The 126331-nt window shown below is 48.5% G+C and overlaps 2 protein-coding genes across 2 annotated transcripts; one reads left to right on the forward strand and one right to left on the reverse strand.

Moving 5' to 3' along the window:
- Window positions 1–4893: 4893 nt before the first annotated feature.
- LOC146767723 (uncharacterized) lies at window positions 4894–31378 on the reverse strand. The gene is made up of 10 exons (XM_085578442.1): window positions 30307–31378; window positions 28530–28666; window positions 27003–27207; window positions 25390–25555; window positions 22331–23128; window positions 16089–21484; window positions 14895–14996; window positions 8710–8784; window positions 5863–5923; window positions 4894–5267 (listed from the first exon to the last, which is right to left on the reverse strand). The coding sequence occupies exons 6-10, from the start codon at window positions 16116–16118 to the stop codon at window positions 5167–5169; spliced, it is 369 nt and encodes a 122-aa protein (XP_085434568.1). The 5' UTR covers window positions 16119–21484; window positions 22331–23128; window positions 25390–25555; window positions 27003–27207; window positions 28530–28666; window positions 30307–31378; the 3' UTR covers window positions 4894–5166.
- ANTXR2 (ANTXR cell adhesion molecule 2) lies at window positions 21779–99737 on the forward strand. Its single transcript, XM_021529524.3, has 17 exons — window positions 21779–21996; window positions 22445–22516; window positions 24606–24677; window positions 30324–30405; window positions 31374–31481; window positions 31581–31649; window positions 32480–32560; window positions 46111–46171; window positions 47138–47233; window positions 49902–49971; window positions 62905–62983; window positions 65091–65186; window positions 69088–69129; window positions 69763–69858; window positions 72726–72893; window positions 73789–73869; window positions 97898–99737. The coding sequence occupies exons 1-17, from the start codon at window positions 21872–21874 to the stop codon at window positions 97934–97936; spliced, it is 1437 nt and encodes a 478-aa protein (XP_021385199.2). The 5' UTR covers window positions 21779–21871; the 3' UTR covers window positions 97937–99737.
- Window positions 99738–126331: the final 26594 nt, after the last annotated feature.

Here is a 126331-nt window from a genome sequence, read left to right on the forward strand (position 1 = left end):
CTTAAACTAAAAAAAAAAAAAAAAAAATGGAGAGACAAAGCGTTTTCCAGGGGCGAACGGAGCGGGGTTTGCAGAGAGTGGGCTGATGTTTGGCTTTCAAATTCACTTATCCTCCACATAATTACGATTTTCCTTGCATTAGGATTAAAGGCTGCATATAATATGCTTTCAACATTTATCTTATTAATTCGACAAAACCCAGCGTCTCCTAAAAGGGAGATTCTCATAACATTAAAAATATGGGAGTCTGTAAAAATTTGGATGTCAATTCCTGCTTCAAACGTGGTAGGTTGTTTTTTTTTTTTTTCCTATTCCTGGGTTTTTTTCCCCCTTTTTTTTTTTTTTTTTTTCCTGTCAGTGCTGCAGCTCTCGCTGTAAGATATAAATTGTCCGAATGACTGTCATTAGTGGGGGGAAAGAAAACCTACGCGCTAATTTTATTCGCGAGAATTTTAAGGGACACCACAGCACATATGCAATCTCGAAATCGCTTCGGCATGATCCAAGCTACCGAAATTCCCTGGGACTGAAAAGGACCGCGGAGGAATTTGTGAGCTTTTATCCAGCCTCCGATGCCACTCTAAAAGAGGATCCAAGGGAACAGCGTCCTTCGACCCGCAGAACGGCGCTGGGACGGACGCGGGCTCTTTCTTTTAGAGTTTCTGCTTGGGGGTGCGCCGGCCGGCGGTGCCCACCGCAAACCCCGGCGTCGGTGGCGCTCTCCCGGCCTCGTGGAAATGCCTCAGCGGGATTTTTGCGGGACACCGGGCAGGTGCGCCGGGCCCGATCCGGCCAGCGAGCGCGGTGTCACCCGGCGGGGCAGTGCGACCGCTGCCCGCCGCCTCCCGCCTGCCTCCCGCTGCTATCTCGCTACATCCACGTATTTCCTAGTCGCTTCTTTTCCCAGAAAATCTCTTGCGGAGAGCCAAAGGCAAGCCGGGCTGAGGAGTTCCGGCCGTTTTCCCAGGGACCCCCGCAGCCGGCAAATCCCCCGCCACTCCCCGCCCTCCAAACGCACAGCCCCTGCTCTGCCGAGCCCCTCTCCCGGGCAAGGGGCAGCCCCAGGGGCAGCGGACAAGCCCGGGAGCTGAGCTCAGAAGGAGCTGGGCTGGCGAGCCAAATCCCCACAGAGGCCAGCCCTGACGGGCATCCAGGCCCATAGGAGGTGGCCCAGGGGCCGCTGCTCCCTGGCCGGGACCTGGTGGGGATTCAGGTGGCTGCAGGGGCCGCAGGGCTGGCAGCGTGGGGATACCTGGATGTTTGGACACCTTTGTCACTAACCACGGTGATAACCCTCTTCTGCCCGCGATGAGCTCTTGTGGGGATGGCTGCAAGGGACAGAGCACCTGCTCCCACGGCTGTAGTCTTCTGTTTCCTCGCTGACCTTCACGCAGGAAGGGGAGAGGAGAGGGACCAGGAAAGGTTACTCAACCTGTGATCAGAAACACTCCTGCATCCTTTGGGAAACACTGCCTGAGTCGTGTCATGCTCCAGGCCTATGGGTGTTGGCTACTCCTGTGAGGAGACGCATACACAGCTGAGAGTCAGCTCCCAGGTGACTGCAATAAAATCACTCATAAAATAACACCACCGGGAGAAAACACAAGTTCCCAGAAGCACACCAGCCCAGCCACACTCACTCCTGCAGGGCCAGGGCACCACTGGGGGCAGGCATAAAGGGATGCTCAAAACAGCCTCGCTAGCCTCTCTGCCTGCTGCTGCCAGGGGCAGGGCTAGCTGTGGTCCCCGGGAGGTGCACACCAGGTGGAATGGAAAATCCACTTAAAACGAAATGTGGAGCCACAAGCTTTCCTGGTGCCTGGAGAAACGCAGCCGGAACGGTTCCCTTCCCTGGAGACAGACAGGCCTCTGTAGTGGAAATAAATCAGGGCCTCAGCTGAATGACTGAAAGCATCCCTCCTGCTTGTCACCAGGCTCATGGATGGCGCTTTTCCTGGGGAAGCCCTGTGCTGGGGTGCCAGAGCCATCCCATCACGCTGCAGACACGGTGCACAGAGGAGCAGCGCTTCTCCCACTGCCCATTCTGCCCAGCAGCATGGGCAACCCACTGGGAGTCCTCAGACCCACAACCAGATGGATGCTTGCCCACCTCCAGGTCCTTGCCAGGACCGAGGCACAGCACCAGTGGTCTGTTTTGTTTCCATCCCAGCTCCCAAACACACCCAGGGTGCCTGTCCCTTCCTATTCCCTCTGACCCTTCAGCCCCACCTCACCAATGCTGCACTCTAGGGTCAGGTCACTACCATGCCACAAAGCCACAGATCCCTAAAAAGGGCCAGATGCTGCCTTTAGCTGTGGTTCACCCCAGGAGCAAATGCTCCTGCTCCCCAGGAAGCTGACATACCTTCCCTACCTGCTTTCTCATGGTTCAGACAAACCACAGGCATCTTGGCTCTCTCCTCGTCCCTGATGGTGCCCAAACTTTTCCTCTACTTTCTTCTGAGCAAATGCAGAGGCTGGTTAGAAATATTAATTTGCATAGTCACCAAATTTTTTTACTGTCTAGCCCACCAAACATAATACAGGTGTCTGGTTAAACGGTTCATATATAGCCCCCTACCACTGCTGACTTTCTATTTCAAAATTATTTTTCTCAGGTTTTCTGCTTCTCGTCCTTACTTGGCCTGACAGCAGCATCAAGGTTTAAAACCTGGAAAGCTTTCACCTAGCTTCACCTTCCTTCAAACGTTTGATAGCCTGACAGAAGACATGATTGGCTATGAAGGACAGGAAAGGGAGAGAAATGGAAGAAGGGGAATCCCTGCAGGACTGAAATCTTCCTCTGCCTCCTGTACACCCTCGGGCCTTTCTGTCCCTGTGTGCCACCAGCAGTGTCCCTCGCTGGGGCAGAGCCCGCCCCACCTCTGCCTCGGCGTAAGGCCAGGCAGAAGCTACGCTTCTCTTTGGTGGCCACATGAGCTCTCTGCTGCCGGGACCGTGAGGATGTCACTCACAACTCCCCACCGGACCCTGGGTGGCCGCTGAGTTACACACGGCCGAGCTTTGGCAGGGGCTGACTGCCCAGCATATCCCTCAGGTGGATAATCCTCAAGCAGAAACGGCCTCTCCCCTCCTGGTGCTGCCCGGGGGCTCTGACAGCCCTGGCTTCTCCAGCCAGTGACAGTCCCTAAAGTTAGCAAACGTTTCCTAAAGCCAGCAAAAGTTTCCTGAAGCCTGGCGCGGAGGGGGTGGGGAGAGCAGTGAAAGGACAGACAGACGAGGAGGGGGGAGGGAAAAAATAAAGATGCAGAGGATTTCAGCTCCAGCTTTGCTGCAGCAACTTGACGTGGGGTGTGTGAAGGAGCCTGAAACTTAAAAAGATTTATTTTCTCTAGTCATAAATCTCATCCCGTTGTTCCTCTGACCAACCAAGCATGATAAAGTCCTTTTCCATAAAGTATTCAGTATTAAAGCCACAAAGCTCACCCAATCAGTAGCCATCTGCTTCTCCCATAACTGCTGCTCCAGAAGCAGGGAAAAGCAGCCAGAAGAGAAAGGGCACCACTGTTACGGCTCTGGGACAAATGAGGAGGCACTGAATAGCAGCCGAAACCTTTGGTTTGCCTTGTATATCTGTATCTATAGAGACAGAGGAAGAAAGGAAGCATTATATTGATACAACAATTGTAAAACAAAAAAAGGAAGAGGCATCTAAAGGGCAATACAGCGGGCATCAGAGGGCCCCGCGGGGATGGATGCTCGCAGATTCATACAAACCTTTAATTGCTTTGCAATTGAAAGATAAAGAGGCCGACAAAAAAACAATAAAAACCAAAACAAAACAAAAGCAAAAAAAAAAAAAAACCCCAAACAAACAAAAAACCAAACAACCAAAAAAAATCCACAAAAAAAAAAAAACCTCGGAGAGAGTGGCAAAGCGACCTGCGTTACACGGTGCATCGGCGCCTGAGCTCTCGCAGCCAGCGAGCCGGATCATTGCTGACTTGGGGTACAATATCCTCGGGACCGACCCCCCATTTACGCTCTCTCATCTCGGCCCGGCCACGCCGCACTGAACTTGGCTTGCGGCCGGCTGGGAGGAAACAAGCCCCGGCGCCCCGCTGGAGCTGCCCGTGATGTGGGACACGGCCCGCAGCCGCCCCGGCCTTCCAGGCTGTTCCCCCGGAGGCTGGGGACTCCTCTTCGCCGGCCGCACAGAAGAAGCCGGCAACGATGTCGCCCCGAAAGAGAGGGTGACGGACCGGAGAGGGGGTGCAGAAGCCTGGCGGGGCTGCAGGAGCACCGGGCGGGCAGCGCCCACCCGAGAGCGGCCCCCGCCCCTTCCTGCGCCGCCGCCCGCCGGGCAAACAGCGGGTTAATGACCGAGTCAGGTCATTAACAGATTTACGTCCCCTGAGAGCCGGGGCTTCGACCCGGGACCCCGCTCTGGGGAGGGGACATCGCCCTCAGCCCGCGGGGACGCGGACACGGGCCGGGATTAGCGGCGGCGGGCCGGGATTAGCGGCCGCCCGCTCTGCTGCCGCTCTCCGGGATTACGCCGGGATTAGGAGGCGGCCCCGTCCCTACTCCCGCGCCGGGCGGGGTGAGGGGCGGTCCCGCAAATCCGGAGGGGCTCGGGGCGCCGGTCTCTCCCCTGGGCCCCGCTGTGCCCGGCGAATGCTGCTTCCCTCCGATGGAGGGCAGGAGAGGAAAGACGAAGCCCGGGATGCTGCCGGCGGCGAGATGCAGGTGCCAGGCACCTGCCCGCAGCCATCGCAGCTCCCGCGGGGCACTGAGCCCCCTGCTTGCTCCCCCATTTTGGGACCCGGCGAGAGGCCGGAGGCCCCAGCAGCAGCCGGGGCTGGAAGCACAGGGGACCAAAAAAAAAAAAAAGGTGGTGGGTTTTCCTTTTAAAATTCCCTGGCACGGGAGTGAAGGCAAACACAAATACGATTTATGCACCGATAAAACCAGGGTCGAGGGCCGGTATATGCGGATGTGCCGCCCTCCCCCCCTGCCCCGCAGCTTTCGTTTCTCTCGCAGAGCACGAGCGGGACCAAACGCCACGTTGAAGGCACGTGTCGCTCCCTGGCTTTTCCCGAGCACTGTCGTGTCCAGCAGCCCTGTATTATGTCAAAAATCTGGCATGGCAGGCAGTGGCACATCTGCTAGGTGTGGATGACATTCATTAGCCAAGGTTCTCTGCTAAACGGCCTGCCAGAGTCTCAGCAGCGCTGCCCAATGCCAATCACTCGTCTGCTGCCAGCTCAAAGGCAATCCTGCTTCAGGGATGGCTCCTTTCCATGCTGGCAGGAGAAACAGAGGAAACAATGCATTTAGATGTTTGGGATGTGAGCGAGGTTGCACATGGGAGCAGCAAGCAGATGTAGCAGGAGAGGAGATGAAGTTGTGAAGTGTCATTCAATAATTGCAGCACAAGGGAGATGTGCTGGTGAGCTGAGGTTTGGGAGGGGAAAGCGTTAGGAAAGCATTAACCCCTTTCCAAACCACAAGGCAGACAGTGGTGGATGCTTTTTGGAAAGGAAACATAATGAGGCTAATGCAGCAAATGGCCTGTTTGTGCTCATGGAGGACACACAGACCAGCGCAAGGAGATTGATGCCAGGACAGCCGGGAAAACCTCCCGGGCCAGGAGAGGGAGCTGCGCTGACCTGCTCGGGGGCAGCCTGGCTCGGATGTCCTTCCCCTCTGGGGGTCTACCTGCTGCAGCCCAGACAGCCGCCCACATAGTGGGCTCAGTGCTGGCCCTGACAGCTTGGTTCACAGCCCAAAGGGGCAGCTGCACACCCAGGGCAAGCTGGGCACTCCCCGCCCTGCCCTATGAGAGATGTGGAGGCCAGAGGTGGAAGGAAGGAGCATCTGCTTGGCACTGCTACAAACATTCTCTGGGAAGAGAGGCTCCATTTTTCTCTGCTGAGAAGCTCTGGGAAGGTACTTGTTCCTAGAAAGGAATGAAAACACCTTGATCAGAGATAGATGTAAGGATGTTAATCTTCCCCTCTTAGTAATTTCATAAACTTAGAATCACATAATGAAGCTTGATTTTGAGCCACTATATGCTTTCCAGGGAGCCTGGGAGGCAACCTCAAATAGATGCTCAGTGAATAGCCCTGTTTTCCCTTAGCTTCCATTCTGACTTCTATTTCTGTTTACATCCACTCAGGTAGTGGTTCATAAAATGTGTGAGATGCTACCTACCTACCTACCTACACACACACACACAGCTTTTGCCTCACAGATAATTCCTGTGACAGTCTCAGTTTCTCAAATGTTCCAATACTTTTGCTTGCACCACGAAAGGCCACTGACAGCTTGCAGTGCCCTTCATGCTTCTTTCATCCAGGGAATCACAAGTTTCTCCCCCAGCACTGGTCTCTCTGCAATTACCTGTGCTATTAAATCCTCATGTACACCAAAAACCCTTTCAGGTCAGCACAACTGTTCCAGAGATGGTGGAGCCCATCTCTGACACCACACGTGCTCTTCCCACAGGCAGCGGCTTGCCCGACATCCTCTGCCTGGCCATCTGCAGCACAGCTCAGCTGTGAGTCCTTTCCTTCTGCTCTCGCCTCCCCAGGAAGTCGTTCTGCTCCAGCTGCATTCTGGACTGAGCCTTATCCACCTTCTGTTTCTGCACTGGGTTTGTCTCTGTTCTGGTTAGTTGGTTGGCCTCAACCAATGAATGTCTGCACATTAAAAGAGATTTCCCCAATTTCCTACTTTTGGTGGTTTAACATTTGCTGTATCACATACACCCCAACATCCTTCTGGCAGAGGCGGTGTGAACCCCACAACCTCCCATCCTCAGCCACTACAACTGGGTGGCTGCAAGAGCAGGAGTCAAATCAAGAGACAGAGACACGGTGCTTCTCCCTCCTCTCCAAACATTATACCTTCGTTTAAATACGTGAGTAATCCCACTGGACCTCCTCCGGTGCTTTAAGTTAAGCCTATTAAGTGTTCGCAGAGCAGTGGTCTGCACACAGAGGAGCCAGAAGGAAAGGGAAAGGGGAGAGCGAGGCTCTGCTCTGGCAGGGAGCCACGGTGGCAAGAAATACTCCCTGCTCTCCTTCCCCTCCGGGTCACCTTCTCCTTTGGCTACTCCCAGCAGCCCCACCACCAGGCTCCCCTCGGCGTTCCGTGCTGCCACCGACATCAGCGATGTGAGTGCGAGATGAAGCGAGGCAGAGGAGGAGGAAAGTGCTTTAAAAACTTGTCAAAACAAAAGCCTGGATTCATATTTTAATATCAGGTTGGGCTTTGCGGTCGCTGCGTTGGAAACTATATTTTGTTTTGTTTTCAAGACGCTTCTTGCAAAACTCATTGTGTTCATCATCATTATTTTCAGACAATGATGCGGGAGAGAGAGCAGTTTTCCCCCCTCCTACAAGGAGGGCTCCAGGAAAGCACTCATGCATGTGGTTTCCTTTGCTCTCTGAGGATTTCAAGCATGTACTTAGATTTAAGCCCGAGTGCTACTTTTTGTAACAGGGAGCACCTCTTAGAAACAGGACTTGATGCAAAACCTGCACATCCACGGAGCTCTGGCTCTTGACTCTGCTTCAAGCACTGCAAAACCTCTTGCCTTGGCCACACAAAGCCCCGTCCCACCCTTTGATGCATTTCTTGGCACGTGCACATTCTAATTCCTGACACCACCCTTTCTTCCCCTTTTCTTAGCTGGCTTTTCACTGGGCACAATGCATTATGTTTTCCTGTATGTACTACTCCATACTGCTTGCACAATGTTTTGCATGATCTAATATTCTTTGTTCAAAACTGCAAGAAAATCTAAATAAAGACTATAGCGTGTCGCATCAGTATAGGCATCAGCTAACGTTTTCCACGGCATATGGTACTTCAGAAGCCATATGTACCACTGTTTAGTGATTCTGGCAAAGAGGCGCAGAATGGTGAAATCCAACTGCCAGGATTTCTGAAAACAAATATGTAAATGCTCCAGTGCTTTTGTTATTCATAACATACCTCTAACACAGCACATACAATATGCTGTTCATTCTGTAACGAGTATACTACTAAACTATATTTGCTTCCGTTCTCGTTTTAAAAGATTTTTTTTCTTCTGTATATGATTCTGCCATCCTCTCTATCAAAATCCATCTAAACTACAATTCAGAAAAGGCGTTTTATCTATTTTGAAGCATACGCTACGGGGAAGATTGTGTACCTACGCAAGGGTCTCACATCAGAACAAAGACAGACGTTATCTCTGCAGCCTGACTAGTGGAATGAAAGCAAGGAAGGGAAGTGCACTTAGGCAGATGAGCTGCATGGAGCAAAGCTTGTTCAGCCGGGAATAACCTCCCAGGGAGCACGGGTGGGCTGGCCCTGCTCATGGGCTACTGCAAAGCAAGCAGGCGGACAAAGCTTTTGTGAACAGGCCCTCAGAAACAATAGCTGGGATGGAAAGAGAGGATTCCAGACACGTGGCCCAAGGTGCATGGTGGCTGCCAAACTCTGACCCGGGCTGGGATCGGTTCTGGTGAGCCGGGGCTTGGCCAGCAGCTGCGGACAAAGGGGATGGTCCTTGGCTGGGGGCTTGCTCCAGAAGGGCTGGCAGCACCAACACCGAGGTGTCAGGGCAGTGCACAGGGTTCATGTGCAGCACCTGTGCATCACTAAAGGCCATCAGCCAAGGCAGATGCCCTCCTTCCAGAGCCAGCACCAGCAGGTAAACAGGAATCAACACCCAGTTCCATGACCCACCTCTGACAGCGCTATGCTGAGTGCTCCTCTCATCCGCAATAAAAGCTTGTCATCTCTGCCTGGGATCTTGCTGTGCTGAAGGATTCCAAAATGTTGCTGTTTAGCATTAAGCTCCCCATTCACAACAAACATTTTAACATTACCTGTTGCCACCATTGCCTCTGTCTTTCGGCTTATCAGTGTCCACAGAAGCTGAAATAGTGGGAGTGACCAAGCCCATTCACAGGTCACTCTGCAGCTCGCTCCTGCCTCGGAAGCAGGGCTCCTGTATGTCCCCAGAGCTCCTGGTGACACCTGGGGACCAGCAAACCTCGGGAGGAGGGGACAGGTACCAGTGCCTCCAAGAAACATGTGGCTTTTCCAGTCTATTGCTTAACTAATGTTGTTAAAAACAACAATGAACCCAGGACTCCCTGCACACCGTCTCAGCGAAATACTGTCACCCTACAAGGTCCTGAAAAAATTCAGCCATCTCCAGACATGACAGTGTTATTCAAGACACACAGATGCCTTTTTCCCAAGAGATGGAGGACTGCTGCTCCTTTCTTTGCCAGTCATGCACTGCACCATCCCATTTCAGCAAGCACAATCTCCCTCAACAAGGTCCCGTGCCCACCACTGCCTCTGCTTGACTTCCCTTGCACATCAGACCTGCTCATTACCTCAGCCCCCAAGGCATTATCCTGAGCTGCAAACCATCTGGGTGCCCTAGCAACTCCTTTTTGCTAGGTTTTTCCCCCTGTGACATAAACTGGGATCCCACTTTCCCCCCGTCAAGTGACAGAGATACTCTGTTCTAAAACTTAAGCCAGACCTCTGCCTGCAGCCAGGTCTTTTACTGCTAAACACTGTTTTTTTTTCTATTCTATCACACCTTCAAATAAGCCCTTATGTTTTCCTACTTTTGTAGGTCCTTCAGCCAGAATCTGTTTTTTCCTATTCTGTTCTAGCCAGCAGGTGATAAAAAATTGCCATAAGAAATGTTGGCTTTGAGCATAAGTGCCTGGATTAGAAAAAAAGACAATTAGAAAGTGAAAAGTGGCAAAAAGCTCTAAGAAGCCAAAAATAAAAGAACAAACAAACATGCAATCTGGCTATCAAAAAAGGCCACGTTTTTCCCTTGCTGCAGTAAAAATCAACATTGTCAAAATTACAAAGTATATTGAAAGACAGGAAGCCATGGGGAGAGGGAAAAACAGTGCCAACAGGGTCAAAAAGGGGAGGCCTGGGAAAAGCCACCTGAAGGAGCTGACAAAGGAGGGGACAGGGAAAGGCTAGCACCTTGCACCGTGCTGCCAGCATGCTGCAGTGATCCTGCAGCTGCCGTGCGAGACAAACTGCCCCGAGTGAAGGGAGCCAAAAAAAAGAGCCCGCTGATTGAGCTGCTTCACGTGAGCCCGCATTTATGGCAGAACAAAGGTCAGTCTTGTATTACCTCTTGTGAATCCCTCTTGAATGAGCAGGCTGGGGATTTGATGAGCTCAGGACGAAGATTTATCGACATGCCAGGGGTTGTTGGCCCTAACTCTTAACCTGCTGGCAGAGGTTGGGGCTTTTCATTAAGGGGGGCTATGCATGGAATACGTGCAGGCTTCGGCTAAGAGCAAATGTGATCTCAGCCCACACAATTTGCCACTGCCTAAGAGACACCAGATTATTTTTTCTCAGCACAGAAGTCAGCAGAACCCTGGAACCCTCTGAGGAGCTGAGAGCACAGAGGGGATAGTGAGAGGAAAGCTGGAAGGGGTTTCATGGCACATTGTTCATTATATCCATGAGCTCTAGATCATCAGGGAAAACCCAACTGCCCCTTCAAGCTGTACTCCCATGCTCTGGAGGCATGCCCTTTCTCAAGCCAGGCAAACACCCAGTGACTCTGCCACGACAGGCTCCTTTCCAGGGCCATTCACAGCTCTCATCAGCAGTCCCCCCTGTGCCACCACAAAATCTGGCCACTTTTAAGAATGAACAGTCTTCATGTGGGATATAACTGCCTGGACAGGCTTGCTCCCTCTCCTAAATCCCCTGCCTTGATTGCACAAGCAACAACACTTTCAAGAGGAAAAAACAACCTGAGGAATTGGGTATTTAAAACAACACATCCTTCTGCCTCTCCTATTACTTGTTTTCATCGAGGCCCTTGTTTTCTCTGCACCCCAGTCCCTCCACCTGGATGGCATCACCTCTGACTGCTTGTACATGAGCAGCTGGGTTTTTTCCCCTGTCCTTCCTGGGCTGTTTCTGTGAACCCTGCTGAATCCATCAGACTTCATTTTATGAGATCCAGTACCATTTTGAAACACTTGAGCTTTCTGAAGCAACTTAAAAAAAACCAAACCAAAACAACCCCAAAACATGGACTAAGGGGTTTTACACTTGGTGTTCTCACACACTTCACACTTGTTCCTACCTTTTCCTTTTCCCATTGCAACCTGAATACCCCATGGTCCTGGCAGAGGGGTGGTAAATTCACTCCCTCCTTCCCTTCCTGCAGCCTCTGGCAAAGCTCGCAGCTTCCCTCTTTGTTTGGTTGAGAGATACAAGGATTTCTCATCCCAGAGACACCATCCCAAGGATCTTCCCAGCCCCTTGGGGGACACATACCCCCAGGTCCCTTCAAGCGCCTGGGCTGCAGCAGGCACAGCTGGAAGAGCCAGACAAGGACTGGAAGAGGGATTCCCAAGACGCGCTCCTGCGGAATTGAGTGAATAATTTCTCTCCCGCAGTCAGTGCCAGCACTTGCTCCTTGCCAGTTGGCAGAGGGTACCACTTCCTTTTCTGAGGAATGCTTAACATCCACCTTTCTCCCACCCCAAGGGGAAACCACAGAGGCTGGGGGAGTCTTTCCTGGCAACCAGGCATCTGAAGGAGCTGCAGGCTAGAGGAGGAATCCAGCAGGGAAGCCAGGTTTTACTTCATAAACTTCTTTTAGCTGAAGGGGAGCAGGGAGCACATTTCTCCCTCACCTGAGAGTTCCCATGGGAACACAGAAGGGCGGTGTAATAGCCAATTTTGGAACAGGCATGTCTGTGAACAACTTCTGATATAATATTTGAGTCCTCAGATGTTCAGCCACTTGCACATACTGCGCGAGTGCCTGATTTGCATGGGATTTGTATTTGTTGGTAGTCACATTCGTAGGAGAATGCATACATTAGATTAATGTCATCACAGTTTATGGAGATCATCTGTGCCACAGCACCAGCTCAGGGCTCTGACTGCATTCTGTGCCCTGTGGCACATGGCAGCCCCTCCTGCCCTGCCAGGGCCACCGAGAGTCGGGACGGCTGTGCCAGGCTGAGCACCGAGGTGGTCCTGCTGGGTTCTCCTCTTTTTAACACTAAAGTTTAAAGATCAATCACAGTAACTGTCTAAAATTTCTTAGCCCACATTCCAAAGGTATAATTAATCCAACTATTTTGACTTAATCTCTTATATTTGCTTGTATGAACTTACAGCACACTCTGCACCCTCATTTTCAGTGCCTACTTAAGGACATTCAGCCGTCAAACAGACCAACTAGGTGGTCCCTTTTTGTCTTGCAAGAGCATCCCTCTCTCAGTGAAATGGGATGGTTATAATTCCCTCCCCGTTTGCCATGACACCTGGGTGCTCTCATCTGCTAGACAGCTGGAAGCTGTCACTAGAGATGCTGTTCTCACGGAAGCGTTGCTGGGCTCAGTCAGACGCTCTTTGTAAAGCAGATGGAACACCTCAGAAGAACAGCACAGCAGCAACAAAAGCTCATTTTCTGCTAGGGGATTTCTGTTATTGGGCAATGCTTCCATCAGGTGACTTCACACCCCAGTGAGCCCACATGCCAGCGGAGTCCAGTGATGATTCTGTTAACCTACTTCCACTACTGAGGCCCTGCAGTTTCACTTCCCAAAGCCCCCTTTCCATCTCTGCCCTTCCAAAGCACACAGGAGCACTAGCAATGGGGGCTCAGCCCCCGCTGTGGCCCTGCCACCCAGGATTTCTGGCAGAGCAGGATTTCCTCTCCGTCCCCACGGAGCTGCGTGTGCACGAGCCTCTCAGGCTGGCAGCCACATCTGAGTCACTTCTGGTGCACAGGGTCTGCAGAGTCTGTCTCAACCTTGATGGTGCAACCCAGAGGAAGTGGGTGCCACAAAGGAAGAGGGCACATCTCCAAACCTAGTGATGATTTCACACTTACCCCAGAAACAGGCCAAGAACACCTTTTGGATGCCCTTAAATGTCTTTTTCTTTGCAGCACATGCCACCAGTCCATGCTCCAGCTACCTGCACAAGTCAGCTGCTTCCACTGCTCCTTACCCAGGCACAGCTCTCCCACCTCACAGCCAGCTCCCATCCCACAGCATCTGACACTCAAAGAGGCTGTGGTATGCATAGCTCACTCAAGAGAAGGGCATGCCCTTCTCCAATATGGGTTAGTAGACACAATTTTCAATTTCTGGCTCTTGCAAGCAAAGTCTTGAAATGGCTTTTCAATATTTGTCCTATTTTCCAAGCGACTGATACACAAAGAAATCTAGATGGAAACCTCCAAGAGATAATAAAATCCCTTAGATATCTCAGAAAATGTTGCCCCATATGATCTAGTACCCTCATGACAAACAGCTCTCTAGTTTTCTTTGTGATGGTTCCTACTTCCCACCAACATCTGTCACTGTGATTATGATCTCTAATGAGCTTCTAAATTATATCACAGCATTCTGCCTTGATGAGCTGCATTCAGTAACTTTCATTCTGCAAGACATGAAACACTGCCTACAAGATGCTGAATGAAAATTCCCTCAGCACAACAGCTGAAAAACTGGTTTTGAGGGATTTTTTGCCTGTTTTGCTTGGGTTTTATTTTGGTGTTTTCAGCGTTCTGTTTTGTGATTCTTGTTATGCATCTTATTCCAAGATGCCCAGGAACTTTACAAACGAAGCACAGAAAGTTGAGCCTTCCTATTGCACACCCCTAAAATCTCCACCCGAAGACGGGAACTGTCTCTCACCACACAGCAGCAGAGATGGCACATTATTCCTGTAAGGCAGGACAGGCAGAAGAACCCAAGGCCCCAGAGAAAATTGCCATTATTTTTAAGCTGGCTTCCAGTGCCAGGTGAGGGTTAGTTTGGGTGATGTATCCAGACCCTCAGGATGCTGCACAGACTCAGTTTCCCTGTGCTGCCAGGATGGAGCATTATGCTCCACACCTCCCCCCAAGCACTCTTTTCCCCCAGTGATCACACCGGGACACTCCAGTCTAAGTGAAAGTGGAAGAGTGAATATTAACCCTCAAGGTTTGCTGCCCTGGCTGCAAGGAACCAGTGCCACAGCTGTGGCCACTCAGCCTTGCTAACACATGCCCATGCTGGCTAGCAATCTCTAGGGGACTTGGATCTCTCCTGCTGATTCCTCAGACAACACTAGCCTCCCTCAGCATTCTCACTCACACATGTTACTAACATACATGTCCAGTGCCATACCTTGCACTAATGTTACCTGCCCATCTGGGAAAGTGTGTACTGTGTGCCTGAAGGCAAGGACAGAGCAGGCTGATGTTTGTGTGTAAAAACTGCTCCCCTGAGGCAGCAAAGTGATGACTTCCTGCTGGTGACTCAGCTGCACCTTTCCCTGCTGCTCATCCAGGATCTGTGACTTGGCTCAGGAGGGCTGAGCTCAGGAGAGTTTGATTTGTAGGACAGGATTTATGTAAGGTTATTGCTTACTTCTGCAGATAAGCACAGACAGTGCTGATCAACAGTTGCCATGCTTCTAACTCAGAGTAGCTGTGTTCTCTCTGTAACTCCTGTCCGTGGCCAACCTTGCACTTGGTGCCTGCAAAGCAGCTCCAAACTAATGGGACAAAACATGCTGAGCACAGCAAACGCAGGGTGCACATTGTTCAGCTCTCCCAGCCAACCTGTGGAGAACTGACCACCATTTCCCGTGCTTCTGGCCTGAGCTGGCACCCGGGTGGCAGGCAGGTAACAGGGAAGGTGCTGAGAACACAGGCTGAGATTGCAATGCAGTCCTGAGGGGGACAAGCATTGTTGGTACACTGATCCTCACTGATAAGTTCCCAAGTAAACTTTATTCCTAAGGGCATAATTCTAACGGCAGAGCACTAGCCTAGTTCCAAACAAACCCCATCTACCTGGACCATTTGCCTACTCACTGCAGCTGACACCATCTCCCATTTCTTTTACCTTTTGTGCACCCAGTACCTCTCCAAGCCCACAGTGACTCTGGCTCATTCTCTGAAGCACAGCTGGTTCTGACAGTTCTTGAGAGGGCAGGAGCACAAAATCCTGGAATAGCAAGCAAAACAAGTAAGTGCTCCTGAGTAGAGTAGAGGGAGAGGAAGAGCACATGACTGGCAGGAGCTACTGAGGAGCTTATGCACCATGGCTTGTCTGTGCCACAAAATGAGCTGCCCAGGTGAACGCACACTGACTCATCACTGTCTTCGACTCAGGAAATGAGTTTTCCAAGGAACTAAACCATGTCTTTGCATATCCTCAGCAGGGACTGAAGGTCCTTCCTGCTCAACATGTGTCACTACAGTCGTCTTGGGCTATGGTGCCATAGTACCATTGTACCATGAGCTATTCTGCTTCTTGGCTAGCTTTGCTGAGCAAAACATTTCCTTTAAAAGGCTTTCTTAAGAGGCACAAGAATTCAACAGACCATGAAAATACTGTCCCATGGAGGATGACAGTTTAGTACCCCAGCTCTCTTCCTGTGGCTGTTGCCATGTGGCAACTCTACCTGTTCCCCAAAAGCAGTGCCAAGCACACCATCTTCTGCACCCCACTAAGCTGACCCATTAAAAGATACAAGGTCCTTGCCAAGCTGCTTCACCAGCTTGTCCCTAGGGGAAGGGACAGGACCCTTCCTGCCCTTGTAGCATTTGTTACTCTGCCAATGGCACTGCAGAAAATGAAGCCTGCAATCCAGTCAACACTGCTCCACCTCCACCCATCTTAACTGCCCAGACATAGGAAGAAGAGAAAAGGATAAAACCTTGGATGACAGACAACAGGACATGAGTCCATATAAGTTAAACTGCTTACATGTGGAGAGATTGAGGAAAAGGTAATTCAGAGTCACACAGATGTAAACACCAGTCAGATAAGACACATCCCAGCCACTTCACTTCTGTCTTAAGGCCAGCACAGTCACACTGGTGATCAGAAGCACTTGTCATGCAGGCAGCCAGGGGAGCAGCTCGCATGAACAGGGCAAGGCTGATGTATGCCAAGTCACCGGTGTGATCTGGCTGGTGAATAACCAGGCAGGGCCGTGAGTCAGCCAGCAAACACTCCCACACGCACCCCTCCTGCCCTGCGGTGTGACAGCAGCAGAATGAGGAGATGGCTGCAGTAAAAACCCCATCCCACCTTCTCAAAGTGGTGTTTTCCCAAGCACATCCTCTAGATGGTCTGGCTAGAGTTTGGTGTACAAATCTTCACGAACCTGAGATTACACAGGGCAGAGGAACGGTGCTGCAGCCAAGCCCAAGGGCTGTAGGCAAGAAGCAGAATCACCCAATCATGTTGGAAAGTAGCTTGGATGGTTTTACCTCCTGCTCAAAGGAAGACCACATCAAAAATCTAGTCGGGCCTTAAAACCCCGAAGTGAACTGACCCCAAATTAGCTCAGTTCTTGAGAGCCTGGTGCTTAAAATGCCATGGTTGTGGGTTCCATCCCCACATGGGCCATTTATTCAAGAACTGGACTCAGTGATCCTGATGGGTCTGTTCCAACTCAGAATATTCTGTGACTGTGATCCCAGCCAAGCCACTCTGGCTGTCCTGCCCCAGTGCTCAGCTCTAGCTGTGTGGTGACAAAATTCCCCTACACCCTGCTGCACACCTCTCCCAGCCTCAGGCACACAGCCAGCCTGCCCCTGAACAGCTTTGTACCCACAGAGGGCAATCCTTCTCACAGTGATCCCAGATCCATCCACCTTGGTGTGTACATGGCATCCTGGACCAGCAGGGACACTTGGAAGTTCTGCTCTTCCCACACTGGCCATTACACAAGGACCTGCCCAAGCATTCCTTGGAGTTGTCTGATCCCTCACAATGGCTCTCCAGCCCCCCCCACTCTGCATGCCCAGCACCTAGAGCCTCACTCCACAGTGCTCCTTCCCTCACTTGCAACAAAAAGCAGGGTCGGAGCCCTTCTGCAGCTTCCAGGTGGCACAAGCTGCCACCCAGCCCCACAGTGGAGCCTCTATCCCCTTTCATGCCAGCACCACCTCCAGCCAGCCCTCCTCCCATGTGCCCCTGCTCTTATCTGCAGGCAGGTCCCTGAAGAAACTCCACCAAAAGTCTGGCATCTCTCCACCTGCTCCTCTTAGTGCCACACAAACAGTTCCTGGGGTTACGGCTGGGCTCAGGAGCAGTGACCCCATCCATGCAAATCAGGATCTACACAAAAAGACAAATGCTTAATTCCACAAAGAGCTCCTGGGGAAAAGAAGGGAAGAAAAAATAAAAATAAAAATTTTAAACCCCAAGAAGCTTCCTCAAAATGTCACACAAGAAAAAAGCTGAAAAACCTCCCACAATGCCATACCAAAAGCCTCTCCCAAACTTATAAAAGCCTCTTTTTAGCTGCATAAACAACAACAAAAAAAATGCTCTGCTGGCAATCTTCAAAATTGGGGAACTCCTCAAATTATGAGTGGGACAGAAAATGAGGGAAAAAGGTGGGAAAAAGCCCCAAATAAACTGGGGGAAACCATGGAAAGGAATGGTAAAAAGTTGAAAAAAGCACCAGCAGCAGTGGGCATCTCTCTGGTGGGGAAACAAAGGAGAGGGTTTACCTCCTCCAGTTCCAAAATTCTTCCCCCTCAAAAGCCTCTCTGAAGTGCTGGTGTCTGCTGAGTGCCTACACCTGTCTTGGAATGTTCCCCCCAGCACACAGTTCCCTGGCAAGCCAAGCAAATGACCCACCTCCCAGTGGGTTGCCTGAATTTTGTTTGTTCCCAGTTGAATTTTGTTTGTTCAAAGCATGGGCCAGGTGTTTGGCCACACAGAGCTCACGGCTCTTCGTGACTGTCACTCGCCCCAGCCTTGTAGCCGGAAGAACCTGGCACAGATGACTTCATGAAACCAAATTAGGGGTCATACACTAGAAAGGACATTGCCACAGCTCTGGCGTAATTAGGGCCCATCATCATCAAGGACAGGAAATTGGCACATCTGCTTTCTGGGCTGCTGATCCAACGGTGGCTCAGGCACGATGTCCTGCTGCAGCCCTCCTGGCCCTGCATAAATGTTGCCCTGAGTGCCCCCAGACAGTGGTACAAGCAGTTGTTTTATCACTCAGTCTCCCAGTAGTTCTTTACTCTTTTTCTCCTGGGCCTGGCAGGACAGAACTGACACAATGCTCTCTCTTGCTCTCCTTTGCAGCGCTGAAGGGGCCAGGCCAGATGAATAAATGTCAGCCCCTTTTCCTCCAGCGTGACCCCAAACTGAATACAAGTGATGTTTCTATTTGGATGCACCCGCAGAAGGTTTGAACCTGTCCCCCTGGAGCCAGTGATAAAACTGCCACAAATTGGATGACTGCTGGATCATGACCCACACTTTTTAAAAAATCATTTTTCTCCATATAATATTGAGAATTGTGTCATCTTTTCCCTGGGTTGCACTGCTCTGCTGGGAGAGTTCCTGGCTGCTCCATTCTTCTGTGTCCTCTGGCTGGGCCGTTGTTTCCCAAGAACACCAAAAAGGGTCACTACAACTCTAGAGTTGTGCTAAACTTCCAGCCCTGGTGATCCCTGGGCATTGCTCAGAGCCAGCAGCAGCTCCCGGGCCAGAGTGGGATTTCCATGTTTTCCGTCCTGCTTTTTTTTCCTCTCCCAGGCAGAGCGATTTATTTTTATGCTGTTGTGGTTTGCACCAGGACAGCCCATCTTTCCCTCTTTGTTTTCATTCCTTCTGCTTGTCTGAGCACCGTGGAAACAAACAGCTTTGGAAAAGTGGAAACAAGCATCTCTGCGCCTCGTCCAGGGCATCAGGCAGTAGAGAACCACAAGAAGCTCAGTGGAGCCTGCTCCGCTTCTGCTGAGACAGGAGGGAGCATCAGGGATCATCCTGGCTCCTCAGGGATGAGTCAGCGTGCACACAGCAGGGACACTGCTCCATATTCCTGCACTAATACCTTCTCTCATCCAACATACTGCTAGTGTTTAGGTCTCCTGGCTGTTGGAATGGAAGGGTTTCTTTCCCCGCTGTGTTTCTGTGAGTATTTTCAGTGGGCACTACAAATGCTTCATGATGCTGGAAAGGAAGAGCTATTCAGGAATTCAGAGCTTGCATAATTCCCAGATTTGTCTAGACAGATACTTTCCATCTGGATGATGCAGGCAGTACCACATGGACACGAGAGTTTCTGTGTTACTTAATGCTGTCCTTTTTATTTATTCATTTCTACACTGCTTTACAGGATGCTCACAGACACAAGGCTTCAGCTGTAATGGGAACAAGGATTTGCAGCTAATCCTTCAGGAGGCAGCTCTCAAAGAGCTCCTGCATGTTGTGTAACTGCTGGAGCCCCTCTGGTTTCTCTTTCCTTTACAAAGCATGAGACTTCCAAAGTGTGGTTCATATCCTGTGAGGGGAGAAGAAAAATATTTTCTGTGAACTGCTCTGGCTCAAGGCTCCCCATCATGATCATCACCTGTCCTGGTGTTTGCACAGCTCAGGGTGTCTGGAAGCGCTGGCTGGTGCCAGGGTTGTGGAGCTGTCCCATTCCATGCTGCCCCTGGATCATTTGGCAGAAGGGCGATCCCAGACCTGAGTCAGAAAGATTTAATTAATCAGCATGGCAGCTGCACACACAGAAGCACACAAGTTTGATTTTTCCAAATGTTGGCAATCGCTGAGCATCCTGAAGAAAGCAGGCTGGCTCACAGCTGTTGGGCAGAGGTATCCTGGACCTGGACTGGATTTCTCAAGCAACAAAGCCCTCCAGACCCTCTGTAGTCTAAGCAGAAGGCAGCCTGTGTGGCCACCAAACTGCTGTTTGACTCCAGTCCTAAGGTCATCTCACCACTGAAGGATTTCCCCCCCAGGCACCACCTTTCTGCTGCAGCATTCCTGAGGACCCACGGGCAGGGCCAGGCTCATGGCCAGGTTACAGCAAGGGTGACTTTTCCTTCCAACTGCTCGTCCCCAAATACGACGAGTTTGCTTTGGCACCGTTTGCCTGAGGTCTTCCCGACCAACCTGGGCCAAAAAAAAAAGATGGGAGTGGGTGGATGTTAAGGGACAACATGTGGGGAAATCATCTGCAAGTGCTGGAGATGAAGGAGGGAACTGTATAATCCCAAAGATGCTGTAAGCTGTTCTGTTTACTACTTTCTCTGCAGTAAACCTTGGCAGTGAACTGGAGTTCATTTGCTCATTGACCATCCACGTCAAACCTTCTGCTTTTAGGGCTGGGTTACTTTGTAGCTGTATTTTTTTAAGAGTTCTGTTTTCCTTGACTGAAGGGGGTTTCTCCCTGCTCCCCCTGTTTTCCCTGCTGTCCCAGCCTCCAGGCACAAGAAGCCGGTATAAAGGAGGTCCTTGTGCAAGTGACCTGGATTCCAGATGGGCGGGATGGGGAGAGAGGGCAAGCTGTGCCTGCTCCAGGTGCAGAACCAACACACAGAGGACACTCAGCTGGGGTTGGGGCAGAGGTCTGCAGCTGGCCTGGGTCCCTTGGTGCAGCCAAGAGCCAAGGTCCCCTCCTGCTGCTGCAACATGGTTTGTTTTGGCATTGGCAAGCCGCTGATGCCTCATCTGGCTCCTGGGATATCATGAAGATAGCTCAGGAGGCTGCTCTCCTGAGGGTTTGTGTGCACACAGGGAAAAACGCCTGTCCTGATGGGGCTGGGCACCCTCTGCAGCACTGTGGCACTGAAAGAGGTTGGGGAAGAGAGCCAAGCATCAGCGAACAAGTTCTGGGAATTGGGAAAGGAGGCTCCACCCCTTGTGTGAAAGAAGCCAAACAGCCAGGAGCCACTATATGCCCTACATGCCTAGCTCTCTCTCATCCGTTCATTCCAGCAAAATAGCCATGATTTATCTGCTTCTTCAGCAGAAACCACAGACTAAAAGAGGAATTCACACACTTGGAAACAAGTAAAGAGTGAACTGGCAGTGGAGGCTTGTTCCACACACGGGGTCACATGCGCCTGAAGCAAGATTTCCAACATCTGGATAACATGACACGCACTCCCGGGCAAGGCGAGCGCTCCTGGGGCTTGGGGTGGACTCGTGCAGCTTGGAAAGCTGGAGTGCATCTGGTTTTGGGAAGCTCAGCAAGCTTCCTCTGTTGTCTCACAAGCCTTTGCTCAGCTCGGCCTTTCTTTTGGCTGGGTCTCTGGAAAAGCCCAGGCTGCTCTGTCCTTAATCTTCCATGTTTTGTGTATCCACAGAGACTGTAAAACACTGCTTGCTTACTCTTTGGCCTTGCTAGCTCAAAGGCATTAAGAACTTTGTGAGCGAGATCTCTGGCTGACATTATTCACTGCTGGTCCACGGGCTCTGGTAAAGTTTCCAACTTGCATCATGTGGAGGCTTGGCTCGGCGTTGGGATCGGTGTGGAGAAGGCACTGTGACACGGATGTGTCAGGTCAGAGCGCCGTGGCTACAGCGAACCATCCAGAGACAGCAGGAACGGGGCTGAAGTGAGACGACAGGAAAACTCTCCAGCAGGATGACTCTGACTTCCCCATCTCTTCCTGCGGAGGGAAAACCAAGATCCTTTTTGCAGTCTGATTCACCCCCGCAGCCTGTGGGAGACACGCCATCACCGTTAGGACGGGGCTTTTTTTTTGTTTCCAAGTGACAATTCCGCGGTGTTTGTGCAATCCCCAACTCCCCCCCTCGACATTAAATCCAGTCGGGGCTCACTCTCCGGCACACGTGCAGCGCCGGCAGCACCGCGACCCGGAGCGACGCGGCTGGCGGGAGCGAGGAGGACGCGGGGGCCGGGCGAGCGGGGGCGGTGCGAGCCCGCCCGCCCCGTCCCCCGCCCCAGCCGCCGCCGCTGCGGGAGGGAGGGCCGTGCCGTGCCGGGCCGGGCCGGGCGAGCCGCGGCGGCGGCGGCGAGGGGCGGCCACTCCGGCGAGCGGCGGGACGGCAGCGCCCGCCTGCGCTCTCCGCCGCCCGCAGGCTCCATGGCCGGCGCCGTGCCCTTGCTGCTGCTGCCGCTGCTGCTGCCGCCGCTGCCCGCCGGCTCCGCGCCGGCCGAGGGCGAGCCGTCGTGCCACGGAGCCTTCGATATGTACTTCGTCTTGGACAAGTAAGCGCGGAGGCGGGCGGGGATGGGGGAGCCGCCGCCATCGGGGCGCGCGGCGGCGCCGCTTTTGTTCGGGCGGCGCGCGGGGCTGAGGGGCCGCGCGCGCGGGGGGCGCCGTGAGGGGCTCGGCGGGAAGTTCGGGAATCCTGCCGGGACCTCCTGAGGGGCCTGTGGAAGTTCGCCCACCGGAGGTGCGTTTGCGACCGGAGGATTTGGGAGAGAGAGCGGCAGCATCTGCCGCCCGCCCCGCCGCGGCGGCCGGGCTTTTGTGGGGAAGTTCGGCGGCCGCGATCGCCCTCAGGGCGAAGAGGGAGCGGGGCCCGGGCCACGGACTTACCAGCGAGAGCCGCGGGTACCTCGAGGTGATGTCTGGAACCGCGAATATGGTCGGTTTCTCCCCGAAATGTCACCCCAGATCAGGCCGCTGATGTGCTCTGGTTTTCCCTTGTAGGTCTGGGAGCGTGGCGCCGAACTGGCTAGAGATACTTGATTTCGTAAATCAGCTGACAGAAAGATTTGTGAGGTACGTGGTGCTGCTTGTGACACCCGAGGTGATGCTGGAGTAATTCTGGGCTGTGTTAAACCCCCCCACCCCCCCGCCTTATCCCCGTGCTTTTGGAAGCTCAGGGGATTGTTTCACAAACACATTAAAAGTTTGGCTTCTAAGACCCAAATTGCTGGAAAATATTGGAAACTTTATTTTCTTGTGCTTGGAGCTCAGCAGAAAGGTGACAATATGTGTCTAAACACTCTCAAATGACTCTCAGATGTTTTTTTAAACTTGTTTTTCAATATACCATTTTCCTATTTTCTGATGGGAGTACTGCTCAAATTCTGTGTTTGAAGATCTGTATAAAGGGGCAGTCTTGAACACATGTAAACATACACATTAATATATAGCACAGGTCGAAAGGAAGAGAGCAGTGTTAAAGCTCAAACTCTGAGGAAGCCCATGCCATGTAACAGTGCATTTGTTGTACTTACATATAATCAACTTACTTACATATAATCAACTTTGTTACTGTCAGCAGTGTGGTCGGGCAAGTCCAGCTCCTCTTGAAATAGCTGCTGTAAATCCTGGCTGACTGCTCTGGACAAACAGCTGAGGATTGCAGTGCTTTGCTTTAAAAACCCCCTACAACAAAATTCAGGATAAACCAAATGAATCCCTCACCACACACAGGGAGAGATGGTGTGGTAGGCTTTGCTGAGGAAAACGTAGTGCAGAGTGCAGTTACAATCCTGGCTTGCTAAGAAAAGGATCCAGTTAGGCATTTAGAAGTAAATATTGCTTATTTTCATCTTGTAAAAAGCAACTATTTTGTAAACTTCTGGAAAACTTCTGTCCAGGGGGCCACAGAAACTTTTCGAAGTTGTTTTGTAAACTCTGGAATTACAAAAAAAGAAAAAGAAAGCCTGATAACAAAGCAGGACTTCTTTAGGTAGGTGGTAAAAAATTTGCCCACCCTGAGAGGTTGGAAAGATTTCAGTGGAAATCTTTCGGTTCAGCATCTTCTCCAGCCAAGGGACACTCCCTCTTGCAACACTCGTGTGGAGGTCTGGCTGCGTTCCCATCCCAGTGTCCGAGTGCTCACAGAGAGGAGGCATGGACGTGTGGCTTGTGTAAAGAAAGGTTCTGTGGGGATCCTGGAGAGAAGCTGGCTAAAGCGTAACTTGGAGGGTGTTGCACGTGGGGGTGCATCACCAACAGGGAGGCCTCGCCCTAACCACTAGGCAGGGGTGCACTTGCCAGAGGGTGGGATTGCAAGTACTCAGTTCTGTTTGGTGGCTCAAAAGGGTGATAACCCCTCAGTTTCAATTCTAATTTATTTTAGAGCCTCTCAGGTTTTGGTATGCAGAGCCATTATGGATAGACTGCAAGCCTGGGTTTTAAACCCGAGGTCTATGCACTTCTGTGCAGACTGCCAGCATTTACATTCCCTTGATGGCAATAGATTTAAGTTGCATCAGTGTCATCAGTGGACTGAAAACATATGGTCATTCAGCTTTTCAGGTATTAAGTCCTTACTAACCATAACCTGATTAATTAATGGTGATACTTATATACAGTAAATTACAAAGTTAGTGAATATATTAAAATTGAGATGTTACAGGAAAATTCCTGTCTTGGGCCTCCAGAGCATTAGGCAACTCCTAAGTGTTTTCCACTGCTAATTTGATATGATTCCCTGCAACTTATCTTAAAAATAAATTTTAAAAAAAGGTTGAATTCTTCAATAAAATCAATTCATACAGCATTGCTTTTTACCATGACATTTCCCTGTGTGCTTTTAGGGAAAAAATTTTCAAGTCTCATAACTCCCTGGTCAGAGAAAAAATCACAGTCTCACTGTGGAAGACCCTGCATGCTGCTTTCTTGTGACTGGGAGGATTTGATAAACATAAACAAAAAGCAGAGTTGGAAGTAGGCATTGTGTCATCCTGAAGGAAAAGGGGAAAGATGGGAAAGGTTAGGGGTGTAGTTCAAAAGCACGTTTCTAGGAGGCTGGAGGATAAAGATCATACGAATGAGACCTGAAGAAGTGAATGAAATGCTGTGCATTGGTATGTTTCTCTGAAATGTGTTTTTGCCTTCTTTCCCCTTTCTAAAGCCCCAAGATGAGAGTGTCGTTTATCGTGTTTTCCACTCAGGCGCATATCGTTATGTCGCTAACTGGAGACAGGTTAGTGCTCTGCTTTTTTAATTCTCCCCCTCTCCCTCCCTCCCTCCCTCTGCCCTTACTGAATCAGAGGAGCAGTAACAGGAACGAAACAAGAACTGATCCCTCTAAGTGGTGGCCAGTCATGAAGCTGCCCTGCAGAGCTGATTTAATTTTGTGGCTATATCCCTGGATAGCCTCATAAAAAAGGAAGGAGAGGAATGATGGGAAACAAATCCTTGATGTTACCTCTGCCACTGCTTTGCAGAAAAACTAGCAGTAATGTTTTCATCTCTGTGTGACTCTGCATCTCACTTGGCACAGTGTGAGAATGATTCTTCCATTTGCTTTTGTAAAGCAGCCTCCATAGGAGGATTAGCCGGACTTTTCTCGTGTCTAGGAGAAGCATAAAATGGTAAATAAATGTATCTCATATTCTCACATAAGGTAGGTATTTTGTTTTGTATTTCCTAACCTGGACTTCAGGGCCTGTTTAGATAGTGGGGTTGGTGCCTCTTGAAGGGTGTGAGATCTTTCTGACACTGTGGTGATGTACGGGTCTGCCTGAACTTTCAGTGGATGGTTTTGAAGGCGTTGGAATTCAAGGCTGCTCACTCTGATTTCTAAAGCAAGTGAGGATTTGCAGCTAGGATATCTTAAGGATGGGTGGGGGGGCAACAGAAGGAGGAGAAACAGCTAGAGAAGAAAATATTGCAAAAATAATTACCGAACTCACAGAAATTGGGAAATTGTTGTGTGGAATGAGTGCTCTCGGCAGAGGACAGTGGCACTGCTGTCAGAGTCCTTTGGTGTCCTCTCAGCTTTCTCAAAACCAACACGACCTCTGCTCTCTTCCTTCTGTCCAGAAGCTACCACCATGCACACCCTTCTGGGTTTTGAACCTGTGGATAAACCATTTAGGAATCACTCCACAAAGCTGTGGCAGGGTGGAAGTAAGGTGGTATGTCCTTTCTGCTCCCATTAATAGGGTCAGTGCAAAACATGGTGTGCTGTAGCTGGTTAGCTCTGCTGTGGGTTTGTTTGTTTTAAACAATACATAACAACAAGTACAACACCTCCTGAAAAGACCTGCTGCTGGCAACAGGCACACGTCATGCTACAGAAATGTAGCGGACATCTGAGATGTCTAAAAACTCAGTTCTGAGCCCCTCCTGTTTCAACATTTAAAAAGTGTTCTGACTAGAAAACAGCCACTTCCCCCCACCCGGACTGAGATACTGGATCTGCTCTCTGTGGGCAGAGAGTTGCTTATGAGCCATTTTTCCAGATGGCTTGAGAGGGGTCAGGAGAGGACACTTGAGCCTGTTCTGAGGCCTGCTGAAGTCAATGAGGTGCTTTCTCTCCATTTCAGTAGGCTGTCAGTGGCCTGTTCCTTATCAGGCCTGAGAGGCAGCACTGATAGCACACAGACCACTTGAGGGGCAGGATGCTGGAAGCCCGCCACGGGGACACAAGTGCCCTTTTCATTGCTGGTCTGTGGCACACTCGGAGCCATGGACAGAATCGTGTTTTTCTCAGAAGCCTCATGTAAAGCACAGGAAGAACCTCTGCAATTCCACTGGGTTCTCCTGAGGGGCTTGGCTCTAGTTCAGGATTGGCTGATGCTCTTGCCAGTGTGTCAGGGGAAGCAAAGTGTCACCCTTCTTGTTCAGAGAGAATTCTAAGGAGAAAGGGAAAGGAGACTGGTGACTGTGACCATATGTACATAGGTAAGGATGGATAGATACAGTTGGAGCAGCTGTCCTTTTAGATATTAAAGAAATCAACAGAGGAAAAATACTGAGACTGTCTGGACCCTGTTGCTCCCAACAGAAGATAAGGATGCTAAGCACGCTGCAGTGTTTGTGAGGATGATTATGGAATATTATGGCCTTGGTTTGTTACATGCACTTTGGACTTGCAGGCATGTTTTTGCCCTAGCTTACTTGGTAATTCCCAAATGTCAGAAAACCACAATTTCTTCCCAGCAGTTAGATCAAAGCAGGACAGAATTTTTTCTTTGCAAAGCCTTAGGCTTCTGATTGTTTGCACAAAGCTCTTGCTGGGTTTACTGCACAATAAAGCTGTGGGTATAAAGAAGGCCATAGCAGAGTGCCGAAGCTCCCAAATTCCCAAATATTTTGTGAGTGTGGGCAGTGCTGTGACTAACTCTGTAAAGAGAAGTCATTGTTAATCACAGCACACAGAGTGCTACAATAAATCCATGGAATAACAGCAGCACCCAGGTGGAACAGCCTTCTCACACTCATTAAAGCCCATTTGAGACACATTTGTGAATTTGAGCTGGCAACTGTGCAATAAGCGGTAAACAAAGATTGGTGTACTCACCTCTGGGGCTCACTGTTGGAAAGCAAGTGGTTTGGGACAGTGGACACCCTCAGGAGTACCATCCAGCTGGCATGATGTTGCCTTTGTTCTCTTCTGGCCAGCTGTCCTGGCCAGCAGCAGTCCAGGTTTCTGTGAGTTGGCTTTGGCAGCACTGATGGGTGCCAGCGGTCATGACAAGCCCTGCTGCCTCTGCCTGGTTAAACTCCTGCTGGAGATAAAGAGGGATGGGGTTAGTGATGGTGGAAAAGTAGGACGCTTGAGTACACGACCAACTGTCCTGTCCTTGTCCCTAGTCCAGTGGTGTGCTGACTGCTCCTGGTTTCACAGGAACGTGTAAAACACGGACGTGTTGGGGGCCTCGGTCACATGAGCTGCCCCTGCGTGTGGGTCCCAGGCAGCTTGCCAAAACAGACTCGTCTGCAGAGAGTGCGTTCTGCTGCATGTATCAAGTACAGCAGAGTTGGCCACCTATGTGGTTTTCATCTGGAGGCCTCAGGTTTGAAGCAGAGTAATTATTTTAAGAGAATCCACCCTTTGTAGTATTGAAGAGGTTTCCTTTCACCAGTATGACAGCGTGCCTCATCAGAGGTGGAGCCATCCCTGTTTTTATCAAAGAACACTTCCCCTCTCGGTTTCACTGACACATGTGTGTGTTTTCCTGTTTACTGCACATCCTTCTTAGCAGCAAACCCCAAGTACCTGTTTTGTTTGCCTTCGTTTGTTAGGGATGAGCCTGTTGCCTTGCAGCACACAGCCTCATTTCTCACCATAAATACGTGCACAGTGAGGGCCACCATCTCCTGCCAGCGCTCATATGCTCATCGCATTGAGATAATTCAAGATTCCAGCACTTCAATAGGTGGAATGCAACACGGAAAAGACATACAGAATGCTGTTCCCCACTCAGAGGAGCTAAGAGCACCCATTCTGGAATCTGCATGGATATTAACAGCTGTGTTTGCCTGGCTGCTGCTGGAGGAGCTGTCTGAAGCAGTTACACAGCTTAGAGAGAGAACAGACGGGGTAGCTATTAAAAATTAGTTGTGCCTATGCTAAAACACAGAAATGGGCTCCAGCGCATATGCTGAGTGTATAAAAGATATTAAATTTGTACTTATTCAGCCCAAACACAGACAGGCTGCAAGTTGCCGATTCTGTTTTGCCTCTTCCACCTCCGTCCCTTTTATGACTTGCACCACAAAGCCAGTGGCCCTCAGCCTTTGCTAGTGTTCCCGAGCTGTGCTGTGGGATGTCCAGGCACTGAGGCTGAGGGCTCTGCTGCCACAGTACAGATGAGTTATACAACCGGAACTTCCCTGGGCATTTCTGTGTCTACCAAACAGCCTTACAGAAACCAGAAAAAGGAAGTTGTGAGAGCACTGAGGAGCAGGAATTGGGGTCCTGAGTGCTGTGGTTGGTTGACTGCTGAGTCCCATTCATTATCGGGACAGTGCAGGCAGGCATGAGCCCTTGTGCCCAGCCTTCAAACCAGCCAAGGGTGAGGAGTTTTAGAGTGAGGGAGCCCACCTCTGCTGCTGGTTCTGGGGCCGTAAGTCCATAGTGACCTTCTGACATCCAGACCAGGACTCGCTTGCACTTGACCAGTGTGGAGAACGCAGGGAGCTAGTTGACATCTGGCTGGGTCTGTCTAGTGCAGCTGTGCCCTGAGGGCAAGAGATGGTGCCTGATTAAATGCAGCTAAAAGAGCTCATGCTACCAAAGATTTTACTGGAACCCCTTGTAGGCAGAGGCCTGGCAACACCAGAGATTGCTGTGTGACCGGGTCACAAGACATTGCAGATAAATAAAACCGAACTGATTGTACAAAAGCTATTTTTGCAAAATGAAATCTGTTTCAGAAAACTGGGACTTGAGTTGCTGCTTGTTTCTTGGCAGCAGAGCACTAACGCCTGTGATGTGCTGCCACTCATTTCTGGCAAGCACCAACTCTGTGGTTTATAATCTGCGTTCCTACATAATCACTTGCAAGTTGTTTCTATAGATGCTGAATGTAAAATATTTGGATCAAACAGATTGTATTATCTTACATAACTTGTTCCCTTCCATACATTCAGTGCCACATATCTCTTTTACTCCCTCCCCTCCCTGATCGTATCAGTGGATCCTGTGACGGGGAGCTTATTCCAGCTATGGATTGTACTTTGGAACAGAGCTGCTAAACATAGAGGAAGCCCATCCGTGTAACAAATGACAAGTGGGTGGCATTCAGGCAGTGTGGCATATGTATTCTTTCTCATTTGGTCTGGCCTAAGGAAAGCTTTCACGCATCCTGCTATGTATTTTCCCTCCATCTCCTCACCCCTGCTGGGTTCCACTTTCTCACCTAGATTTGTCACAGTGTTCTATATATTCTGGCCCAAATTTTGCCCCTTCTTAGTTTTTGCTTATCCTTCCCTAGCTTCCATGGACTTGGCTGAAACTGTGTTCGCAGAAGAATGAAGACCCTCCAGATTTGATTCTTTCAATAGTCTCTCTGCCTTTGTTCCCCCAACTTGGGCTGATTTCACTGGAAATAATTCCTGTTGTGCAGTCTATCGACTTTAGCCCTTCAGTCTATCCCTTTCAGCCCCATAGTTAGTGAGCATCTTGCAGGTGGATCTGCTGTACTGCTTGTGAAAAATCATGGTACAGATGCATTCTCCTGTTAATTCTAAGTGAGCTGTGGACCTGTGTGGGGTGCCTTATGAAAGGTCACACAAAAAGGTTGTAAAAGTCAAAATTTAAAAACTCTGATCAATCCTTCACTTTTGCCACGGGAACAAAAGGTGCCTTGTGAATGCTGCATTTGGCTGAAGTAGATATTTTCTTCAGGGCAAAGGTTTTAATTATTGAAGTTCATTTCTATGTGATTGCATTTGTGCATATTGGTCCAGAAGATTTCTGATGAAACAGAACTGCTATTCTAAGGGATTTCTTCTTTGACTTCAGCGTGATTGGAAGCAAAGTTGGTTTAAAGTAGCAAAATAGACCTAATGCAACAGAATTTCCACTAGGCTATGTAATGCTGAGGCTTTGCCACCTCTTTGCAATATCTGCTCTACCTGGACATTTTCCTTGATTCCAGCTTTTTGACTCACTGAAGCATATTGTGTTAGATAGCTCTGAAATACCTGTTCCCACAGCGCCACTTCTGTCATGAACACACAGTCTGCCTCCACGTGGGCTCCTAGCTAAAGGCTCTAATTACAGCTTTTCATTTCAGTTCTCCTTGAGGACAAATACCTTTTTTCAATTGATAAATTACACCCTTTTCACCCTTCAGGTCACACAAACAGGCTCTTACCTTTTTTTCGTTCACAGAGAGAAAATCAAGAAAGGTCTGCAGGATCTGGAGAAGGTGAAACCAGCAGGTGATACATACATACATGAAGGACTAAGAAAGGTAGGTTTTACTCATCTTCTTGTAATCTGCACACCCTCTGTTATCACCCTTTGGGTAACAACCTGTAACATAAATAGATTGATGCTTTATCAGTCTGTTACGCTCAAATCTGTCTGGTTGCCCGAGTGGTCCCCAGGGTTGCCCAGACACTCTGCAAATCCCATGCAGAAGATGACTAGCCATCACAGCAATCTGCCATGTGGAGTGTCTCTGACTCGCTCCTTCTCAGAGCAGGGGTTTGCGTGGTGGGTCTCAGAGCTCAGCCAGCATCCCAGTGCCGTGGTAAACAGCCACCCGCAGCTCGGTAGGGCTGTGGGGCTTGCGGTGCCTTCCAGAGCGCTCTCCCTGGGGAGAGCTTACCGCACAGAGCAGCGGTCCAGGCACAAATGCTCTTCATTTTGGACTGTCTTAATTACGGGGTTCCCAGCTGCTTATATTTATTTTTCTTTGTACAAATAATGCAGTTTTGGTGAAAGCCCTGGCCCTGAAGGTGAGGATCTTAGCTTCTACTGTTACAGACAAGTCAGTTCTTTCCCTGTGACTGTAGAGCCATGTTTGTAACCAGAATCTGCACAATGAAAAGCCAGGCAAAGGGAATTCTGTTGGTACTTAAAAAAAAAAGAAAAAAGAAGTTTTAAGCCATCCTTTCAGTCTTTTATATCTTGGAACCTACTGACTGTGTTGAAATCTGGGAGGTAGCAAAGGAAATCCTAATGGTGGATTTGAAGAGATCTGTCCTGGAAGAACTGCATATAGGCAAGGGTTGATGGGTCAGTGACCCCAGTGCTTTGGAGATGGGCTCAGTGGTGGCTGGAAATGACCGATGAGGGGTTTCCCTGCTGGTAGTGAGTTCAAGGGAGGCAGAGGATTGTCATGAGAGAGATGTTGTATTAGATGCTTAGAAGATGCATCATGGTTAAAAGCTTGGGTGTAGTTTTAAGGTGGCCAATTTATTCTGTTGTTTTCAGGCCAATGAGCAAATTGCGAAGCAAGGAGCTTCAAGGTTCTCTAGTATCATCATTGCACTGACTGATGGCAAGCTGGATGGTCAGATTCCCTTGTATGCAGAGAAAGAGGTGAGCACAAGGTGGAAATACATGTCATACTCTGCAGAGTTTGGGTGCTGCCTTGTTGAATTAAAAAAATGCTTATTTCTCTGTTCTGTGATGCCACAGGCAAAGAAATCCAGAGAGCTGGGAGCAAGAGTTTACTGTATTGGTGTCCAGAATTTTGAACCAGAACAGGTGAGAATAAGAACTTTGCTATTACAGAGTACTAGGCCGTACCTCAACCCAGAATTTTACAGAGTTAATGTTAAGTAGTACAGAAATTTAATTTTACTTACATTAGGCAGCGCAATGTCTTCTCTGGCTCAGGAAACCCACTCAGATGTATATGTAGACATAAATAGAATGTGTGGGTGTCATACTCACTGCCAAGGAGACCCGTTGGAAATCCCCTTGTTAACTGGGAGCTGCCAACGAGAGGGTGCAGGCAAGCCCCTCTCATTGGAATGGAACCAGGTCAGGCTACTGATCACATGAACAAAGGAGCTGTAGACAAGATTCAGACAGCGTATATGTAACAGTCTTGGGATAAGGAAATGAACACGGGATTCATGTCCTTCACTGGAAGCTGTTCCAAAGTTGCTGTGTCCCAGTGAACACTGTAGCTACTCCTGTTTGGTCAAAGTGGCTTTGAGGAGAGGTACACAAAAGACTCCTTCCTGCAGAAGATGCAGAGAAAGGGCTTTTAGTGAAAGGCACAGCAAACAGTGGCTGTAATTCTGGACAGAGGTACAAAATCACTGGCAAGATACAGGCCCTGAGAAGCTTCTTCAGTGTGATGCTTGCCATGATGACTAGCCACCATTTTTGGCTGCAGTCAGCTGTGGTAAGTCCTATAGTTCAGAAAACTCTTAGCTAGCTGTGAGAGAGCTCTAAAGTTTCCTTCTCCTCACAGAATTGATGAGGATTGCTTTTAGACTTCCATTTAAATTTTAAGGGTGTAAAGCACTGTGAGGAAATTAGTTTGCCAGATGATTCATGTGTTTGCATGCATTTTCTCTCCAAAGCTGGAAAGAATCGCTGACGTGAAAGAGCAAGTCTTCCCTGTCACTGGAGGATTCCAAGCACTTAAGGGGATAATCAATTCTGTGAGTACCAGGCAATAAGTTTTATCTTTCCTCAAGATTAGAGCATACTCTCCTGTCTCACTTCCAGGCAGACCTGGTTCCTAAGGTAGGAATTGCAGTACATGAAGCTCCCTCCCTCCCCCATTACCTTAGAGAGGCAGTTCTGTAAAGGAGCACTGCTTGCGCCTCCTGCAGTTATTCGTGCTCAGACTTCATGTAGAATTCAAGGACTGTTCACAAGGAGAGGGGAGTTCATGTGCGAAGTTGGGGGGATGCTCTTGATATATGACTGCTTTGGGTTTAGTCTGGAAAAAATGGAGACTGTTACTCTGCGAGACTTGAGAACAACTGCTTAAAATCTGGGGAATAAGTGCAATTTAGGAATTAACCAAATCCTTACTTACAGAGAGAAGTGTTTTAAATCCATGACTTTAACCACTTCTTATCCTAATAAGTTTTAAGCATGGAATGAAAAACTGTTGGTGAGATGAGGCCATTCAGCTGATTACTGTGGTTTTCAGGAAGGGATCAAAGAGAAACATTTTGTTTGTGATCAGTGGCTTGACACTGTTTCAGCTGTGCGTTAAGACACCTGTGGCTGTGAACATAAAATTTATTTGTCTCATTTTAGACTGAAGGCTGTATATTTTATGCAAGTTTAACAGTGCTGCTGCTGCATGTAGGCAGCAGAGTGCAAACAGGCTTATTGGCAGAAGTCAAAAGCAATAATGAAATCCTTTTTCTGAGAGAGAGCCCACTATCTTTCATTTCCCCTTCCTTTTCCTTTTCTTTTTTAAATAACAAAAAGGATACTACTCACATGCAGGATACTACACAGTCATGAATTTATCACTTCCTCTGAGCAGTATGGTTTTTGTAAATGCCATAATGCAACAACTTATTTTCCTTGTTACTTAAAATAAATACAGTTCCAGAATCTTCCTTGAGCTTTCTAAAGAAAATTAATCCATCTTTTGATGCATGGACATTTGTTCTCCTAAAAAGACAGGGCAGCCCATGTGGTACTGCCTAAAACCTTTACTATTTAAAATCTCATTTTGTACCATTTGAAGGACACTTGGAGGATTCAGCTGTGCTGCTGGTGCAAATGATCAAAGTGCCAGTGCTGGGCTTTTTTATAAGAGCTGAATGCTTAACCCCAGCTGATGATGTTACGTTTCCAAGGATACTTCTTTGCAAATAGGCATGTCAGGGATAAAGGAGTAAAGGCACTTGCGTTTGGCGTTTCCCTTCCAGTGAGGGTTACTGACCTGCACATGGGCACCTTCTGAGGGCTCTGGTCTCCGCACGCCTTTGGTCCTTTCAGGAAGCAGCAGAACTATGGTCACTTGAGGTTTCTGAGGAGCTCAGCTTGAGGAGTCTGTCATTCAAACACAAGGAAGGTTAGCATACACCGTAGGGTGTCCCATTACCCGCATTCTCAGCCAGGTTTTTGGGCAGTCTCTGGCTAGTAGCCTGCTGTGTCCATACCTCCCAGAACTTTAAAGCACCTTCACTTCTGTGTCAGCAGGGAGGGAAGCTTTTCTGATAAGATATGCCTGATGGTTTTTGCACAAGCCTCAATCCAGCTGCTTCTGACACTTAGGAAAAAACCCGTCTGTAAAAATCCCAGATTTGGGCATATCATAGCTGTAGAACAGGATAAAGCCCACGGAATGGCAGTGCATTGTTTCAAGGTAGCAGCTTAGCAGTGACAGGAACAGCAAAACTGATGCACACTGTTCTACAGCTTACATGCAGGGTCTGCTTCTGCAGACTGAGCTCCTGAGTTGGTTCAAGGTTTGTTTACAGCCCAGCCACCAGACACGTCAACGCTTGGCTTTTACCACAGAGCATGGATATAGGGTTTCTGATTGGTTTGGATTTTGTGTGTGTGGGGGGGCTTTTTCTGTAGGACATGAGTGGTGTCAGTATTAAAGGCTTATTTGGTATGTTGTAGTTAATACTCAATTTTCTTTGCAGGGGTTTGGAGTGATGTGACAATTCATTCTCATAACACTATAGCACTGATAAGTAGATCTAACTGAACATGAAATAGTCACGGTTTTCCTTTTTACTCACTATTCTAAATCAATTTCTGTGTGCAAGTTAGCTAGAGAATACAGACTCAGAGGCTCTGATCTAAAGGGGAAAGCTGATTTTGAACCCGATGAAAAGGAGCTAGGTCACAAACATTGATCAGTATTGCTCAAAGTACAGAGTCAAAGGTGCAGTTGTGAAAACCTCCATGAATGTTGCTGAACAATTTCTGTTCAGAAAAAACATTGTCTTCAGAAATGGTAGCAACCCAGCAATTAAAACCCCTGAGCAAAACTACAACCCAGAACTGCTGAGCAGGTGATGCAGGAGCCTATACTACATTGATCTCTCCAGGTATGAGACTATTTGGCTGCTATCTTGTTACTTTTGTACTGTATTCCAGGAGAGCTGAGCACTTATTCTACATTTGTTAGTGTTAAAAAAAAAAAAAAAAGGGATGAGTTTTAGCACAGACTATCTGTCGTACCTGCTCCTGCAGTTGCTTTCAGCATAAGCAACTATTGCAGTTTATTTTCTCTGGACAGATACACAATGTCTGTTTATTCATGACCAGGGATTAACATTCAAGATGTTTGAGATGAATATTAGACTAACCTTGGCTTAGATGCCAGAGAGCTTGCACTGTGTTTTGACCTTAGTTCTGATAAAGTCCTAGGGAAGTGAGAAGGGTTGATGCACCTCCATGCCATTGTTTCTGCTGAATAACATCCACTACTACACTAGTAACTACACCCAACTACACTACTAACATCCACCACTAAAAGTCTGTGCAGACTTGTGAAGAGGGGGCTGCTTTGCAAAGTTTCCTGCTCTGCCAGCATTGCTCATACCTAGCTTACAAGGTCATAATTAAACAGAGTTGTCAGTGTGAATAAATCTGAGCAAAACTCTAGAGCTTAAAAGCAAAATGCTGAAGGCAAGTTGCTGCACTCTGAGGAACAGTCACTGATGGGGTTTGGCTGATTATTACACGGAGTGAGCGAGCCAGGACAGGATGAAGGCTTTGGGAGGGCACAGCTTCTGTCACCATGCAGCAGATCAGTACTACATAAGAAAATGAAACCCTTAATTAAATTCAAGTTCTGCTAATTTGTGAGTGAAAGTTGTCTGGTTGTCTCTGCAGACAGAATTGGACAATGCTGGTACCTTGAAAAGTTTCATTAAGGGAACTCACTCAAGTAACATTATCACTGCATGACAGCTCTAAGTAGACAAACACATTTTTATACTGAAGTAAGTTGACAGCACTTAATACAGGAAGTTAAAATCTATTTTGTTCTTAGCAAACACCACAAAAACTTACCAGATAAAACTACAGGAACTGATACATGCAGAACTTTAGAGGAAGTAGGTCAAAAAGGGGTCAGCACAGAGTTGTTTTATCTTTCAGAGTTCCAAAATGTCTTAAAAATTCTATCTGGAAAGGATTGGAAATAGAATTGGTAATATCTCCTTCTGCTTGTTCATTTTACAGGTGCTCAGTTTGTTTTTTTTTGTTCATTTTACATGGGAAACTCACTGTTAAACATAATGGACAAAAAAAAAAAAAAAGTCAAGTCACGTGAAATGGGTAGTTGCATTGTAAATTGAAGCAAAATTCTCTCCAAGTTGGCTGAGCCTCTTGGAAAAAAGCCCTATATCTCAGCATAAACTCTCAGTTTGTACAGGAAAAGTTGCATATGGGGATACCTGAGGACCTGCCTCCTGGTGAAAGGGTGTCCAGGGGTGAGGAGACCTCAGGGTTTGCAGGGTGCAAACTCCCAGGCTGACATGGACTGACTTAGACCCATCCAAGGAGTGCACCTGGGACCAGTGAGGCCAAACAAAGCATTAAATGCACACTAGGTCCCTAAAAGAACCTAGATTCACCCAGTGTCAGACTCCGGCTAAAGGAGTATAAGCAGGGAGTGCTGTAAAAAAATAAATTGTTTGCTATAAAAGTATAAATTCTCTCCTGTAAAACTCTGTGGGTGATGGAGGGAAGTCTGCTCCTGTTGCAAAGAGCAGTCAGCAAAATCCCTCTGGCATTCCGATCCCTTTGGACACCTGTGAAGGGTATCAATGGAATATCCTGGGGGTTTCCATGTCAGCTGGATGGTTCCTGTGTCACTCGCTGTGCATGGCAGAGCATGGCTGCGTTGCAGTTACATGGCTCGGTGACAGCCAGCGCAGCGGGGCCCGCAGGGAGCGGCTGCACAAACCGTGCGTGGCAGCGGCACGCTCAGCGCTGCCGGTACCTCACCCAGTCACCTCTCATCTGCAGCGTGGTGACACTGTCACCACGCCTGTGCCCCGCTGCCCAGCACAGACAGGGGACAGGGGCCCCGTAGGCTGCTGACAAGACTTGGTGATGAGAGATCTGTCCCTGTTTGCCGTACTAACACAAAGCCAGCAGGGAGGGAAGCCCCCAAACAGTGTTGGACAGCCAGTTGGTTCCCAGGCAGGGACAAAAAGAAAGTCTAGTGAGAGGGAGTCAGTTTTGTTGAGGTAGGCAAGAGGTTTTCACGTGAGGAAAAATTTTAGCCTTTATGTTTATAAAAACTTACTTCACTGGCTTCCCAAAGATATGCTCCAGCCTCTCTCCATGAATTTGATGCCTTCTTTTCCAGCTGTGCTGTCAGCAGCACTTCCTCGAGCTGACCTGGTTTTGGCACTGGGGGAGGGTGAATTACTGAACTCCCATGAGTCCAACAGCATCTCCCACTGGTACCTGCTGTAAGGGAACAGAATTTGTGTTTAGGGAGGGCAGGAAACTTCCCCACTGCCTCAGTGGTGCTCCAGGGTTAGACACCAGAGATCATTGGTTCCATGTCTCCAACGTGGCTGCTGCCCGAACCCAGGGGCCAAGCTGCAGCTTGGGTACTGGAGCAGCATTCAGGGACTACATGATTTTCAAGTAATCCCTACTGCTGTGCAGCCCCCTCGAGCTAGGCTGACTCCCTGCACTTCCTTGGGCAGTGTGCTCAGCCTGCTCCCTCCCTTTCCCCTAGTCCTGTCCCTCCACCGTGGAGGAAGGGGGGGTCAGCCAGCTGACTGGACGTGGTTAAGATTTTTCAAGGCCAAAATCAGCTTAAACAGTTCATTATCAATTATACATCAACTTAATTGGATCATTTCCTGTAGGAAGAAAATATGCTCGGTTTATGCACTGGGAATCCAGGAAGCAAACTATTAGACCTTTAAGGAGGTGGGGGGAGGAGAAATGCAGCAAGTTATCATTAAAAGAATTATTCTGATTAAATCAGTCATCTTATTTAATCCCCTTGGACGGTCTAATCTTCAAGCTGCACTGGGTGCAAGGTTCAGAACTAACGCTGCGCTATGTTTTCCATGTGATTGAGACTGAGGAGATAGTTTTGGGAATTACTGCATGTAGTTGTTAAAAGGAATCAATGGCCTGGAATAGAATGCTTTCTGCTCTACCCTTCACTGCCATGCAGCCCTAAGTTTGACATTCTCTGACATATTACAAACCATATAATGTTCTCGTGGAGCACAGTGAGCTTGATAAGCCAGCACCGGCACTGACATGACTCCGGTTAGAGTGAGCGTGCCTGTGCCCTGTGATTGGGATGGGACTTGTCAGCCAGCCCTGCACGCCTGGCAGCTCTCTTACATAAGGGATGCTGTACAACTGGCTGCAAAGGAAGCAGTCACAGGTCCAAATGAAATCCAGCGACTCCTTACTGAGAAGTTTCTTTGAGCCAGATTTTTCTTACTAATAGAAAAAAAATAAATAGCCCAAACAACTTTCTTTCCTGCTATGGAAAGTCACAGTTAGTCTTGATTCTGAGTTACATTACTTGGTAAGTAATGGTTTTAGGGTTGTTTTTAGTAATTTGGGGGTAAAGGTTGCAGTGGTGTTAAAATACGCATCTCATGACCCGCAGTTTTGTCATCTCCATTTGCTTTCCTCACTGGCTGCCAATGAGGTGCAGCTCAGCCTTGGTGTAATTAGAATATTCTCACTAACCTAACGCCGCGCCAGGCTTCTCTCGGGTGGTGATTTTATGCAAGACCATATGTCTCAGGGATTTTTTTCACTCAGATAGGGGACAGGGTAGCAGCCTTCCCCTTCCCCTTGTTCTTTGTCCACGGCACTGCCGAGCAGTGTCAGGGAACAGGCCAGGCTTGGCAGCGAGGTGTAGTCACGGGCACAGATGTTTGGCAGCAGAGAATGGTAGAAACCATTAGATATTAACTGCTGCAGTTCCTGCTCTGACTTTGTTGGAGAGAAGCACCAAAATGGTGTTTCCTTGAAAAGCATGTGTTTCATTCCAAGTCTCCCTGAATTGATTGCTATCCACCTAGTGTGAGGTGGTCCTGCTGCCTCGTGCCTTTCTGCACAGATCGGCACTGGGGGAATAAATGACAGAGCTTGCTTGAACACAGCAGAGGCACGTGATGTGAAACCAATGCTAGAAAGAATGAAAAGCTGCACTTTGGAAACACTTATTTTTAGGAAGTTCAAGCATTAATTGCTATATGAACAGGCCAGCCTATCCAGAGCCTGAGGTCGGCTGCAGAGGTGCTTCTCACTTAAAAAGTCTGATAAAGGTTTCTTGAATTTAATAACAGAAATCAAGAGCTGTACTTAAATTTATTTCCTCTTGTGACCTACTCTAGATATTTTTTTGTTAAAACCTAATTCTGCCACAATTAGGGGGCACAAGTCCTATTTACATAAAAAAAGCAACAGCTCATGAATGAGAAAACCTGTAACAATGCCAGCCTGCATATGCCTTAAATTCTCCATCACCCTCATTTCACACATGTTGACTTTACATGCCTTAAGAGTCACTGAATTCAGCACAAAAAATCCTTCTCAATGCACAGTAAGCATTTCATTCTCTATAACAAAACCAGTGAGTCCAGCAAACCAATTAAACACCTCCTGCTTTACTTCTCTTTCCTTTTTTCTGTCTTAGCAGTAGTGGAAAAAAAAAAAGTTTTGAGTTAAAAAGAAAAAAAAGGAAGCAAGCTGCCAGTAATACTTCTAAGTGACTCATAGAAAAACAAACCTACACAGAAACACAGGGTAAGCCCAGTCCTGATGCAGCCAATTGGAAGGAATGAAGCAGAATAGTTTTCGGAACTAAACCAAGCACCTGGGTGAGCTCAACTGGACACAGCTAACCCAGCACTAGCACAACACTGCCTTCATCATCCGTTCCCCTGAGGAGATCCCCAGCCCCTGAGAAGCTGGGATGGGGCTCCAGAAGGCATTGACTCACCAGAGAATGGCCTCGCTCAGGAGCAGTGTTCTGTAGGCTGGGAGGGCTTTCCCCAGCTCTGATCTGGGCTTCTGGACCCCATCCTCATGGCCTGCTCCACCTGTGTATGCAGGAGCCCTGCTGTTGTCTACAATTTAAATAGCTGTCCCCCACACCCAGTAGCATTTCTGAGCAGCTGAACCAGGAACTTAAAGGTGCAGGCAATTCCTCATCAAGAAAAGACCCACAGCTGGCAGTCATTTAGGCTCTTCCTTCATGCACAAATCCAGCTGAGGCACAGAATGCACAACATAGATTTAAGCACTCTGTATGTTATCAGGGCCCTCCCAGACATCACCTTCCATTACTGCCCCCCACCTGCCATACATTTATGACACTGACCATCCATGTGTTGCAGTGACAAATACATAAAATTGCAACTGTGTCTTGAAATATGTATCCTGATGAGAGATGTAGCTCTTTATGAGGCTGGTTTTGTGGTTACCTGCGGGAGGAGCTTGGCACAGTACAAGAGGAAAGCACATCCTCATGGCATGTCACACCATCAACAGTGTTTCGTTTCTAGCTTTGTTTTCCTTGAGGTTACAGTTTTACTCAGCAGCTGTTCTGTTTGTAATTTTCTCTAGCATTCCTAGAGAAAATTACAGACCCCTCGTTTGGAGGAGACAGAGGAAAGAAAAGGAAGAAAGAAAAGGAGTCTCCACAGAAAAGCTACTACTGCCTGCAGCTCTGAGGCTGCAGAGGGCTCTCAGGGCTGTGCTGCTGTCTCTGGTTTGTGCACACTTTGGCTGGCAGTGTGTCCATGGACTGCGCTCCAGGGACAGGCTTCATGCACCAACCAGGAGATAAAGCTGCAGGGACATTATCTGTGCACACACAACGTGTGGAAGCAATCCTGTTGCACTGTCAGGGGTTTTTGCATAAGCCTTGCCGTACAGCAGTAGAACAAAGATGAGTTTTAAAGGTGAACATCTTGTTTTTTTTATAAACAGGTTCTGGAAATAGTAAGTTGGATGCATTTGTTCTGTTACAGGACATACACTTTGTTCCGAGATTCACGCTGCCTTTCCCCAAAAATTACAGCAGCCTGATTTGTGGTCAGCTTCTGGTGAGCACTGATGTAAACAGAGGTGCAAGTTTGAGTGGATCCACAGGGAGGAAGGCCACTGGTGGCCCTGGAAATCCTCAGCTGTTCAGAGTTGTTAGCATGCTGAGTCTGACCAGAACATGTCAGCAGCCATCTCCTTCCAGCAATTCCTGGTTATTCTGACCTCTGTCCCAGGAAGCAAATGCTTTACACAGCCATGGAGCATTTTCAAGAGTTGAAATCATTACCATGGTTCAGTGAATAATCCAGCTGTGATGATGATCTACCCAAACCCTGTATACAGTGTACAGTTTTGGGCAGGAACAGATGCCATGCGAGTTATGATTTATGGTGCTGCCTGCTGCCAGAAACTTTTGAACTGCATATGGGGCTAAGCGAAACCGAGTGAGGTTGCAAGACAAATTGACACTTAGCGTATTTTATTAATTGTCTCTGTATGGTTGAGCTGCTTATGGCTTGTTACTAGTGCATTGTTCTCACAATTTCACGGAACACAACCTTCATTAGAGTCCTGGAAGAGAAAGTTGTTGTTTGTGTAACACTGTGCCGCCTGGTACAGCTCTGTTCCACAGCATGTGCTGAGGGAATGGCAGGCTAAATACGCAAAAAGCTGCAGGAGCCATCCTGCTTTGCTGTTAAAACACTGAGAACTTGGAAGAGGCAGCAGTGAGGGTGGAAAAAGAGTCCAGGCAAACCCAGGCCTGGTCTGTGACAGCTAAAGAGGTCCTGGAAGATCCACAAAGCACATTTTCCACAAGTAGAAATGTTGCATAAAGCAGGGGAAAGATCTCTGGCAAGACAGAGTTGATAAACTCTGTGGAGTTTGCAAAGACCATGAGCAGTGGGGAGCTGGATGTCAGCCTGTTAGTTGGCTGCCTTTGTGCAGGGTGCTGCAGGGACATCTGCCCTTCCAGGGCTGATGTCAGAATTTGGGTGTGGGGTGTTTCTGCATCTCGGAGCTGACAACACCCGAGTGTGTGGTCAGACACCTGCAGGTCAGAAAGAGGCAGGATTTCTCCAACAGTTCTAGTGGGAGGAAATGTGTTAGTAATGACAAAACTGGGAGTCCGCTGCTTTAGAAATGGTGAACTAAAGTTTTTGTGAACCTTTAGGAACCTTCTAGTGGGAAGTGTGTAGAAAGCCATGAGGCTGGATATGGATTTTAAGTACTCCTTAACAGTCAGAAAAGTCTGGGAAAAATGCACTAGGTGAAAAGTAGGGCCACATGGAAAAGCTGGTAAAGCTTTTGGTAATGGGTAAGTGGACCTGATAAATGAACTTCCTACAACTATTTTAGGAAGATTTACATGTGTGCTTACTTGTAAGCCACTGAAATAGCCTGAGGACAGGTGATTTAAAGCTCCACAGCCCTAGTTGGGATGGCCATGGTGTTCCCAGAAGAGCTGGGCAGCCCAGCAGCTGATTGACAAATGACCCTTTCAGCAAAGAGAAGCTTGTTTGGCAAGGTAGGACCCAAGATGTGCCAGTGAGTTTGCATCAAGGGTGAGTTGGCTTGCAAGTGCCCCTGGGAATCTTGGAAGTCTCTCTTCTGGTAACTTCTGCTCTTGGAAGTGTTCTAAAATGATCAATATGCTTTACTGAGAGATGCTGTAGGAGCTGCACAGGTCCCCTCAAGAGCCTCAAGAAGGGATTTCCCTGAAGGGATGGGTGGGAAGCTGCCCTGCAAGCATCCATCCCTACGGAGCAGTGCCCGGCAACAGTGTCAGTGTGGAGCACAAACTGCATTTGTGCCACTGGTTCTTGTGCTGGCTGCTTTCAGAACTGGCCCTAAAAACCACCAGGGTTTAAAACACAAGATGCTTGCTTGCTGCAGTGTGGCAGCAATATAACAAGTCCTGAACATGGAGAAGCTATAGAATCATTTCCTCAGCAGTTTCTTGTGTTGCTGTTGAACAAGTGGATGTCTGGGGCCTCATTTTTGTACAGTCTAAGAGACTGCCTAAGAACAGAGCTCCACTCCCTTCTCTTGTCCCAGCAGCCACACCTTTGCTAAAGAGCTCACAGCTGTGGTCATTTTACCTTGCTAGACTCTGGTTGCAGCTGGCACCATTCCCACACTGCAAAGGTCACCTCAGAAGGGGAAGAACACCCTCTAGCCTTACCACAGCTCTCACTTCTGCAGCTGTGAGACAGCAGGACAAAGGCTGACAGGTTTCTGCTCTACTTTGCACTTGGGTTTGTGGGGAATTGGCTCTCTCTGGTGAAGCCAGCACTGGGAGGAGGGAGAGAGCAGGGAATGAGAGAAAAGCCTTTGTGAGCCTGGGAGCAGAGTCCTATATTTGGTGTGGACCTCTGGAGACAAAGTGGGTAACATAAATTCTCAGAATCTCTCCTTGTATGCTGTTAAAATAAAACACTTAGTCTTATTTGAATTTACTTTATGTCAGCAGAGTATTTGACTATTCTATCCGAGGATGGCCTTATAGAGTTATTATTTCAACTTTTCTTGTGGGCAGTGGGTTTCTAAATAATGAATTTACAGTGTCTTGGATTATCCTGAACTGGAAAAAAGGGAGCACTGTAGAGATTTTTTGTGGACTTTGTTTTGGTCTTGCTGACTTTGCAGCCCAGGTTTCCATATCAGGATAAAGTTAGTTTTAAATTCTAAAGGATGGGGGTGTGAAGGTATATTAAATAATGCACATGGATCATAATGAAAATGGGCAAGATGCCTACACATCAGTTCTCCGCAGGGGAAAAAAAACTTTCTGTTGGAGTGCTGGAGTGCACTGTGCTGGCTGGAAGGAATGGCTTGTGTGGAGAGGGAAAAAAAAGATTAAAACAGGTAGAAAAGAGCGAGTGGGAACAAAGAAAGGTGTCAAGTTTCTGTACCTTCTTCTAAAATGTGCAAATACGTTCATTTCCCGCACAAGTGAAAGGACATGGAGCAATTGCTGTATTGAAAATACTCTCAGCTTCCCATGGTGCTGGCAGAATCCTTGTGAGACAAACTGTACACAGGGCTGGTGCTCAGGACAGCTCGTGGGCTTGGACCCTGCAGAGAATGTGATGGCTTTTGCTTAACTCTGGGAAAACTCAGTTCTGAACAGTGTTTCAGTATTGCTTAGAGGGAGTGTTAAGGAGAACCCAGAGCATAAGCAGAGGTTAAGCAAAGAACTATATCTGTGTGCTTCTGATTGGCTCCATCTGAATCCAGTTAGCCCTTGACAGGTTTGATGTCTGCTTTTTAAACAGACTTGATCCTTGAGGGGAGGGGCTTTTGGGGACAAGGCAGATTTCTCTACCAATTTTTTCTTTTCCAAGTGTGGACTATCAAGAGGCTTTTGGAAGGATAGAAAGCAGCCTGACAAACTTACAAACCCCAATTTTAGTAGTTTCAGTATAAGCTTTGTTTGGGGGGAATTGGTAGATTTAGGCCACTACCCTTGCAAAAAGAGGGTCTCTAAACAGTACAGCTTGCTTAAGCTAAGCAGAGGACGACAGGAATAAAAATAATGAAAAATTATTGTCAAAGCAGTTATTTCTAGGAGCAGTATTAACATCTGGTATTTTCTACTTTAGCCAAGAGCATGCATGAAAATGGATTCCATGCAGGAAACCAGTGTATCCTGACCCCTGTATTGAAATTTGCTTGTTGTGTCTGCCCCTCCCAGTTTGTTCTTAAATCCAGAGATAGTTAAATATATCCAGGTAGGTTTTTTCCCTTATTTACATTGTATTTGGAGGCACAATATTAGCAGATTCACTCTAGGATGTAAAGAACCTAGAGAAATACTACTTTGCAAGGGAAGTCAGGTTCTGTCCCATACTGTCTTCCCCTCTCCCTGACCTCCAAGTCATACCATTGACCCTTCCTCAGACACTGGGCGAAGGGGCCAGGACAGGGGTTGGAAGGTTCTCCCTCTAAAAACAAAATTACTGAATTCTGTGCCACCTGCTGGATCTGTGCTTCACATAAAGCTGGCCTGTAGTCTCAGCTTCACTTGCGCTATTTATCTGAGTCTTCAGTGAAAACAACTGAACGTGCTTTTGCAGCAAAGGAATAAAATGCTACACAAAATATTCCCCAGCCCCCAAACAAGCCACTGGAAGCTTCTCTCCACACTGTAATAGGAATCAAAAGGCTAAAGCCCTTTTTTGGAAGCAAGGTCCTCAGCTAATACGAACTGCTTGGCTTGCACTGAACTCTGGGCTACATTCTTTCCTAAGATCTCTGTTGCTGTGTCTCATCCAAATGCATGTGCCTGCAACGTCTCCATTTTTAAAAATACCACTTAATATTTAACATGGGTTTTAAAGCACTAAAAAACTAATTTGTGCACAACAGTTTGTGGGGAGAGAGGCAATACAGGAAGCGTTCAGTGAGGCAGGGTGCCCTCTTTCCTCGAGCTTGGCATGCTTCTTGTCAGAACAGTGGCTACATGATTGCTTCTGCTAGGCCTGGATACATAGCAACACGAACCACTGGGAAACATGACAGAGTGTAGAGTCCTACTGAGAGGAAGGCAGGAGTTAAGAGTAGGACAGAGGGACAGTCCTAGGAAGTCAGGGCAGCTCAGCAGCAGGCACAGACCTGGCAAATGGAGATACAGAGGGGACAGTAACAGGACTCGCAGCTGTGCACGTGATTGCAGGGACCTGAACCGATGCCATGGAATGTTTACAAATGCGTGCTAAAAATACCACTTACAACAGGAAGAGCTGAAGTGAGATCCCTGTCCAGTGGCAGGCAGCACAGTCAGGAACACTGCTGTCACTGTGCCTCTCCACACAGGGCAAGGTGCCAGCACTCAAAATAACCTGCACTTGGCTTGACCAGGCTTCATTGTTGGAAGACTGCTTTTGACTGGATTAGGTTTTGGGTCAGGCTCCTTGTGATTGATTTTTGCCTTAAACATTAGGATTTGGGTTCATGGAAAAATCAGGTTAGGGATCTGGATATCACTGTATTTTAAAGGCTCTCCAGAGCTGAACAAACTAATCCAAGCTTTAGGAACTCCTCGTCTTGACTGTGCAGGTGTGCAGGAACTGCTCATGCTTAAGGCAATGTCCTACAAAATCTGACTTACTAAACCAAACCTGTAGCTGTATTTGTGATCTAGGGAAAAGCATTTGTTTTAAATTAAGATTGCTCATTGAAATAGTGCTATGAAACATATTTGTAACTATTTCCTCCTTTGCAATAGGTCTTGAAACAATCATGCACTGAGATTTTATATTTGGAGCCATCCAGTGTCTGTGTAGGAGGTAAGGTTTTATAATTTTAATATACTATTCACTTATAGACTGATTTCCCCCTGTTTTATCCAAATGAAAACAGCATGACTCTAGAATAAAGGATATCTAGCTCAAGTCCTCAAGAGGTTAGAGAAACATGAGATTTCTCTGTTGACTTCTTATTCTCCTCAGAGGAGCTGGCCACCAGGGCCTGCTTCTATAGCTTGGGTAATGCACGTCAAAGTAGGAGAGCCTTTACCTGCCCCTCTCCCCTGAGTCTGCTCTGCACTTATCTCAAACCTGCCCCAAAATCTGTGGAGTGTAAGAACAAAGCACATGACTGCATTTTTGAGCAGCAAGAGAAATATATTAATGAAATAGAAGAGTTGCCCAGAATTTTAAGGCTTTGTCCTCTTTCTAAGTTTCACAATCCACACATAGTTGAAGATCAATCAAAATAAGGTAGTTGCAAAACATTACTTGGACATTTTTGTGAAAATGTTGATGCTCTGGATGAAGTCAGTGGCCCTGGTAAAAAAACTCTTTTCACTCCTCCTCTGCACAGCTCAGAGATAGTCTGCTCCTTAGGCAACTTGCAGAGAAACAGTGCTAAGGGGAAATGTTTTCTTAATCTGGCACTTCAAATGAGTCTGATCTGGGTTTTGGGAGTCTTCTTGTTCTGAGTTTCCTATTTCTCATTTACTGAGAAAGTGTGTCTTACTGTGCAGCTGAGCCCTGGATCCTGCTGATAGCCTGAATCCACTTCTAATTTCAGAGGGCTGTCTCAATAAAGATTTGGGAACAAGTCTTGACTTTGCTGATTTATAAGGAGAATTCAGTACAATGCTTCAGGAGAAAAGGAGATCTCACTAAGTTGGAAGCATTACTGTGTTGTGCTTTGTTTATTGCAGACTAAATGAAATTGCCGCGGTCTGAGTGTAGGCTACTGCAGTGCACTGAGGTTTGGTGATTTTATGTGTTTGCTTTTCCCTCCAGAGGAGTTTCAGGTTGTTCTCAGAGGAAGCGGCTTAACCCTCGGTGGGAGAGCCAACAGTGTGACCTGCACCTATCAAGTGAACGGAACGACAATCCGTAAGTGCGGACGTCTGCCATCATCTGCTTGTGTAGTCCTGTAGTTACCTCAGCTCATGAAAACTCAAAGAGAAAAATAGCGAAGAGGAGGAGAACAGGAAAGCTCTGAGGATTAGTAAAGGGAAGAAAGTTGTTTCACACTCTGCTCAGTGGTTTCAGTTTGCTACCAGGTGCCTTTAGCTGTGAGCGGTGTTGGTAACCCCCTCGCTGTGGGTATTAGCATGGTGAGGACTGTTTGGCTCCTGACGTTTGGGCAGGCAGATGTTAGCTGATGAACAAACCCATGGCTGTAGTGTATACTGACTGAGGTCCCTTTCTGCATGATAATCCTGGCCAAGACATCTCATTGCAATTCCCAGAGGCACTTACCTTGTTTTTTGCAAGGTCTCTGCTGGTCCTGGGTGGTGTGCCAGGTGTGCTGTGGGTTTCAGGGGCACTCCAGTCCTCGTCCTGCAGCAGCATAGAAAAAGGCCAGGTTAGAACAGTGATGTATTCTTTCATGGTCCATGAGCTCTGTCTGCCCAGCATCAGGGTTTACTGCAGCCATAGAACAAAGCAGTTCTGTTTCAAATGGTGACCATGACACCTTGTACTGGCACTTTCTTCTACCTTATAGGTGAGTTAGCTTTTTCTATGCAGAAACTTAAGTGGATGGCTAGAATAAGTACATTAACTTCTAGCTCTTAACAGAATTCCAGCCACATTGGAAAACAACCAAAAAAGGACTTGAAGGAAAAACTACAACTGTTTTTTTTTTCCCTGCCTATTGTCTGATTTCTGTATTAGCCTGTCCTAAATTCCTTCACAATTGAATTTGTGTTTCCAGTGCAGTTTCTTCCTTACCCTGGATATTGTATATACTGGAATGGGCTGCCAGTTTCTCCTGCCTGTTAAATACCTACAATAATTTGGCAGAGTAACAGGGTAATCCAGCAATTCTGGATGCAGGCAGCCTCCGTAAGTCAATTCCACTTGTATAAATTTCCCTTCAGTTTCCATTACAATTGTCACCTCTGCTTCCCATTGCCCACAAACACTTGCTACCATCTGATGTGAGAATTGCCAACTACAGCTCTGGGCTGCTTGTTTTTTCTTGGCTTCAGAAAGGGGTGTGCTGAAGCACATGAGGGTAGGGGAATGGCACAGTGATGTATTGATTATAAAAACACAATCTGCTCTATGGGGTCTTGCCAGGGCCTTCTTACATCCCCCCAGTCCACGTGTTCAGCAATGGACAACAGCAAGCAGCGGGGCAGTAGTACAGGAAGAACGCAGGGACATTTCAAGTGGTCCTTCCTGTAGTACACGAGGTCATTCTCTTCAGCTCTGTGCTGGATTCTGACTGCCTGCTTCAGAGGAAGCCTAAAGGGGACCAGTGGAGCCAGGATGAACAGCAAGACAGTGAGGGTGCTTGGAGCAGTAGCAGGAGGAAGGAGATGATCCCAAGAGAAGGACAACCATGCCTGTGTCATTGCAGTCTCCTCTGCAGAGGACTGACAGTCCCTCTGCAGAACCCTCAGTAGGTGAGGGCACGAATGGAGAGCACTCGGGTGAGGATCTGCTGGTGTTGGAGTTCCCCTTGCTGGGAGCCTGGGCTCTCTTTGGGACCAGCCTCTAAGCACACCCTTACTGTGTCAGTTCCCCTGCTTTTAAAGGATGCGTTTGGCATCTTGCTCGTTCTGCATTTATAAAGAACCATTACCAAATGCTAGAAAGGAAACCTGCCAAATGGAGCTGTGGGATAGAAAAATAATCTATGAAACATACCATTAAGACAAAAACATATGGCAATGTGCTAATCCCTCTTCCCCACCTCATGACTAGCCCCAAATCTAGGCCAAGCAGTCAGTGCAGATTATAGCACATATGAAAAGCTCATTTATGCCAACAGCTCCTCCTTCAGCTGCCCCTGAACTGCTTGTCTCTCTGCCTGTTCCTGAAATGCAGGACAGAGTCATCTCCAAGTTGATCTGGCAGATCACTTATCTGCTCTCACCCCACAGTCAGGAAATAGTCCTCGCACAGAAATCATTGATCCTGCCATGGGGAATTTCAGGCTGATGATTCTGCACACAGGAGCTGAGTTTTCCCCAGCTTACCAGACACGTGAGGCAAAAAAGCTCCATGCTGCCCTCCTCACACCTGCACAACAGAATGCTGTACTGGACACAAGGTGCTGCAAATAAGTGCTTCCTGTGCTCTACAGATAGGTGCTTTGTAAATGTAAGAGGTTTGCAAATCACACCAACTCAAAAACAGAAAAAACACTGGAGGAAAAAACACTAGAGTCACAGCTAATAAAACAGTCCTGTAATGCAATGCACAGGGATGGAGCCAACTAGAAACAAACCATCTTCCAGCTACCAGGAAACTACTAATAGTGTTCTCATTCTCCAGAAAGCCAGTGTTGAGTCTAGGAAGTGTTCTCTCTGGAAGAGCATAAACTGACTTGAGTAGCCCAAATAAGCACTGTAATGTGGGTTCACCTGGCATTTACAGCCAGCTCTGGTGCTCTGTGTTCCTTACCTTGGGCCTGCCTTGCTGCCAGTTCCAGCCGGGACAGAGCAGTAAGGAGCATGGGAACAGAGGGACCTCACAGCACATTCACATGGCAACTCCTCGCCTAATCTGCACAGCACAGTAACCTCATGTGATTTTTGTTTTTCAGATGAAAGGCCTAAAACAGTAGAATCTGACTTTTTGCTCTGCCCTGCACCGATCTTGTACAAAAGTGGCCAGTAAGTACTGAACCAAATGCCAGCCCATGTTTTGCTGGAATTTGGCACCATTATAGCTGACATTAACTGGGAGGGGTTTGGCCGAAGGCAATGTTTTGCTGCTTTTACAGGGGGTGGTTTGTTGTTGTATTTTTTCCCCCATTCTTGTGTTATTCCCTGGTGTATATGCCAGCTTTGAAGAGGACTTTGAGTAGTCATCTGTGACCAAACCCATTTGGACAGTGCCTTAAAAATGAATATTCAGCCAGTTTAGGCAGTACTGAAAAGATCTGGCTTGTCATAAGTTCTATGCAGATTAGCTGTTTTAATAGGGCATAATATGCTCTCATCCAGATCATCTTCAGGCCCACTGTTAAAGAGATGACATTGCCACTGACACTTACAAGCTATTATTAAAATTAGGTGTCAGGACATGTACCCCTGCTTCACACATCCTGATCCAATGAGTTAACAGCTCCAGCACTGGGGCTAAACTGCAGCTCTGGCCTTAGTGTCACTGGCCAGGGCTACACATTACTTCTGGCCCTTGGAGAACTAATCCTTCCCTCCTCCTCTCCAAGTCAAAGGTGCCTCAGGGCGTTATGGTCACTTGGACTTCAGTGTGCAGATTTCTGAATACCCTAAGCTAATCTGAAGTCAGAAAACTGCACATCAGAGCTGGGTTTTGTGGGAGGGCCAAGGCTTTGGCTATTGGCTTCCTCCCTGTTAGTCAAGTAGTTATTCCCAGAGATTTACTAGGCATGAGGCTAATGGTAATCCAATGGGAAGCACAGAAGTTCTGCATTTGCCTTTATCTGTGGCACTTCAGGAGCTGAAGAGGTAAGGATGTTGTATAGATGTCTGGTCTGTAGTTACATTTCTGACTTGAGCAACAATCAGCCGCCTCAGTGGATAGCAAAGCTCCAAAAGCACATCTGGTTTGTGTGTTAAACAGCAGGCTGGGGGAGGGAAGCTGGAAAGCCGTAGAGGAAAAACGTTCGGTGCTTGACCCCAGAGAATCTGCCTCCCGAGCTGCGTCATGGCTGGCAGGGAGAACAGGCACGGAGCACAGCTCCATGCAGAGCAGAGGGAGGGGTGAGGGATTCAATACTGACACGTTTCCTGATGTGGCTTTTCACATAGCTGTGTGAGAAATGCATCTTGTGCCACGTGCAGCAGGGTATCAGAACCCTGTGCATCCCACAGCGCAGCAGCTCTGCAGCTTCTGGCTTAGCTAAAACCAGTCAGCACCACCAAAGCTGTAAGGGAACTGGTTCTGTCATCAGAACAATGCCAATCCCTTGGGTTTAAACCTTTCCTCCCCAGGCCAGGTTTTTCAGTGCAGTTACTGTACAACAGAAGAGCAGTAGCAAATTCCATACACACACTCCCATTGTGGAGCATACATTACATAGAATCCCAGTGTGAAGCTCCCCAAAAGCTGGTGCTGTAAAGGCTTTTCCACACACAGTTTGTCCCAGAGTACCATAAACAACCAGTCCTGCCAAAGGCATGTGAAATGCATGACACGTTTGTGTAGGTTGAAGCTGTGGAAATGAGTTGCCCATGCTGCATTTTTCCCTACACTCTGGAGTGGTACTGAACCAGACAGCTGCCACACTGGAACTGCAGTATGGATAATGCACCTCAGCACAATACATCTGGAGTTCTACAGGTTCACAGGAAGACACGTTTTCTCAAGTTACCATGTGAAGCACAGTTCCCTGTCACACTATTGAAGGAGTTGGAGCTTTGGCCCAGAGCTGAGTGTTTACTGTGCAGAAGACTGACAGCTATGTAAGATATGTACGTACTTGAACTCCTGACTTCCCATTGGCACAGCCTAGACTAGTGCTGGATATCTCCCAGTAATTCCTCATGTAGTGGAGCTAATATTAGTCACTAATGTAACAACAACCCCTCTGTTCTTTTCTAGTGCTCTTTTGGGTAGATTTAAGATTATGCAAGCAGCCTGAGTTAGCTCGCTGTGTGACTTTCAAACCTGCAGCTTAGTTTCTGGGTGAACAGTCAACACTCATGTAACAGGTTTCATTGTATCTTTTCCTAATTGCAGACACTTCTTGTTGCCTGATGAATTAACAGTTTTCACATGCAGAGCAATACTAGGCTGTGTGAAATAGATAAAATGCCAAAGTACTCAGGATGTTGGGTTGGTGAGCCCCTGCTCTCCTGGAATTTGGCCATGGTGTGTTTCTACTTCCTTCCCAGCTGTTGGCTGCATTGGGTCTGGAGCTTCCCAAGTGCCACCTGTATATTAAAACAAGCATTTTTTTTCAGTCTGCTTTTCCACTGTATCCTGTAGCAGATGGATGTATCATCCTAAGGTTGGGTGACAACATCACTGTTCTGCCTGTGCCATTTAAAATCCCTTCTTGTCATGCTGCTTCTAAAGTGCAAAATTCCATAGTCTGTTTACAAACCCAGCCCACTTAGAAGGCTCCTGATCAGTTAACATCTGACAATTATTCACAATTTGCACACAAGCAACCCATGCCTTATAAAACACGTTATGAATTTGAAATAAAGCAGAAAGGGAAAGTACACATACACTGGGCAGGAAGGTGAGGAGGCTAACTGAATTCAGTAGGTTGAATCGCTTTGAGAGATCACCTATGCATTGTGATGGCAGGTGTAACAACACAGTCAAGCTGGTTACTAAATAGGACTCAAATCCTACTGTCCTGCCCATTTAAGAGTCACATTTTGAAGGTCTTGGAATATTTGAGAAAATCAGTTCCCCTTTTTAGCTGAGACTTGGATTTGTTGTCCTGCCACATCTTGAGAGAGTCAAACCAAACCAGAGGTGGCTGTGACCTCTCCATTACATCTTTCTGTAGTTACTGTGCCTCTGAAGGCAATCAGAGCCCTTGTCTCTTTCAAGAGACTACTAGTGATTGCTAACCCAGAACACTAGTACAGGAAAAATAGTGAATTTACGAGTTTACATTCCTTGCTAGCTTCACTTCTGTTCTCTCACGTCTGCCCAAAGTTCTGTGAGTCTGCATTCAGAACAATCTGTCTGTAGGCTTGGCTTCACCTCCAGCTGACCTCTGCTCTGGTGAGCCATTGGTGAAACCCCTCTGCCTTGCATGGAAACGCCAGTGGGAAAAGCGGCATTTCTCGCAGTGCCTGAACACTTAGAAATTTCCTTTTATTAGGTGAGTGAATGACAATAACTACAGTTCAAATTAGCACAGCAAAACACTGTTTTGCTGAAAGGCTTCTACTAAATAGTTATGTGACTACTACTTATCTCAGTCTACATGAATTCTCATTTCTCACTAGAATATCACAGTAACAGTTTGGATCTTACGGTGCCTACTGCAAACATCCAATGTTGTGCACTCGTCTCTAAACCAGACAGGAAAGGATGGATGTAGGCCAGGCAGTGGCTTACTCAAACTGAACCAACAGGCTGAGGAGTTGCCATTGTTCTTAAAATAGTTCAGGGAACTAGAGAAGGCTGTTTTTTCATGCAGCTGCAGTGCTGGCCAGCTTCCAACTTTGTCCATCCTGCACTTGAACTCAGGTTTTGCTAGGACAGAAGAATGCAGTGTCCTTCTTGGGCTCAGGAGCTTAAAGAATAACAGCCAAAAAAGAAAAATCTCAGCGTAAACCTGAGCACAAGTGAAAGTTCCCTCAGAGGTACCTCAGCTTGCATGCCAAGGTGGGACAGTGTTGAGGGATTTCTGCAGGAAAATGGACATATGCACAACCTAGTCTTCATTGAAACTGAATAGAAGGTCAAAATGCCCTTGAAGGACACAAAAGGAGAACAACATGCTCAACTCCAGACAGTCTAAGATGTAAAGGCAGACAAGAAAACTGCAGCGAGATGCATGAAGAAGAAAAAATAACTAAATTAATCAAAAGCTTAAAATGCGTGCACAGAAGGATTTAACCAATCATGTATTAGCTTGAGACACGTGAGCAATAGAACACAGTATAAATATAGCTTAGTTTTTGCAATTAATTGGCTTCACTTGATCATATTGATCATGGTGTGATGTCCCGTTCCTGATCCTGTGCAGGACAGTTCACACTGCTGCTGTTAGTGACCTTGTGTGCCCTCTATTCAAACACTGCTGTCTTCAGCTTGCATTTATCGCTTCCTACATCCTGTCCAACACAAACAGCTGGTGGCACTTAAAAAGCAAAGACTTAATAGGAATTATTTTCTGGGTGGTAGGAAGGAAAATGACTACTGTACTGCCAAATTATTGGTTACCTGCAGTTTCCAAGGAGCTGATGGAGTCTGGGGCAGCTCACTTGGCACAAAGCATACAGCAGTGCAGGAAGTGATCTGTTACCCATCACATGCCTCACATTCAGCTCTAGGGGCTCTAGGATTTCTAGGTGCAACATGTTTCCATGACAGTGGAACAGGGGTACCTGGAACCTTGCTTTCTGTTTTCTAAGTGTCATTTTTATTAATACCAGCACCAGATTTAAGGGGAAGAGCATGGACACATGAATACAGACAGAGAAGATGAATGGATTGTGGGCTCCATCCTTCAGATTACCTCACTGGGTTTCTAGACAGCTGTCCCTTTGAAGAGCAGCTGGAAGGTGCTGTATGGAGTGATTGTCATGGCAGGCTCCTAACCAGGGATCCTGACTGTTACGTTACCCAAAGATCCTCTTCTGCTCTGACTCCATTCACTGCTGCCTGTGACCTGGGAGCCAGGAACTGACCAACTGCTTTTGTGCTTCCTATCTTGGGGAACCAGAATCTGTTCCCTTGGGACAGTGGTGGTCCCAAATTCATTGTGCAGGCAGGATGCCAAGCAGCACTTGCACTCCCAGGTACATCCCCAGTACATGCAGCAGCAGGGAAGCCAGTCTTTGCAAATTTGATGTAACTATACCAAGGAATAATTTTTTCCACTGTTACTTCCCTTTGCTTCTCCATCAGCTGCAGCCTCTTAAGTCTTGCTGCTTCCTCCTCTGTGCCACTATGCTGGCAGCATGGATAGGCGCTCAGCTAAGGCAATACCTGTGAACTCCAGCATTCATTAGGACCCCGTGAACCCCTTTCACACATTTACTTCTTGCTGCAGCTCTTTTATGGAATTTGTAGTTTTCCCCTTCTGTTTTCTTGCCCTTGATAAAGACACTTAGGAAGTAAAAGCAGTGTTGAAGAAGCGATGCTTTGTAAGGTGACTGATGGTGAATATGTTCGCTTAATTAACTTGTGGCTAATAATTCTAAGCCATTAAGTAGCTAGTTAGTACATGCTTCGAATAAACACATCTGGTGCTGCCCTGAGTGGAGGTTGTGGCTGCGTGTGGGTGACAGATGTGCTGTTTCCCCAGCACTCCCCTTTCCATGCTGAGCACCACAGCAGTGCCAGGCAGCCTCGTGGCAGCTGCGTGCTCCCCGAGTGGCTCCGGGGACTTGGGCCTCCTCTCCTCAGCTGCCCAGCTACTGCAGCCTCAGAGCTGCTGTGCAGCTCCAAGGAACACCCTTTCCAATAGCTTAGAGACTCTTGCCTTCTGGGCTGAAGGGCTGCAGGAAAAGGGGATAAAGTGTCAGGCCACCCAAGGAGCAGAGAGTTTAGCATTCCCTAGCCCTGCAGATTGATCTCTTGCTGAACAGCAGGCATTGGGAATGATCACACCTTGCTGTGTCACTGCCTGGAACTGCTGGGCTGGACTTGCAACAACCTTCCAGGGAGGGAAGAGTCCTTCTGTGGAGGACAAAAGCCTACTGCTTTCTATGGGCAGTTGCTTCCTAGGTTGGCAGAGCTCATAACTCTCATCAATCTTAGAAGTGAGAACAGCTAGGATCAGTTCCATGCAGGAGAGACCCTTTCTTCCACCTAGGCTGTTGCCTGGTTTTTCATGTCTTGGCTTTTCCTGGTGGGGCTATTTATTGGGTGTTTTCCAGACAGAGGAAGGAGTTATGGCAATGGAGTAAACAAACAACAGAATATTTTGCAATAGGCTAATTTGCACAGGATTTAAAAGTGAGACTTTAGTTCTAAGTTACCAAGGGTTAAGTAAAGATTTATTCCTGGTTCTGAAGGCACATGAACCCTGATTACACTGTAACTGCCCCATAATGTCCCACACAAGCTGTCATTAGAGCTAGAGCTGCAGGCCCAGCCCATGACCTCTGTTTTGTCAGACACCAACAATAGCACAGCTGCCCCTGCCTGGCTGGGATCTCAGACCTGCCATTTGGCACGAGGAACAGAGCAAATTGGATAAATACACATAAACACATTGGGAAGGGAGGGAAAACAGAACAGAATGAACCAGAGCAGCAACCCACAACTTGTTTGATAGGGATGATTTAAGTAGGCATATGGTATAGTTAAATGTGCTTTCAAAAACATTGGCCTGATTCTTCAAGCAAACACAAAATAAATATCTGAATAGCATGTGAGCACCATTAGTGCTCTCAGAGGACGCACTCGAGTGCTCGGGCTGACACACTGACATTCCCACACCAAGTGTCAGTGCCTCATATTAGCATGGCACAGTTGTTCTTCCCTCTACAGTGCAAGCTTCAAAAGCAAGCAGGCGACGAGCTTGTAATTGCACCTGACCTAGCAGCCAATGTCACACCTTACTGGCCCACTGCTGGCAGAACACCCCAGCACAGCCCAGCCTCAGCTCTCACAGCTGGATTCATCCAGCAGTTCCAGTGCCCTCACACCCATCTAACTCTGGAACTCGCCGGGTGCTCACCCGACACCCCTCTGCAAGGCTGGGTTACTCAGTACCTCAGTCACACCTGCAGGTTACACCTCACCTTTGTCTCACCGTGTTCTACCAGATGGACAAACAGACAACAACAGTCTGTCTTGTCACAAAGTCCAAACTCACATTTAAAAGATGACCACAGGTGTTTCTCCCACAGAAGCTGCCCACAAACTCTGAAGTACACAAATCCCTGTGATTTCCAGTGCACACAGCTACACACACATGTCATCACCTGTTAGTGAGACAAGCCCAGAACTTGGTCAGGGTCATAGAATTGTGCAAAACATTCCTTTGCCTGAACGAGTGCTGAGAAAGGTGTGTGGAACTTAAGTGAGTTTTCTGAAAACATGGAAGTAAGTGGCTGAAAACCAGAGGGAGGAAGGCTGGTGCTTGCTATAGCTACCTTTATTACTGTTATCTTTGTTTTGTCACTTTTACTTCTGCTGAGAAAGGTAAAAATTTAGAAAAGCTGTTGTCAGCAAAGGCAGACAGAGGGTTTGCAAGCTGCAGCTCAGTCTCACATGTCTTTCAGGGTCACTCAAGAAAGGATTAATATGCTGTTGGCTGTGTTGAGCATTTCTGAACTCTTTCTAACTAAGAAGTGATACTGAGCTCTTTCTCTGGTGCTGTTCACTAAGTAGCCTTAGCACAGCCTTTGTGGCAATGCAGACAGGGGTGTCATTTGGCCACAGAGCTGAATTACTTATTAACCTAAGGGCAGTGCTTGTGCTGAGCCACTCGAGAGCTTGGCAGCTGGTGTCAGCATGCAAGTGTGGGTTAAAGAACCAATTTTCCAAGCCTCAGCCTGAAACCTAGATGGTGACTACATATCACTTGGAAAAAAAACACTCTTCAGAGACAAGGGGACCAATTAAAAGAAGAATTTGGTAAGATCGGCAACTTAGGAGGCAGCATGTTGACTAAAATGTTTCCCATTCCACATAACACTGGTTACTACTGTGAAAAGGCAAAAGCACAAAGAGCCCACTCATCTCTCAGAAGCCAGCTGTCCTTTGAGACGCACCAAATGGAGGAAAGCAGGCAGCTTCCTGCTGCTGCAGGAGATCCCAACCCCCAGGATGAACTCCGGGCTCTCGGCTCGGTCCTCTTCCAGCTTTGCCAGCAGCTCTCTGATGTGGGAGATGCAGCCATTCTCAGCACCAGCCCAAAAGGAAGTCACCTGTGCTTCTCCCTTTTGACTTCCTGCTGCTCAGCAATTGGTAGGATGCCAGCTCCAGGTCAGGTTGTTTTCACCTGTTCACTGTTGCTTTCACTGTTGCTGAGCCCCTGAGCCCAGGTGAAGGCAATACCCTCCCCATTGCTGCTGTGCCCATGGCCAGTCCAGACCTGTATAGGATATTGGCATTACCCTCATTGCAAACAGCTGGGCTTCCCCTGCAGCCCTGGGCAGGGAGCCAAGGGGGTCAGAATTGCTCCCACCTGCACCTATTCTTCCTGTTGCAAACTCACTGAGGTGAAGCCTTTAATGCAGGCATTGTCTTTTATTCTTCTACATAACATCTTGTTCCAACAAAAATAGAAGACAATATGGTTCCCAGTGTCTGGTGCTCCCATGGGACGTGGTTCCCATGTGTCTGGTGCTCACATGGGACAACATCCCCCCTCCAGAATAGCCAGAGAAATAACTCAGTTGGGGGAAGCCAGAAATAGGGCTGGATTAGGCTTAATGTCTGTCATAAATATTAACTTCTGCAAATATTTTAGAAATACATTTAGTCTGACACAATTAGGATATAATGGGACCTATTCACAGATGGAAACATCCTCAATGAATTGTAGAGGCTAACAGGCCCCTCAGCCATATGGATGTGGTGTTAAGATCAGTAGTAATTTCTGTCGCAGTCCTTCATGTCCCTCCTAGGGCACACAGTGTTCCCAGGGCATTAGCGAGGACTGCGTGAGCAGAACTAAGTGCTGCACTTCATGCAGTGGCCATAGGATCCCAATCTGAATTAATTGTCTACTTTAGCAAAATAATGATGTTTCATACCCTGCTACTGCAGGTTCCCATGGTTCCACAAGATCAGAACTAGTTCCTCACTGGCTTCCAGTTCTCTCACATTCCCTAGGAGTTCCCAACACTGAAAGTTTGTGTCCCATTCCTTGGAAAGTCAAGCCCAGACAGACAGCTTATTGGACGCGTGGCTGGAAAAGCTAGAGGCTTCTGGGGTAACAAGAGGGAGCCCTAAAGAACCATCATCTGAATTTGTATCAGCGTGAAGCTACACCAAGAAGGGCAGGGGGAAGAGTTTGTACTAATTCTTTACCAGAATCTCCAAACACCATAATGAATTCCAGAATGAGCAAGTTTCCCTATGCTCAGCAAAGTACTCAGTGCTCCTTTTTATGCCTGTGTGGCTGATGAGGGGAAAAGACCTCTGACCACTTCTAACTGCATGCAGGCCATGTCCTGTCCCCGCCTGACTCAGTTCCCACTGAGTGAATGGTCCCGGTGCTCCCCAGGCACAGCTGGCCTGGGGCATAGTGGCACTGCACCAAACAGGACAGGCAGGGCGGGAACGCTGCTCCAGGAGAGCTGTCCCCGTCCTTGTGCAGCTGGGGCTGTAGGTCTGTGAAGGCACCACACCCAGAAGCTCAGGCTGGAAATCCGTTCCTTTGTGTGTTGCCTCCTCCTGGGGCAGGAAGGAGTCCCTGGATGCAGAGTCATCTTTGTGGTCCAGGAATGTTTGTTCACAGAGCCCAGGGAACGAGTCTTCTCTGCTTGGGTCAGGGAGAATGGAGGGGTAGATGTTAATTGCACCCCAGCAAGCAGTGGCCAAAGACATCAGAGGGAGGTTGGTCAAATGGAATCTGTATTATAAAGCTATCCATTTATTTCATGAAGGCAGTGTTGGAAGGGAAAGTGCCCTTTAAATACACAGACCTATTTTTTGCCTTCCTCCTATGTACAGCATTTTTGCTATTTTAGTGCAGGCATTTGATTCTGAAGTACCTTTGTCACCAAAATTTTACTAACTTTTTGAGCAGTTGCCAGTTTAATTTTCAGTGTGTGAATATTTGAGGTAAATTATTTATTACTTCTAGCAAATGTCTTTCACAATTGTATTTAATTTTTTTCATCTTTTTTAATGGGTCATAAAATGGCAGTCTTTTAGTAGCTTCTCATAAAGTAAGGAGCAAATGAATACTTTGCAAATAGGCTACCGTGGATGGAAATGTCAGCTGTATTTCACAGGGAATGGGAGGCTTTAGACCAGAGTTGCAGGGACATATGGCTCTGGGTCACATCCCTCTGCTGTCACAATAAACCAGCAGTGGGCACAATGGGAGGAATTGCAACTGGTTGGTCTCCTCAAGTTACATTTTTGGGTGAATTGTGTATTAGGAGGGGCAGTGGGCCAGGACCGACGCAGCTTGAAGTTGCAAGAGTCTTGTGGTTACCTTTGGTCAGAAATCAGAACATTTTAAAAAGCTCTTTTCAGACTTAAGTTTTCCAGGATTGGTTTCCATCCAAAGAGTGATATTGCACAGACAAAGGGTAGGAAAATCCCTTCCACATGGAGAAGGGCCATGAACTGTAAATGAAAGGCAGTTTTTCCTAGTACAGTGAGGAGAGTTTGAAGTACAGACTGCCGGGAAGGTGCACGCTGGGGCTGAGGTAGAGGCAGAGCAGTAGGGTTTGTGCTGCACAGAGCTGTCATTGTTCATGTTCCTTTGCCAGCTCTCTGATTCCACCTTGCTCAGGTGTGCTGTCAGGAGGGAGCAGAGGATGGGAATGAGCATCCTGCCTCAAAGCCCTGGAGAGCCACTGTCTGTGGGCACTGCAGGGGTTTTGAGGAGGCGTGAGCAGGGCTCCGCTGCCTTTCCCTGGAGCCTGGCCCCTGCAGCCCTGTGTGTCCAGCTGCATGGAGAGGAGCTGCTCAGCCTTGCGTGTTCCTGGTGCCAGGCTGCAGGATGGTGCTGCATGATGGCCCCGGGGGGCTGCAGCAACAACACTGCCCGATTCTAGAGGGGGTTTATTTGAGGGGCCCTGGGAGACATCCCACTCTGTGGCAGCTTTCCAGAGCTCAGCCCTCAGGCGGGATCCGTGCTGGTACGAAACTAGTACAGCCTCATCCTTCCCTAGTGAACCAGGCTTGTGCCCAAGGGCTGCCTGGCTGCAGGGACAGGAATGTTCTCTTGACTGGCCTGTTCCGAGCTCCACTGAAGGGATTCGGCCCTTGCACAACAGTGACAGTCACCAGTGGAAAATGCAGGGGCCTGAGAAAAGGGACCACTGTTGCTTGTCATTTTAAACTCAGAATATTTTCAGTTTCGGCAGAATGCTGACCTAAAAGCCTCACACACGTTGCTGATAAACACTAGGATGTGTTAGTGTGTGTGTGAAGGAGCAGCAGAAACAGGACACCTCTTTCTGGGACTCCCCGTTTAAGGGGCGGTGTTTCTATGAGTCACAAGTACCCACAGCCCAGCTAACAGGTGGCTGCTCAAGAAAGAATGTATTGGGTATCCCCAACAGCCGTGACAGTGTCAGGGAAGGAGTGCTTTTGTGTGTTGACAGGTTCATCCTTTTGAAGATGAGGCAATTATCTGTGTGAGTTCACTCTGTGGCTTCCAGAACAGAGAGGGTGTGATCAGCTCCAGTGACATGTCCAGTGGCTCATCCCTGCTGCGGTGTGTCAGGGCAGGAGTGGGCAGGGCAGCGCTGCCCTCCCGCTGCGTGTCCGTGCTGGAGCCGATGGCTCAGTGAGCCTGCTCCACGGCGTGGCTCACCGCACTGGGGCTGGGAAGTGCAATCCCAGCTGGTACCCAGTACAGCTGGGAACAGTTACTGTGTTGCAAACAGCGAGGTGTACAATGGGCTCCAGCCCGCTGGGAAATCTTTGCTATTTTACAGGATGCTTCATACAACCCAGTGAGCTCGAGAACATATCAGGGTCCCCAGGATGCCTGGGAATGATCCTTTGCTTTAGTGTGGTGTATGTGTTTTGTCCAGGTGTGTTTTGTGTCCCTGTTTTGCTCCACTTGCTAGCAAAGACCATCTACCAAAACAGCCTTACTCTTCACTAGTGGCATTTCAGGCAGGACTCAGAGGGCTGCCAGAGCACACAGGGCTGACAGGACAGCTGCAGGAGTGTGTGAGCAGCTCAGCCTGGGGCTCCTCCTCTCCCCCTGGGGAGGCAGGAAACCCTCCTGCCCTGCAGTTCCAGGAGTGTTTGGCCAAACCTGAGCAGAATCCTCATGCTGGAATTTTCCCCAGCATTCCTCATTACAATGCTAAAACAAATAATTGGAATTAAAAATAATGAAAAGCACCACATCTTAAAAAAAGTCATCATTGACCAGAGTTTCACCATGGTTTGATTTATTGCTCTGTAAGGGAATCAAATAGTTTTGGTTTTTTTATTGGTTCTGATTCATTTATTCCAATGAATTCCAATTAGAAGGAAATTAGAGTTATTCTTTCTGTTGGATCAATTATTCAGAACAGAGATAATTTAAAAATGAGTTTAGTGGAAGCAACTCCCTTCATTTTTGCTAAAACTGAAGAAGAAATGAGCCAAATTAGCTAAAATAGCTTTGAACTCCATATTGACTACAGTGTTTGTGCCAGAATAGAAACTCATGACATGTAAGAACGGTGTAAATGATTAATCATTTTAGTTCATGGATATCTACATTTTTATTTAATTACATCTATGCATAACATAAACTGTCTGAATCCTGGGAATCCAAGCCAGAGAAGCTGAGGAGTCTTATTCTGTTTAACATCCACCATGTGTTGTTTTCTTGTAGGGTTAATTTGTAAAATGTAAACCACATACTATTTGTATGCCGTGTTCCGGGCTATTTATAGCAAGTCCTGACCATTTATAATTATCCGTCATCTTTAACCATAATGTCTGTGTGTGCCTAAGGAAATGGTTATGGAACAGACAAAACAATGCTACTTTTACAGCTGCACTTCAATTTATTTTATGTAAAACTTTTGGGAGTATTTTCTGCTCTGTGGAATGAGGAAGGGATATCCTCTACTTGGACAGCTCTTTGTCAAGGAGAGCAAACTTACTTCTGAGGAGACCAAACTTATTCCCAAACAGGAATAAGCACAGGCTTCCATTTCCCCTCTGAGGACACTCCCTGTGGAGCAGAGGCTGTAGGTATAAGTGCCTGCACAGCATGTATGAGCCTTTCTTGACTCTTCCATGACTGATCATGTTTCTTCTTTGTCTCCTGGCAGAACCCTGGAGGTTTTGGTGAGTTTGAATGAAGGCCAGTCTTTCATGTCCAGCTCATTAACCATCACTGCTTCGGAGTGTGTAAGTGAATAACTTCTGTAATTCCTTGTAAAATCCCCACACCCCGTTTCTCTTTGGACTTTGCCATTGCAAGACCTTGGAGCACAGAACCTCTGCTTCCATTTTGCTGTGCAAAGCTGTGTCTTTGCAAGTACTGGGAGGCCTCCCTGCCCTCAGCTGGGTCCCATTCCTGCATGGCTCTTCCCTGAGGGAGCAGATGGGCACAAACTTGGCCCTTCAGCCTGTGTGTGGAGAGAGGTTACAGGCCTGCAGAGGTGCCAGTGCTCTGTGACTCTGGGGCCTGAGTGAGGAGTGTAGGCTCTCTTAGCTCTTGCTCATCCAGGGTCCAGGCGGAGGCCAGAGTGTCCCACTTACGCCTGGGAGTGAGGCAGTGTGAACATCTTATTAAATCTGATCACACGTCATAGAAGAGATAAAAACTGCTTCCAGGAGAGGCCACACACTTGTGCAGCCAGTGACTGTTCTAACTTAAAACATCTATTTTCTACTCTCAGATTTTTGCTGTCCTTTCATTCCTCTTGTATTACACAGGACAGCTGGAATTTGTGGAGGGAGACAAGAGGCCATGGTGTTGAGCATGTGCTGTGCACGTGGGCCTTTAAATGTGTCTTACCTCAAATGTGACTGAAGAGCAGCTTTTCCATTGGGCCTGAAGCACGGAGAGAATCTCTTTTGCCCATCGCCATGCATTGCTTCCAACAGGATTTCTTTGCTCATAGATCAGTAATCAAAAAGAGAAAAAAAAAAGACTTTTTTATTCTGTTCATTTAAAACCTCACCATTTGTGCAGCTGTAGAGATCAGAGTTCCAGTGCAGCCCTGCAGTTTGAGGAGGGGAAGCCTGACTGAGCTGGGAGCCAAAGGAACAGAGCCCAAATCACAGTTCTCTGTTTCAGGGCCTCTGTCAGGCTCTGAAACAGAGAATGGCATGCCAGCTGTACACCCAAGTGTCGTGGCTGAGGGCTGTGCAGCACAGGAGCTGCTGCAGCCCAGCCCTGACACAAAGCAGTTCAGAGTGAGGTGCTGGGCATGGCCTTCCCACTGAGCTGCATGGCAGCTCCGCTGCTCTGTGCTCACAGCCTGTCCTGGCAGGAAGCAGAGAGGTACAGATGTGCACAGCAGCAGGAAGAGCTTCTCAGCAGCCTTTTTTGTCTCTTTCTGGTTTCTACTCTTGGCCTGTGCTGCAGCAAAGGCAGCTCCACACAAGAACTGCTGTTTCCATAGTAGCAGATGGGCAACTCAAGAAATGGGTCACTGCTAGAACTGCTCACTAATTCTGGGAGCTGAGCAGCTGATGGCTGACTGGGAGATGAGTTACAAGTTACAGCCTCCCAACAAACACACGTTACTGCAGTGAAAACAAACAAACTCACACAGCATTAGGCGCCCAGACACCACTGTACCTGTGTGCCTCACTGCACCTGGGATATGGCTCTGTTCCACCATGTGCAGTGGAGCACCTCTGGGTCAGGACTGCTCATGCAGTATTTCAGTCTCAGTGGTTCCCTGGGTGTCTCCTTTTTTCTCAGCTGAAGTCTGAATAACTTTTTATTTTCCTAGAGATGCTGTTGTGTTTCTGTCAGTGTTGCTGTAAAAGCCTAAAGTGTAGGAATAAAGACACCCCCAGTAAGTGGGTTGGAGGTGTGGGAGGTGGGCTGCTCAGTTCTGCAGTTCAGGTGTTGCTGGAAGCAGGAACACTGTCAGTTTCAGGTTCCGACAGTATGGCTGCAGGGAGTCAGTGTGCCACAGTCTGTGCAGGAATGTGGGTGATCAGCATCAAAGCTTCAGAGCTGTACTGTTCATAGAGACACCTTAAACCTCCCTGTGTGCTCCCCAGTCCACGTGTGAGACCTGGAACATCATAGAGGAGAAGGGCACCTCTGCGTTATCCACAGGCTTAGGATGACTTCCCCTGTCTATGTCTGATGGCTCATTCCTTAGCAGGTAGTGGACTCTCTTTTCCTCAAGCTGGGCCTCGTTCTGATCTCAGGGTTCTCAGTTTCATGAGTTTTACATCAGAAGGAAGCCCCTGAGCTGAGCAGAACTATCGCTGGCTTTTGGGGCGAGCAGGTGGGGCAGCACTGACGCTGTCCCTGCTGTCTCCGCAGTCCAGTGGCGTGGCAGCGCTCATCGCCGTCCTCGTGCTCTTGCTGCTGGTGGCGCTCGGCCTGCTCTGGTGGTTCTGGCCCCTCTGCTGCAAAGTGGTGAGTACAGACCGTGGGGAACAGCCCCTGCACCCTGAGCCACAGGTGAGAAGCACAGATCCTGCAGGAAATGGGTCAAGTGATGGGGAGGCAGCTCTTGGGGGGCTCCTGACAAGCAGGAAAGGGCTGGGGAGAGCAGCTCCAGCGCTGGGATTCCACTGGGTCTGTCTTCAGTTGCACGCACAGGAACCGGAACCCACAGGAATAGGGTGGCCTTAATGGTGTGCAGATGTTACCCTGAAATCAAGGACCACTTTAAAACTGCTCTCAGTAAAATTGGTATTTGTAGTCCATTATGGGCTCTCAGGTTGGAAATCCCTATTTTTTTTCATAATCCCTGCACACATCCATCTCTTTATCTGAGCACACTCTCTGTCCTCACCCCAGTAACAGCAGTGTTGGTCACTTGCCTCCTGCCATTCCTTTCTGGGTCAGTGGGGAAGTTGATTATTCATCCAGCTCAAGGACAGCATGGAGGACTTGGGAAATGGAGATTGCTCCCTGTCTGGGTTCCTGTTCTTATATGGGGCTTGTGGAATGTGAGGCATAGAGGAAATGGCCTCACCTGACTGTGCTGCAGCCCTTGTGATCTGGGGTTCCATCGGGCCCCTAGCTGTCCAAGGGCAGGAAATCTCAGCCTCCATCTGCACCCTCACAATCTGGGATTCCTGAGGTGAGAACAAAAAGCCTTCCCTTGTTCTCATTCTCTGCAGCACAGGCCCAAAAGAAATCCAGGGAGCTTCCTGTTGATCACCTTACCTCCACTTTGTTTCACATGATGAGCCTCCCTGTGGAAAAAGAACATTGCAAATCAGTAAGAAGCAAGCTCCTGGTTTTCTTATTTTAAAAAAACTAACTTTGATTAATAAATCAGCTTTTTAAGTTAAAATTCCTACATGAAGCAGTCCAGTGGATAGTTCTATATTATCAATTTTCAGCCTTATAAAACCATAGTTCTTCAAATTCAGATTCCTATGGAAAAGAGAGATCCAAGTGTCTGGAGCCAGGTGGGTGTGTTGCCCCCTGCCCGCAGGCCCCGCTCCATTGTGGCTGGAGCTTGGTCTCACAGCGTTCCATGGTGTGAGGCTGGATACTCAGAGGGTGGGGCAGGGAGACTCCTCTTCCTTTTCCTTCCTTGTCCCCCACTTTCAAGGGTTTCACTGTGACAGTTCTGTCACTTGTCCCTTGCTGTGGAACATATGATTGCAGCAAGCTGGCTGTAGGCTCTGTGCTGACATCTCCTAATGCCCACATCATAGAGCAGCAGAGAAGTGTTAATGAGTGGATCAGAGGCACTGCTGCCTCAAGCACCAACTTCTTCATTTTTTTAATGATTTTTCTAAAGCTCTTCTCCAAGCTCAAACCTTCATTCGTTGCAACTCACTAAATGAGATGGAGCTTTGCCCAGAGAGGCTGATGATAAAATCAAACAAACTGAGGAAGCAGCCCATCTCTTCATGATGATGATAATACAGCAGTGTTATTCAGAGGCTTTGTCATTGAAACAATCTGAATCCAGCTCAGGGAAAGATAATTTACAATACTCAGGTATTCCTCTGTGCAGTTCTGTCTGCAGCTCCATTCTCTTTTTCATAAACAGCTTTCTACTGATTTCACTTGGAATACCACATGATTGAAAAGAATCTTTTTGTGTGTGCACGTGTGATTTGAGTGTGTGAGTGTGAGAGCCTGTGGAAGCATAAGGATGCAGGCATTGACATTCCAGTGCTGTCAGCAGGGTGAGGAGCTGCTACTCAAAGCAGATTATTTTCTCACACCACTGTCACTTTTAAAACAAGTTTCATTTTCTGAAGCCATTAGAAATAACAGCTAATTAATGGATTGCTTGGCTTTAAACTGAATTTCCCCTCAAACTTCAGCGAGTTCAGGAGCTGGCACAGGATTAGATCCTCCACTTGAGCAAAAGCTGCCCTTGACTAATGCCTTAGGAAGCCACAGTAAGCTCAAACAAGTCAGGTTTCCCTTGATTGTTCAGGGTGGGAATTGTGATTCCTACATCCCCAATGGGCACAGGGCCCACAGGAATTCCATCCCTCACCGTGGAGAGGTTTGCTGGGCAGAACTGTCTATGCTCAGACAGATGTGAGGCTTCAGAGTGGCACTGCTATAGATGGGGAAGGGCAGTGCCATTTCACATGGGTGCATACAAAGCCACCTAGGAGGACCTTCTCCTGTACACCTGGCAGGCCTGACAGAGACTGTTTTGGGATGATGGTTAGGGACAGGCAAAATGGAAATAAGAAAAGAAATTAAGTAAGGTGTCACTCCATTGAGAGAAAGTGCTGCTTTACTGTTTCCAGTCTCCTAATTGCTTTCAGCAGCAATGCAATATCTCCAGGCTTTGGCAAATCCTACTCAGCATCCAAGTATCTCTCAGGATCTGTCCCACCATCCCTCTGTGTTGCTGTTTCTTGTAAAGGTAGGGTAAGGATTCCAGTGTGGCTTTCAGGAATGTTTCACTAATGAAATAATTACTTTCTGTTAAGTATGCTGGAAACTCCTGATGACTGGGAAGAAAAAATGTCTAGAGCTGTTTAACGGAAAGTAATATCTGGCATGGTTCTGCAACATCCTGACAGCAAAGGGATGTCTCAAAGTTTAAATCCACAGGTCACTTTCCAATCCACCCATGAGCCATTCTATAACTTAAATCTGAAAGGCTGTGGAAAACTGGTTCCAGGGGTGCCATAATTTATTTCTGATATTGGGCAGAATTCCCTTATGCATTGCTGAAAGTCCACAGCCTGTTTAGGCAGTCAGTACTAACTATCTGGGTAGCACTGAGAACTGAAATACAAATCAAGATGGAAAACTCCACTGATCAGAAAAATACGTTTCTTTCATGTATTATGCTGACTGGCTGCAGTCATTGTTCATAGGCAGTGTTTAATGAAAGTACTAAAATTAAATAGCACAGAGTGACTAAAGTAAGGCATATTTCAATTAAGTTACTTAAAACCTGCATTACATTGAGCTGTTTGTCAGCATGCACAGTTATGGATATGTTTGTGTAATATCAAGGCATAGCAAGACCGGACTCCTTGATATTCATGGTGTATTTTTCAGTCATTTCCAGGCAATACCCAAGCCCAAAACATCGCCCAGTGTCACCAAAGAACTTACTGTTAGCTTGCAAACCTGCTTTTCTCATGGAGGAACGCCTCTGCATTCAGTTTTCAGCAGAATCAGTGAAGAGGGTCCCTTGCCTGCCTCTCCCCTGCTGGGACTGTCAGTGCTGGGCATTCTCTGAGCTTTACAGTGTGGATGTGACAAAGGGGACGGGAAGAGACTGCAGGGAGATTTAAATAGAGGTGTAAGAAATGCTCCCGGGAGTGGGGCTCACCCAGAGCAGTGTCAGAAGTGTGGGAGTGTGACTGCAGTCATGGAGCTGGGAGGTGGGAAATGTGAGGGCTGCGGAAGCATCCAGGATATCCAGAGGTGAAGCCTGAGCTGCCAGAAGACATTTCACACTTGTCACTGGGCCAGACACTCCCCAGCAGCAGCAGCAGCTCAGCCCACGGCGGTGCAGGACCTCACACAGGCCTCGGACGCTTTTCCTCTGGGATTGCTCACGGACTCTGTGGGGTCTCGGCACTGGCTGTTCCTCACCGCGGCTGAGGCTCATCCGGCCAGGAAGGGTGGTGGCAGACATGTCTGCCCAGAGTGTCTGCAGGCCAGGGATGGCAGGGTCTGGCAGGCAGATGGTGGTAATTTCCAGAAGGCCTTGCTGATGGAGGCTCAGGGGAGTGGGCAGCAGAGGCTGCCAGCTCGCTGGCGGTCGTAGGGGCTCGGGTGGAACCAGGTCACTCTTACCGTGGTCTGTTCCCTTCGGCTGCTGCCAGTGCAGCACCTTATTCTTTCCTGTGTTTGGCTCTTTCAGGTCATCAAGGATCCCCCTCCACCTCCGCCAGCCCCAAAAGAGGTATGGTCTGATGGTGCTAATCTGACCACACTGCTCACATGGAACCACTCCTGTGCTTCCCTGCGTGCTGCGTGTCCGGCTCTTTGTCCGAGTGCTGCTAGAGTAATGACTGCCCCGGGGGGTGCCCTCAGTGGAGAACAAGGTTGCTGAAGTCCAGCTCTTGGCTCTCTCAGCTCAGTGTGGCCTGAATTAATCCTAGATCCACCGAAACACTTAGGGCCTTTATTCCAAGATAGCTTTGTTTTCCACATCTGCACTGAAAGCAGAAAGCTTGAATAGCCCTTGTCCAATATCTAAAGATTCGTGTAGGACTTAGGCAGTGTTTTTCCCCAGCTCTGTCATTCCAAACATGACAGAGAATTCCCCTTACAAGAACTTCCCCCTTACAAGGGGATTTCCTCTCCCTCTCACAGGCAATAAGAATTCCCCTTACAAGAGCTTCCCCCTTACAAAGGGAATTCCTCTCCCTCTCACAGGCAGTAACACACTGCAGGCTCTCCTGTCCTCAGTGTTTGAACTGCTTTCACAACCAACAGGGTATTCTCTAGGAACTCCAGTGAAATATACAGAAAAGACATTCAGTGTGTGTGTGTGTAAGTCTTTTAAAAGTAAATACCATGAATGTACTTACAGGAAGAAGAACCGGAGCCCTTGCCTTCCAAGAAGTGGCCCACGGTGGATGCTTCCTACTATGGTGGACGAGGAGTTGGGGGAATTAAGAGGATGGAGGTTGGTATGATTTGGAGATGGCAGTTCCCTCAAGCACGAGTTCTCTGAGGTTGCAAGTGTGGAAACAAAGACTTGAAAGTGCACTGCAAATACAAGGCCATAATGTGTGCTTGTCTTCCCACTGGCATAAGCCTTGGAAAATTTGTTACCATATCGAACAATTCTGACCTTGCCTCTGAAAGAACAGCTTTCAGTAGTTCCATTTGACTGGGACTTTAAATAGCTGCCTCAAGACATGCTCTTTCCATCACGCTAATGAGAAAGAGAGAGAGCCTTTTCTGCGTGTTTTGGAAGGAATTACAGTGAAACATAAGTCCCCCAAGTGTGGGCCAGCCAAATGCGCTGACAATGGTGACGCTGAGGAGAGGCTTGATCCCAGAGGGACTCGCAGCGACAACAGAGCCTGTCTTTGAAGAGACACGATAGCATCATGTTAATTAAAACAGAATGAAGAATGTGCATCCTTATGGGCACATCCTTATGGCAGGTTTTGTAGTCAAGTCAGCCTATATGGAATGTGCAAAGCAGTACCTAACTGCAGTCCGGGAAGCTGTCTCTGTCTGAAACACCCACCTAGGCCACTGAGGTGTCCTGATGAAACTTTAAAGGTATTGGCCTAATCAGCTTTGCTCGAGAACTTTTTAAATGCAACAGCAGAACATGCAGGTTTGAAGCTGTGTCACTTACATGCATTTTCTTCAGCAGTTCAGAATTGCTAATTTAGAAGAGCTTCAGATTTCACAAAAAGCAAACATTTTGTGCAGTGTTTTTCAGAAGCAAACTAGGGAATGCTTTCCAACATCACGAATTACAAGCCTTGTTTTGAGGGAAACTATGATAGCCTCCAGGAGGGGCTCCCAAATGGGATCCTGCACAATGGAGCAGAAGCCTTGTGAACACAAGTGACATCAGGAACACAAAGAAAGACATGTTCAGCCCATGGCAAAAATGCAAACAAGGGTAGAAACTGATGATTAGGTTAGAAAACCTTTTCATCTGTAATACAAATTTTGTGCAGGACTAAGTGCTAAAGAAGTTAACCAAGCAAAATTCTTGCCAGCATAATCATGGCCCCTTGAAAAAAGCCCCCCTTTTGTGGGGCTGTGGCTCTGTCCATCCCCAAGACCCCAGAGCAGAGACAGGTCTGGCTGGGCACCGATGGCCACTGCCTCCAGGTTTGAGTGGGGAGCTTCACCTCTGCCCTGCTGTGTGTGGGACAGCTGGGAAGATGGGCTGAGGCTGTTGGGGGAGCAGGACAGGCCTCACACCTCTCCCTGGCTCAGAAGAGCACACTGCTCCTCTGGGGAGTTGGGGTAGAAGTGAGAGAAAACACAACCCAACTGAGGTTGTTCCTTACCTGTCAGGTAAAGGTGGTTTCTGTGCCATGGGCAGTGACAAACTTGCTGGCCCAGTCATGACATTTCTTCCATGTTTGCAGTCCATGTGGCAGTGGAGTCATCTGGTTTTTCTTGCTTCTCTGGACTCTTCTGCCATTCCTCTGGCAGCCTGAATCCTCTGGCAGCTTCCCTTTCTGGAGAAGGGAAGGGATTGAACATCACCCTTGCACTTCCCACTCCTGTGCTGAGGCAGGTGCCCATCCACTCCTGCCTTCCCCACTAGCTCCACCCCTCTGTGACAGTCCCAGGTAGCTTGGGCAGTGCTATTTGCTCTCCTAGCTCTGTCTTTTGGCATTGCTTTGAAGTTCTGTGCTGTCATTGCCAGACCCCACTTGTTGCAGTTGATATGTCAAAATTGGGTGGTCAGACTCCACCACTTCTGGTTTCTTCTGGGTGAATTAGCTTCTGTCTGAAGGAGAAAGTAATTTTTTCAGTGAGAGATCCACCAGCTAATGGTTTTAACAGTGTTTAAAATACATTTTAACAGCCACATGACAAGCCCTGTAAAAGTATCATTGATCACAGTGAAAGATACAGGTGTACAGGGACCTCCTGGCAGGCTAGATCACAGCAAATGGCATGATTATGGCAAGTCTTGCTGAAATGATCCAGGCCACTTTCACTAAGGACTCTCAAACTCCAGCTTTTAGTTGTTCCTTTTTGGATGAGAAGGGAACAGCCTTGTCCAAGCTTGTTTCTGTGTGCAGTACAGCAAACAGCCCTGCTCAGATTGCTGCATGGTGCTTCCAGTTACAAGGTGAAATAGGATTACTGCAGCAAGGTGAATTATCCCTCTTAGCGGGGATGTTTTTCCATGTATTTCATCTCCAGAACACAGTGAGTACAGCCTATATGGAATATGTGTCTGTCTCCCCAGCAGTGATAACCCTGATTTCATTCTCTTTCAACTCTCTATTTTATACACTTGGAGCAGTGAATAACATACACAGTGCTACATGTTCTGCATGCACTTAGGCAGGGTAGATTGCTTCACCTGCACTTCTACAGTGTGTATCTTCCTGCAGGACAACATGGAAACCTGAGCAGGTTCGGGGAGCTTCTGCTCAAACCTGTCTAAGCATCACATTAAATCTACACTAGGGTTCTTCAAAATTCTCTGGTCTGGGAGACCTAGGTTCAGAAGTCTTGGCTTTCATGGGTTCCAGATTAATATCTGGCGTTTTAGGATGAATAAGAAATGGAAATTGTATTTTTATATCATTACTTGGAGAAGATTTTACAGATTCCTTGTCAATCCTATCTTGTGAAGCAAGATAGGATTTTCTTTCACTACTGAGACTTATTTACAGACATTTATGTAAGACTGTTGTTACCATAATGAGGAGGTAGTGTTCTCCTCAGCACCTCCTCTCTTGTTTATCCAGCACCTCTTCTGGATTTATTCTCTGTTACTTGCAGTAGTTTCCCTGCCCGGAGGTGCACTCACACCTGAACTCTGCCTTTCCTCAGGTGCGCTGGGGCGACAAAGGCTCCACAGAAGAAGGGGCCAGGTTGGAAAAAGCAAAGAATGCTGTGGTGAAACTCCCAGAAGAACCAGAAGAACCTTTTCACCCTAAACCACCTAAACGAAAGCCTACCTCACCAGCCATGCAGCAGAAGTGGTACACGCCAATCAAGGTATCTGTTCAGTCTTTGGTACGATTTGTTACTAAGGCCTGGATTCTTTGTGCCTTATGCAAGCTGAGCTGTGTGTTACACTTTCCAAGTGTAACGATTCAAGTGTAATGTGCTATTCTCGAAAGGAACACCTACTCAGCAGGAATGGCAGGAGCAGTTTGTAGCCCTGAATGCAATACTTGATCATTACTGCCACGTTCTGTTTGCCTCCCCTTAAAAAGAGACATATTGTATAGTGAGAGCATTAAAATCTATGGGGGCTTTGTTGGCTTAGTAGAGCTAATTAAACCCAAAACTGCACAGTTTGTAGCTGCTACACTAAGTTTTAAACACACATTGTCATGACAAACCAAGAAAAGCAAAAATTATATAAAACGATGTAATGCAAGAAGTGTGATAAAAAGCGAGTTGTTCTATCTGGCTCATGAGAATGGTGCTCTGAGTCACCTGCAAACACAGCACAAGCACTGCCTACAAGCGGAGGGTAGGTCTGTAAATACCTTGTCTTTAGGTGTTAAGAGCAGAAAACAGAGGCGTAGCTGGGACTCTGGATACTTCTGTCTTCCCAAGCGCCTGCGAGTCCTTTCTGACCCCTAGAAAGCCCAGAAGCTGAGATGTCCAGACGCACAGGCAAGGTCTGGGACCATCTCTGCAGAGCAGGATGCTCCTCACCGGCTCTGCTCCCCGGGCCGGCTGAGCGCCCTCCCTGGCATTCCAGGTGGGCAGGAGCAGCACCACAGTGGTGACAGGGGACACAGGCCAGGCTTACCTCTGTTTGCCCGGCTCCAGGGAAGCGGTGCTCCGCTGTGGCACTGCAGGTGGCCGGGATGCCCCCGGGCAGCGCCGTGCGGGCGAGGGTGCTGCTGTCCCTGACGGAGCCGCTGTGTCCCCGCAGGGCCGGCTGGATGCGCTGTGGGCGCTGCTGCGGCGCCAGTACGACAGAGTCTCGCTGATGCGGCCTCAGCAAGGAGACCAGGTGGGTGTGCGGCGTGGGGCCGGCCACGGCCGGCCCGGCAGCTCTGGCAGAGGGGGCAGAGGGCCCCCGGAGTGGCGCACCGGGAAGGTGACACACCGGGTGATCCGTGTGGCAGAAGCGGCGTGGCACTCCCGGAGGCAGAGGGAGGGATGCTGGATGTGGTGTGGGCTCAGGTGGAGAACAGGAACACAGGGTAAACCTCTTGTCACAGGTACACAAATTGCTCTCAGACCCAGCTGCTTGTAACAGCAGAGGCTGTTATAATGCCCATACAAGTTGCTTCCTAGAGCTTTGCACTTCCAACCAATGACACCTTTCACAGAAGAAAAAGGTGAGGAAATGTGTTTATCAGACCTTCCTTTCTCCTGGAACATCTGTGGCTACTGAAAAAGGGGCCTCTCCCCCAAATGCTTCTGAGGACACAGAGCTGCTGTTTGCACCTCTGATAGTGAAACCAGATCAAGTATTTTTTGATTGCTGCTCCTGAGGAAAAGTATTACTTTGAATGTCAGCATTTATCTCCTGGGTCCACTCAGCTTCCTGTCTATGGCACTTGGGAAGAGCCACAGGAGCAAATGCTTTTCTTTAAACAGGATGGCAGCAGGTCACAGTCTCATGTACTCCAGAACACTGATGTGCAGGAACACTGTCTATGCACTATACAACATGAAGGCCACATAAGAGGATGAGAGGGCTGAAGGGGGAAGGGAGTTACATGTGGTAGAATGGGAGATAACTGGGATTTTGATTATTTTCCCGGGATGAAGTTTGGTGCTGTTCAAAGGGATGAAGAGGTGAGACTGAGGTAAGGCAAGTGTTGGAAGCAGCAGAATGGCCAAGTGCTGCAGGTGGAGAGCACAGCTGGATACAGCTGTTAGCATTGTTACTGTGGCTGGTTAGTCACTGTTTGCATCAATGATGCATGTGACGTGTAGCAGCAATAACAACAGCCATCTACACACAAAATACATGGCACAATACAGTTTAACAGGTAAATTCATTGTAAACAGGAACATAGAAGTGGTGCCTTAAAAGGCTAAAAAAGTGTCAATCAGACCCTCTTCTGGGGATTTCTGCCCCTAAAGGCAGGGAGTTACTGTAAGGATTGCCCTCGGGGCAGGCTTTGCTGAGCCATTGTGACTTCCCTGCCTTTCCTGGGCCTGACAGAAGGAACACTGGCCAGCACCTCAGCTTGTGAAAAACAGAGCGGTAGCTCAAGGGAAAACGAGTGCTATTTGTGCCTAAAGGAGTGGTGGGTCAGATGTGACCTGTGTCACTGCAGAGTGCCATTTCTGTCTGCACAGTGTTTGCCATCTCTGGGAAAAAATATTTTTCCTTGTTCCTAACACACTGGGTGGAGATCCCCTGGTGTGTGTCAGTGCACACGTGTGCACAGGGAGACACACACACACACACGTGCACACACACACACACACACACACAGAGAGAGAGAGAGAGTAGGCTGTGGAGTTGTTCTATTTCATCATCTTTTGTTACTGTTTAAGAACTTGTCGGTTCCATTCTTAAAAGAATTCACTGCTGAATTTGAGCGTTTGATCAGGCAGTTGAAATTTAGGCATGAAGTATCAAAGCCGAGCGAGCTGTTCGTGCATCCCCGTGCTGTCCCGGCTGTGCCGTGTGGCAGGCGGTGCGAAGGCCGTACCGGGAGGCTGCCAGGGAGGCCGGAGCCCCGGGAGCTGCGGCTGCCGGAGGCGGGCAGTGCCCAGGTGTGGGCACAGCTGTGTGGCGGCCGCGGGAGCGCGGGGCAGGCTGGGGCATGTGGGGCCCGGGGGCTGCAACACTAAAGGTAGCATGGCTTGGACACAGCTGCTCCCCGGCTCGCCTCAGGCACAAATCCAGAGATCCAACGCGGGCTGGCTGTGCTGGGGGCCAAGGACATGCAGCCACTTCAGAGACAGCTGCACGCTGCGGCAGCTGCGCCGGGCTCCCAGTGAGGGATGAGGACAGCAGGTATGGATCGAGGGCCCCACAAACAGCCTCCATTAAGCCATGAGCGCTTTTGAAGGGCTCCCATCAAACAGAGCAAGTCCACAGCAGGAGATTTCGGCTGCAGAGCCATGTGGTGTTTTCTGTGCTAACAAGGTAATTTATAAATGATGCATTACCCTGCGTCTGTGCTCCTAGCTAGACTTCCTTCCTTTTTTTTATTAAAGGGGCAAAGAAGACTGAGCCGCAGCAGTCTGGGCTACTCTGATAAACCAGTGTCCAAGGGTCTGTACTGAACTTATTTTCCCAGGAGTCCGGGGCTGCCCAGGAACAGCCTGGGACAGGGGCACAGCACCAGCATCAGGGGCCTGTTTTTTCCTCTAAGTCCTTGTTTGTTTTCTGAGTCACAGTTTAGTGCAACAAGGTGATCATCAGCGGTTTGGATTCTTTGTCTGAGCTTGCTGCAATGTGATGGTGGCTGAGACTCTGATCCTGTGTGCATTTATGCACACAAATGTATATAAGTCCACAAATAGCCCATGGCATTTGTAGTGAAGATTTTGCCCTATTAGGATAGAAATAGGAGTCAGTGGTAAAAGAAAAGAAAGACTCTACTTCACTCCAGAAGAATCAGAAGAGGGGAGAACTATAGAATGCTTCCAGCTTGTATTTCCATGTACAAACCAGCCTTTTAAACAGAAAGACACTTGCACTTGTTTTTAAGCCTGTTAGTATTTACCTACAGTTCTTTTCTAATAATGGCTGCAGAGTTACCACAAATATCTGTTTAAACTGTTACTTTTGAGCATCTGTGCATAATACAAAAGTAATAAATTCTGCACTTGCAAGATGTAGCTAGCAGTGCTCCCACCAAAAGGAAGCTTCTGGTCACTGGAGTCATATGGCCTCTCCCTGTAACCTGAGCTGCTTTCAGGAGGGTCTGGCTGGCTGCCTGGCAGGTGCCCATCCCAACTAGAATGGCTCTCCTGGCAGTCGGATTCGCTGTCAGTCAGTGCAAGTGGGAGGGACCATCTTGCTGAAGAGAGGATGTTGTGCTGGTGTCAGGAGAAACAGGGATATTTTTCCAACTACGTAGGCAGCAGTTCTTGGCACTGCCTCCCTTGGTGCAGATGAGTTTGCTGCTCTCTTAAACGAGCCTTCGGGACTCATCCCTCTGTGAGCATCGGTAGGAGTGAGAGAGCAGGAAGAAACCAACCTGCCTAGCAGTTCCGAGGCCATGAGGCATGGGATGACAGCCATGGGGAAAGGAACGCCAGTGCTGGGGGCAGCACAGATGTGCCATAGGTGTCCCACAGCTTCCAGGCCAGCGCAGCAGCAGTGCAGCCCCCCAGGCCAAGCCAAAGGAAACCTTTCCATGGGCAGGGCAGGGGCTGTTAATCACCAAGTGTTTCACTGCGCAGGATTCCCAAGCAACAAGCACATTTGTTTTGCTCATCCTCACGACACCTTTCTCATGGAGTGAGCTGCAGTAGAGTGATGCACCAGGCCTGTCTCCCTGCCCAGATTATTCCTCCCCTGTGAGCTGGCGGCGCAGGGCAGCTGTCCGAGCGGCTGGCCGGGATTTGGGAATGGCCGCTGAGCTAATCTCCAGGCTTTGCAGATGAAGGAGGCAGCAGATAACAGGATTAAAGTTTCCCGACCCAGGGTTTTCACAGCCCGAGATGCGGGCGGAGGGGGAGACAGAATGACTTCTGTCATTAATCTTAATTGATTGCCAAGAGGTTTTTAATCTGGCTTATTAATTAGGAAGGTCCTTAACACACTGTCTACATATCAACATCAGATGCTCTTTTGGGACTTTGGGGACATATGGCCTATCTATATTTACATTCACACAATTTACACATACATACATCGCTGTATGGGAGCTGCTCGCACGGGTAACGCACACGCAGCGCCGAGGAAGCATTTGCATTCACACACTCTTCAGCAAAAGGGGATGGAAATGAAAAAACACCTCACATAAAGGTTACATTCCCACACAATGAACTCACATACCTCTGTTTATATAGATGTGCATATTAATCCAGATCAATTCTATGTGCCATTTATCTAGATTAGAGTTCAAATGGCATTCTTTGGCTTGGCAGATTTAAGTGAGAGGTCCCAGTGTTCTTCCACAGTGACATGGAACGTTTTAAAAAGTTCAGGCTGTGGTTCCACTGCCATTTTGGAGAAGATCAGCACAAATACTTGATATAATAGAGTCAGGTGATCCTGGAAATAAGTGACCAGAGCCAGAGAGGCTCTGAGATGGGAGTCAGTGACAGAATGAGGGGAACAAAACTAGGCTGGTTTCCCTGTCACTTCACTGGGCTCTGCTGCTCTAACCAACAGCAAAGGCATGTGAAAATACCTTGGAAAAGCTGTTTATAGAAAGTGAGTTTCTGTGTCACCTGGCAGGTGTGCTATCACTGGCCATAGCTGTGGCAGCCCAAGCTCCTTCAGTCACGCAGGGTGAGTTGTTACGAACCTGTGGTAAACTGCACTTACTGGAGTTCAGAGGATGCTCAGATGTGCCCACCCAGGCCCTGCCCAACCCAGGGCTCTAAAGCCTGTAAGCAGTTGCAAATGTTAATCCTTTTATGCACAACCTTATCCAAAAGAAGACAGGGAGCTGTTTTCCGCTACAGCTCTTCAAAAGCTGGGAAGAACTACAGCAAACATGCTGCTGGATGTGACTGCTGCATGGGAGAGGCAGACAGTGGGGAGAGGGAGAAGAAAAGTGATCCAAAATTACATTTATTGCCTCTGATCTTAGTACTGTTTTCCCATAATTCAAAATTACTTTTGTTCTGAAATCAGTTTTTGCATGTTTAAGTGCATTGTGAACTACAGATCCATAAAGTGTTAACAAATCCCACATAACACTTCAGTTGTATGCATTTTAAACTGGCCAGGTGTTTCCCAGCCAGAAGATTTCCTGACCACTGACTGTGGGCTGGCTGTGTCACAGCCTCCTGCAGTTTAAACACAAGCACCGAGTAAGGTAATGCAATTCACAGTGATGGTTTCTGATGCTGCTCTGTGTCACAGAGGGTTTGTGGGTGCACACAGGTCTGTCCCCTCCCAGTCACTCCAAAATGAATTCTGGTGAACTGGTGGGAAAGGGAAGGGAAGGGAAGGGAAGGGAAGGGAAGGGAAGGGAAGGGAAGGGAAGGGAAGGGAAGGGAAGGGAAGGGAAGGGAAGGGAAGGGAAGGGAAGGGAAGGGAAGGGAAGGGAAGGGAAGGGAAGGGAAGGGAAGGGAAGGGAAGGGAAGGAGAGGGAGAGGAAAAAAGAAAGGAAAGGGAAAGGAAAAAAGGAAAAGGAAAAGGAAAAGGAAAAGGAAAAGGAAAAGGAAAAGGAAAAGGAAAAGGAAAAGGAAAAGGAAAAGGAAAAGGAAAAGGAAAAGGAAAAGGAAAAGGAAAAGGAAAAGGAACTGGTGGGCAAATGCTACATGAGATCAACCACTGCAGTTCAGGTGGGCACGGCTCCTGCCAGGCTCCAAGCCTGCTGGACAGGTGACCAAGGAAGAGGAGCAATGTCCCCAGCCTGCAGCCTCAGGATGGGTGGCACATGTGGCTGTGAACATAACCTTGGGGATGGGGTGACAGCCTTCCTAGGACAGCTCTTCCCTGCTGCACCTTCCTGTGTGCTCTGGGGCTCAGTACTACTCCATCCTAGGTAATGGGTGTTCCTCAGATGCATTTCTGTCTGCATTTTTCTCCCACAGCCTTGCCCTGTCTTTATTACTTAGTCCAGCAGGCCACACGTGGCAGTGTAAAACAGTTTGTTCCAATGAAAAAGAAGTAGATTTTCTTGGAGTTCATTATCACCTTTTTCCAGCAAAACAGAAACTCTTTACTAGTGTGAAACAGAAGTTCCCTTTCTGGATGCAAACTGTGCCTGTCTGGGCAGAGAGGAAGTGAAGGTGCAAAGCACACAGGAGCTTGTAGCACGTTTTGTATCTTTCCATACCCAAGTAGATGGATGATATTTTATTTTACATCATAGTAAAACATGGACCCTACTAAAATCTGGAAAGACTGTAAAATGATGAGCAGAATAAGCATGTTATGATCCAAAAGAAAATTGGTTATTTAGAGTTGAACATTCAGAGCGGTGCCCAAGGGCTCTGATGATATAATTCCATTCTGGGAAGGATGTTCCCAGCCCAGCCAAGCACTCCTGAATTAGGGAATCCCCCAGAAACTCACAGTAGTGCCACTGGAGTCCCCCTGCTCACACAGGAGAGACAGAGAGGATGTCTGAGGGCACCCCCTCTTCCCAGGGCTGCTTCCCTGCCTCTCAGGACTGCTTTGCTGCCCTGTTCCCATCTCTGTTTGCCCCCTTGGGGAGCTGTGGGTGCATGGAGTATCTCTTACAGCCCAGCCACAACCAGTCACAGGCCATTTGCTGTCATGCCTTTACTAAAACAACATCTCTAGACAAAGGCTCCCCAGTGAAGTGGCTGGAGCCGTGATGGGAATGCCACTCCCAGCCCACTTGCTCCCACACTGGAACAGCCTTTGGTCCCCTCTGGTGACATTGCCATGCCCCAGCAGGTGGTTATAGGTCATCAGGGCCAGTCAGCTCCATGATTACAGGAATTCAGCAAGGTCTTTCCCTCTGATAACAACATTTACAATAAAAAAGAAAGGTGTTCAAAGGATTAGGAGAATATAATGAATATAATTTTTCCATTGTACTTAGGAATCTGTGCATTAGAACTGTGGGAATTCTCTGAAAGAATTTCCTCTTTCCTTAAATTTTTCCTATGCTGATTGTAATTAAGGCCCTTTCCTCCCAAGCCAGCCACATGCCCAGCTGGCACTCTGTGAATGCTCCAAGGCACTCTCAGGGCATGTTTGATGTCAGTCTGTCCTGATTTATAAACCCATAAATGCTTTGCTTAGAGAAAGGAGAGTAATACTAGGTTTTGGCTCAGAGAAGTCAGGAGTAATGCAGTGTGCTGTGTCCCCCCTGCAGCAGGGAGGACGTGCCCGTGGCCATACGTCCCTAAATGCAGTGTGTCCTCTGGGCAGAGCAGCAGGGCTCCCCCGAGGGACAAGGGGAACTGAGGCACATGTGCAGAGGCAGTGTGAGCCCCAAGTAATGAAACAAGGCCATGGCTGGAAGGGGGAAGGAGAGGTGCCCCTGGTGAGCCTTGAGTACCAGCTGGGAGCAGAGGGTGGCTGATCCAGGTAAAGGGGTTCACAGCGTATTTCTAGGGGATGAAAATGGGAGAGTTAAACTGTAGAAACTGTGACAAGGGCATTTGGGGCCAAACAACAACAACATAAAACAGTTTTCTCCCATCAATACACTCTTACTTGTTGTGGAGCTTAGGGCACAGAGATTTCACCTCGTACACAGACACAAGCCAAGCCAAGTCAGATCTTATGCCAGTCTAGAATGAGCTACACAAAGCCCCCTGCATTTATCAAGGACCGCACTGCTTAGGTAGAAAGTTGTGGCACGGAGGCTTTGTTCATGAGAAGGCTCTGAAGAGCAGTTTTATGAATAACTGCTTCACCTACTGCATTCGGGCTGAGCCCTGTCAGCCAGGAGAAGCACTGAAACTACTGATCCCCTGGTTTGTCCAGTGCATGCTCAGGGACAGCGTTTGCCCAGCTTTTGCCAAAGACTGCTGTCACTGGAGATGGCCTGGAAAGGCCAGTTTGGTGCTAATGAAATGGCTGGGAGAAGGGAACCCCGAAACAGCAGCAGGAAATGGTACTCCCAGCCTGCTGCTGCTCAGGGATTAGGATCTGTCCCCAACCCACCTGACATGGTCTGAGCACCTGCAGAGCTCTCAGTGTCTGCAGCTGGGCAGAGCATCCTCCCACTGGAGACCCTGTTCCCGCAGAAGCCGCGTGTGCGGGAGCAGCAGGAGCTGTGCCTGTTTGGGAGATGACACCAGAGCACGGGCAGTGACCTGACCCGCTCACACCTGCAGTACAGCCGTGCTGCCTGGTGTGAGAGGAAGGGCTGGGCTTCCTTTGGCACCAGGGATGCAGGTCTGTCTGTTTCCATGGTGTAAGTTTGGTCACACGCACCCCAGCTTCCTGAGGCTGGTATTTTCAGATCTATTTTAAGGGCTCTTCCCACTGCACGTCTGTGATGAGCATTAGAGCTTTAAAGCACTGCTTTGGGAAGCTATTATCAGTAGGTATTAATTATTGAACACTATACCTTCTGGAAAAGTTGTTTCATCACTGGAAAGTGACCTTGCTAGAAGAGGCAGAGGGAAAGAGAGGCGTATGGTGCCTCCTGAGAGCAAGTGGAGTGATGCGTGGCAAGAGAAGACACTAAAGATTTATTGTCTGTGGCAAAAGAAACACAGATCTCTGCTTATGCAGTAAGTGTTTTTGACATCATACACCATAAAGAGTGATTGGATGCTGTAGTTAAAAAGTGTTTCACTGAAGGGAAATTAATAGACATTTTCACAGTGCTGTGTCTATTAAGCGTCCAACTGCGTGGCTGCGCAGCTGAGCTGGCCATGATAACTGCAATGTTGGAGTTCAGGCAGTTCTGAGTTAAAAGGCAGCTGGATGATTTTGAGAGAGGACTCTGAGAATTTATCTCTCTTGAAAGGAGATCTCTTTTGACCTTGGCTGGTACAGGGTATTATTTCCTGACAGCACACCGCTGGACAAGTTCAACATCAGCACTGTTTGGACACCTTGCATGGAAATTTCACTTATTAACCTGGCCCTGGCCTTTTCCCTAAAATTTCTCTTTTTCCCAGCTGTTAGTGCAGCAGTGTGCTTGTCTCCCAGTGACACTGGGAGTTGGACTTCTCCCTTTGCTCCAGTGGTTTAAAAACCCCAGGAGAAACAGGCATTCAGTTTAAAATAAAAGCTGGGGACAAGCCAGCACTCAGGCTCACCTCTCACCCTGTGGCTGCCTCTGGCAGGCTGGAGAGCGAGGTGTGGCCAGAGAGCTCCTCGATAAATCATCATTAAGTCCACGTGCAAAGACAGCAGCCAGGCCCAGGCGCGCAATTAGGCACTTAATTATGGTGAAAATGCAACTGCACACTTTGCTACAATGGCCCTGTAGTCCTGGGAGCTGGCTGGGGCCCGTCCCTGCCCAGTGAGGCACTGGGGTGGCACCTCTGGGAGGGGTCCCGTGAAGGGAAGAGGTGCTCACAGTGCTCAACAGGAGCCTGCCCGGGCACAGCCTGCGCTTGGGTCCCTCCTCCTGCCACCCCAGGGTGATAGCGACAAAGGGCACAGGCCACAGCATGGCTGTGTTACTTCTGCCTCTTTTTGCTGCAGTTTCTTTTTCTTCCCTTCCACAAGGCAAAGGGGAATACCCAGCCAAGTGGGATCCGTGATTCAGTGTGTGACTGAAACTGCAGCGAGGCTGATTCCAAAGGAACATTCAGTTTAAAATAACGCTGTCACTGTTCAGGGACAGCATTTTCTGTATGAAAATGTCTGATCTGGGAGTGTTGTCAATGCCACGATCCTAGCGGGGGCAGACTGTTCAGCAACTGCTCCCACCAGCAGGGCCCACCTGAGAGTAGCAGGGAGTGACCTGGGAGCTGAAGCTGGGCGTTGGGGGAACAGCTTTAGTTTCTGCTGTTGCCTGTGCAGGTGAGGTGCCACCCTGGTTTCAGTTCTGTTTACTGTGCCAAAAGTTTTCTACCTGGACTTGAGCACTTAGCAGCTGAGGGAGGAGCCCAGTTCCCAGTCAAGAAAAACGAAGTGCACTTGTCCTGTGCCTGTTCAACATCCTATGATGCATTTTCTGTATTCTTAAGTCTTGTAAAACCAGCAGTCCCTTCTCCTTGATGACATGATGGTAATTTCTTACAGGAATTTGAAGGAATTCCTCATTTGGAATTGAAAACTTATACTAAAAGTCTGAGAATAAGACTTGTTGGAGAGAATCTACTAGCCAAGGAGCAAAGATACAGTCCTACATTAAAAAAAACACAGAACTGCTAAAATTACTGCAGTTTTTAGTTTTAAAGTGCACGTAATTTGTACAGTCTGAAGTGCTGCTCAAAGGAGCTCTGTCTGTGTCAGGGGATCCTCTTTAGGTTTATTCTGTGAGCACAGTAAAACCAGGATTTCTGTACAGATTCAGGAGGAGAGGCTACCTGGGCCTCATTTCTATCCATATTCACCCCAGCTACCACGGTCAAGCCATCAGCTGAGAGGTGTTTGTGTTTCGTTCTTGCACTTACTGCCACTATTTAATCCTAAGGAAAGCATCATTTTGCTTAGGAAAAATGCAGTGTTTCACATGTTTTGCAGTTTCTCACCAAAGAATGGGTCTGTGTCTCAAAATCCCACCAAAAAATCCAGCACCAGAGTTGGGAATTGTACCTATATTTGGGAAAGCCAGTTTTACTGCTCTCTGATCCAGTGTAGGTGCAAACACAGGATTATTACCTGGGTTAGAGACACACCTGCACTTGTAAGCTCTTGCATCCCTGTTTCAGGATTTCCCATCATTTATTACCATCTCTGTCACAGAGGAGGAACTGTATTTTCTGATTGTCACTACCAAGCCTGCAGTAATTTATTCCTATAGGCTCTAACTGAATTAAAATCTTAATTAAACTTATGCCACTTTTTTCTTCCTTTTAATTAGGAACAGCCAAATCACTTCTCTGGGGGAGAAAGAAAAAGATAAAGAGCAGCAACACTTTTTTCTGTTCTGTAGTTGCATTAATGAAGGTGTGTGGTAACAGTGTCCTCCCAAAGAGGTACCACAGGGCTGGACAGGTAACACGGCACAGCCGTGGTACAAGAAACCTCAGTCTTCCACAGAAATACTTTCCTTGAGTGTTTCCTTGTGTCATTTCACACCTAACTTCTACAGTCCTCACTTCAGTAAGACACCAGGAAATGACCCATTACAGTGCTGAGTTTTTGGTGCAGTCACATTGAAAACCCTCTCAGATCATCAGGTGTGGCCACTTCCCCAGCACTGCCAAGGCCACCACCAACCCATGTCCCCAAGTGCCACATGCACAGGCCTTGGAACACTTCACAGAGAAGCATCACTTGTCTGTCCTGCTCATGTTCCACCTACAGCAAACCGAACACAGATCACACAGGCTGTGCCTTGAGCACATCAGAGGTTCATACTAAGCTCTCCTAACTTAACCAAATGCTGCCATCAGTGAAGTCCCTCACTTTTAGCAGCAAAGTGATTTTCGTGTGCTCCTCTTTCCACATTACCTGTTCTACCTGTTCCTTTCTCCCCAGCCAGCCTCTCCAAAGGCTGCACCTTTGCACAAGCACAAGCTGGTCCTTTGTGAGGAAGCCCTGGCTGAGTTTGTGTGCTCCTCCACAGGGTGGAAGATTTTTTTTCCACACACTGCCTCACAGGGCCTGTGGCAGGGAAGTGGCCATTGCCTGAGTTCCCCTGGTCTTCAGGAGAATGCAGTTCCGTCAGCAAAGCTGCTGTGGCAGGGCTGGAGGCTCAGGCTTTCCCAGGTCTTTATGGGGCAGGAACTGTCCCAGAGGTACCTGGAGGCTCCCAGTGCTCCTGTGAATCTCCTGCTCAACATCTGCATGTTGACATTTTCTACTTAAGGGGCCTTTTGGTATCTCTGGCATTAATTTATAATATTGTGGTAGCAGGGCTGCAGCACTGCTGGAACAGCCTTTACTTTAGAAAGACTTTGCTCTGGAATCCAACTTGAATCAGTGCAGAGGCTGACCACATTCCAGCTGCTCCTGCTGGGATTTGGTTTGTTAAATTTTGAATTTTTTATCCTGATTGTTTGTCTAGATTTTACAAGTATATTTCCTAACTGTATTTCCCAATATCTTTAAATTTCACACGTTCTAATAGAGTGTTGCATGACACTGCTGGATTTTGTGCACCTTCCTATGTGAACTGAGCCCTGGGATCAGTCCAGGAAAAATGGGGCTTGAATTTGTGTAATTGTTTGGCAGATGTAATTCACAGACCCTGAAACCTCCTCTAGTTCATGCGAAGGTACAATTAGAACCAGGGGGTTTTACACAAGCAAAGTGGGTTTAAAAGGGCCATTTATGTCAGTAAGGCCTTGCAAGGGCCAAGGACAGACCAGCTGGATTGAATTTTATTACAGCTGGTACAAGGCCCCTTACAACATCCGTGGGTCATTTAAAAATTTTAGAAATCATTTAACTTCAATCAGCCCTTCATTAACTGCAGTTAAATCCATGTAAACCATTTGAGGACAGTTCACAAAGCTATTTTTACTCATTTAACTACACCTGTTTGAAAATATAATTTGAAATATGCAATGAATTACAATAATTGAACCTGTGTTTCATTTCTGCCAGCGAATTTTTATTTAGAAGTTTCTGATTTGCCAGTGCAGGCTTTAGTTCTGTTGTGCTTTCAACTCCAAAGGGTTGACATGCTCATCAGTGAAAGGATGTAGATAAGGCACCGATCTACCCATGTTGCAATTAAATTCAGGCTTCAGTCCATGTGTGCCTGCAGCTTTGGAAGATAATTGTGCACACCTCATTGCTTTTTAGTTCTGAATGCTGCTGTGGTCATTTACCAGGTAATTCCAGAGACAAGGTCTAAATTATCAGTGATTTCATAAAGTTTAAAATATCCATACCTAGCGGGACGCCGCCAGGGCATTGCCTCCTGCCTCGCAGACTGGGAGTCCCAGAGTCCTGGAAAGGCCCGAAACCGGGGGGAGCAGGCACTGGGCAGGGCACTGGGCAGGGCACTGGGCAGGGCACTGGGCAGGGCACTGGGCAGCCCACGGCGCAGTGCTGTGTACAACAGGCACCGCGTTGCCACGGCGACCGTGCTTCATTTGGCTCTGTAATAGCTGTGACAAACCCTGCCACCTTTCCCAAATTCACCATTTATCAAGGCATTCCTACACTTTACCGCCAGTTCACAGGTCCCAGCCATTTCCCAGCTCTTACACAGGGATTTCTGTGGGAGCTGTTCCTTTTCTTTGTCTGGTCAAACCAATCTGAGCCCTCAGGCAGCCCGAATCTCTCTAGGTGGGATAATTAAAATTGTTGTCAATTCCCTTAGAACTCTCTTGTCCTCCTCCTGGTGGTATTCCCAAGCGTCTCCTCAGGTAGGAGGCAGCTCAGAGCAAGGCTCCCAGTGACACTGAGAGGGGGTTGTGCTGTGCCAGCTGGGTCAGGGCCCTCTGCAGGGTGCACAGCTCCTTTGGGGAGATCTGACTGTGCCCTTCCTCATGGCCCAGTGCAGCCAGGGCTCAGGCTGGGCCCTGGGAGCAGCCCCCAGGCTCTGGGAATGCTGTCCCTGCACACTGTCCCTGGCAGTGCCATCCTCCAGCCCCCCAGCCAGCCTTGCAGGCCAGGCAGATATCGAACAGTGGGGAGTGTGTTCCTTGGTGTTTCAGCGCTGCTGGGTGGATACCCATCCTGACCTGGCCCTGTGCTGTGCCCAGGTGTGTGTCCCCGCAAGCCACTTCCATGCCCAGGAGGAAATCTGGGTCAGCCCACCCGGGAGGGGAAGGGCGCTGGGCAGGGACCTGGACACCTGGCACATGCTGCTCCCTTTCCTTTTGCATCAGTGCAGCTTCTCAGGAGAGGTCGGTCCAAGTATTACCCAAGTACTCAAGGCCAATTCCTGAATTACCTGGAGGAGCTTCCTTCCTTAATTCCAAAGCTGACAACTCCATCACCACCTCAACCAGGCTGTTGTACAGCTCTAAGCTCTGACCAGCCTTATCCACACTTTGGAACTAGATGTTCCTTCTTTCCACAGCTCCTCTGTGTTATTGCCCATTCTGAGACTGCCCTTGAGGGTGCTTCCCCCTGCCTGGTGAAAAACTACATAAACCCAGAAGCTTTGGATAATGAAGCAAACATATTTTTGTGGTGTGGTGTGGGCATTTTTTTTTTCAGTCTGCTGCTGCTAGTTTTTAAATATAAAGTATACATATGTTTAACACAGAACATATGGAAAGAACGAAAAAGCAAATCTTGAATTCCAAGTATCATATTCTAAGTGGAAGAGACTCCACAGTGTGAAAATGGTCATTCAGAAAAAAAAAAATCAGGAAGGTGTACTTATTATATGTAAATACTTATAAACTCAGTTATGAGAAGGAGAGTTCCCTCTCTCTGGGCTGTGTCCAAGCACACACAGAGGTGAGTCCTGCTTTGAGAGGAAGGTATGACCCCCCCAGCCTTGTCAGGAAGTGTGCTCAGCTCAGGAGGCTGATCACCACCTCTGATGTAAGTTAGGCTGGGTAAGCCACCTTATTTTTCTGGACAGACTGGCACTGCAATGATTTAATTAATTTCTAAGCTAGATAATTAAATTCTAAATTCTTAGCACACAGTTATGCTCAGTGTAAGAAGTCTTGCATTTGTATTTCTGTCTGCTCTTTTGCTCTGTACCTGTCTGTGTAGGACAGATCAGTCCAAACTTTTAGCTGGGAGTTCATGATCTCTAAGGGCCCAGCCACCATCCACATGGACCTGGGTGCTGGGAGCAGTTCAGCTCCCCGCACAGGAACAGCAGCAAACGCTCCCCTGGCCTGTTATTGATGGGGAGAACTCCTGAGAGGCCATTTCACACAGGAGGTTTTTTTACCAGCAGAGACCCTGAACAGAAGGCAAATGGATAAAACAGCAGAGCCACCCCTGCATTCCCTCCTGCCCCTCCCTGTGCTCACAGAACCCCAGCACCACTCAGGCCCAGCCCTGGCCTGATGGAAACACCGCGTGGGGCAAAGTCCAGCATTGTCCCCAAACTGTCCCCCAGACTGCAGCAGCTTCTTTTCCCATGTCCTGGCACTCTGTCTCTCCTCCAGAACACAAGGACAGGGAGAAATGGTTTGAATGTCATGAGACAGGTATTTTCTGTTATTTAGAGAGAAAGGACTCAGCACTGGCAGGGATGGACCCCAGTGCAGGTCTGTGCTCCCCAGACCCACCAGCACACAGGAAGCTTCAGGTGCCATCCCTACTGACTCTTCCTCCTTCCCCCCTTTCTCTTCCCTCTCCTTTTGTGTGCAGTCCCAGATAACTGCCAGTCACTTGGCCGAGCTGGCTCACAGAAGGTGCAGCAGGCACAGATGGCACTAATGCATAAATGTGATCTAGTGAAGGGATGCCAGCACCAACCCCCCACAGGTTCCAAGGAACTGCAGTGCACTTAGAGGGATACGGGGATTGGCAAGGTGAAAGCTGAGATTTGCAAGAGCTCAGTGTTCCCAAATCAACAACAGAACCCTACAGCAAACGCGCAGATTCCTTTATTAATTTAGCAAATGCACTTAATGCCACCATCTCTGGGTTTATGTGTAACAAAGCCCCTCCAAAGCCCTCACTCATTATACAAATTAAACTGAGTGAAGGAAAAAAGGGAAAAAGGCAAAGGTGGGAACTGAAAACCAGAACAAACTCGTCAGTCTGCTCTGATTCCCATGTTTTTTGGGAGAGCTTCTGAGAGGAAACATGGCACAGAGGGGATGGGAGTCAGGGGATCTGAACAGGATCCAGCAGCAATGGAGTAAATTCCATAAATACTGTGTCCTTCCTCAGCACTTGGAGCACACAAACACCCCACCAAATCCCTTTTTCCCATAGTCACTGGTAATGGACATTTAGGAAGAATGCACAGGGAAGGGAGTGAACTCAGCCTATGTTTCCACAGGACACCTTTCCTGACTACTTGAGAACAGGGACATCTCCATAGGCACATCTATAGCAGTGACCTCTAATGAGGAAAAAACATCTCAGGGAATGCAGCCTGCACTCCCAGGCCCCATTCCCAAGGCAGGAAGAGAGGATAACCCAGTGCCCCCATGCTCGGGGCTCTCAGCACTGTGTGTGACAGGCCAGCCTGGCGGGCCAGGACCAAGTGCCTGGCAGACTGCACCCTGTCACTGCACAGTCCAGGGATCCTTCACATCCCAGTGCCATGAGTCTTGCACAGCTGCCTTTAAAGGAACTATTCCTGATTTTCAGCAAAGAGCACAGGAGCAGAAGCAGAGCCTAAAAATTAACCGAGCTGCTAACTTAGTGACACTGGCACCTATGGGGGAGTTGTAGCAAATGCCTCAGCAGTACAAAACCAGAGAACGCTGCTGGGGAGTGGGATGCCCAAATATCTGAAAAGTGTGAATTACCAATCCCTTTGGCATTCCAACCAAAGTCTAAACATGTGCTGGGGGCTTTGTCTGCAGGAAGAAGAGTTTACTCTTGTGGTACCAGGGAAGCTGATGTGGCTGAGGGGTGGAGAACAGCCTGGCACCTGTGTCATTCCTGGCCCAGTGTTTGGTGTCAGCAGCACAGAATTGTCACCAGCTGTAGGGCTGGGACAGCTGGGTGACAGTGGCATCTAGAGGGCTGCCACGTGCAGTGTGTGTACAGAACAAAGGTCCTGCTGGGCTCTCCCTTCCCATCTGCAGAGCCAGAGCCAGCCCCAGCCAAATGGGCAAAACCTCCAGAGCTGCACCCTCCTGCCTCAGCCTTGCTAGTCTTCCTCCTAAGAGCCCCCACTTAAACCCTGCCTTACTGCTTCAAACAGATTGACATCTTCCCACAGAATTTCTGGAGTGGATTTTTTAGTTATAGTAATTGTTTGATAACTAGCTTAAAATGATTTCCATAGTGTCCTAAATACCACAGAACTGGGCTGCCTTCTCTCCTTACAAGCAATTGCCGCATGCCAGTCAGATGCTGTATAATCCATGGGCCGGGATCCGAATGCTGTGCCATTGCTCTGTTATGGGCTCAGAACACGTGCCTGGATGACTAACACACCTAAAGCCATAGAGCACCTGGATCTTTAATCTCTGAGCCACCTGAAGAGGAGAGTCTCCTCAGAAAGGCCCAAGTTAGAGAGTTGATCAAGAAAAGGACACTGGGAAGTATTCCTAAAGGAAAAGGATTTTAGGAGTGGCCTGAGCTGAGGTCATGATAGAGCAGAAGTGGAGTTTAAAGCGAATGGGTGTTCTGACAGTTCTGTTTTATCTGTTGCTACACCTGATTTCAGTGAAGGATAAATTGCTTTCTTCTTACAGTGGTTGCACAGAGGGGAGGAGGGAAGAATAATGGAAACTTGTGCCTTAGAGGTAACCACCCCATGGAACTTCATATTTCTGGTGTTCTTTCTCCTCATAGATAGAAAAGGCCCCAGAGCACTAGGATTTGCTAATTTATGGTTTTACCAGGCTGATTCTTGATTCTACGAGACTTGAAGTGTGATGTGTTTGTAGTAGCAGATTATCTTTCTTTTCTTCCTAAAAGAGATGTACAGAACTCAGGAAGTTGTTTAGGATACTGACACGAGGAAACTGGCACTAGAGATCAGGCCTGGTGCCAGTCTGTCTAGAAACACCCCCCCTATAACATAAATGGGATCCCAATTCACAGCAGGGATTTGTCCCAGAAGATTTAGGAAGAGCTCAAAGAGCTGAGACACGTCTCAGAGAAAACCTCTCCCCTGTTCTTCCCTACACGCTGCAGTGCTGCACGCGTGGCTCTTGGAGCTTCACCTGGAAGCATGAATCACAATCTGACCCCTCAGTGTCCCATAGGAGGAGAGGGAGCTGTCCCAGGGACAGCTCTGCATGTCACTGTGGGGATGGCAGGAGATGTGTCCTGGTTTTGGCAGCACGTGGGTGAGCGGCTGAGTGTCAGCGCTGGGCAAGGTGTGTGCTGGGCCGGCGCCAGGACACAGAGCACCTTCCCTCGGGCACTGCAATGGCCTCGCTCTGCCTTCCAAGGACTAAGGAGAGCTGAAGGAGAAGAGCCCTCCATTGGCAGGCACCTGCAATGGAACGGAGAACATGCCCTTCAGGAAAGGGTCAGACCCTGCCAGGTCAGGGGGGTACTTCCAGGGAGGCAGCAGTGCTGGGAGCAAGGGAGGCTCACTGCCAAAGGTCAGGGAGAGTGAGCTAGGGCTCTCGCTCCAAAGGATCCGTGCTGGAAAAACAGGGACTCTGCAGGCCATTCCTACATCCTTTCCTTTTGCATCAGCAGTGCTTGCCTTGCATGAGGAAAACAACAAACTCCTGCCCTCTAGAGACAGGAGACCTCCAGCTCTGCTGAATAAAATATTTGCCACAACCTCTTTTTGAAGCAGATGCTACAAACGCAGCCAGTTTTATCCTCCCCCAAGGCCCACGGGCCGGCTCAGCAGCTCGGCACTCCCTCCTCCAGCCCTGGAAGGCCAGCTCGTGGGAGAGGCAGCTTGTCACAACCACTCTCGGTCAAGGCAGGAGTTTATCTGGACAACTGCTGAATACAGCAGCCACGGAAAACTTGGCAAAGGAGAGAAATCCCTCCCTTTTCTCGCTACCCAAACCCATGGGGCAGGATGGTCAGTGCTCAGGCCAGCTCAGTGCCTACTCCTGCCCCTTCCCTGGCTGCCCACAGCCCTGTGCCATCTTCATTCCGCCTTGTCCACGGCAGACAGCGGAGTGCAGGTGGCTCTCGCTGGGTGCCACAGAATGCAGGGAGTTGCAGAGCCCCTACACCCAGGTTCCACAGGGATACACCCCTGGTGACATGCACTGCCAAGACGGAGCAACTGTGCTGACTTGTCCATATGCCCAGTTCCCCAGTAAGTGCTGCTCATGGGTAAAAAGCTGCTCTAATGGCATTTCCTCAAATTTACCAGTGCATTAAAGACACCCTTGGCTCCCAGGGCAGCAGCACTGTGTGCAGTTCCATCCGTGCAGCAAGTGTGGGTATGAGCCACCCCACATGCCAACAGCAGCATTTCACACATAAACATGCCCTGCCCTCCTCAGTATGTACTCCAAATGCACATCTAAATCACAGGCACTGAAAAATAAAGTCTTCCAACCTACCATCTTTAAACTGCCTCTTTGGAACCTTTCCCTGGCAGGTTTGGTTTGCTGGCCTGTGCTCCAAAATACAGCATTTATCTGGTGTGAAACATAGAAACTACTTCTTAAAACAGCTTATTCCTGTCTTCCTGCCTTTTTTTTATCTCAGCTAAAACAGGTCCAAGGGGTGGAAGGTGGCTGTGAGGTACTTGTAACTATGCAGTCCTTTTTTTGGGTTCCCTTGTGAAACCAGTTCCTGAACCCCAGACCCTGTGACCTTTGGAAGTTGACATCCAGGACTGTGGGATTGCTGGGAAAGATCATGACATTCATGCACACATGCTAAGGAGGCTACATTACATAAATCTGAGGAAAATACACAAAGTTACATCCCTTTCCTCTGAGGCTGTTGGCAAAATTTGTTAAAGTGAAAAAACAAATTCTTGCTAGGGCCCAAATAGCACCATTAATTTGTCGTTTGTTTCTTTTCATGATGTTGTTGTTACTTTAGGAGGCCTTTGAGCTCACCCTGTGGTGTTCTCGGAGCTCACCTCAGCTCTGTCACAGGTGTTTCAGCCAGCAATTCATGAATTCTGGGAAAAAGCTGCCTCAAGGAGCCCCAGGAATGAATGCTGGTGCCTGCAGCAGTAACACCAGTTGAGGAGCACTCCTCTAAGGAGTTGTTGCTGATAAATTGTGTGACAGACAGTCCACCCAGCAGCCCATCGTGCTGAGAGGCAGCTCTCGGGGGGTTGAAGTCCCACACCATGGCTCAGGGTGCCCACCAGGACCTCTGCAGGTGCCACCTGCAGAATGGCAGCGCGCGGGCTCTGCCGCAGGTGACAGAAGAACTGGCAATGGATGTGCCTGACATCAGACAAACGTGCTGGTGGCAGCACACCCAGGCACAGAGGAGGTCTGAGTGCTCAGGGCCCAGCAGCACAGCCCTGAGCTTGGTGTCACCAGGATGGTGACAAACGCCCACAACACCCTGAGCTTTCCAGGGGACTGGGACAAGGGATTACCACATTGCGGGGGACAAAGAGCAAGTGAGAGAGAGATGATGCCAGCATCCAGTCCCTGAGGTCTGTTCAGAACTGCACAGGATAGGGTGGGGTTAGCAGCCCTTCTTCACAATAAAGAGTGATCTCAAAAAAAACCCCCAAAAACTCAAACATCCCTTCAGCTGTACACTTGTCAGTGGATATTTTTGGGGTGACTGAGTGTTGTGACTAAAATACAACCCAGGCAGCGGAGCCAGAAAGGAGCAGTCAGGTTTAATGCCTTAATGCCAGAGGGATTTTAGTGCCCAGATGGGCCAGGTGACACAAGCTCTAGGTAATGCTGCTTCTGCCACCTCTGGAACAGGGAGGTCACCAAGGGCCCTGTCAGACAGCATGGTTTGGCCCTGCACAGCGCTCTGGTTCTGCTCCCACTGCCCAGAGGAAGTGCCAGGATCACTTCTGCAAGGAAACAGGACTCTGAGGCAGGTGCTGCCAGGCGCTGGCACCTCGGTGCTCAGCCTGAATCTCGCCCAGCTTTACTCCCTCTGAATTCCCTTTTATTGTCACCATTGCACACAGGTGTGCAGGTCCAGAATACATTTGTTATCCCAGTGAACAGGAGATGGGGAGGTAATGATTCTGAAGAGGTTTGGAAAGCAGGAAATGGCCTTGCATTACCAAAGAGGAAGAGGTGCACACAGTCCTGTCTGGGAGTGCAAGGCCTACAGGGAAGAACCCACTGCCCTCAGCTTTGATCCTTAGAGGGAGGCAAAGTGCAGGCTGGGCCACGGGGTGTATGTGAGAAGAAGTAGAATCAGATAAAGCAGGTTCTTGCCTGCTGACCCACACTGTAGCAGCAGCCTGGGCAGGCTGCCCTGGGGAGCTGTTGGGAGCAGACCAGTTCCTGGGGACAGGCTGTGCTCACAGGGATGTGCCCATGGGCGATGGAGGATGCTCTGGTAGTGCTGTGAGGATGGGGCAACAGGAATGACACAACAGCATTCATACGTGTCTTGGGAGGGACATTATCCTGACACCCTCTCCTTGCTTGTGGCTCTGCAGGCACTTATCACAGAATATAGGACCAATGCCAAATCCCAAAAGGGCGTGTGCTCCTCATGGGACACTGCAGCTGAGGTAGGAGCACACGAGTCTCAGTAATGGGCAGTGGGGATCTCGGTCCTCCAAGGCTGGGAGAAGCCAAGCTTTTAGGACACTGGGTAGCACACGGGGCAATGACTGGTATGGCAGGACAGCACTGCCAGGTGCTCCTCTGGGAAAAGCAGTTGTTCTTAGTCCTGAGCCAGCTGCTGAACACATCAGCAATGCCATCCATGGAAACTTTTCCCACGGATACAACTGCCCAGCGTACTAAGGGAAACAAGCAAGGACAAGCACCTGAGACCAGGCAGAGCACCTCAGCCTGGAGGCTCAGTGTGGTCACATCCCATCCCAGACCCAGTCTGCTTCACCTGCCCATTCTGAATTCCTGATGAACACTGGAAGGGCTCCAAAGGAGCCTACACAGTGTTCTCCTGCCCCTTCTGGAGCCCAGAATTCTGCTGGGATGGTGGGACAGCACCATGTGTCTGCTCACACACGCACAGACACCCCAAAGTGCTCGTCACATCTGGCTCCATGCCCAGGGTGGACACTATCCTGAAGTGCTCTCTCCTCCCCCCTTGCCCCCCAGCACTGTCCACAGAGCCTCGCAGGTTTGGAGAGGGACATGAGCAGGGAGAGCTGGTCTGGCAGGCCTCTCCTGGTGCCTTGTTTTGGGCATTGCCAGGTGAGGTGCTAACCTGGGGTTTGGTGTGAGCACCCACTTGCTGAGATCCCTTGCCCTGTGAGAATTTCCACCTTGCCCTGTAAATTAGATTCAGTAAGAAATTCAACAACTAAAGAAATGGCTTTGATGTAATATAAAAGAATTCCTTCTCAGGTAAACCCCCTTGCCATAGATCTTTTCCTGGTTTTTGTTGCTGTTCAAGACCTACATTCTTCCTCTGCAGTACATCTGTGCATCTGTGAGCATGAAGGGTGAGGTTTTTCCTATTGGATCTGGTACATGGAGACAGATCTTATATTCCCTGCAAAGATCACAGAATGCATAACTCATTTTTTAATTACTCTCGTGCTAAACCTCTAATTTAGTGCAATTTCATACGGACTACATGTTGGTATTGTTAAGGTTTATGAGCCAGTGATTTACAAGGCATGGTACGTCAGAACTCAAATTGGTTGGATTGATGATTTAATTGAGCACAGGGACACGAGTGTAACAGTAACTTCCCCACATTGGGAGTATCCTGGCAATGCCACCAGGAGGAGAATGCATTGGTGACATGGGTTACATGGAACACACATGTTTTAATTGGGATGTCCAAAACCAGACTGGTGAGACTACTGTTTAGTAAATACTGCTTCTATTTAAGTAAATAGTTCTTTCTGTAAAGGTCAGATTAATCAGAACAATTTAATAATCTGTTTCTAAAAGCTGGTCTCAATGATGACACAGATATCGCTGCATGGGAGATTCTGGATGTCTTTTGAGGAAGGACTTGCATGAGTCTGCAGCTTTTTCTCCACACCAGTTTGCAGGAGACAGTGCTGTTGGTCACATCACTGAGTTTCTAGTAATGAAAACCTGTAGCTCATATTGATCTGAAGTGATAAACCCCTAACAAGTGAACATCAACCTTTTATTTTCTGCCTGCCTCAGTCTGCCAATCTAGAATGCAAATGGTTGAACTTCCCACTTAAACTGACAGTCTATTTGTTATTACATGTTGCATGTCTGATGCTGACAGTGTTTGGAGAGCTGGTGTTTCTTAGGGCTCTGAGATTCCCCAGCTCAGGGCGTTTTTCCTGCCAGTGACACAAGGAAGAGTCTGCCTGATCACAGAACTTCTCTTGCTCCTTCCTTCTCCATGAGTTGCAGAATAAAGGAGTTGGGGGCAGAGATGTGGGAGATGAGTGGGGAATCACAGAGGGCAGTGCTTGTTTAAGGTTCTCCTCTCTCCCTGGCAGAAAAGCCATGTGGATATGGCACCTGGGGACATGGTGGTGGCCTTGACAGCGACAAAGGAATGGTTGGACTAGGTGATCTTAAGAGCTTTTCCAGCCTAAAGGAGTCAGTGTTTTGTCTCTGCATCTCTTCTACATTTATAATACAGGTGGTGGCAGCCAGAAGTTCCTATAGTTCCTGTCCCCACCTTTTCACCTGTTTTGTATTTCTTAGAGATGACAGAAACAGAACTGAAACATTAGGAAACCCCTTGATGAGAACACTGCCCCTCTCATGCCAGCCAAGCCCCGCTTGAGTGATGCTAGATAACTGTGTGCCATCACCCTCCTTGATACCCAGAAAAACTGGATATCAAACTAAATGAATGACAGTAATATGAAACCCAGCCCAAATTTAATTTGGCAATTCCATAATCTCCCAGGTTTGAGCAGAAAGCAGTAATTTCTCTCCAGCAGTGCATCTCTTAAAGCAGAAATAAGGATTCAGAGCACAAGCAGTGCTGACTGCTCCAAAGCCAGCACTGTTCACATGGCACCATCCTTGACAGATGCCTGTGACCAAAGGGTAGGAATCACTGCTGTGCCAGAGAGCTGCTTTGAGGCAGCACACCCTACTCCAACACTCCATGACCCTGTGGGAATTAAGGCATTCAGATGAGCTCCAAGTGCATAAAAAAGGTTAGATTCTGCTGTTGGATTTGTTTCATTTCTGCTACACTGAAAGCCATTATAGGATTCACCTGGACCCCTTTATGGATATGGCATCACAAGAAACCCCCTTCTGTGCACAGAAATTTACAGATCCTAAGTACAGAGTCTGTAGATGCAGAGCTAGGGTTATTGCTAATAAAATGCAGTTTCAGATCAGCAGCAGCTCTGCTAACTAACAGTCACATCTATCCATGCTCACTGCATGAGGACCTGGCTCAGGGGAGATCTGGGGGCAGGATCTGCCTTCCCCATGCTCTTCCCTCCCCACGGTCAGATGGGTTTGGGTTTGTTCACTGCAGCTTGACAGAATTTGTGAATTATGCTCACAGAAGGCCTGGGAGTGTCAGAATGTGTCGCCCGTGTCCTCGTGCTTGCCTAGAGCACGCATTTGTAAGGCAAATGTAGTGCCTCACTCTGGGTAATTTCCATTAATTCTTAAAAGGTTTTTCATGGGTTTGTTATTTTCCCAAACATCTGAATTTCAATTACAGCCTCCTTCTAGCATCCAGCAACCTCTGTCTGTGTGCTACTCCACCAGTAACAGCTTCTCTCTTCCCTCAGGGCCGCTGTATCAACTTCACCCGAGTTCCCTCTCAGTAGAGGAGAAGAAGCGGATACCAGGAGGAGAGACAGCCACATTGCCACTGTCCTACCCAGCTGAGAGAACCGAGCCCTTCCTCACATCCCTTGGACCATCTTGCAGCCCAAGCTCCAGAGGTTCCTGCATCCCTGCTCCGGGAGCCCGCACAGCTCCAGCTGTGCACTGGTGCTCTGCCTGTGCCCCGGAGAGCAGCACTACCACGTGTGCCTGGCTCTGTGCAACACCGAAGGGACAGCACAGACACCAAAGATGAGAATGCTTTTCTATTTTTTGTTATTTGCTGTTTTTTTAAGGACTACAGATTCTCAGGACACAATGTGCTTTTAGTGGCAACGCAGCGTTCCTCAGCGGCGGTGGAGCCACGTGGTATTTACACAGGGACTACTCGCCACGGGCACAGGATAACAATTCCCACCAGGCTAAGCAGGCACAGAGCCAAGTGCCTCAGAGCCATGTCAGATCCCCAACCCTTGCCAGCTCCCTCCGCCGTGCCTTACGGGAACCTTCTGACTGGAAATCTTGTCACTCTAACACTGAAAAGTGCACACGCATGACAAAATGTAGACAGGATGCCTCGAGGTATCGGTAGCGAGCAAGACTTTGCCCTTTAGTTTTTGAAGACACCTTTCTTTCATTATGCACCCGGGACAGGAAGGAATTACTAGAGCGTTATTCAGCGGGAAGACAGCTTGTAAGCAGAGATCTCGAGCCGAGTTGGAGGGACTGATGCTTCAAGACCTTGACACTGTGGCTGGTGGTTTTTTCCCCTTTCCTGCATTCACAGTTCAGTAGCGCATAAAACATCATCATCTATAAACATACCTAGCAGTCGTAGGCTTGTGTATTTTTTTTTTAGATTAAAAAAAGCAGTAGCCACTAAGCTGGTATCTCAGGGTTTTTTCCCCCCGCAAATCTCCAAGGGCTCTTCAGCGTCACAAGCCAGCAACCCTCTTTGCATGAGAATTTCAAAGTTTAATTAATATAATTAAAGGCAACAGCAAGCAGCAGCCTGTGAAGATTTTGCTCATCTTTTTTATGCCTTTTGACATTGAATGACCTATTACTGTATGTGCGTTCCTCAGTGGCGGAGGGGGCGCCAAGCTTTGGGTACGATTCCGCACTGGGAAAGACCTCTTTCCATCAATTCGGAAATTCAATTTATGGGAGCGCCAGCCATCACCAAACATCGACAATGTATGTATTATAATTTTTTAGAAAAACCAGTGTCGTGTCACGTCGACGATGCCAAATTATGTTAGCGTGAGCGGAAACACTGTGGGGGAGGAAGGAGGGAGCAGCTGAAGAAAAAGGCTCAAATGATCCAGTCACTTTCGATACTGTACTTCAGAGGCAGAATGGATATTCGAGTCGAAACCTGACAAAGCGCGCCCGCTTTGATGGGAACTGGTATAGACAATGACCAGTGGCTGGGTCAGTGGGATGTCTCTCTGCGAGCAGGGAGGCTTATCAAATGACACTAAAAATAAGTTCAACAACCATCATGTTGGAGGGGAAAAGGCGAACATTTCACATTTGGTGGGCATGAATGTGTGCAAGATGGAAAGAGCAATGCGGAGCATCCTGGGCTAATTATCTCCTTTGTGCTCTTCATTGGAATCGCAAGGGACAGAAATAATTCTCTTGGTCCATGTCCAAATCCGTGGCACTGCCCAAAGATGCCTTTACATTTATCCACTCGCTTACATCTTCTGCTTGAGTTTATTTATGTCACTGGTAGCCTCATCAGCAACAGCCATGTCTGCACATTAGACTATAAATAAAATTATTACCTAAGTTTCAGTCATTATTTCCATCTTCTCCTCACCTGTAGCCTCCCCATCATTCCCACAGCTCAGACCTCTGTTTTTGCAGCGCTGTGGGGACCCATGGTACTGACTTCCAGAGGCAGCCCACTTTGCACAGCGTGGCCACACCCAGGGGTCCTGGCCGCCCAGGGCTGGGGAGAACCCTTCCAACGCCACAAGGATGCTGCTCATGCCTTGTGGAGCATCAGCCATGCAACCAGAACCTGCAGTGATGCCCTGTTGCTGCAGAACCAGCTTGGGTGGCACTGGCCCTTGGCTGGGCACGTCCGACCCACAGAGCCCAACCAGCAAGCCCTTGGCTGAGCTGAAGCACCTGAGTAAATCTCTGTGCAGTCTCCAGCCCAATGCGAGACCAAGAGCGAATGCTGGGCAGGTGTGCCAGGACACAGGTGAGGTCCTGCAGTGCTCCTCAAGGTGCTGAGAGGGCACAGCTGAAAGCACTGAGCTCACCACGTTCTAGGTTAAAACACTATCGGCTCCCTCTTACTTTTTCTTCATTTTCCACGTACACACGACACATTCCAAGGTATCATTAGAGCACTGGTCATGTTCTGAGCTGTGCTGTGTAACAGGACAACATGCAGATGATGAGGGTTTTTCCCTCACATTTATCAGATGCCTCTGAAAGGATATTTCTAACCAGCTGAGACACAGAAGTAGAAATCCACTGACCATTTTTTGTCCTTTCTGCCTGTGCCCATTGAAAACCGTGAAACAAGCAGCTCTTCACAGAAAGGCTGATCCAAAGCAAAACCACATTTTGGGTCCCTACATGGATTTTCCCTTTCAACTGGCGCAATATCACAGCATGTTACACTTGGCATTTTGGTGCAGATATTACCTGAGAGTTTCCTTATTACACAGGGTGGAATGTCCGTCACAAATAATTTGGGAGGCAAGAGGCATAGGGTGATATAAAATCCACAGATTCAGATGACACAAATGAGACTTCCTTGGCAGGAGTACTCAGAATGCCTCAGAGAACTCTAAAGAGCTATGCACAAAGAGCCCAGCAATGCCACCAAGCAAACACGAAGGGTTCCTCTCACCAGTGAGGCAAGGGAGAACTCACTGGAACAAGAAGTTCCTCATTATAACAAGGCTATGTTTATTTTATACACTTTGATAATAGCAGAAATGAATTGGCTGAGGCTATTATGAGCTAAAAATTATTTGTGCCACTACAGCATTCTTGAGGCATGAACCAGCTGTGTGTAACCCAGAGGAGCTGGGTCAGACTGATCCAAGGCAAAATGGAAAGGAATTCTGAGTGCTGTGATGCAGGCTCATCCCGAGCTCTAAGCAATGCAGAACAGCCCTGCCTGGCTGGTATTAATTCCTGTTGGGGATTTTCCTGCAGGAAGTTTCTGAGCTACATCCCTCTTCTTATCATCCCTAAGGCGACACTACAACTGTATTTTGCACACTGCAGTTTGTTTGACACGCTGGACTCAGCCTCATCACACTGGAATGCTCCCACTCAGGGGTGCATTCCCACTCCTGGAGGTGCTGGGGTTTAATGGCAAAGATAAGCTTATCTTTCACCCCTCTCAGCAATGGCACCTCACGTGGGTTATTGCAGGTTTGCATCTTTCCTGGGATTCTCACAAACTCCCAGGACACAGACTGCCCTGGTGTGGTGGTGACATGAGACTGCCCTGGTCACTGTTGTCACCTTACCATGTCCTCATGGTTCAAATCATACTAGCATACTCCAGGGAAAAAACAACTGTGAAAGTTCTAAGTAGGAGAGGTTTTGCTTTTTATTTCTTCTGTTTTTCCTGCACATGTAGGAGGAACTTGGGAATTCTATAGTATGTCATTTCAGACCAAAACTCCCTTTCCAGCTGTGGAAGAAGTGTCTTTTTTATTGGTCACAATTCAGACTGCGGGAAAGGTGAAAGAAACCCAGTGCTATCAATGAGGGAAAAGTCCCCATTTGATTCTCAGACATTGAGTGCTGCCTCATGACAACAGGAACCCTGCTCTGCTGCAGGACAGGTCTTTTGGTTCACTGGGAAGCAGCAATGGCACCAGCACCACCTGCCTTTGGAGCTCAGCTTAAGGAACCTCTCCATCACCAGAGGAGCCACTGAGGGGAAATTGGGGAGCTCAGCTCTGCACTGCTGGGAGGCAGGATCCATCTGACTTCCCCTCTGTGCATTGCTGGGCATCCAAAGCGGGCATCACAGTGTGGCCCTGGGAGCAGGATGGGCACAGGTAACAGCTCATCTGCCCAGCTCCGGCGTGGCCAGAGCAGTGTCCCCTTCCTGACTGCCAAGGTGAGGGGCTTGGCTGTTGTCCCCACTCAGAGCCAGGGCTCTGGCCCATGGAGCTGCCCCAGGGTAGGACACCGGGCAAACGGCCTCACGTGGCCAAGGGGGTTGGCACAGCATGCCCAGGAACAGCCACAGCAGGGCAGCGTGCTGAGCAGAAACTTCAGAGGCTGCAGTCAGCAAGTCAAGGCAATGCTGCCTCTGCTAAAGAGCAGCTTCTGAGTACCTCTTGTGCCGTTACAAAATTAACGTCACAATTTCTAGGGAGGGCCTTATTAGACCTGGCATGTCCTATTTTACTTCACAAATCTGTTTTGCATTGGCTCAATTAAAATTGTTATATATTTCTGGGTCCTGTGTAGGTGCCATCTGTTTAACAGTGCAATTGGGTCCTGTGATGCACTTGTAAATTTTGTGCTGCAATATTTTTTTTTTTAATATAATGAGGGACTTTGGATGCAAGAAACTGCCTTTCGTTTTCTGGGTTTTGGCAGAGAACTCACAGTGGTTCTTCCTGTGTTACAAGGATGGCTCCACAGCCCATGGAAAAGCAGGATTTGATTTCCATGTTTGCAGCAAAATCGTATTATTTAATTCACACTATTTTTTTTTTTCCATTTGCTTGCTCTGCCTGATTTTGTAAATGAACTTAATTTCCCAAATGAGAACGCACAGGACTGCTCAGCTGGGGCCTGTGGCTGCTGCTGCCTTCTGGGGAGCTCTGGGATCTACCAGTAGGGTCCAGAGGCCCATGGCAACAAACCACAGCTATCCTCACTGGGACTGGGAACAAACACACCCTCTGAGACAAAAACCCCACCTGCAAAGCTGGATATACTCTACAGCACAGCCAAGCCCAGGACAGATCTGCTGAGAAACAGAACTCAAACATGGTTTTATACTTTGGGGGGTTTTAGTACCATTTTAAAGTCTGCTCTGATGTCACCAGCACCAAAATGCCTTTCCTGACTCCCAGTGAATTATAACAAAACCCCAAACCCATCACATTGATTGGTTCTCCTTTAAAAGCACAATTTCAAACTCTGCTAAATTCTCCAACATATTGTAGGAGAAAAGCAACTGCAATAGCACCAATCCTGCAGCATTTGTGGGTTCCCAGGTCTCCTCCATAGCCAGGAGAGGGGTCTCAGGTCTGAGCATTCAGGTTTTCTAAGTGGAACTGCTTTTTTCTGGGTGGTGAACTGGGCAGTACCCAAAAAGCTCCCAGCTCCCTCCAGCACTGCTCAGCAGGACATTTAGGAAAACTTGTTCCAAACAGCATGCTGCTTCTTAAGCTGCCTTCAGGGTGGTGGATGCACCTGGAGCATGAGTCCCACCCATTTTGGGATGTCACAACACATGACTAAGTCATGGAGAAACTCCTCCCTCACCACACCACTGGTTTTAGCATTAACTGAAGCCCCACCTTGGCCCTAAGCATCTGCCCAAGCTCCAACAACAGCCCTCACTGCCCTGGAAAACCTCCTGAGGGCACAGGGAGACCCATCTGCTCCAACTGCAGCACTGGAGCAAGGATTTACCTGGGATTTAGCCCAGCATGGAACCTGACTGCTCCATCCCTGCCACAAGAGCTCGGGCTGCAGCGCCTGAGACGCCTTCCCCAAACCTCTCCAGGCTATCCTGGGGTTCCTCGGGACAGCTGCCTGGGATTGCCAGCCCCTGGGATGGATGGTGTCTAACTGACAGAGCCACAAGACGCTGATTAAATTATGTGCTTTGGCCAACCTGTGTGGGGAAAATTAATTTAAGCGCCAAGCGATGGGTTCAGCGCTGCCTTGTTGGAATGGGGAGGTTGGGCTCTGTGATGCTTCATCTCCTTTTATTTGATTAGGCAAATTAGGAAACAACAGTGTGAAATGCATTATTGTACTGATCTGATGTCCAAAATGTGAATCTCATTAGAGCTCTGGCCTCAATGCCTTTTTTTTTTTGTTTCTCTGTAAGCTGAGGAAGAGCAAGTAGGCCAGAAATAGATATTTTTCAAATTACATTGGAATGACCCAGTAATAAACATCATATTCTGTTCTTCATTCCCTGGAACAGTTCCTCATAAAAAGCATCTCTCAGCTTCTGGAGAAATTCAGTACAACATGTGCTAGGAATGGAGGAGATGCACCAGTGAGAGGAGGTCAGAGCCAGATATGGCGATCCACTGACCCAAGTTCCCTTAGAACTCTGTGGGGTGAGACCCTGGGAGCAGGGACACTGTGCCACTCCAAAGGAATACTCCATGGTCCTAAAAGGGGTTGTGCAGAGCTTCTCTTGATCAGGGTGCATGGTGTGGTGGTTAGGGAGAAGAAAGGAGCAAAGCAGAGTGGATGGCAAGGTGCCCTAAGCCCAGGGGACAGCCAGGCACCATCCTGCCACAGCACGGAAAGGGGGACTAGCCCCAGAGGGCTCTGCTCAGCCTAGCCTGTGCCAGGGCTCCCTGCAGAACCTCCTCACTACACTGGGCCCTTCTCTGCAAGGCTGAGCTCAGGGTCACTCTCTAATACCAGGGGAGAATGCACATACAGTGTAAAACAACACAACATTTCACTGCAAAGGGCTCTCCGAAAAGAGCCAGTGCAGGTGTCATTTGGAAAAGGGTCACTTCACAATACAGCCCTTCCAAATTGCAGCTCCAACTCAGAATTAATTATCCTTTCACTGTCTTGGGTTTTCTTTTCTTCTTTGCTTCACATTAACTGCAGCTGAAATTATTTTAAAGCAATGATCTTGAACGTCATGTCCTTCAGCTGGCCCTGAAAATCCATTTTCCATGGAAAGCCTCCTTTCTTCTCCAAGATTTCTCAGAGTGTACAAAGCTCATCAAGGCTCTGGTTCTCTAGGGGTGTCAGATGCTTGGATAATACCCAGGTGTCTGCCTGCTGGACCAGCTCCAAGGTACTTTATTAACATGAAGAGGCCTATTTGGAAGCAGTTTAACTCCTTCGGCTCTCAGGGCCTAGCGTGTGTCCTGCAGCAGCCAGACACCAGGACACTGCCTGTGCACGGCTATAAATGCAGACTCTAAGTCACCACCCTCACTGCCACATCTTGAAGAGGAAACACCTGAGATGTCCTGTCATCACAGCTGGAAAGATCACCTGATTTTGTCCCACCCACGTGAAAGCAGAGGAGAGTTGCAGGGACAACTGCAGCCCACAGCTCTGCTGCACACCTGGGGCTCAGCCCTTCCCCAAACTGCTTCAAAAAACCCCAGCAAGCCCCTCCTGGGAGCCGTGCCCTCCCTCATGACAATAGCAGCATGATGGGACACTGTGGGGCCTGTTTTCCAGCCATGACATGCAACTCAGCATTCCCAGGCACAGACATGGGAATCTGAGATGCCCTCGTCCCTGTCATCGAGCAGGGCAGGGACAACAAGGGCCTTTGCCATACCAGGGTGACCTGGAGGGGGCAAGGGGGACTTGTCCCTGATCCATCCAAGCACATGCACACCACTGGCAACAAAGCAAGGGAGCACGTGAAGATCTTGTCAACACACAATTAAAATAAGAACTCTTGGATTTCTAGGGACTGCAGGAAACTTCAGCTCCTGGCTTGAGCAACTTGCCCCAGCAGTGGCAGAATGTCTCAGAATGGTCCCACAGAAGACACCACACCCACTGGAACAATGCACCCTGCTCCATCTTGCTGCTGAGATCACATGGTCTGCATCCTACCCTTTTACACAAGATATTTTCTTTAGTTTCCAGAATGCAAAACTGGACTGTGCAAAACAAAGACAGAAGACACACAATTCCCAGCCTCAAAAAATCAGCTCCCATTTAAAAAGCAAAGCTCCTTTTCAACTGCACACTGTGTTGCTTCAAAGCTTGCAGCAAAGAGCTAAAAATCTGAGCCACCAAGATACATAAGATTTGAGCAAATACGGTCCCAAAGGCTCTGTTTAAAATTTTAAAAGCCCAAGGTTTAAGTTATTTGTGAGCTGTTTGAGGCCTTTTCTTGGATTAAAGAGGCAAAACCTTCCTTGAAGTTTGGGGTGTTTCCAAGTGGCTGTTGGCAGCAAGAGAAGAGTGGCATTCAGAGCCAACTGTGTTCTCCTTCCCCATGCTGCTGCCCAGGCCACAGGACACGTGCACCTCCTCCTGGAGATAACTCCCCCTTGAATGTCACAGCCACAGCCACGTCTATGCAACCAAAGAAAACATTTAGTGTTGCCAAAGAATTATGCAGTGTAGGGAGGCTGTGAGAGAGTGAGGTTCCTGTCCCTGGGCTTCCAAACACATTGAGGAAACATGGATTTTGGGAAGAGTGAAAGGAAGTTCAAGCCCTCTGTGGAATGGGGCTCCAGAGCCCACAGCAGCTGAGCAGGGAGGAGAAAAGAGGAACTGTTAGCTCTCATCCCAGCTGGAGGGAAAAGCAGCATCGCTGGTCGGAGCTGCAGAGAGCATTCGGGGCCACGGAAAAGCTCTCACAGTGCTGCTGCAGCATTGGACCCAACACAGTCTCTTCCAATCTCCATGTCCTCCTGCTCCCAGAGATGCTCCAGTTCTGACACTGATGTCTCTAGGGGATGTCAGCTGAGCCCAGGGATGTCCCCAGTCCTTAGAGAAGGGCCATCATGCTGGCTGGTGCAGCTAAAAACATTCACAGCTTCATCTCCCTGCCAGGACAGGAATGCACAGAGGGTTCCTTGACCAGAAACTGGACATTCCTCAGCTGATTTGACCTGATGAGCACAATGCTAAGCACACTGACACTGGGAGGTGCTTCTTGTATTCTCAGAGAACATCTGGAAACCATGCTGGGACATCCACTTGGCACTACAACAAAGCCAAACCCACCAAGGTATCCATGACCAGGCTTCTCCTCCCAGAGCTGCCAAAACTGCACTTCCCTTTTCGTTTCAGGGGTGAAGCTGTGCCTCTGACATATGCACCAGCTAGAGGAACTTCACCTGCAGGGAGGTGATGAGGACTATTCCAATTGTGGCACTGGCTGTATACAGGGTGGCTGGTGGCACCAGCTCTGCTTTCCCCTCCAACCCCACACACCCCCATAGGATCAGTTTAAGTGACAAAACCTTTGTGGGACCAACGAGACTCCCCTGTTACTTCTGTTTGTTTTCTGTTACACAGCGGCTTCTCCCAGCAGCTGAAGTTGAAACAGGACTGGCTTCAAAGGTAAACATTTCTCACAGCTTTCTCATCAACTATATTAAATACAGTCATAACCTCCCCCCCAATATTTTCTGTATTTGCTGAAGGATGACGTCCTCCTTGCCTTCAGCGTGTGCCAGATTACTCATAAACCTGGACCATATGCCACTGCAATTTACTGATGGGCCCAAGCTGTTTTGGTAGATACGAAATCCGAGGGGATTAGGGAGGTTCGAGCCGTGCTGAAAACAGAGCAGCAGCAGTGGGGCAGCTGCTTGCTCTCTTTGCTCAGCCTCAATTTAGGTCAGTGGACAAGAGCTGTCCCATGCCAGGCTGGAGAGGCGGGCTGGCTGTGGGGGCGCAGACGGAGGGGACCCCAGCCATGGGTGTCTGCCTCCGTGGGGGGCTCGCTCTCTGTGGGGCAGGTGAGACCGTACTGCTCCCTCACATCCAGGGTCTGGCTGCCACGCCCGGTCAGGAGCCATCAGCTCAAAGCCAAAGAGGGGGTGCTTTGCCCCCATCCATGGTGACCCCTGCCTGGCCGTGCGCCTCGGGGTGCGGCAGAGCACGGTGACAGCCACTGGTGTCTCCAGCAGAGCTCCCTGCTAAGACCTGCCTGGTGGCCTGCTGGTCTGGAAGGTGGCCGGATGACTGGCAAGTCACCAGAGCTGTGTTTCTGTGTCCCTGGCCCAGGGAAGGATGTGCTCAGGGAGGGAAAGGACAGCTCAGCTGGAAGCACCACGTGAACCAGGGCCTTTCCTAGGTGGGGTTATCCAGCGCAGAAGTGCTCGAAGCCAGCCTGTGGGTGCCAGGCCTGCACCTTGGCTACTCTCTCAAGAGCCTGAACTCGCATGGAACGTGGAATGACATAACAGATTTGCTGACTTGAGCACTGCTCATTTAACACCTGGCAGGACACACAATGCAGCTGCAGCAAGCAGCCAATTATCCAGCAGCTTCTTCGTTGCTGCGCTGGAACCGTCCCTCCCCTCCACAGTATCTGGACCTCCATCACCTTGAACAAAGCTGCTGCTCCTCACCAGGGAATTCCAAAGGTCTGCAGAGAGTCCCAGGGAATAGGGACCAGAGTGATTGAGCACAAACACCCCAAACTGCCCCACAGGGACAGGAAACAATCCTGACTATGGCTGCTGTGCATGGAACATCAAACCTTAGTCATGAACCTTCTTTCCAGAATATTCCTCCACTGGGTGTAATTTGGGACTTCCCATCACTTAGAAGGTGCTCATGATCAATGCAGCCTGAGTGCATTCCCAGCTGTCGGAACTTCCCTCCAGACCACAATGTACCCCAATGCAAGGAGCTCCTCCTGGGGATTACACTTCTTGGTACTAGTACAGCTCATTGTGATTTTTAAGTAAGAGTTCATGGTTTTACCTCTCATGTCTCATCTCAACAGCTGAAATGCACAAAAGAAACTCTGGACCCTCTCTGCTGGGCTCCAGAGTACAGCAGTGCCTGACCACAAGAGCCTGGCTCAGGCACCCTGTGTCTAGGTTCCTGAGAAGGGTGAGGCCATGCTGCATCCCACTGGCTGCCAGACCTGGCCCCAAGTACTCGCCGGTGGGGACATCCCTTTGTGCTGCCCAGCACAGCCCAGGGCCTGCAGGGCTCTGTGCTGGTGAGCCCTGAGCATGCAGTGACAACTGTCAAGAGACTGAGCTCAAGTGTCTACTGGAAGGGGATGGCTGGGCTTTTCTGTGTATGTTACAGATTTTTCTCAAGTTTGTCACTGCTGTGTCCCAGAGTGACCCCAGACCCTCCACACCTTCCTTCAGAGTCAGGGCAGGTGGGATGGAACATGCTGCTCCCTGTTCCATGTGCCCAGATGTGCCCTGCAGATGGGTCTGCAGGGAGGGACGGGGTCTGGCTGCTGATCACTGTTTACAACTCTTATTAAACCCATTCTCCTTTCCTAATTATTATAATAGTTCCTGAAAACACCACCTGTGGACTTTAAATGTTTGATGTGTGCTCTAATGAAAGCTGTGGAATTATCCCATGCTCGCTGCCACATGGCCCACACAGCAATGGAGATGCTAAATAATTTTTAAAAATTTATAGTTTACAAGATGTATGTCCCATCTGTGACGATGCAGCAGCTCCCAAATGCCCTGAATTTCACCGCATTAACAACACCTCTTAAAACCAACTGGCTGCGCTCCACAGAAAGGCTCAGTAACAACCCAAGGGGTGCATCACAATGTACACAGGTTGGAGACTGACCTCGTTGGGACTGAATGCCACCAGAGCACACAAACTCCATGGCCAAACCAAGTGTTTTACACCTCCAAGTAACACACTGCTGTTAAAAGCATTAATCCCATTATTCCAGAGAGAAAGAAGGTCCTTTTGGCATCTTTGCCAAAGCTCAGCCTAATCACGGGCATGACAACAAAGACCTGGTGAGTTCAAGTGCAGTACCCCTGGAATGATGGATCCCTGGGGTGAGATCAGGAGTCACTTTTTCCTCCTCTCCCAGGAGACGTTCTCTGTCACAAGGTAAAATCACACAAACCGTGCCCAACTTAAAAACTGAGTTTGGGATGGGAGCCAGAGCAGATGGTTAGGAAAGCTAAACACCGCTGATTTATTTCTTACCCTTTATGCAGCAATATTAGAGACAATGGCCCTGATCAGAACAAATGAGAACAAACACAGGAATGCAGACTCAATAGAGAATTAACAACCAGCACTACCAGATTCCATTATGCTGTGATTAATTCTGAATTTGTGGCAGAATTATCAGCAGCAAACCTCTAGCTAACAGAAGCAGTGCCAAAGCATCCAGCCTTTCAGGGAGGGCTCTTCAGTCTGCAAGGGACTCCAGCAGGAAAATGGTGTGGAAGATGTCAGGCTCAGTGGTGTAGATTCAGCTGAAAAACGAACTTTCTGTGCCTCATATCCACCCCAAACCCCAAGAAAACATCAGAAAAATCAGGACACACACCAGAAGTCTCTGAGACAGGGAGGTCTGAGAGGTGACACCTGCAAACATGAGGGACATAGCCACAAGGCTGTCACCCACCCTTGTCTGGTCTCTCTTACATGAGCACTGGCCTTCAGCCCCCCCATTTCCCACTAGGCATACTGTGAAGCTGAGGAGAAGGTCACCAGGTACTATCCAGCCTTCTCTCTTCCCTTGCCATGGCTTCCTGGGTGCTCCAAACTCTGTTGCATGACCAACAAGGCTTTGGCCACATGATACCTCCATTTCCCCATCTCCAGCACACCACGGCCTCCCCCCACAGAGCTCCCCTCCCCTGGCAGGCACAAAAAGTGCGAGACACCCCAGTTATGGCCTTGTCACCATCAGCATTCCCATAAACAGGCTACATGAATCTGTTCCCCACTGCACCGTGTCACCCCTGGCTCGCCTGTCTGTGCGGAGGACACCCGGCCTGGGAACTGCTGCTGGCAGCCACAGGAAATGGACTTGCTGACGAGGGTGTTCCAGGCTGTTATTTGTGAGGTGCAGCTGAGGTGGGAAGCAATGAGTTCAGCCCTGTTTTGCTCCATTTCCCATAGCTAAGCACACAGTAACAGCTGAGTTTATAACCGGAGCTGCCGTGCATGAATATCTCATTATAACTGCAAAGACCTTTCATTTGTACCGGGCCCTGCACCAGCGCTGCGCCGTGCCAATCACCAGAGCTGGGCTCTGTGAACGACCAGCTCCCTAAACCAAATGCAGCAGGTTTGGTTCTTCCATCCTTGGCCTTGCATGGTGGAAAGCAGGGGGTTGCTGCCAGGCTGGGATTTTGGCTGGCACATAGTGGATTATGGCTGCAGTCAATGGTGAGGAATTCCTGCCCGTCACTAGTGGTGAGACCACAGAGGTGACATCACGGTCAGAGTTGTGCTCGGCACAAAGAACCCTAGGGTACATTACCACAGTCTGACTTTCAAAGAACTGGTTTCTTATGACACTTGATCACTCTCAGGAACAGGCATGAGAGAAAAGTCAGTGTCACTGGTTTGATGGAAGTTGTTTGGGATTTTTTTAGGACCTTGCTGAAAATTGGGATTTGTTTCCTACCACCTCCTGGTAGGGAAACTGCTCTTTTCCACATCTATGGAAAAGAGTTTCTCTGCACAGAGCTTATCTGCCTGTAACTCCTACAAAATCCCATCTCCTATCTCCTCCAAAGCATTCCTAAAGCAGAGCCAAAAGAGAACGGAACAGCTGGGAGGAGGTGGGGGACATTTAAGGGTGCATGCAAAGGCTAGGAACTGTTTTTCTTCTGGCAAGCTGAAGGATTAGTAAAAAAAGGGACAAGAGTGAAGGCACATGGCAGAGAAATTCAAACACAAAAGATAGAGCCAGGCGATGCAGTGAAATACCAGCACACAAAACATACAGATGCTTCTGAGGTAACACAAACCTCCAACCCAGATGTCTTTTACAAAACGGAATCCTTATAAACCTTCAGCATTGTTTTTCCCTTCACAAAGATTCATAATTTGGAAAACTCTGGGCTGGAAATTGCTCCAGCTGTTCATGCTCCAGGGGCTGTGACTGCAGTGAGTCAGTGCCACATGTGGGGACCTTGTGAAAACTCTCTGCAGAGCCCAGCAGTGGCTGCCAGCACAGCACTGAGACAACACGGCAACTCTGCTTTTTGGGGCTGCTCAGACCCCCTCCTATGAGACCCAAACACCTTTCTCCTTCACTCCTGGGTTTTGGCTCCAGCTTAAGAGCCAGTGGAGCAAGAGAAAAGCTGAAACAACATTATTGCTCAGCCAAGCTGAGCAGGGACCTTGCCTGAAACTCCTCCAGTTTGCTGGACTTCTAGTTTGGCTCCAAGTTTGTACTGAGCTGTAGCCACAAGCTTGGAGCCAACTCTGGGATCACCCAGAGAGCCAGGCAGTGGCTAAACTCTGTATGGGGTTATGTGGCAGCTACTACACCCAGGTTCACCTCTAACTTGCACCCAGAAACTGGCTTCCACTCCAACATTTTGGAGCTCTGTAATGCCTGAATGTGCACCATGGAACATGAGCACCTGCTTTAGCAAGCTGTGGTCAGGCAAGCTTAGAAGACACAGATCTGGCAGTGGTTTTGGCACAATGGCAGGGAAGTGGTGGTTCAGGAGTTCAGGGGTTTGACTCTTCAAACAATTAGAACAGCTCTTCGAAGTATACATGAAATGACTGGAAGGAATGAGATGTCTCCTTACAGCCTTTAGGAAAACCCAAATCTAACCCATGCCTATATGAAAGCTGCTGCTCTTAAAACTGGTCCTAATAAAACTGATGCCGAGATGCTGAGAAATGGCAATGGGAAATGTGCTCCAAAGTGTTTTGAACTGGAAGTCAAGAGCACCTCTAGAAATGGAATTCCCAGCTCACAGATCTAAAAAAAGCTCCCCCTTCCAAAGATGCAACAGTGGCAGCAGGACTGGGGGTCTGCTCTGTGAGAATGGACAACATGGCAGTGCTACAGCCCATGCCTCAAAAGCTTCTGTCATGGGTGCGGGGGGCTCCTAGCGAGGGGTTCATGCTCTGTTGCTCCCCACTCCCATCTCCTTGTGTTCCAGGGGCAGTGGGATGGATGGGATGTGCTAGGAGAGGGAATAGTGACACGTGTCTGGCTTTGGCAGTCACCCCATGTGTCGTCTGGCCTTGGCAAGAGAACAAAGCTCAGGCTCTCTCCTTTCCAAGGGCTGTGGAAGGAGAGCTGCCCTGGGAAAGCCAACAACATGGACATGAATTGAAGGAGAGCTCTGACCTCAAACCTGAGATCTGATTCCACAAGGAAAATCCCACCAAAATTGGATAGAAACAAGAGGTCACATTTGAGAGACCAACAGGGGAATCCCATGTCTGGAGGGCTTCTGTGGGGCTCCAAGTCACCCACTCACTTTACACCAGACAGCAAACAGAAGCAGCAAGGGCTGTGCCTTCCTCATGGGTTACAACCTGTTCTAGCTTGGAGTATTCATCAACACTCCAATAAAGCCCCATCTCCTGCTAGTAGGTACAGAACATGGTTCCTGTATTTAACCCCATCCCATTCACTAGGATTCCCTATGCTGGGACGTGCTGACCAGTCCCTTCTCTCTCTCCACAGGCACTGATGGCATTTTTGGCTTGTCTCCCTCCTGACATATTCACAGAGCAGGAATGAGACACGACTAAAACATGGAATAGCCCAGGAACTTTTGTTACATCCAATGCAATAGCTTTCTTGGGGTGGGGAACTTACACATCTTTTGTCCAGTATTTATCTAACTAATTTCCTTCCCTAAGTAGACTTGGATAACAAAATAAATTAAATAAATGCAGCTCTGCTGCATTTGGGCTTTGGTAGAATCCCTGACAACCGTGGCAAATGCTGGGGAGTTGGCATTCCTCTTAAAAATCCCCTTTTTAATTCCTGCTTACATGATTAGGTCCTGAAGCACAGATATATTCAATCACCACCTTGGAGTACCTCGTAAATCTCTGCTCAGTATCAGAGCAATAACAACATGAAGAACCTGAAGTGCTTTAGGCAGAGTATTCCCATTTGCTGCGCTTTGAGCACAGTGTGTGATGGCCCACCCCAGGGTGCAGGAACAGCCCTAAATTCCTCTCAGGAAAGCTGGGCTCTGATAAGCACCTGCCAGCTATGCTGGACAGGACACCCAGGTGCCTGCACCATCCCTTTTATGGGCTGTCACCTCTGGGCTCTTCAGCCACCACAGCTCCCGTCCTTCCCTATCTCCCCCAGCTGTGCCTGAAATCCCATGCCCTAAAACTACTTTGGAAACTGAGCTGGTAAAACTGCTAGAAGTGCCTGTATAGGTGAATGGAAATAATTTCACTCCACTTCATGTCAAATACAGCTTAAATTCCCATGGGATCAGACTGAGTTATGCGAGTATCAGGGTTACAGCAAGGCCCCGTGAGAGTTTCTCCACCAGAGTGGTAGGATACAATAAAACCAGTTTATACCAGCACTGCCCCGTCTGAATCACACCTTTCTGCAATATCTGATCTAGTGCAAGACGCTGGTACCTGCAGTAGCTCACTCAGCCAGGGACTGTGAGGCAAAGCCTCACAGTGCAGGTAAAAGGAGAGCAGCTTTAAAGAAAGGACAGAAGCACAAAACCTCCCTATGCTTATAGGGGCACAGCGTGTTCAGCTGGCAGCTCTGCAGGTAACCAAGGGTGAGTGGTTTGGGGGGCTGTGGGGACAGCAGCACTGGGATGGAGGGTTTGGACAGCAACTGACAGGGAAGGATGCTTGGTGGCCCACGAGGAATTGTTTGATCTGACCAAGGGCCTCTCCTGAAATGCCTGGCAGGTGTTAAGTGAAGCAGAAGAAATGTGGACAAAAATACATGGCATATTGGTTTGGCTCTGAATATCATTTGCAGTTTGGCCACATGAAAGGACCTTACGTGTTTACTCCCTGTGAATGCAGATATGGAGCCTTGCTTCAAGAAAACATGGAATGCTGGCCTTAAATCCTCACATCCAACTTCCAAATGAGAAACAAACACTGATATTTAACACTGATGAATTAAGTCAGCACTGATTCATTAAGACCAGCAGAAACACAAGCTATGCCACAAACAGTTCTCAACTGAAATTTAAAACCTTCTGTATGCAATTTGTGTGTGGCCAGCAGGCCGAGGGAGGGGTCTCCCCCACTACTTTACTCATTTCAAGACACGTAGCATCTCCTAGGGCAGCCATGCCTGACCATGGCTGTTTCAAGATGCCTTTAGCCTCATGCCTCAGCCCAGAATTTGTGTGTGCTTCCCAAGAGGAACGTGCCCGTGCTGATCTGGCCCTGGAATCAGGGGCACGGGCAGGCTCCGGTGACAAGCACCGTGGCCACGGTGCCCTGCTCTGGCTCCCCACGTGTGACAGCTGAGCTCCACTGGGCTGTACCCATCACCCCTGCCTGCCCTCCCCATGGCCCAGTCACCTCCAGGGTGTGAGGAGCACCAGCCAGGGCCATGCAGAAAATCACAGGTTCCCGAGTGGCACTTCACACCCCTCCGAGTGCACACACTACCACTCTGGGCTGGGGAGCCAGCACACCGTGCCCCCTCCGGAGCCCAGGCAGCCGGTCCCCTCCGCAGCCTGCCTGACAAACCCGTGACCTTGCCGCTGTCCTCCGGCCACAGCCCCCTCAGGAGGAGGCACGAGGAGCGGGAATGGCAGCCAGGAGCTGGGCTGAGACACGCGGAGCTGGACACGCTCGGGGAGCAGGCAGCGTGCATGCATGGCTGGTGACCTGTGGGACTCAGGCTGGCGGCTCCTCCAGGGCCCAGGACTTGGCAGGCTCCGCTCCCAGCCCCTTCTGTGCAGCCACAGGCAGGTGCCAAAATGCTGCCCAGCCTGCATGCTTTTTGGAAGGTGAGGAGAAGGTGGAACTGGGCTGCACCAGAGCCTGTGGACTACCAGAACTGTCTCCCAACACCTCCATCTCCTGTCCCCTCACCCCGTGGAAGGAACTTGCTTATCAGTAGCACCAAGCTCATAACCTCTTTCCTACCATTTGACACTGATTTTTTTATTTTTTTGACAGAAGGTGGTAGTGAAGAACCTAAAGGGTTTCAGCAGGCTCCTGAGTATGAGATGTAGGGATAAGGCAAGAAGGCACTACAGCCAGAACTGCAGACTCCAATAATTAAAGTCACCAAAACCAGGGAACTTTGCCATTGGACACAGAGAGACTGGGATAAAACATGGTGAACGCCTGAAATCAAGGCACATAAATGGCAAATACTGAATTTGGACAAAATAATTAATATATGCTAGACTGAATAAATGCAGATAGACATGAACAAAGCAGAGAGCTGGGACACACAGAAATTTTTCAAATGGGACTTAGTAAACCTCCCAGGTGCTTCCATTCACCAGCACAAGTGTCTCCCTCTGTGCCCCAAAGCACAACCAGTTGCCATCTGTATCCTATACTGTCTTTTGCTTTTAGTTGCATTTTTCCTAGGCTTTGGCACCAGCAATTGCTGCTCCATTTGACAGCCTTGCCCAACCATAGTCTGGACAAGAATGTGCTAATTGCACAGCACGTGTGGGTGTTTAAAACCACAAAACTCAAACAATGGCTCACTGCATCCAGCAGCCTTTCCCCACGGCCAGCACAGACCCACTTTCACATGAGGGCAATACCCAGCCAGGCACACTCCAACCACCCGGGTACCAGGAGACATGCTGCTCTCCAGAGTGGACTGGAAGGCTCTTACAGACCCATCTCCTCGCTAGGGGGGTGCCACAGGAGCACCAGGGAACCTGGCAAATTTGGCACCTGCTCCCATTTTAAACAACATCCTTAATGACAGAGAATAGCTGCCATTGCAAACGTCCATCACCCAAGCTCCATTCACCTCCCCGCATGCTGGGCGAGGGCTGCCGGCACTGGGAAGTGAGCCGGGCTCCCCAAAACAAGGTGGCTGGCTCAGGGAAGGTTATTGCCAATGTTATTGCCATCCACGTATAAATATGTACATGGACCATCATTTTCTTGTAACAAATGGTGAAAGCCACTGCGGTGACAGTGAGGCAGCGCGGGAGCAAGGTGACTTTATCACCTACCCATGACTATGTTTCCCAAGCAGCCTCCTCACCAATCCGGAGCCCTCCGTGATCATTAGTTCCTGCACATGGCAGCAATGAAATTGTCCCTTAAAGTAAATCATTCAAGGATTTTTATAATCTGAAATAAAAATTTCTAATATTTTTTTCCTAAGTTTTCCAGGTTTAAGGTTTTAATCTTTTATTATTTATTGTGCAGCAGTTGTGAAGGGCATGATGAGCAGCCCAGCGTAAATAGTCATCGGTGGAGGGTTGGTGCCAGACAATGTTGCATTGAATAAATTAATTTATTTTCTTTTTCTTATTACTCCACATTCTCTCTGAGGGGGTTTGAATACAGCCAGAAAAATGAAAGACTGAAACAAAACAAACTAAATCTGCACTTTGGCTTCTGGGTGTTTTCCTGCCTAGTGGCTGAGGCTGCTGATAAATATTCCCTGGAAATGGTACTGAAGGAAGAAATGGCATATAGATATATTTTCCTTTCTTCCTTCACACTCAGAGCATCAAATTCAAAAGACGACAATTTTCTGCTGCTTGAGATGCAGAGTGTTCCTCTATTTCTGCACTCTCCACGATTTATTGCTCTTTTAAACTACTGCAAACACAATTTAACCTTTGTTACCTTTACCTCTGGTCACTTCCTTTGACCCACCAGAGCCTGAATTAATGCTAATCACAGAAAACACTGGACATTCTCCTAACTGTAGGCTTAAAAAATAATCCTCTTTCCACAGAAATAGACATAAAATATCTCATTAGACCAATAGCCCTACCAGGCACATTCCAGCCTAGAGTATAAAAAAATTTATGTTGCGTATAATTTCTTTCTACCTAAATTCTCTGACTCCTGGAACTCTGAGGTAGACCATCCTGGTGAGCCTGCAGGACCCACTTCTCTGTGGCACAAAAATGCTGTGAATGGAGGCCTCTCCAAACTGCACACCACAGGTGACACAATAATGCCAGGAACTGGAGATTCTCCAAACTGCACACTACAGGTGACACAATAATGCCGTGTCTTGTTGGCACTGTAATGCTGCCACTTGTTTTCTCTTGGAAACAACTTCCTCTTTAATTTCCCTCTGCATTCAAACTGTACAATAACACCAGGAACCATTTCCCTGTTCAAGAATCCTACAGTATTTCAATTAAAATCTCTCATCTTTAGACCATTTTTTTCCTGGACACCCCTCCAGTTCCACTCACAGCCGAGGCGCAAAACCCAATTAGTTATTAATTGAGGCATGTTAAAATTCATTAACTCTGCTTGTGAAGCTGAAGCTATAATTAACTGTCTGCCCAGGCTTTTGTTCTTTCATCTCCAGGTAGAAGGTCCCACAGTTAATAGAATAAGGCAGCATCCCACCTCCTCTCTGTGGCAGACAGCCTGGCTCTGGTGCAGTGGGAATGTCCCATTCTAATGCTGTCCTTGCAGCTGCTGCTTATCCTGTGCCCCAGGTCAGCCAGGGCACATTTGGAAAGAGTGGGAGCATTAAAACCCCTTGTGGAAGTATTTTGCAAAAGGCCATTTCCCACAAGCTCACTATCCTGCTGCAGGATGGCCCAAGCACTTTAATGTCTGAGAACTGCTAAAAACACAGCTCAAGGCAAATTGTGTGGAGCTTGCACACATGGAGCAGCACCAAGTCAGGCTTTACTGTAAAACAAGCCTGGGAATTCACTCCCATGTCAGGTCCTCGGTTCCGGCAGCCACACACGGTGCTGCACTGCCACTGCCTTGTGAGGAATACAGCCAAATCTAACCAAAACTAGCTCTTCCCAACTGGAGCTGTTTGGGGGGTATTTCACACACAGATCAGTGGAAGCAACTTCCCACTTCTGGTGTGAACCATCCTTGGCAGAATGGGAATAATTTGCATTTAACCCGGGACATGGTGGACTCTGTGCCCATAAGCACCATCAGTAAAGTAAATAGGAGGAAATGGTGTAAACCAGGAAGAAAGAGGGAAGTCTTGTGCTGGATGTTTTTCCACCCCATGAAGGCAGGGCCATCAGGGGCCAAGGCAGGCCACAGCAGAGGTGACGGAGCCAGGGCTGTTTCTACTTCTTTTGCCCCACACACACATTCCCTGCTCCTGCAATGTGCCAGCCTACACATTGGAGCTGGCACCAAGGAAGCTGGCTGGTGCCAGGAAACAAGTCTGGTGCAGATTATTTTCCAGCTGGAGCAGTAAGGGAGCCACAGAGACTCTGGGAGTTGCAATATGGTTGCTCACCCCACTCTCCCTGCCCCACTGGTACAACCCCTCAACTAGCAGGCACACCTCTCTCCTCAGGCTCCAGCCAGGCTCTGAGGACAGAATGAGGATCTGGATAAGCAGCATGAGTTCCAGATGCCAACTGGGAGACATCTGGGGAAGGATCCCTTTCTGTTCCCACAGCAAGAGGCAGCAGCAGCAAGAGAAAATGGAACTGAAGATCAGAGAAGAGGCAGAACAGTCCAAGTTCTGCAGTGCCCTGTGTGGGCACCACAATTTGTCAGACAATTCCACCTCACAGAGCACATAGACACAGAGTGTCTATCCCCAGAGATAGCCTTCAGAAGGGCTCCCTGCATCCAAACTGACAGCCCAGCAGTCCCAGAGCTCCATTTGGACCCACCCAATCCATTGAAATGGCAGAGCCCCTGGGGGATCCTGACTCCTCCTGCCAACAATCAATTCATGTCCCTGTGTGAGAACCCAGGGAAGCAAATACAGCCTCCCTGAAAGCCAGGAAAATAATGGCAGTGACCTCACCCAATTTCTCACATGGCTTCATATCCATCACACCCATCCCATCCTCATAAGCTGCACAAGGAGCTCTAATGCCAGTATTGATGATGCTGTCAAGCCTTCACAAAAGGTGCCTGACAGCCTCGTGTAAGGCAGAGATACAGGGAGCTCAGGCCATCAATAGCTGCAGAAGTCTCACACAGAAACCTCTACTCAGTGCAAGCACAGACTGCCAACAGCTTGTTCCTTCTTTTCCCTAATTTTGTGAGGATAAATGCTCACAAGAGTCAACCACCTCACACTCTGCTACATACACACTTATTTTCACAAGAGAAATCCAAACCATTAAAGGCCTGTTTCTGCCCAGGAGCATCTGGGGCTGGGACATTGCCACTCTCTCTTGAGCAGCAGCTGAACAGGACATAGGGGGTGGTGACAATCCACCTGTACTTCCACCTTTCAGGCTGGGAATGCTGCCGTGGAGTCTCATCTGCTCTCACTGGGCCTCCTCATCTGGATCTCTGAGCTACCAGGCCCCTCACTCAGCAGCCTGGCTCTGCCCAAAATCCAGGTGGCTTCAATACTTCATCAAAATATTAATGGCCGTATTTTAAGACCAACATTTGTTTTGCCAGAAGCAATGAATAATATGAACAGCATCTACCTCAAATCATGACTACCTTACTTAGATCACAGACAAAGAGCTACCTCTGATCCCATGCCAAAACTGAAGGAAAATAAAATGCCTTTGGAGCTCATGAGAGGGAATAGGTACAAAGGCACAGGGAATGAATGGCTCTGTTTATCAACAAAATACAGAGTCAACACAGCCCCGGGTCCCCAGACTGCAGTGGCCAAAGAGCCCTGTATCCCCTGTGACCTCTGAGCCTGTGCCTCCAGAGCTTGGAATGCCTGTCTCTAGGAGAAACAAGTTTCCTGGTTTGCTTCTTTCCCAAAGCAGTGACCCAAAACTTCTATCATTACTAACAATAATTAAAAGGTGCCATAAGAAGGAGTCTATGGTTGGTTGCCACTACAAGGAACAGTCTCATTAGTTTAGTACAAATTTTTAACTTCTTTATCAGGACATGGCTGTTGACAGCCATTTAGAACTCACGGGGCACTCAATGCTTCAGGCTCCTTCAGGACTGTCAGGAAGAGGGGAGGCAAAGAAGAGTTGGTGGCTGCTGTGTAGTTTTGCCCATGCAGCCAGAGAAGATATCAGTTTGTCAGTCCTTCAGAGAAGAAAAAAAACATCCTTTCTCTGAACCTTTCTCACCAAAATAATATAGCTTTTCTTAGCTGGGACACAGCAAAGACTCAACAGTCCTAAGCTAACTGATAATTCAGGATGGGAACTGGGGAAAAGTTCCTGTGTCACACGGTGCCCACAAAGCAGCATTCACCAGCAATCACACACCAAGCAGACAGGAATTACCCAGCAGCCTCTCCAATGGAGCAAAGATGGGGAGATAGGAATACAGCTCTAACAGCCAACATGGGAATGCTCCCAGAACCAGTTCCTGGCATCACACACAACTGGGAAAGCAGATTTGCAATTTAAGTCTACTTTAAAATAAACAGAAAAGTCCTGTCATTAGTCATAGCTTTTATTATACATGTTATGCAACTATTGGATCTACCTGATTTCCCTGACTGCCCCTTCCAAGCAGTACTAGAGCTCCCAAGGACATCTCTGCCGAAGAGCACAGGGAGTCAGGAGGAAAAAGCCCTTGGGAAGCACCATGGGAAGTAAAACTCCCAGAAGATGGGGCTGTGGGCTTCCCACTCTCCTCACAAGGACCATCAGCTGAGACCAGCAAGCACTTAATTTTTCCCAGCTATAGAACAGTCGGAGCATGCAGCGGGTGCTTGGAATGACAAGCAAGGCCAAGGCTTGCAAACACAAGATGTGAGTGACTAGGTAGAGACTTTCTGGACCACCTCCAACCTCCTGCACTCCCCGAAAAAAGCAGTTTTAGGAATCAACATACTAGTATTTTTGTCTCAGAAAAATACTTGCATTGAAGCACACTTTTACATCAAGTTGTTCTTACTTATCATGACATTTCTGGGCTGCTTTGAGGTACCCCAAAGGAGGCAGTGCTTTTTATTTCACATCTGGGAATTGTCTCTGCTCTCCTTTACCAGCAGCAGCTTTGTGCTATGTTAGATTTTCTCCTAATTGCAGTCAGAAGAACAGGTTCAGGTCTCTGAAATCATCCAGAGTGAGGTAACAGGGTTAAATCCACTCTGCACAGTAAAAGCAAATTAATCTAGGCTGATAAAGTATGAGTCTTTAGGTGCCAAGAATCCACAAAAGCCTGTAGAGATTTAGTCCTGCACTGCATTTTAAGAACACAGCAGGCCTGGGTCCCCCCTAGCCCAACCTTGTTCCCTCCAGCTCAGCCCAGCCCAACCTCATGGCACATGGGTCCGGATTAGGTTTCTCAGCTAAATGGACATAAAGGGTTTTCTACTTGCTGCTAACATGGTACATGCAGATAACAGTAAGGAATCTTTAATTAAGGCAACCTCTGGCATATGATTCCTATGTCATGGAAGTAAGACCTGGAGGGCCACCAGTCTTGCAAAAAAAGTGCAGATCCCCAATGTTTAAACAGCCAAGCAACAGAGGAAAGAGTCCAGTTCTGCATTACTGCCTGCAATGTTCTTTTTCAGCTTGTTTTTATTGTACAGTCCTTTGCATACCTAAAGATTTTGCTCACTTCCAGAGCTGCCCCAGCCACAATCTAACCACATCTCCTGTGCCCATGCTTGCCACCAGGCACAGCACCAGGCACCCACAGGCTGTGCTGGGATGAGCCCAGGCAGAGCTTGGTGGGCAGCAGCCCCTCCTTGCCCACCTGACCCAGCAGATTTACAGAGCCTGGCACTGCCAGGGGATCCAGCAGCGGCCAGCGCTGCTGATTGGACACCTGTAGTTCCAGGACCAGGAAAAAAATTCATGTTTTATGACTAGGATCTAAAGCAAATTTTATTGAGAGCTTTTATGTTGGTAGCTTTGAGTAGTTTTTATAGAGAGGAGTTCTGAAAACTGCCATAAAATTTTGCCTTGGGGGTTATGATTACATTTGTATCTCTCCCAAACTTAGATAAATAAAGACGACAGTTTTTACTGTAGAAGCTTAAAAGGTTAGAGTGGTATTTGGTCTGTGATGAACCTTTTATAGAGATGATGTTGTAAGAATTTATTCTTAAATATCAATAAAAAAATACAACTTAACACTTCTTGATAAAGCTATGGTGATTAGAAGAGCTGTCAAAGAGGTGGCAGTACTGCTGGTGGCTTTCTTCCTGCTCAAATCATGCTTTAATACATTTTTGGTTGCTGGAAACTATTAACTAATTTGCATTCTGTCAGAGGAAAAGTGTACTTTGTAAGGACAAAGCTTTGTGGTGTCTCAGTATTTGAGATTGGGTTCACCTCATGGCTGATTTTGGGGTTAAGCTGATACACTCCCCTTTAGGAGGAACCTTGTTCAGTTCTGTCTCTTTACACTCTTTGCAAAAAATAAATGAGACACAACACCTGATTTAGGCAGCCCAGCAGGTGCCATAGCCCTGCCCTGAGCTGAGCACATTCAGCTCCCAACAGCCTGTGCCCAGGCTGTGCCCCTGCCCAGCAGCAGGGTACCTCAAGCCTTACCTGCACCATTCCCCTGTGTGATTCAGCACCCCAGTAACAGCAGCAGCCCTTTCCCAAGGTCTCCTTTCCCAGACACTGCACCCACACAGAATGTTAGCAGGACTGTCACAAGCCTACAGGGTGTGGGGTCCAAAGCCCTGATGTCACAGAGGTCCCAGTTGCAGGAATACTGTGCACTGGTTGAAACAGGCACTGCAATTGGTCTCAGGGGAGTGAGACACACACAGCATTAACACACTGATTTTCAAACACACAACAGCTTGTGTTAAAGTGAACACTTGAACAGTGGAAACAAGGACTGATGAACTTGCTCTCTCCTCCATCAAGCATAGCCATAATTGGGATTTCAAAATTCAACAAAAAGTAGTGATAATCTTGTTTCAGACAGGATGACTAATTAGTGAGAACTCCCTCAAAACCTTCAGCAGAGCAGCTCTTGGCTAAGTGCAGCATGGGCACAGGCACCTCCCCACTCAGCCTGGCACCCCCTCTGTATTCCACAAGGCTAAACCCTGCTCAAAGCCTCTATCAAATCAGGTGGTCTTGAACGTACATCTGATTGAAATCTTTGCCCACAAATATGTTAACTGAAACAAACTGGACACCATCAGTAAGAAATCACACACATTCTGACAAGAGCTCTGCATAACTGGGAATAGACACAAAGTAAAATGGAAATCACAGCATCCAAAATGATACAACAAAGACAGAAAAAAGCGAGCAGAAAAAAGCTGCTTTATTTTTTTTTAAATCCCACCCTCTTACCTTAATTTCTTCATTCCAATATGGCTCAAACAGGATTGCTGTTCTGTTCCAGCCATCAGAAGAAAGGTGGCTGTCCCTGAATGCACTTGGAATCACAGGGTTTGCATCTGTTTGTGTGCTTCAGTCAGTGTCAGTGTGTGTTTGTGTGCTTCAGTGCTAATCTGTTTTTCAATGTGTTTAATGTGTAAATAAGACTGGAACATCTCCTACCTTATCCTCCACCTCCTGCTGTGCCTCATGGTTGTCACCTGGCAGGTCCACTGTGGCTGTGACGGGTCACTACAGAGATCCAGAGGAGACAGATGGGCCACGAGGCACTGCAATGCCTGCAAAAGGATGGTGCATGGTTAGCCAAGTCACAGGAAAACGCTCAAACATTTCATGATGAAAAATCTTTCATTCAACAGGTGCCTGAGCCCCAAAGACACAAGCTAAACATGTACTGAAGCACCTTGGTCCAACAAGAAAGATTGCCCAATTCACTTGTATCCACAGAGGACAAGTATCCTGGAAATGCACAGCCACCTGCAAAGCCAGTCACTTCCCAGCAACTAGAGGCTGACCAGCCCCACACAGAGTGAAGGGTGAAAACCAAATGTTTGCATCTCAAAGCTCAGGAACTAATGAAAAATATTTGCACCCATTATTACCTGGGGACTTAAAGGTAATGTGTTTTTATTAGGAACCCCACATATCTTCAAGGTTTTCTGGGGGAAGTAAAGAAGCTTAAAGCATAAAGTAATTGATTTTTTTATGAATTACTTCTTTAGGTCTTGTCTTGTTACAGCTATTAATACTTCATTGTGTCCATGTAAAGTTTAAAAAAGTCACTGACAATGACACAGTTTAATCTCAAGCCAGAATATAAGAAACTCAGTAATTTAAGGGAAGTATTGGTATTGCTTTAAAGCAGTATGACTCAAGCCTGTCCCCAGCTGAGGACTGCTCAGCTCTGCAGGCTGTGTGGTTGCTCGAAGTGCTGCCTGGCCCTTGACACCCTCCCCCAGACTCCCATCTTCCTGCAGGCTGATCATCAGCTATTCAATAACTCCTGCAGGCGCTCCAAGAGCACATTTCCCATCCCCTGCCTGGCTCCGAGGACTGCAGCAGGTGGATATTGCCCACAGGTGAACAGGGTTTCAGAGGCAGCAGAACGCCACCAGCAGCTGGAAGCTGAAGGCAACAAGCCCGATCAAAGGAGCTGCTGTTACCTGAGGCCATCCCAGAGCTGCGCCTCCGGAGAGAGGCTGCGTGTTTGCCCTGCTCACAGCATTCCTTGGGATGCTGGGGACTGTCTGGGGCTTGGGGGAGTGCCCCAGCACCTGCCCCCCGGCTCTCTGGGGTGGAAACTGGAAGCCAAGGCAGCACAGGAGGGAGGGTCGAAGCCCTCACCACCCCAGGGCACAGGGGAAGGGCACTATCATCATCCCGCTGGGGATGTGCCCAGGAGAAGAGAACTGAGAAATGCCAAACAGAAGGAGCCAGCTGAAACAGCAAGCCTCCAGAATACCTTCACTCAGTTTTGCGTTCTTTCCTTTTTTAAAATAAAAATGTTCTGCTTGCCCCAGGCTTCACAGTACGTGTGTTGCACTGGAGGGCAGCACCCTAAGCTCAGCCCTCTGATGGGATGAGCAGAGAACTCCACACGAGACCAGGCTACAGTCCCAGCAGCAGTCGTGCCCAACCCCATTCCAGAGCCCCAGTTCAGGCTCAGGACACCAACAGCGGCATTTGGATACCACACGCCTTGTTTATCACAATTCTAGCAGAAGTGCTCGTGCTCCATGTGGGCAGGAGACTGAGGAATGTCTTGGAGGAGGTGGGGGGAGGGTTCAGGGAGTCCCCAAGCCCCTTTGCTCCTTACCACTATCCCTGTCTCACTGCAGTTATTTTCCTGCTCACGGTCACACACACACACAAAGCATAAGCAGGGGTTACCACAGGGCCTCTTTACCCCACAGGCCATGCACACAGGATGAGGATAGCTTCGGGGAGGAATTTTTGCCAGCATGTATCTTTTTGCTGTTGTTACAGGTTGGCTTCTCCACCAAACAGCGAGAGAGAGCCAAGTTTATTACTAACCAAGTTTATAATTTACAACCTGCGCGACTGAAGGCTGAAAACACAGCAATTTTGCAGGGTAATTCTGGGAAGTAACCATCCTGCAGCACCAATTATTAAAACCACTTGCACACAATAAAGCTATAAAGATTAAAAACATAGCACACTTGTCATTAACTATGGATGAAGTAATGTAATATGTATTATGGAGCAGCGCAGGGCCAGCCGAGCACTACGGCACAGCCCTGCCGAGGAGCCCAAACCCCAGTCCCAGCCCAGCACGCATTTTGTCAGAGCCCAGGAACAAGTTTGTCATGCAAAATAAACACAGATGTTCCAGCAGTGACTGCAGCT

The sequence above is a fragment of the Lonchura striata genome, chromosome 4, assembly GCF_050655825.1.
Source record: "Lonchura striata isolate lonStrDom1 chromosome 4, ASM5065582v1, whole genome shotgun sequence".
NCBI lineage: Eukaryota > Metazoa > Chordata > Aves > Passeriformes > Estrildidae > Lonchura > Lonchura striata.

Coding starts and splice junctions, on each gene's coding strand:
- LOC146767723 (XM_085578442.1), bottom strand. CDS start 16,118: ATGTGCTTGGGAAAACACCACTTTGAGAAG. Junction 14,997..16,088: donor GAAAACACCACTTTGAGAAG/GTGGGATGGGGT, acceptor TTGCTATTCCAG/GATTTTGTGCTCCTGCCCTC. Junction 5,268..5,862: donor AGCCTCTCTTCCCAGAGAAT/GTTTGTAGCAGT, acceptor TTCTCCTGCCAG/CATGGAAAGGAGCCATCCCT.
- ANTXR2 (XM_021529524.3), top strand. CDS start 21,872: ATGGCCGGCGCCGTGCCCTTGCTGCTGCTGCCGCTGCTGCTGCCGCCG. Junction 46,172..47,137: donor ATCCAGTGTCTGTGTAGGAG/GTAAGGTTTTAT, acceptor TTTTCCCTCCAG/AGGAGTTTCAGGTTGTTCTC. Junction 72,894..73,788: donor AGTGGTACACGCCAATCAAG/GTATCTGTTCAG, acceptor GTGTCCCCGCAG/GGCCGGCTGGATGCGCTGTG.